Source organism: Myotis myotis, unplaced genomic scaffold (genome assembly GCF_014108235.1).
Source record: "Myotis myotis isolate mMyoMyo1 unplaced genomic scaffold, mMyoMyo1.p scaffold_m19_p_4, whole genome shotgun sequence".
NCBI classification, from domain to species: domain Eukaryota; kingdom Metazoa; phylum Chordata; class Mammalia; order Chiroptera; family Vespertilionidae; genus Myotis; species Myotis myotis.
This window is the reverse complement of record NW_023416346.1, coordinates 54027418-54159426: the sequence shown is the minus strand read 5'-3', so window position 1 is coordinate 54159426 and position 132009 is coordinate 54027418. Positions and strand designations below refer to the sequence as shown.

General features: G+C 39.0%; 1 protein-coding gene, 2 non-coding genes and 1 pseudogene across 3 annotated transcripts; 2 read left to right on the top strand and 2 right to left on the bottom strand.

Annotated features, from left to right (window-relative positions):
- The first annotated feature begins 11638 nt into the window (after positions 1-11638).
- Positions 11639-78590, top strand: DNAAF6 (dynein axonemal assembly factor 6). Its single transcript, XM_036305767.1, has 7 exons — positions 11639-11707; positions 30148-30312; positions 34193-34265; positions 36764-36869; positions 39545-39641; positions 67454-67539; positions 78430-78590. Exons 2-7 carry the CDS (start codon positions 30151-30153, stop codon positions 78557-78559), a joined length of 654 nt encoding a protein of 217 aa, XP_036161660.1. The 5' UTR covers positions 11639-11707; positions 30148-30150; the 3' UTR covers positions 78560-78590.
- A 16315-nt stretch (positions 78591-94905) lies between these two features.
- Positions 94906-94999, bottom strand: LOC118654837 (annotated as a pseudogene).
- A 25374-nt stretch (positions 95000-120373) lies between these two features.
- Positions 120374-120509, bottom strand: LOC118654864. Its single transcript, XR_004967122.1, has one exon. It is a non-coding gene; the product is annotated as a small nucleolar RNA SNORA42/SNORA80 family (small nucleolar RNA).
- Positions 120510-124587: 4078 nt separating this feature from the next.
- Positions 124588-124691, top strand: LOC118654816. The gene has a single exon (XR_004967081.1). It is a non-coding gene; the product is annotated as a U6 spliceosomal RNA (small nuclear RNA).
- The last annotated feature ends 7318 nt before the right edge of the window (positions 124692-132009 follow it).

The window sequence follows — 132009 nt, the reverse complement described above, 5'->3', positions numbered from 1 at the left end:
CACAAAGGGGTGCACCAAGAGTGTCCACCTCAGGTGATTGGGGAGGCTGAGCCACTGGGTCCAATAGGACACCTACCACACAAAGCCACTCTGTCAACACAGGGAAACAGCCAAAATGCGGAGACAAAGAAACATGTCACAAATGAAAGAAATGGAGAAAAGCAAACTACTGGATATAGAGTTCAAAACCACAGTTATAAGGTTACTCAAGAATCTTCTACAATCCTCTGAGAAACTTAGTGAGACCTCTGAGGAACTTAGTGAGAACTTTAAGGATCTTAATGAGAATGCCAAAGAAAATGGAAAAGGACCAGTCAGAAATTAAGCATACACTGTCTGAAATAAGGAATAATATACAGAAATTCAACAGTAGATTAGAGGATCCCAAGAATCAAATCAAAGATTTGAAATATGAGGAAGCAAGAAACACCCATCTGGAAAAGCAAAAAGATAAAAGAATCCAAAAATATGAAGATAGTGTAAGGAGCCTCTGGGACAACTTCAAACGTACCAACATCCAAATTATGGGGGTGCCAGAAGAAGAGAGAGAGCAAGATATTGAAAACCTATTAGAAGAAATAATGACAGAAAACTTCCCCTACCTGGTGAAAGAAATAGACTTACAAGTCCAGGAAGTGAAGAGAAGCCCAAATAAGAGGAATCCAAAGAGGACCACACCAAGACACATCATAATTAAAATGCCAAGGGCAAAAGACAAAGAGAGAATATTAAAAGCAGAAAGAGAAAAACAGATAGTTGCCTAAAAGGGAGTACCCATATGACTGTCAGCTGATTTTTCAACAGAAACTATGCAAGCCAGAAGGGAGTGGCAAGAAATATTGAAAGTGATGAATAGCAAGAACCTACAACCAAGATTACTCTACCCAGCAAAGCTATCATTTAGAATTGAAGGTCAGATAAAGAGCTTCACAGACAAGAAAAAGTTAAAGGAGTTCATCACCACTAAACCAGTATTATATGAAATGCTGAAGGGTATTCTTTAAGAAAGGGAAGAAGAAGAAAAAGGTAAAGATAAAAATTATGAACAACGAAGTGACAACAAATACATATCTATCAACAAGTGAATCTAAAAATTAAGTCAATTAAAAAATCTGATGAACAGAATAAACTGGTGAATATAATAGAAGCAGGGGCATAGAAAGGGAGTGGACTGACAATTCTTGGGGAGAAAGGGGTGTGAGGGGTGCGGGAAGAGATTGGACAAAAATCTTACACCTATGGATGAGGACAATGGTGAGGGTAATGGCATGGGGTGGGAACCAGGTGGAGGGGAGCTATTGGGGAAAAAAAAGAGGAACATCTGTAATAATCTGAACAATAAAGATTTATTTTTAAAAAAAGATCTTATATGCATACTAGAGGCCCAGTGCATGGATTCATGCACCGATGAGGTCCCTTGGCCTGGCCTGCGGGGATCAGGCTGAAACTGGCAGTTCGACATCCCCTGAGGGGCCCCAGATTGCAAAAAGGCACAGACCAGGCCAAGGGACCCCACCAGTGCACAAATCCATGCACCGGGCCTCTAGTATTATAATAATAGTATATTGTTGCATATATTATGTAACATATAGTTATATATTATAAATTTATAAAATATTTATATAACATTATAAATGTTGGCAGAAAAACTTAGTATTTTCAAACCATGGATTGATACTGTAGTAGAAATTGACACTTTGAGATTTAGGCATTGTCATCAATGTCATATTGTAAGCCAAAGGAAAGTCTTCTGGTAGCCATCAAAAGGTGAATTTTTCTCCTGTGCCTTTGCATTTATGAACTTTATATTCTTTTGAAAGAATTTAAGAAATTCCCTGTTAAATATAACATGAACCTTTAATTTTTTTAACCATATAAATTTGAGAAAATCACTTTTGGACTAAAAATGCATTTATACTAAGAATTTAAAATTAAAGATTCTGTCCATTCCATCTCATTTAGATCTTAAATCTTTCATATCCTTATACTTTTTTAAAAAACCTATTTTGCTTAACCATTTCTGACAGAGGTATTTAAAAAGTCTCCTATTTTTACCAGGGATTGTCAATTTCTCCTTATAATCCCATTGCTTTTGGCTTTATATATTTCCAGGCTATGTTGTCAGGGGTATAAATTCATGTTTGATAGTCTCTTGGCAGATTTCCTTCCTTTCATCAGTGTGAAATGTCACTTTTTTACTAAATTTCCTTAAATCACATTTTGTTTGACATTAATATTGCTTCAGCATTTTTCTTTTTGTTGATATGTACCTTGTGTATTGTCTTCCATTTCTTTGTTTTCAACCTTTCTGTATCATTTTACTAGTATATATGGTTTTGGTAAGTAGCAAAGCTGAAATTTTAAAAATCCAATCTAAGACTCTCATAATAAATGAGTTTATTTTATTCACATTTATACCGACTACTTGGTAAAATAGGACTTATTTCTTTCATTTTATTGTTTTTAATTTGCCGTGTTGCATGTGTATCTTTTTCTGAATATTTGGATTGATGGAATTTACTCTATTCTCCTTAGTTTTCCAATGTTTTAAAGCTACATATTCTAATTATATTAATTGATATGGGTTTCTCTTGAACTCTTTCTTTTAACATAGGAACAAATTCATGTTTTTCTAACAAAGCCTGAAATTAATCAGTATTCCCCTTCTTTTTTAACCAACAGGACCTTAGCACCCTCTAACTCTCCAAATGGAAAACCTATAAACAAATAAAATAAATTTATACTCCCTATACGTGGCTATGAATAGGGATAACTGTCTGTTTTTGTTGAGTTCCAGCAGGTAACCTCTATTTCTTTTCAAAGTGATCTTTCCTTATACACGCTGTCTGACTATAGGAGCTTAAAGGTGACAAAACTATAGATTTTTATGTTGGCCCCAGCTTACAGTTCTATCTTGGAAGCCTTAATGCAAGCACACATGTTCAAAGAAAGAAATACTAGATGGTAAAAAGCTTCTGCAGAAAACCCACTACACCCAAAGAAATCATCAGAGCTCAATGAACGGGCTCCTGGGAATGGGAAGATAGTTGTTCCCTGCCTGTTTTTCCAATCGAAATGTGCCTTACTGAATTAGCTAAACAACTGTATAGAAAGAAAATAATATTTTTACGAAAGAAAACAATCGAATGAGTGCCACTGCTATTAATGTTGCTTCACCATTTTTCTTTTGGTGATCAGACTGTGCTAGTCACTTAAATAAATTGGAGTCTCAGTTTCCTCACCTCTAAAATTCTTGCAGTTCAATTAAATAACTAAAATATTTTTAAAATAAGTTTACAGAGGGCCCTCCACATATATTACTTTGTCTAATTTAATTTAATGTAAAACACTGTATGAAAGCTTTCCAAATATAAAGTCGGCATTCTTTTTGCTGTCAATGGAAGATCAACAAATCAGGGATAGATGTTTATGTAGTACTCTCTTAGCTGGCCCAGAGAGTGAACGTAAAATGGATTTCAAATTACAATTTTAAAAAAAATACTACATATCTCATCAACATGCAAATTATCTTATCTGTGTACTACCTATCGTAATTTATTATTCCAAGGAGTATTCTGAGTAGTAGGAAATTTGACCTAAATTCAATAAACGATGGCAGGTCATTTCAGTACATACCACTTTGCCATTTAAATTCTTGAATCTCTTACATAATATAAAGAAAGAAAGAGAAAATGTAACACTTACTAAATCAGAATCCCCTTATTTACCTACAACAAATCAAAACTGTTATTTTGATCATCATTCTATAGTTGAGGAAAGTGATGCTCTGAAACACTAAATAACTTTCCCAAGGTCAAGCAAGTAGTTAAGTGAAGGAACAAGACATAATACTTCCATTTTAATATTTGCTCAAGCAACACATTATGAGGAACATAATCTGCATCTCAAAAAGCAGAAACAAGGTAACTTCAAGACAAGATCCTTGCCAGTGGTCGGCAAACTGCGGCTCGGTAAACTGCGGCTCGCGAGCCACATGCGGCTCTTTGGCCCCTTGAGTGTGGCTCTTCCACAAAATACCAACTTCTGCGCATGGGCCTCGAAGTTTCTATCGCACTGTATGTGCGCGCCCGCACATGGTATTTTGTGGAAGAGCCACACTCAAGGGGCCAAAGAGCCGCATGTGGCCCGCGAGCCACAGTTTGCCGACCACGGTTAAATCTAAACCATTTAAACAAATGTTTAGGGACTTCTGTCTCACACAGTATAAATGATTTGGGGGAAATCACTCTGCTACTATTCCCCTACAGATGCAAGCAGTGACTAGCATAGAAGCACAGCTATATAATTTATTAAATTTTTCCCTACCTTCTTGGAAGCAAGTAGATTTTCCTTAGGGGCAACATTCTCCCTAACCTGCCCAGTTACTTGACAACCATCAAATTCCATGAATTAATTTCAACTCCTCAAGAACATAATTACTAACTGATTTGGCCTAAAAATTCATGCAATGTGATTAGTCGTGTTATAGAACCATTCTGATAAATAACAACTTCTGATAACACATATTATTCTTTGATATATCATTAATTATCCAAACTAAGGAGGGACACAGAGAAGCAAAGGAAAAGTACAAATTCACTGAATAAAACCCCTTGTTCCATCAAAAAACACCAATCAGAAAGGATATATGCACCCCTATGTTCATAGCAGCACAATTTACAATAGCTAAGATTTGGAAATAGCCTAAGTGCCCATCAGCAGATGAGTGGATTAAAAAACTTTGGCACATCTACACAATGGAATACTATGCTGCTGTAAAAAGGAAGGAACTCCTACCATATGCAACAGCATGGATGGAGCTGGAGAGCATTATGCTAAGTGAAATAAGTCAGTCAGGAAAGATAAATATCACATGATCTCACTTACTTGTGGATTATAATGAACAACATAAACCGATGAACAAAAACAGATCTAGAGACAGAGAAGTATCGATCAGATGCTCAAACCTCAGAGGTAAGGTAGGGGGGGTGGGGGTATGGGGGAGAGATCAACCAAAGGACTTGTATGCATGCATATAAGCACAAGAGATGGACACAGACAACAGGGGGTGAGGGTAAGGGCAGGACTGGGGGTGTGTGGAGGACAATGGAGGAATAAGGGCACATTTGTAATACCTTAATCAATAAGGAAAGAGAAAAAAAAGAAAGTCTTCTAGAAATGTTACTCAAGAAGAAAGTATTAACCTCAAAGTACAATAGGATCCTTATTTGCACCGATAGTTACAAATGCCAGCTCTGGAATTGAAACTGAATTACCAATGTTTTATTCTAAATGTATGAGCCCCCAGAGACATATTGACACAGAGAGGTGAAATTAGCATAGCCATTTTTAAGGAAATTGAAAGTGATCAAACTTAACCATTTTATTTTATGCCAAAATAAAATATAAGGCTACTGAAAATGGTGCGTTAGTTTGAGTTCATATTAAATATCTTAAGCAGTATAACTACTGATTACCTTTCACATTAAGTGCCTTTCTCCCCTTTTGTACTATAACATGTCAAAGCCATAAGGTCAGAATCTTATTTTAAGGGCTAGAAAAAAATTTTGTTCCAAAATTAAGACCAACTTTCTAAATATTAGAAGTGTGACATTGCAAAGACTGTAAATTGCCCTGAAACAGGTCTCATTCTCAGAAAATGCCTTTAGCAGTAACAAAATTGGAAAGACTAAGGGTGTGACCAAAGGGGAGGGTGAGTAGAAGTACTAAAGAGAGGATAATTTCATAGATAGAGAGAACAAGTTGTTGGTTGCCAAATGGGAGGGGGTTGGGAACTGGTTGAAAAAGGTGAGATGATTAAGAAGTACAAATTGGCAGTTACAAAATAGTCATGCAGATGTAAAGTACACCATAGGGAATATAATCAATAATATTGTAATAACTATGCATGGTGAAGGTGGTTACTAGATTTATGGGGGGGATTGTTTTGTCAGTTATATAAATGTCTATACCAGTATGCTGTACATCTGCATCTAATATAATATTGAATGTCAACTGTAATTGAAAAATAAAATAATTTTTAAATCTAAATTAAAAAAACAAACAAACAGAAAATAACAAGTGAAAGCAAGGATATGGAGAAATAGGAATCTTCATATATTTCTGGTGAAAATATAAAATGGGAAAAAAGGACGGAGAATCTTGGAGGAGCAGAGAAGTTGTGTGAGAGAAAAGGAGACTTAAGAGAGAATGGGTGTGGAGGGCAGAGAGGCCCAAAGAGAAAGCATGGCTATGTGGAAAGCGGGCAGAGGAACCCAAGAGAGCAGAGAGGTAGAGAACAGGGTTAAGTTGAGGGGGAAGTAGAAAGAAGAGAGGAAAACTCTAGAGAACTAGTCAAACAAACAACAAACAAAAAGAATAACATTCAAATGCAAATGACAGCCTCAAAGACAAACCCACCTTTAGAAGAAACTTTACCAAAATGTTGGAGAAGTAGAACAAACAAACAAAACTCTGGGGAATTATGAAGTATAGTATTCATAAAAGCTTTATACAAGCATACTAGTACATTGTTTGTAAGACATTGGTCTGGGCAACAATTTTTAGGATATCACACCAAAAGCAAATGCAATAAAATAAAAATTAAACAAGTGGGACTATATCAAACCCAAACTCCTTTGCATAACAAAGGAAACCACCAACAAAATAAAAAGGCAACCTACAAAATTGGAGAAAATATTTGCAAATAAAATATCTGATAAGGGGTTAATATCCAAAAATATAAGGAACTCAACAGCAAAAAAGCAAATAATCAAATTAAAAAATGGGCAGAGGACCTGAATAGACATTTTTTCAAAGAGGATATACAAAAGGCCAACAGGTACATAAAAAGATGTTCAGCATCACTATTCACCAGGGAAATGCAAATCAAAACCATAAGGATACATCACCTCAGGCCTGGTAAAATTGCTATTATCCAAAAGAAAGAAATGACAAATGTTGGCGAGGATGTGGAGAAAAGGGAGCCCTTGTGCACTGTTTGGTAAAAATGAAAATCAGTAAAGCCACTATAGAAAATAGTAAGGAGAGTCCTTAAAAAATTAAAAATTTTTTACCATAAGGTAGTGGTACTACCTTATGACCCAGCAGTACCACTTTTGATATTTATCTGAAATGAAACCACTATCCCAAAGAACTATCTGTAACCCATATTCATTGCAGCATTATTCACAATTGTCAGGACATGGAAACAACCTAAGTGTCAAAATGTGGCATATATAGTGAGGATATTATTCAGGCATCAAAATACAGGAAATCTTGTCATTTGCAACAACATGAATGGACTTTGAAGAAATTATGTGAATGTACTGTGAGGGCATTATGGGTGAAAGAAGTCAGAGAAAGAGAACTATGTTCTTGCTTTATTATTTTTGTTAACAAGATCCCTTTATTTTCATTTATTTATTTTTTAATCCTCACCCGAGTATATTTTCCCATTGATTTTGAGAGAGTGGAAGAGAGAAGGAAAGACAGAGAGAAATATCAATGTGAGAGAAACACATCTATTGGTTGCTTCCTGCAGGAACCTGACCAGGGCCCACAACCAAGGTACGTGCCCTTGAACAGAATCGAACCCGGGACCCTTTGGTCTGCAGGCTGACGTTCTATCCACTGAGCCAAACTCTCTAGGGCTATATTCTTACTTTCATGTGGAACCTAAAATACCTAAATCACAGAAACAAAGAGTAGAATGGTGGCTGCCAGGGTCTGGGGGAATGAAAAAATGTTGATCAAAGAGCACAAACATCTCTTTGAGGTGAGAATTAAATGAGATAAATTTGCCATGATATCTGACACATAATAAACCTTTATTAAACAATAAACTATTATTTATAAATAATAGATAATAAATAGCTAATTTTATAATAATATACTTATATAATCTATAATAATAAAAGCATGATATACTAATTAGACCAGACAGCTGAACACACCTTTCAGACGAAGCTGGGGCTGCGAGGGCCGAGGCAAGCCACCGTGGTTGTGAGGGCCAAGCCCCTTGCACGAATTTTGTGCATTGGGCCTCTAGTATTCAAGTAACACAATTCGCTAAATACATTCTGGGGATCTAATGTACAGCAGGTGATTATAGTTAACAATACTGTATTATATACTTGAAAGTTGCTAAGAGAGTAGATCTTAAATGTTATCAGAACACACAAAAAATGTGATGAATGTGTTAGTGTGGTGCTTGAATCTGCTATGCCTCATATTTTTAAAAGAAATCATTTTGAAAATGTTTATACTTATTAGTTAAAAACATACATTCAACCTAAGTCTCATATGTATAATGAATAATGTGGTTGATCACTGTTGCTCCAACATATACAAACCTATATGGGCAAATTCATATATTCAAGGGTGGCAAAAACTCACAGCTCATGTCAACATCCTTGGCCTTCCTGCTAGGATTCCTCCTCAGTTTCATGGAAGGCAAAAGTTATATAAATGATTTTATTTTTTTAAAATATATTTTATTGATTTTTTACAGAGAGGAAGGGAGAGAGATAGAGAGTTAGAAACATCGATGAGAGAGAAACATTGATCAGCCGCCTCCTGCACATCTCCCACTGGGGATGTGCCTGCAACCCAGGTACATGCCCTTGACCGGAATCGAACCTGGGACCCCTCAGTCCGCAGGCTGACGCTCTATCCACCAAGCCAAACCGGTTTTGGCTATAAATGATTTTAAATAGCCAAGACTTCACAGTGTTAATGATAACATGGAGTAACTGGAAATAAATCTTCTATTGTTGGCTTAGTTAGGCTGAGTAAATTATGATCATCCCACTCTATGAAATGTTAGGCTGCTATTAATAATAAAAAATATGAAGACTATCAACATAGAAAAATTCCCAGGATAGTATCAAATCAAAGGAATAAAACTGTATAAACAAAAAGGAAGATTATATAAAAATATGGGTACATATAGATAAAATCAGAGAACAGAAATATCAGTTACTAGAGGTCCAGTGTACAACTTTTGTGCACTGGGGGGGGGGGGGGTTCTTCAGCCTGGCCTGCGCCAGGCCTAAGCTGTCAGTTTGACATCCCATGAGGCCTCCTGGACTGTGAGAGGGTGAAGGCCGGGCTGAGGGAGCCCTCCCCGCCCCCAGTGCATGAATTTCATACACTGGGCCTCTAGTATTTTATAAAATAATTAGCTGAACTATATTCCTTTTTCATACTATACCCCATGGAAACTTTTAGGTGTATTTTACCTTTTAAATCTCTCAAGTTTCATTACTCTAAAGCCAACCTAGCCATCAAAAGCCAGAAAATCTTTAGCCTCTGCTTCTAGGATAGGCAAAACAGAAAAGCTCTCTTCCTGTTTAAACTTCTGCCCCTAGATCTGACCTGCTAGTCAGAATGGACAAGAATATTAGACTCAATCAAGTGAGATCTATCTTACTGAACCTCTCTAATCTTTGTGTTCCTTAAGATGTAATTTCTGTATTTATGAAATTCTCCAAGGAGGTAAAATGCTTGAAGATTTCTCAGATCCAGGACTCATCCCCTACCTTCCTATCTCCTCAACCCTGGAGAATACAATGCTTAACATTGGTCTCTACCTTGCCAGGGGCAGGCCAAACCTTGAAGAGGTGATTATATCCCTAAAGATAAAAAGCCTGTGTTCCTTAAGAAGAAAACTACTATGCATTTAATACTTGTGCACCTGACACTGTACCAAGAACTTTATATATGATATATGAAACACCACAGACCCACTGAACCAGTTCCTGGAGTTAGCCAAGGAAATCTGCATTTGTAACATATATACTAAGTGATTGATAAAACACACACAAGTTTGAAAACCAATGGTCTAAGGTCAGTGTCTTTTCAAACTGTGAATGACAATTTATTAGTGGGAAGCATTAGAGTACATTGCATGTAGTTACGTACTTATTCTGCAAAACAGTTATCAGTTATATATCTGTATTATGTACTGGGTCATAATATAAAATTCATTTCTTAACTGTGAGTCACAGCCAAAAGGTCTGAAAAGCACAAGCTAGGCATTGTGGACTTAGACTAATGCAAATTGGGGTAGAATAGAAACCAAAAAAGAAAAAGAAAACAGCATAACATACATAATTTAAGCTCCATAAGTATCATGCAAAATGAAACTGAAGAAACTTAAATTCTGATCATCTATAGGAATAAGGGACAACAAACAAACAAAGGAGGAAAGCTTGCAGTGTCTCTCAACCTTCCTAATGCCACAACCCTTTAATACAGTTCCTCATGTTGTGGTGACCCCCCCACCATAAAATTATTTTCGTTGCTACTTCATAACTGTAATTTTGCTACTGTTATGAATCGTAATGTAAATATCTGATATGCAGGATGTATTTTCATTGTTCGCGACCCACAGGTTGAGAACCACTGGAAGGGGTATTATGGAAAATCCAATAACTTAACTTTGGCAAATAACAAATATTCTACCTCCGTTTGTTGTTTGCTGCTGCTGTTGTTTACGGTGGTAATAACAAGTAGAATAGGCAAATTACTTAAACTTCACTATCCCCCTCGCCAGATAGAGTGTAAGTTAGAAAAGCAATAGCAGAAAGGAGAGCAGTTTATTTAATTCATTATCTAATTCCAAACCCTGGATAACCAAAAGTAGCCATCTGTTAAAACCTTTCTATCCTTGTTTGCAAAACTCAAATGGATGCACGGTCCCACCAAGGAACACAGCTAATCAGTTCCGAATAATGCAAACATTTACTGAGCCATCTCTTTTTTCTCTTTGTTTAAAACCAAACCACGGAATCTGTGGGAATCTAGGGTCACAACCTGTACCTCTAAGTGAAGTGAAGACTCAAATTGTCAAGCCGGCGAGGCACGTGCGTTATCTCAACTGTAATGCTGGGAAAGCTGGGCACCAGGTCCCGCGATGTCCCCGGGAGTGGGAGCCACTGGGAGCTCCAGCTGGTGCCTAACAGGTCCCATGTGGCGGCCGACGGGGTGCTCCCACTTCGGCTGCAGACCCAGAAAACTTGCCCACAACAGCGGGGGTGGGGGTGGGGGGTGGGGGTGGGGGGGAAGCGCGATCCCTCTCTACACACAAGAACGCTGAGCCTAGACGGAACTCAACTCTGCGGTTGGGCAGAGAGGGGGCGTGGGAAGCGCGTATAGGCGGCAGCAAAACCTCCAACCCCCGCACCATTGAGCCCACACTTCCGCTCCTACTGCTCCGGAGTTGTCGGATCTGTAACTCATGCAAGGGAAAAGCTTAAGGAAGAGCGAGCCTGCGGCAGGATGACCAGGACAAACGAAAACCCCCGCAAAGTTGGTGGCTAGCACGGCTGCCGATCACTATCAGGGCCCCATAGCAACTAGGTAACGGACAGAGAGGCGGGCTGGAACCTACTTGGGCCGGAAAGAGCCGGACTGCAAAGTGGACAACTCCCGCTGCGTGAAGCTGACAGGACAGGGGCTAAAACTCCTGGACGTAGTTAAGTGAAAAGGGCAGCCGTTGACCCTGACAGGCGCGCGCTCGGATTGGTTGATTTTGGTATTGTTTCAAAGACGATTCTTCTATGATTGGTCAGGATAGTCAAGCGGGAACCCGGAGGTGAGGGGTGGAAAGGGGGGTGGGACAAAGTTGTTACCTAGGCAACAGAGGTACACAGAGCTCTGGGCTATTTTCGGAGCCTAGCCAGCGACCCGAAAACTGACCCAGGTGAGGAACCCATACCTTACGTGGGGGAAATAAGGGGTCCTCAGATTCCGTAGCTCTCAGAGAAAGTAGGGAGGACTCTAGATACTTACAACGCTGAGAAATAATAATAAAACCCCCCACAAATCGCAGATAGAACAGACCCTAAATTCCCCTGCGCAAGACACTCTAAGCAAGACGCTTTAACAAAACTCAGTTTATCAGGGTGTGTGTTAGAGTTTTATCATACAGAGGATGGATGCTGATCGAATGTCAGAAAGCCAATATGAACTAGTGTAGGTTGCCTAATGGCTTTCACTCCACTCTCACACTCTATTGATTGTTAACACGAATTTGAGAGTGAAAACTACCTTTCCTTGTGGGTACATTTGGGTGTTCTAAGTGAAAGTAGCCGCTGTGCCTTGTTTTACACGGATAAACATGATTTATCCTGGACCAGCACGCTTTGGTTGGGATATATTTTTTAGGGGGTATAACGCTGTTCAGACCGAAAAAATTGGCCCATGTCGGCACCCTTGTTACTTGGACAATGTCCTGTGCGCCAGAACGTGAACGCCGTGGGCCTGAGGCTTCCAACGGACCTTGGTCAGATAAGATCCTTTGAAGAGTGAGAAACAGTCAGTCCACACTTAGTGGACTGGAGCGTAGCGTACAAAGACAACTTGTACCTGCCAAACCTGCTACTCAACAAGGGGTAATTGGGAAAGTACGTCGCTGTCATCAGGTGAGAAACCTTATAAAAAATGAAATTTGAGTGAGGGGACAGAACTGAATTTGACCAGAGGTAAGGGTCATTTCTCCTACGAGTTTTCTGTTGTGGAAAGGATTCAGGACAGAGACTTTTCCCTAAACAAATGAAGAAAACAGGCCTCTTGAGGGAAAATTTTCGAAGTACCGAAGGTAAATTTTCTGTCTCAATTCTTTTTTAGATTGAGTATGAGAATGAGACAGAAAAACAGGAAAACATTACTGACAACTGTGTTAAGTTTGGCTAAGATAAAGAATAAATAGAGGAAATATTTGTTTACTTTTAGGTTTATGAAAAATTCCAGATAATTTCAAAAATCATCTTTCATTAAATATATTTTAAATTTGTAATGAAACTCTGTTAAATTCCCATAGTTCTTTATGACTTGGTACATCATTGGATGGCAATGAAAGTTAGACACCTAAAAAAAGAAATCGTTCTTGGTTTTGTAAAAATAAAGTCAAAATGAATTATTTTTAATGAGCATGGAATCATTGATGTGTATAGTTGTCAAGATTTTAAAAAGGGGAAAACAATTAGCCCATATATTATAATTTAATTCAGACATAGGCAGAGATTATGTTTACTTTTGCATTTTCAGAAGAATTTTAACACAGGTATTGCTAAATAAGGCATTATGGAAATAAAGTTGCAAAATTTACTTAGGAGAATAAATGGATTTCGACTACTTTGAAATCATTCAGCTATAAGTAATATTTTATGAAGGGGTATGGGTTTACCTATTAAACAAGTTCCCAAAGAATACTATTTGGTGATTCTTTATTATTCTGATTTTATTTACTATATATTGTTAAATTAATAAAATACTATTACTTTCTGAATAGTCTAAAAATCACAGTTTTCACTAATTTTATCTAGACTTCTCTTCAATTACTTCAAGTCAAAAAGCAACCCCTATTGACAATTTGAACGGAGGCAAATAAAATAGAAAGCAAGACCCCAGCCCTCACAAGCAGGTTATTGATATTGCTTTAATTCCATGGGTCTGGAGCTATCCTGGTTCATGTTGTTTAGTCCTAGGTTTTGGTAATGACATGGTTTTCTCTTCAGTTCATTGTGACTAGTACAAAGAGAGGCCCTCCCCCGCCCCAATTCCACCTCTATCTATGAAGGCCATAAGGGGTTAGGTTGATGTGGGAAAATCAAAGATTTTGTCTGGAATATGCTGCCATGGAATTGGCCTAGCAAAGGAGAGTGAGAGAAATAAAAATAAAGGGCCTAGAAAATTTATTTTATCAATAACCAAATCTTAAATAAAAGATTTAGCAATATATTTTGTTTTCAATGAAACTTCTATTTAAGTTTTTCTTAAATTATTTCTTGGACTATTTCAGTGGCAATGCCAGATTCCCAAACATAAGCATTGTGGCTCTAGAATGCATTTTTATCCCTACACTATAGTACCTGAGTATAGGAAAAAGGAAGGATGTATTTCAAGGTACAAGAGCAGAAGATTATAGGGTATATTTAATAAGCAGTTCAGTTTTTAACAGAATACAGATTGCATGTAAGAGAATTATAGGAGGGAAGGGCAGAAAATTAGGTTGGGGTTATATCCTGAAGGACTTTGATTTCCAGGCTCAAGATGAACTTAATGTGTATCAAATTTACAAATAACAGATAGCCCTACAAATAACACTGCATAGTTAATAAAAAGGCATCTTGCCTTAGGTTTTTCCAATGTTATCTGTTTGCGTCAAATGAACTTTAACATCTTTTTAATAAATGTTAGTAAATTATTCATAATTTGTTAGACTTCTACAAAAGCTGGTACAATCTTTATTTTTTAATTATTTATTGTTTAAAGTATTACATATAGTATTACATATGTATCCTTTTTTCCCCATTGGCCACCCCACCCCCCAGCACATACCCTCACTTCTCTAGTGTCTGTGTCCATTGGTTATACTTACATGCATGCATACAAGTCTTTTGGTTGATCCCTTAGTCCCCACCCCCACCATCCTCTGCCTTCCCTCTGAAGTTTGAAGGTCTGTTGGATGCTTCTCTGTCTCTGGATCTGTTTGTGTTGTTCATTATATTCCACAAATTAGTGAGATCATGTGATATTTATCTTTCTCTGACTGACTTATTTCACTTAGCATAATGTTCCCCAGGTCCAATCCATGCTGTTGAAAATGGTAGGAGTTCCTTCCTTTTTACAGCAGCATAGTATTCCATTGTGTAGATATACCACTGTTTTTTAATCCACTCATCTGTTGATGGGCACTTAGGCTGTTTCCAAATCTTAGCTATGGTAAATTGTGCTGCTATGAACATAGGGGTGCATATATCCTTTCTGATTGGTGTTTCTAGTTTCTTGGGATATATTCCTAGAAGTGGGATTACTGGGTCAAATGGGAGTTCCATTTTTAATTTTTTGAGGAAACTTCATACTGTTATCCACAGTAGCTGCACTGGTCTGCATTCCCACCAACAGTGCACGAAGGTTCCTTTTTCTCCAAATCCTCGCTAGCACTTGTCAGTTCGTTGATTTGTTGATGGTAGCCATTCTGACAGGTGTGAGATAGTATCTCATTGTCGTTTTTGATTTGCATCTCAGATGATTAGTGACTTTGAGCATGTTTTCATATGGTCTTCTGTATGTCCACTTTTGAAAAGTGTCTATTTAGGTCCTTTGCCCATTTTTTGATTGGATTGTTTATTTTCCTTTTGTTAAGATGTATGAGTTCCCTATAAATTTTGGAGATTAAACCCTTGTTGGATGTAACATTGGCAAATGTGTTCTCTTTCTTGTTGTTTTGTTGATGGTCTCTTTTGCTGTGCAGAAGCTTTTTATTTTGATGTAGTCCCATTTGTTTATTTTCTCCTTAGTCCCCATTGCCCTAGGAGCTGTATCAGTAAAGATATTACTCCGACATATGTCTGATATTTTGCTGCCTATGGATTCTCCTAAGATTTTTATGGTTTCCTGCTTTACATTTAAGTCCTTTACGCACTTTGAGTTTATTTTTGTGTATGGTGTAAGTTGGTGGTCCAGTTTCTTTTCTTTTCTTTTTTTTTGCATGTATCTGTCCAATTTTCCCTACACCATTTATTGAAGAGACTGTCTTGATTGCATTGTATGCTCTTGCCTCCTTTGTCAAATATTAATTGAGCATAATGGCTTGGGTTGATTTCTGGGATCTCTGTTCTGTTCCATTGCTTTATATGTCTGTTCTTGTACCAGTATCAGGCAGTTTTGAGAACAGTGGCTTTGTAATATAGCTTGATATCTATTATTATGATCCCTCCAACTTTGTTCTTCTTTCTCAAGATTGCTGCAGCTATTTGGGGTCTTTTTTTGTTCCATATGAATTTTTGGAGAGTTTTTTCCTAGGTCTGTGAAGTATGCCATTGGTATTTTAATGGGGATTGCATTAAATCTATAGATTCTTTGGGTAGTATGGATATTTTAATGATGTTGATTCTACCAAATCCATGAACACGGTATATTCTTCCATTTGTTTATCTTCCTCTATCTCTTTTTTCAATGTTCTGTAGTTTCCCGAGTACATGTCTTTTACCTCCTTAGTTTATTCCTAAGTATCTTAAGTTTTTCTGTGCAATGAAAAATGGGAGTGTTTTTGTTGTTTCTCTTCCTGTAAGTTCATTATTGGTGTATGAAAAAGCCATAGATTTCTGGGTGTTAATTTTGTGTCTTGCTACATTGTCGAATTCATTTATTAAATCTTTTGGTTTTTTGATGGAGTGTTTAGGTTTTCAATGTATAATATCATGTCATCTGTGAATAGTGACAGTTTTACTTCTTTTCCAATTTGGATGTCTTTTATTTCTTGTCTGATGGCTATGGCTAGCACTTCTAGTATTATGTTGAACAGGAGCAGTGAGAGTGGGCATACCTGTCTTGTTCCAGTTATTAGGGGAAATGGTTCTAGTTTTTGCCCATTGAGTATGATGTTGGATGTAGGTTTGGCATGTAGTCTTTATTTCCATTTAATTTAGAATATTTTTTCAAAAATTCACATTATTTTCTCTTTTAATGTCTTGAAGTATTTAGTTATTGACAAAATATTGGTGATTCTTTTGTTTCTCAAAATACAATATCAACAAAATTGTCATGATTTTTTATTTTGTGTTTACAGATTATTATTACAGTTGATTTAATACAATTATTTTTGCTAAAGTGCCAATTATACTTTTACTCCAATTTAGCTTAGTATGAATCTATGCTACTTTATGCCAGCATAACTTGGATTTGAAGAAGTCCAATTTATAATATGCTTCAGATATATAGTGTGTTACTATAAATAATTGTGAATGATTTGTTTAACAAATACACTCAAACATACATTCCAAGGAGTGGCATCACCTTCGAAGCAGTCACTTTGGAAGGCTACCCACTTATTCCAATGCTCTTGTTATTGCTCAAATTACTTTGGAAACTACTCTTTTAGAATTGCCTTGGGGCCTGTAGCACATTCTTTTGAATATCCTCATAGTAGAAAATCTTCATATTTTGAAAGTAGATGTGATATTTAGATGTATCTAGAAATTACTTAGAGACAAATCTGATTTGTAATCAGACTGAGTGAAACCATAATGATACCCATTTTCTTGGTGGTACATCTAAAGACAATTCCAAAATATTTTGAGCATTGATAGCATAATTTACATCAATGTATATAACCTTCCATGGTGACTCCTTTTTAATATAACATTTGTATGAATTAAATCATGCTTCATTCAGCATTCATTGACTCTTGACTAAATGCCAGCTCCAGTTATTGAAGACATTTAGCCTACAGGTATAACTTCCCACTGCCTATGCTGCCCTGCCTCTCACAAATGAGAGGCCAGAGCTCCTTTCAGCGTGGGATTTAGAATTAATCTGCTTTCCCTAAATCCAGGATCCAGTGTGTCCACTGAAGCACAGGCTTTTTTAAATAACCTGTACTATGACTGTCCCGGTGACATGAGAAAGCCTCTGATGCAGTGCCTAGTTCGTTTTCTCTTTTCCAGCTGTGACTTTGAGCCCTATCCTATTCTAAACCTTCATCTAGCTGCCAACTCCCCCACAGTCCTCAAGAACTAGACCCTGCCTCCTATACCCCCACCTATGGGCCAGGGTCCTAATATACCCTAAGTGAGTCTCCCTGTCACCTCGACTATTTAGTCATCCTGCTGTGAAACACTGCTCACATCTCATAACTCTCCCTGGCCATGTTCCTGCCTAACAGATGGGGATGCAGGAATAGCAGTTCTGATTGCTATCTCAGACACTACATTTGGGAATTCTGAATACCCTTCTTCCAGGTTAGCCCTACTGGTTTCAGTTTATTCCCCTCTCACGAGCCCACTATTGAGTTCTCACAAGCCTCATCATCAAGTAGCTGTGGGTGCTGGCACCATGTGCCACACAGTAATGATATTTTTACATAACTTTTCATAATTTAGCAAACTCACATATGTTGCATAAAATGGCATCACAACAATTTTATAAGGTAAGTAATACTGAAATAATGAAACAATTTCTGCTATATTTGTTTTTTTAAAGTCTCACTGTACAATCTCAACTCAAAATACTAATTATATTATTGCATCTGATATTGGTTCCATTTTCCCCTTTCATTGTCAAAGTTAGAAAATGTTTCAAACTTTTTGCTTTTAATGTTAAGTAAATATTTAATGAACACATAATCAACTAGGACTTTGAAAATATAAACAGGAGCCTCTTTGTTTAATTTGTGTCAATTATTCATTTCTATAGCACACTACCAGGCCATACGGTGAGAGAAGATAGTTTTATCACCTTTTATTCCACCTTTTCCAAATTAATGAGTTTCCAGTGGAATAAGTTTTATTAATAACTTATTCAACATTGTTATTAGAAGTGATATTCATGCCTAGAAAAATTAAATTTTTAAAGGACCAATAATAGCTAACATATGTTGAGTGCTTAATATGTGCCAGGCACTGTTCCAAGCTCTTTTACATGTATTAAGCTACTTAATCCTTGTAACAACCTAATGAGGTAGTATTATTATTACTCTCATTTTAAAGATAAGGAGAATGAGGTATTGAGAGTTTAAATGATATGCCACAGAGTTAGAAAATAAATGATAGAGATAAAAAGTCTAGGCAGCATGACTGCAGAGCCCTTACTCTTAACCACTCTGATATACTGTCTCTATACTGGATGTACAGGGCAATTTAACATTTGTTTCATATCTTTGACATCTCCTATAATCATTAAAATCAGTTTTCTATTTAAAAAATTAAATTAATGTTAAAAATAATAAGACAGAAGGTTTGAAAACACCATCTGCATGCAAATTGATTTTGACAGGTACACATTTGTGAATCCCTTTTGTATTCCTGTTATAGGCACAATGCAAATATTTTAGTTGGTCATTTAGTAAAAGCACTAAAGTAATGTTTCCTGTGAATTAATTTTAATAAAATAATGTTTAAAAATATCAGAAGTATAAAAAAGATTCCTATTATATTTATGCCTAAATCACTAACAATAGGACTAATTCTACAGTCTTTATTCAGGTTAGTCATTAAAGTCTGAAATTTCCAAGATTTTTAAAGATCCTGACATCCTACTCCAAACATAACTATAGAGATTATTTAAGAGACTGATGTCTGGTTGGTAGGATTATAGGTATTTGTGATTTACTTATTTATACTTTAATGTATTATTTCCTAAAATTTCCACAACAGACAGTATCATTATTATAATCAGAAAAACTATTTTGTGTGAACTTTTACTAAAGTCACTGAACCCAACCCATATGAGTTCTCAAATTGCAATATAATGCTAGGTATCATATACAGTTAGTTAAAAATTAAATCAGAAAGTACAGGACTATCTGAGTTAAAAGTTAGAAATAAGTTCCTTAGGTCATACCCTGTGGAAAACATTATTTTCAGTTCCCTAAGTGGAATATACAGCCTAGACAGCATACATGATACAGATAAAAAGTTAGCTTACACAACTATGTTTCTAAATAATGACGTACATTCTATATGACACTGACTTCATTTTGTCTGGAGGTAGGACTAAAAAATTCTGCTTTTTTAACCAACTCTGCAAGTAATTCTTTTTTTTTTAATAAAATTAATATTTTTATTTTTTTTTCATATTTTTTTTATTGCTTAAAGTATTACAAAGGGTATTACATATGTGTCCATTTTATCCCCCCGCCCTAGACAGTCCCCTAGCCTCCCCTATCCCCCAATGTCTTATGTCCACTGGTTATGCTTATATGCATGCATACAAGTCCTTTAGTTGATCTCTTACCCCCCTACCTCCTGCCCCGCAACCCTCCCCGGCCTTCCTGCTGCAGTTTGACAATCTGTTTGAGGCAGCTCTGCCTCTGTATCTATTATTGTTCAAAAGTTTATAATGGTCTCTATTATCCATGAATGAGTGAGATCATGTGGTATTTTTCCTTCATTGACTGGCTTATTTCACTTAGCATAATGCTCTCCAGTTCCATCCATGACGTTGCAAATGGTAAGAGTTCCTTCCTTTTTAGAGCAGCATAGTATTCCATCGTGTAGATGTACCACAGTTTTCTAATCCATTCATCTACTGATGGGCACTTAGGCTGTTTCCAGATCTTGGCTATGGTGAATTGTGCTGCTATGAACATAGGGGTGCATATATCCTTTCTGATTGGTGTTTCTGGTTTCTTGGGATATATTCCTAGAAGTGGGATCACAGGGTCAAATGGGAGTTCCATTTTCAGTTTTTTAAGGAAACTCCATACTGTCTTCCATAGTGGCTGCACCAGTCTGCATTCCCACCAGCAGTGCACAAGTGTTCCTTTTTCTCCACATCCTCTCCAGCACTTGTCGTTTGTTGATTTGTTGATGATAGCCAGTCTGACAGGTGTGAGATGGTACCTCATTGTTGTTTTGATTTGCATCTCTCGGATGATTAGTGACTTTGAGCATGTTTTCATATGTCTCTTGGCTTTCTGAATGTCCTCTATTGAAAGGTGTCTATTTAGGTCCTTTGCCCATTTTTTTTTTATTTTAGACTAAAACTATAAAATTACAGGATATCCATAAAAATGATTCATTGCTTACTGCTATACTATCCAAGTTTTAGAAGCCATTTTAAAAATCAGCACTGAGTCACATTTTAATAAGGTAGGCAAAATGTTTTTTTCTTATTATAAAAACTCTGAACTGGTGATGTTTCTTTCCTGAACTTTTAGAAAAGTGACAATGACAATACATTGGTTTGGGCTCAAATGAGAGAGGTTTTTAATAAAGAGTTTAGAACTAAAGAGCGTCACACTCAGGATTCACTAATCACTTAACATCGCAATATTTCAAAAGCCTGACTAAAAGATCCATCCCAAAACCAACCCGCTCAGCATTAATACACACCTCTTTCTTCCAGAAATTTTATTTATTATGAAATGAAAAAAAAAATCCCAATAGGTTAAAACAAACCAAATGCCCACTGTATAAATACTTCACAACGGTCAATTGAATCCAGAGCTGAAACTGAATTGTGCAGGTTTTCAGTGAAATCATCAGCCATACAATATAAATAAAAGCCAACTATTTACATATGTGGTAAAACCTCTAAGAAATGTACCCCAAGAAGCATTAACCTTTGTGCTGTTATCATGATGACCTACATACTTTATTTTTCATATAGTGTAACATTTTAATAGAATGTATTAGCTACTACATGGTAGTACTTTGGTATATTCCTACAAGATCCCTTATCTTAAAAGTGTGAGTTTTCCCAAAGAGGAGCTTTGGTTCTGCTTTAGAAGTCTCATATAAATTAAATACCTTATCAAATATTAACACAGAGGGAGGTAACACAGGATGCAACACAGATAATCAAGTTACCTCTATGTATATATATATTTTTTTATTGCTTAAAGTATTACAAAGGGTATTACATATGTGTCCATTTTATCCCCCCGCCCTAGACAATCCCCTAGCCTCCCCTATCCCCCAATGTCTTATGTCCACTGGTTATGCTTCTATGCATGCATACAAGTCCTTTAGTTGATCTCTTACCCCCCTACCTCCTGCCCCGCAACCCTCCCCGGCCTTCCTGCTGCAGTTTGACAATCTGTCGAGGCAGCTCTGCCTCTGTATCTATTATTGTTCAAAAGTTTATAATGGTCTCTATTATCCATGAATGAGTGAGATCATGTGGTATTTTTCCTTCATTGACTGGCTTATTTCACTTAGCATAATGCTCTCCAGTTCCATCCATGACGATGCAAATGGTAAGAGTTCCTTCCTTTTTAGAGCAGCATAGTATTCCATCGTGTAGATGTACCACAGTTTTCTAATCCATTCATCTACTGATGGGCACTTAGGCTGTTTCCAGATCTTAGCTATGGTGAATTGTGCTGCTATGAACATAGGGGTGCATATATCCTTTCTGATTGGTGTTTCTGGTTTCTTGGGATATATTCCTAGAAGTGGGATCACAGGGTCAAATGGGAGTTCCATTTTCAGTTTTTTAAGGAAACTCCATACTGTCTTCCATAGTGGCTGCACCAGTCTGCATTCCCACCAGCAGTGCACAAGTGTTCCTTTTTCTCCACATCCTCTCCAGCACTTGTCGTTTGTTGATTTGTTGATGATAGCCAGTCTGACAGGTGTGAGATGGTACCTCATTGTTGTTTTGATTTGCATCTCTCGGATGATTAGTGACTTTGAGCATGTTTTCATGTCTCTTGGCTTTCTGAATGTCCTCTATTGAAAGGTGTCTATTTAGGTCCTTTGCCCATTTTTTGATTGGATTGTTTATCTTCCTTTTGTTAAGTTGTATGAGTTCCCTTTAAATTTTGGAGATTAGGCCCTTATCAGATATGACATTGGCAAATATGTTTTCCCACACAGTGGGTTTTCTCGTTGTTTTGTTGATGGTTTCTTTTGCTGTGCAGAAGCTTTTTATTTTGATGTAGTCCCATTTGTTCATTTTCTCTTTCGTTTCAAGTGCCAGTAATTCTTTTTTAAAAAATTTTATTGGAGTGACATTAGTATACATGAACATATAGATTACATGTGTGAATTACTAATTTACAAAATCTGTATATAGGACCATGTGCCCACCACCCAAAGACATATCTCCTGTAACCTCATATTAGGACCCCTTTTTTCCCTCACCCCCTTCCCTCTGGCAACCACCACACTGCTGTTTGGGTATATAAGTTTCAGTTTTATATTCCACATATGAGTTAAATCATGTCGTTCTTAGCTTTATCTGTTTGACTTATTTCACTTCGCATAATGTTCACGTTCCATCCATGTTGTTGTAAATGAGGCTATTCCATCCTTTCTAATGGCCGCATAGTACTCCATTGTGTATCTATACCGCATCTTCTTTATCCAGTCCTCTGTTGTAGGGCACTTTGGCTGTTTTCAATTCTTGGCCACTGTGAATAATGCTGCAATGAACATAGGGGTGCATATATCTTTGTGTATAAATGATTTCAAGTTTTTTGGGTATATACCCAGGAGTGGGGTTGTTGGGTCGTATGGTAGCTCTATTTTTAATTTTTTGAGGGATCACCAGACTGCTTTCCATAGTGGTTGTACCAGTCTACATTCCCACCGGCAGTGAATAACGGTTCCCTTTTTCCCACAACCTCTCCAACACTTGTTGTTGCTTGTCTTGTTGATAATGGCCACTCTAACTGTTGTAAGATGGTATCTCATTGCAGTTTTAATTTGCATTTCCCTGATTGCCAGTGAGGTTGAACATCTTTTCATATATCTATTGGCTGTTTGTATGTCTTCTTGGGAGAGGTGTATTTTCAGATCCTCTGCCCATTTTTTCATTGGATTGTTTATTTGTTTGGTGTTGAGTTTTATGTGTTCCTTATATATTTTGGAAATTAAACCTTTGTCATAGCTACTGTTTGTAAATATCATCTCCCATCTGGTTGGCTGCCTGTTTGTTTTGTTGTCCATTTATTTTGCTGTGCAGAAGCTCTTCAGTTTGATATAGTCCCATTCATTTATTTTTGCCTTTACCTCCCTAGCCTTTGGGGTCAAGTTCATAAAATGTTCTCTACCACTCAGGTCTATAAGTTTGGTACCTATATTTTTTTCTTTGTGACTTAGAGTTTCGGGTCTTATGTCTAAGTCTTTTATCCTTTTTGAGTTAATTTTTGTACATGGGGACAAATTGCAATCCAGTTTCATTCATTTGTATGTGGCTTACCAGTTTTCCCAGAACCATTTATTGAAGAGACTACCTTTGCTCCAATGTGCATTTCTGGCTGCTTTGTGGAAAATTATCTGTCCATATATGTGTGGTTTTATAGCTGGGCTCTCTATTCTGTTCCATTGATCTGTGTATCTGTTTCTCTGCCAATACCATGCTGCTTTGATTATTGCAGCTCTGTAGTATATTTTGAAGTCAGGTAGTGTGATACCTCCAGCCTTGTTCTTTCTTTTTTCAGGATTGCTTTGGCTATTCTGGGTCTTTTATGGTTCCATACAAATCTGATGATTTCTCATTCTATTTCTTTAAAAAATGACATTGGGATTTTGATGGGGATTGCATTAAATCTGTATATTGCTTTGGGTAAAATGGCTATTTTTAACTATGTTGAGTCTTCCAATCCATGAATATGGGATGTTTTTCCATTTTGTTGCGTCTTTTTCAATCTCATTTAATAAAGTTTTGTAATTTTCATTATATAGGTCTTTCACATTCTTTGTTAAGTTTAGTCCTAGGTATTTTATTCTTTTGGTTGTGATTGCAAAAGGAATTGTTTTCTCCATTTCTTTTCCTGAAGTTTTGTTGTTGGTATAGAGGAAGGAAATGGATTTTTGTACATTGATTTTGTATCCTGCAACTTGACTATTTGTTTATTGTTTCCAGTAGTTTTTTTTTGTTTGTTTGTTTTTGTTTTTTTTTTTTTTGTAGAGTCTTTAGGGTTTTCTATATACAGCATCATGTCATCCACAAAAAGTGACAGTTTGTCTCCTTTCTTCCCTATTTGGATGCCTTTTATTTTTTTCTCTTGCTTTATTGCTCTGGCTAGTATTTCCACTACTATGTTGAATGGTGAGAGTGGACATCCTTGTCTTGTTCCTGATCTTAGGGAAAAAGCTTTTAGTTTTTCACCATTGAGTATGATATTAGATGAGAGTTCATCATATATGGCCTTTATTAAGCTGAGGTACTTTCCTTCTATTCCTATTTTATTGAGTGTTTTAATCATAAATGGATGTTGTATCTTATCAAATGCTTTTTCTGAATCTATTGATAAGATCATATGATTGGTATCCTTTCTTTTGTTAATGCAGTGTATTACTTGATTGATTTGTGAATGTTGAACCATCCTTGTGCCCCTGGAATGAATCCCACTTGATCGTGATGTATTATTTTTTGGATGTACTGTTGTACTCGATTAGCTAGTATTTTGGTTAGGATTTTTGTGTCTGTATTTATCAGGGATATTGGTTTGTAGTTTTCTTTTTTTGTGTTACCTTTGCCAGGTTTTGGTATTAGGGTTATATTTGCCTCGTAGAATGTTTTAGGGAGTATTGCCTCTTCTTCAATTTTTTTGGAAGAGTTTGCAAAGAATAGGCTTTAATTCTTTCTTGAACGTTTGGTAGAATTCACTGGTGAAGCCATCTGGTCCAGGACTTTTGTTTTTTGGGAGGTTTTTGATGGTTGTTTCAATTTTCTCACTGCTGATCTATTAGATTTTCTAGTTCTTCATGATTTAGTCTAGGAAGGTTATATATTTCTAGGAACTTATCCATTTCTTCTAGATTATTGAATTTGATGACATAAAGGCTTTCATAATATTCTAGTATGATCCTTTGTATATCTGTGATGTCTATGGTGATTTCTCCTCTCTTATTTCTGAATTTGTTTATATGGATCTTTTTGCCTTTTTCCTTAGTGAATCTAGCCAGCAGTTTGTCAATTTTATTAATCTTTTCAAAGAAGCAGTTCTTTGTTTTATTAATTTTTTCTACAGTCTTTTTGTTCTTTATTTTATTTAATTCTGCTCTGATTTTTGTTATTTCCTTTCTTCTGCTGACTTGGGGTTGCTTTTATTCTTTCTTCTCTAGTCTTTTTAGGTGTGATGTTAGGTTGTTTACTTTGAATTTCTCTTGTTTCTTGAGATAGGCCTGTAGTGATATAAACTTCCCTCTTATTACAGTTTTCACTGCATCCTAGAGGTTTTGATATGTTGTGTTATTGTCATTTGTCTCTATATATCTTTTGATCTCATCTTTTATTTCTTCTTTGACCGAGTAATTTTTTAGTAGTATGTTGTTTAATCTCCACGTGTTTGTAGTTTTTTGTTTTCTTTTTTTTGTTGTTTTTTTTTTTCCCCCTCCTTTTTGCAGTTGATTTCTAATTTCATGGCATTGTGGTCAGAAAATTTACTTGGAATAATTTCAGTCTTTTTGAATTTGTTGATGCTTATTCTGTGACCCAACATATGGTCTATCCTTGAGAATGTTCCATGTGCACTGGAGAAGAATGTATACTCTGATGTTCTGGGATGAAATGTTCTGTAAATGTCGATTATATCCATTTGGTTTAGTGTTTCATTTAAGGCTGATATTTCTTTATTGATTTTTTTGTTTGGTTGATCTGTCTAGAGCTGTCAATGGAGTATTAAGGTATCCAACTTAATTGTGTTTTGACCTGTTTCTCCCTTTAGTTCTGTGAGTAGCTGTTTAATATATTTCGGTGCTCCCTGGTTGGGCGCATATATATTAAAAAGTGTCATGTTTTCTTTTTTAAAAAAATATATTTTATTGATTTTTTACAGAGAAGAAGGGAGAGAGAGATAGAGAGTTAGAAACATCGATGAGAGAGAAACATCGATCAGCTGCCTCCTGCACATCTCCCACTGGGGATATGCCCGCAACCAAGGTACATGCCCTTGACCGGAATCGAACCTGGGACCTTTCAGTCCACAGGCTGACGCTCTATCCACTGAGCCAAACCGGTTATGGCAAAAAGTGTTATGTTTTCTTGATGTAATTTTCCCTTTATCATTATAAAGTGTACATCTTTGTCTCTTCTTATCTTTATTATCTTGAGATCTATTTTGTCAGATGTAAGTATGGCTACACTTGCTTTTTTGTGGATGTCATTTGCTTGGAGAATAATTTTCCACCCTTTTATTTGGAATCTACCTTTGTCTCTGCTGTTTAGATGTGTCTCTTGTAGGCAGCATATGGTTGGGTTTTGTTTTTTGATCCACTCTCCTACTCTGTGCCTCTTTACTGGTGAATTTAGACCATTTACATTTAGGGTAATTATTGATGTATGAGGATTTCCTATAGTCATTTTATCTTTCGTTTTCTGGTAACTCTGTGCTTCCATTGGTTCCTTTATGCTTCTATCTGTTGTTCTTGTTTGGTGGTATTCCATACACCTTTCCCTTGTTTCCTCTTTTTTTAAGCTATATGTCTTGTTTGGGGAATTTCTCTGTGTGGTTGTCATTAGTTTTATAAAAAGTGAAGTTACATATATACCATAGTTTTTTCCCTTTTGAGTACATCTGACCTTCATCTTCCTTTGCCTGTCCATACCTGTCCCCCTTCCCCTTTTATGTTTTTATTGTCACAAGTTATTCCTGTTTATGCTGCAACTTTTTGTCAATCCTATTGATAGTGTTTATGACCTTATGTTCTTTGTTTCAGGTAGAATAACTCCCTTTAGTATTTCCTGCAATTGAGGTTTTCTAGTGATACAATCCCTCAATTTCTGTATGTCTGGGAATGTTCTTATTTATCCTTCATATTTCACGGATAATTTCACTGGATATAATATGAGTGGCTGGTAATTTCTCTCTTTCAGTCATTTAAATATTTGGTCCCACTCTCTTCTTGCTTGTAGAGTTTCTGATGAGAAGTCAGGTGAAATTCTGATGGGTTTTCCTTTGTAAGTCACTTTATTTTTTTCCTTGGATGCTTTGAGGATTTTTTCTTTGTCACTAATTTTTGACAGCTTCATTACCAAGTGCCTTGGAGAGGGCCTCTTTGGATTGAGGAAACTAGGTGTTCTGTTTGCTTCTTGTATTTGAGGGTCTAGTTCTTTCCATAGATTTGGGAAGTTCTCATCCACTATTTGTTTTAATAGACTCTCCATTCCATACTCTCTCTCTTTCTCCTCTGCTATACCCATGATTCTGATGTTATTATTATTTTTTTATGGAATCAGAGAGGTCTCATAGGGCTATTTCATATTTCTTTATTCTCAGGTCTTTCTCTTCTTCCCCCTGCATCATTTCTTGATTCCTATCTTCAATATCACTAGTTCTTTTCTCTAACTGGTTGGTTCTGTTTTCTATGCTCATCAGTTCACTCTTATTTTTTTTTTAATTGCCTGCTTTATTTCCAGGATTTCTGCTACATTCTTTTTTTTCTTTTTCTTTTTTTAACAATTCAACTTCTTTGGAGAAATATTCATTTTGTTCATTGATTTGTTTTCTGAGTGAGCTAAATTGCCTTGCATCTCATTGAATATTTTCAGAACTGCAATCTTGAAATCTCTGTCATTCAACTCACATGATTCTGTGTATTCCAGCTTGTTTTCTGGGGATTTTTCATTTTCTTTCTGGTCATCATTGTTGTTGTGGTTGTCCATGGTGTTCGCTGTTCTCCTTTGTTTTCCCATTTATCTCTGAGGAGGTTTTCTACTCTGTTCCAGTAGATGGCACTGAATTGCAAGATTTTTTTTCCTCTGTGGCCTCACAGTTTTGAGCCTCTGCTGGTTGGGGGTGAAGTTTGTTTTTCCCTCACAGTAATGGCAGTCCCTCACCTCCAATGGTCTAGCCCAGAGGGAAACTGTGTTTCTATTGCAACAGCTCTTGGCCTACAGAAAATACACTCCTGGAAACAATCCAAGGGCAATAGGAGGCAAGACCTGGAAGTCTAATTCGTGGCAGGGCTTTGTGATCTACTTTCTTTGCCTGAAAGCCAGCTGCCATGGAGAGCGACTCTGTAGGGAGAGTGTCTTCTGACTCTGTAGCTTAGGCATGCACCTCAAATCCCATTCACAACGTGCCCCCATGGTTCAGACATTCTCTCTAACTGTTTGTATGCTTGACACACAATGCTACCAGTCCAGTGGCTATTCCAACAGCCATCCACTTGTTGGGTTAGCTCTGTTGGTCCAGACCAGCTGAGGAAAATGCCTGTGACTGCTGCCTCCAGTTCCCAGCTGCGCTGGGGACATGCCGGCAGAAGGGGGCAGTTTCAGATGACCAGGTCGGCAAGGGGGTACAGTTAAGGGTGACCAGGCCGGCAGAGGGGGGCAGTGATGAATGACCAGGCTGGCAGGGGGGAAATTGGGGGCGACCAGGCTGGCATGGGGGGCTGTTGGGGGTGACCAGGCTGTTGGGGGTACAGTAAGGGGCAACCATGCTGGCAAGGGGGGTGCAGTTAGGGCCTATCAGGCCGGCGGGCGGGGGAGCAGTTGAGGGTGACCAGGTTGGCAGCGGGGAGGCAGTTGGGGACGACCAGGTCGGCAGACAGAAGTGGTTAGGGGAAATCAGGCAGGCAGGCAGGCGAGCAGTTAGGAGCCAGCAGTCCCGGATTGTGAGAGGGATGTCCTGGCAGTCGGACATCCCTCAAGGGGTCCCAGATTGGAGAGGGTGCAGGCTCTGCTGAGCCCCCCCCCCAGTGCATGAATTTCGTGCACCAGGCCTCTAGTCTATAATAATAAAAGCATAATATGCAAATCAACTGAATGACAAAACAGTAGAACGACCGTCCAGACAACCTTCTGGACGACCATGCTATGACACACACTGACTCCAGGACAGCCAAGGCAGGTGTGATGCAATTAGTTGGGTGGCTTAGCCATCACCCCATGATCGCCCAGCAGAGGGAGGCCCAGGCCACTGGCCAGCAGGGTGATCGATTGGGGTGGGGGACCTCCGCAATCACCCCAAAGAAGGAGGCCAAGCCATCCTCTGTGTGGTGATCGATAGCAGAGCCCCGGCCAGTTGGACAGGGCCTCCTTTTGTTGGGCAATCCATTGCAGAGCCCTGCAGATGGATCACCCCAAAGAGGGAGGCCCAGGCTACCCGGCCACTGCCTCTGTAGTGGGTGGGCGGGGCTTCCCTCTGAAGGGTGATCAATCTGGGGCCCCCCCCCCAATAGATCACCCTATAGAGGGAGGCCCAGAGCACCTGGCCAGTGGCCACAGAGAGAGGCCCAGGCCATCCGACTGGCAGTGCTGTGGTTGGCGGGCAGGGCCTCCCTCTGCTGGGTGATCAATCTGGGAGCCCAGTGATCGATCGACCCACAGAGGGAGGCCCAGGCCACTGGCCAGTGACGCTGTCGCAGATGTGTGGGGCTGGCCAGTAATCGCCCTGCAGAGGGAGGCCCAGGCCAGCCAAGCGATTGTACCCCATGCCTGTCACTCACAGAGGGAGGCGACTGGTGGCCGGGGAGGGAAAGGGCAGTGCCGCAAAGATGGCAAGCAATGGCAGAAGCTGGGGTGGGGCCAGCTGCCAGCAGCTGTGGAAGGAGAGCCCTGATAGGCCCTGATCGCCAGCCAGGCCTAGGGACCCTACCCGAGGGGTCCCAGATAGCGATAGGGTACAAACCGGGCTGAGGATCACCCCCACCCTCTGCATGTATTTTCTGCACTGGGCCTCTAGTGTCTTAAATAAAATAGAAAACTAAAATACTTATTTCTGATTATTTTCTTCCTCAGAATATGGACTTGGACAATATGGAACCTGAATATGTAGAAAATATGGAAACGGAAACTATGGAATCCGAAAACATGGAGACTGAAACTATTTCTTCAGTTTCAGCTCTTCAAGCCCTCTCTAAACTACTTTATCCTGAAGAAGAGGATGATTTTGAGTCTGAACAGGTGGTTGTATACTTATAGTTGAATTAGTTTTGTTCACAATATGCTGTGAAACTGTATTTGAACAACTTGTTCCAACCTTGCTGTGGGAGTAAGGCTATGTCATCTGATACATTTGCAGGAAGTTGCAGGGTTGATTATGTATGAGAGTAAAACCTCTAATACATTTCTAGCAAACATAATTACATTTTTTCTAAGCTACCTGAATGCTAAATAGGAAAATTGTTCAGTAACTATGGTAGCAATAGCTACATTTCAAAATGTTTGTCATTTATATTTATGGCCAAAGAATGCTTGACAACCATTACACAGTGTGATAGTTAGGATTTTTAAGCCTAGACAATATTTCTATAAAATAAATAATTTCAACTACACAGTATTAATTATGCCACCCAATTCAGTCCACTTATCCTTTTTCATTTGTCTATAGATGAAAGGAGAACAGAAAATATTTTGAGCCAAATAAGGGGACGAACTAGCTGCAGCCTACTAAAATTGGCCTCTGGGTACATGCTCATATAAAGTGGTGGAATATAATTAGGTAGTTGAATAGAATTTGGGGTCAGTACAGGGTGACCCCAGGGAAGCTCGCAGCAACAAGATGGACTTTATTTTGGATAGGAAATTTCTATGAGCTGACCTTTGGCCACACCACAGTCAATGCTAATATTCCCACTATAATAAAAATACTTTGTGTATTCCCCCTTTTCCTACTCCTTAGATATCAGCAAACCTTGGCAATCAGACTGCCTAAGTCAAACAAAATTTTGGGCAGAAACCTCATACTATTGCAGAACATATCACTTTGCTTTCACTTATTTTAATAAAGTTTTTCATTATTATAATCAGTTTACCATGAGCAACCCATCTCCCATAAAAATGCATATCAATTTGTTCCTTCTAAAATGCTTTTTTGCCATAGTGTGGAAAAACAAGCACAATCTGAAGAGACAGCAAATTTAGTGGATTTAGCTTCCACTCTTCAGGAAGAGCTTAGGTGGAACACAGCAGAATCATATAAGGCATGCAAAGGAGCCAAGATATTTTAGTAAGGGAAAAGTATTGGTTGAGGCCAAAATTAAAGAAAAATAGGGATGTTAATAACACCTTGAATATATGCAATAAATAAGACATAGGAGAAAAAGTTAGGAGCATGTATCAATTAAGTTGAGAAGGCAAGCTCATTTTTTTCTTCCTTAGCTGAAATAGAATAATACATGCTGGGAAAGGTGGGGTTATATCAGGTACAAAAGTATACTAAATATTTTAGAAACATTGCTCTTGCATAAAAGGAAGTGGAACTTGTATTTGGAACAGATTCAGAGATGAGGAATTACCCTGGTAACGAAGACCCCTTTGACGTTTAAGTATGGAGATGTTTATTTAGAGGTGTTTCTTAGGTAAAGGTGAGTGCTTATGAGAATAGAGAAACTAAGACCATTTTACCAAATTGTACAATTTATAGAAGAAAATTACTATCAAAATGTATGAGTCTATATCTGAGTTATAAGCGATTCTGAGATAATCAGTCATTCAGACACCTCAGTACAGATATCAGAGGATATAGAATTGGATTATCAGAACATTGGGAGCATAATTAATATTTTAATGAACTATTAAATTTTGCAGGAGAGAAATGGTTTTTTATTTGTCACATGTATTAATCTTGGGAACTGTGGAATGATTACAAGAGTGATGTGTTTTTGAAAATACACTCTCTAAAAACAGCATTAAACTCTTGCATACACATTGTTTCATTTATACTGTCCCCCACCATGAATTGTGAAGAATCTGGGAGAATGGAAAGAGATTAGGACTGTTGTTTGTTTTTGATTTACAAGGGGACCTTAAAACCTGTGGGAAATATGTTCACTACTCTTAACAAAAATTGTAACAAAAATGTTCTAACTCTCTTACATATTGCAAAGTGGAATGAATTGCAATGATAAAATTGCTCAGATAATTGGACATGGATTCACAGTGAAGGCTGAAATGATATTCTTATAGAAAAGAGTTGCCAGATGGTTTTTAATGTTTTTATTACTCTGATCTATCTTTTCACTTGAAAATTTTATTTTTAATCATTTATTTTCATTAAGTTAATAAACTGAAACTCCCCCTATGTTCTAGTATACTGACTCAATCATCACTCTCCATGGAAAGCATACCAATTTTTGTCAGAAATGTTCAAGTTTTTATTTCTACAGATTTTAATTTTTTCATGGAAGGAGGCACTCAACAAAACAAGCGGTCCTCATGTTCCAAGAAATGCTTTACCCTGATTGACTATTAGTATTCCAGTGATTAATAATTTAAGAAAAGCACTGCAAGTCTATATGACCTTAGTGCTTAAAAAGAAAAAAAAGTACAGAATATTGTCTTTGGATTTTCATATTAAAATGCCTATAGCACTTTAACCACATACTTAGCACTTTTGAAGCACCTTTGGGAAAGGAATAGTCACTGTCTCAGAAACTGTTGACATGTTATAAATTAATTTCTGATGTATAGCTGTTGGAATAATTTAGCATAAAAAGACCCAGGTGAGCTTTTCCACCAGCTTTCAAGGACAGACTTTATTTATCTTGCCCAAATAGCACATTATAACTTTCACACATGTCTTAAATCTTGGGAGATTAGTATGGGGACCTGAGAAAGAAGAGTTAGAGATGCTTGTTTGCCAAGATCCAAGAAGATAATAATTTTTTGACTGCAGTGAATTGGAATGCAGAATCTGACATCAAGAACAATTAGTGAAAAAAAGTGTGTGTGTGTGTGTGTGTGTGTGTGTGTGTGTGTGTAGGGTAGTTTCTTGAAATATCAGAGAACCCCTGAGAGGGACAAATGAAGTGGTTGCCACTATAATGATGGCATAGTATGTGTTATGCTTATTTGAAAAAGGAAAGCTGTTTTTGTACTGCTGCATCAGAGGCAATCCTATTGGAGTATGTATACTTGTGTAGAATATGGCAAAATAAACTTGAACTTGTATGAAGAGTGTAGTGGTTCAGCATATATTTGACCCTATTAATTTGGGATTGCTGTTTAAATTCATTAGTTCAGCATCATGAAGTGGTGGGAGAAAACAGTGTTTCATACACACAGTGGAGAGAAGTAAAAGCTGAAATCAGGACTTTTGAATGAGTCATTTGATGTTTGTATATTTAGACTCTATTTAGTGGTTTGTTTTTATTTCTATAAAACTTTCCCAGCCCTGGTCAGGTTGTTCAGTTGATATGAACATCATCCCATTCACCAAAAGGTTGCGGCGGGTTCGATTCCTGGTTAGGACGTATACCTAGGTTCCGGGTCCCATCCCTGTTCAGGGCCTGCATAGGAGGCAGCCAATTGATACTTCTCTCTCACATTGATGTTTCTCTCTCTCTCTCCCCTCCCCTCCATTCTCTCTTCTTCCCTCCCTTTCTTTCTAAAATCAATAAACACACCCTGTGGTGAGTATTAAAAAAAAACCAAAAAACATTTTCCCGTACTTCTATCCCCCATCTAACTGTGACCAGACACTCAAAATCCAAAAGTGCCGATGCTCTTATAGTAACACTTGGTTTTAACCTTCAGGGAGATGACTGTGGCTCATTCTGCTGTCCCCAGGAATCCATAATCCACTGGGCTGGAACTAGGGATTTAGTCTAATCAAAGATCAATTCTGCCTTAGAGTCTATTAAACCAAATGCTTTTTGAAAGAAAAGGAAAACACATTCAAAATAATACTCTACATCTGGCTCTCTGCTGTATTAATAACTATGGGTAATTAAAATGGAAAGATATATGAAATTTTAGGTGGGAAGCGTATCAATTTAAAGTATTATTGGTCACATATGTTAGACAAGTAGTACTAAAAGTTGGACTTTTTCTTCTCTCATAGACTAATTGTTTATCTGCGATCAGAGCCATGGGTCCTGGGGATATTGGACCACCAAAAACAGAAGTGCATAAAGGTAAGTTATTTAATAAAGTGTGTAGGCCAAAATAATTAGTACAATCTCTTCTTTGGGGACAAAAGTATAGGGAGAGTAATACTAACACTAGCACTTATTAATGATGACCTCAAATAATTATAGAAATGATGAAGAGTCATTGACATATAAAGATGCTGATTATTCTACTGTTGCAAATAAGTTGCTTTTATAGTTATGGAAATTAATTTGCCTTGAATTATTCACATGTTTTGACATATTTCCTGAGATAGAAAACCTCAAAGTAATGTATGGTTAAATAACTCATAACTTAGGATCTAGTTATCAAGATGCTTAGCTTCTTCACCTTCTATCCTGCTATATTCTGGCAATTTCACATAATTCATTCATTATTTTATTCAATAAATATTTATTGAGTATCTATTATGTACCAGGCAGTATGATCATCTCTGAGACTACCATAGAAATCAAAATAGAAAAGATCTTTGACCCCATTAAGCTGATAGTCTTTTGTAAAACAAAAAACTACACAGTTTTATCTTATATTTAAATGTTTATAAATTAAACCCATGAGGTAACTTATACAGTCACAGGTTCAATAAACTGGAATAAATATTGTTGGATATATTCCCAGCATTTTAGACTATATATTTTCACAGAGCTGAACATTTTATACATCTTAAAAACTATAGAAAGCTCTAATTTAGCTGAAACAAAGAAAGCTCTCACCAATTTAGCTAATTGTAAATGATTTTATCTGAAAAAAATTATTTAAAGTAATGGATAAAAATGAGGTCTCAGGGGATGATTTTAAAATTTCAGTTATTTTTGCTCAATGTACTCAAGAGTCTTTTACCTCATTATATATATGAAATTAGGCTTTCAAAGCCCACGCTAGACAGAAGCAGATAATTCAATAAATTAGCAGAATTAAAAACTTGACAATCAGGTGCATTTGGGGAGATGTTTAAAAGGACTCCAAATAACGTTGTGTTCCAAACGTGGCTCTCTATTTCTGCTTTAATAGTTGGGAAAAAACAAACGTACGCTGGGTTTTGTATGCCTGTTTACATTTAAACATTTACAGATATGTAGAAACTCAGGCACACTCTCAGTTTTACTTAAAAATAACTGATAGCAAGTTTCTTTAAAGTCCATGTCTACATGAGGAAAATACTGGATTAGAAATGAACATTTCAAGTTTTTTTAACTGATGGTATATTTTAAAAATTATGTCAAACTTGAATGAAATATGTATCAAAGGGCTTTTATATAGTAAAACACAATGCAAGATAAGACATTTGTATCTAAATCAAAGTGATTGTTTGATTTTTCTTTTATATAAAACTAGAGGCCCTATGCACAAAATTCGTGCAAGGGGCTCGGCCCTTGCAGCCCAGCTTCGTCTGCAAGGTCGTCCAGATGGTCGTTCTGCTGTTTGGTCTAATTAGCATATTAGCTCTTTATTATATAGGATATTTTACATATGATTCTATTTATGTTTTAGGAAAATATATAGTATTTATTTGCATATAATTATATATGCAATGCCATTTTATATATTATATGTTATTAGATGTGTATATAAATGGGTATATATATATCCTATCTAATAAAAAAGTAGTATGCAAATTAACCATCACTCTGCCACTCCATCACAAAGATGGTGGTGCCCATAGCCACAAGATGGCAGCGCCCAGTCCCTTCAGCCCCGCCGCTGAAGTGTCCAGGCCTGTTGGCCAGGCAGGTGGTGGGGAAGGTGGGGGGGGGGGCGAGGGTTGGAGCCAGCAATCGGAGGGGGCAAGGGCAGAGCTGGCGATCTGAGGGCGCTGGGGGTCCCCTGCCCAGGCCAGAGGCCTCAGGCCTGGGCAGGGGTGGAGCCGGTGATCAGAGGGGGCTGGGGGTTCCCTTCCCAGGCCAGAGGCCTTGCCAGAACCCTTAGGCCTGGGCAGGGGCAGACTCAGCTCCAAGGGGAGCAGGGAGCGGGCCTAAGCCATCAGAAGGATATCCCCTGAGGGCTCCCAGAATGTGAGAGGGGGCAGGCTGGGCTGAGGGACCACCCCCCCCCCCAGTGCATGAATTTCATGCACCGGGCCCCTAATATATATATATATATATATATATATATATATATATATATATATATATATAAATAAGAGAGAAGGAAGGGGAAAGAGGCGGGGGAGGAGGGAGGGAGAGACTAGATAGATATAATGCTATCATTCATTATCTCTTGGTAGTTGGATTATAGATTATTTTCTTTTATTTACTTAAATGTCTTTTCCAATTTTTTACAATTACTATTATAATTCTACAATATATCAGTTGCATGTTGATTAAACTATTTAATCATTGTATTAATTTAGGTTTTTTTTTTTAACCAAAAAACAAGCTAGAGATCACAAATAGAAAATGTTTTACTTCAATGATCCCAAACTGAATGTAAAGAAAAGGAGTGATTTTGAGGGGAAAATGGACAACAGCTTCAGCTTTATCTTCCCTTTTTTTTTTTTTTACAGTCATCTCTCAAACCAGTGATGAAACTAGCGAGGCCATCTGGAATCCAGAAGAAGTTCCAGAAGGAGCAGAGCATGCTGACATGTGGGATGTTAGAGAAGTACCAGAGTAAGTCAAATGAAGCCAGGAATGTGTTTAAGGGTTTAAACTAGATGTGTCATCTGATATCATTCTATTTTTGACAAAATTCATAAAGTAACTTCTACCACATAAAAGATAAAACTACAGTGACACACAGAAGGCTTGTGTAATTGGTTATTTTTCCTTCTAAAGTAGAAAAACAAAACACACAATAAAACATAAGACCTTCTTCTTACTTATTATCTAACAAAAAATGAAAAACCCAGTAATTTCCATTATAAATGTATATTTACTGTCCATTACTTATATAATGTGGAATTAAGAAAATAGCCTATTCAATTACAAGCATTCATAAAAACTAAATTATTATACCCTGTTTATATGTGAAAGACCTGCTTTTAGTTACTAGATGTTCCACATTGACTATGACTATAAAACTGTGTCCATTGCTTCAAAAAATCCTGTGCTTCTATCTTCTAAGTCAGTTCTGAAAATAGAATCAGTAGGAGACTGCAGATAATTAACTGGAAAAAAGTACCCAGCTTTTACATAAACAATGTCAAAAATTTGTAAACCTCATAAAAAAAGCAAACACCTTCAGTCTGCATCTTAAGAATGAAGAGAGTAGCCCTAGCCAGTTTGGCTTAGTGGATAGAGCATCTGCCTGCAGACCAAAGGGTCCTAGGTTCAATTCTGGTCAAGGCATGTACCTAAGTTGCTGGCTGCTCTCAGGCCAGGACCCTAGTCAGAGTGCATGCAGGAGGCAACCAGGAGTGCATGTAGGAGGCAACCAATCGATGTGTTTCTCTCACATCGATATTTCTCTCTGTCTTTCCCTCTCTCTTCCACTCTTTCTGAAAATCAATGGAAAAATACCCTTCGGTGAATATTAAAAAAAAAAAAAAAAAAAAATGAAGAGAGTAAATCTCATATTATGTTTATACAGAACACACACATCCATATGAAAGATAAGAATTTAGTCACTCATTTGTTATATTGTCTAATAAATGTCAATCATCAATATATAGCAAGCTCCAAATTAAAGTAAATTCTCACATTCCCTGATGTTTGATGTTCTGTAGAAAGAACATCCATGAAAGCTTTACAGGAATAAGTAAATCATTCAGGATATGAAGAAAATTGCTTTTAAGATTTTTTTAAAAGTATGCATTTTCAATCTTATGCAATTATATTTCAAATGTCCCAATGGGTAAAGAGGAAAATGAGTAAAGAACGTAGACAGGCAGTTCACAAAAGAAGAATGACTAGTAGTTAAATAAAATGTTATAAGGGCCTGATCTAAGTCACTGGCCTCAGGGAAAAGCATTAGGGTCTTTATTTGAGAGATTTTTTAAAGGCAGATTTGATATTTTGGTTAGATATAATGAATGAGAGGAAACTGTAAAAAATGATGCTAAGGTTACTATCTTGGGTGACTGGGTTATGAATAGTGGGACCATTAACTGTAATTGGGAATGTATGTGGAAGGGAAGCAATGAGTGTTTTTGGATGTGTGAACAGTGAGATGCTTTTGAGACAGCTAGGCAAATACATATAGTAAGAAGTTGGAAAACTGCTTCTGGAGATGAGAAGAGCAGCAGCTAGAGCAAGTCTATTTGGGAATCATGGACATATGGGTCAATACTTTTATACTTAGTTTTATTCTGGCCTAATCTTTGTAAATATCTGATAGATGTTATAGTCTATTAAGAAAATAAAATGACTCATATCAAATGGCTACTTATTGCCACTCCTGTTTCAACTCAGAGAAATCCCTTTTTCATTCCTGGGCATCAAAAATTCAATGTAATCTTTTAGTCTTCCTGTCCAGAGATTTACCATTTCTTCATCAGGATAGAATTAAATATAAAAGATCATTTGTAAATGTTTGCTTACTTCATTCCATCTAAAATGATAAGGTACATTATGGCTGGGTGCTTCTATAAAACATCCTACCTCTAAGGGCCCAAGTTTGGGCCCAAGGAAAAATTTGTGAATTGTCATATGTGAGTTGAAATACAGGAAATTTTTTCATTGAACTAAGAATTCTATATGTCTTGATTCTAAACATCATAGTGTAGATGTGTTGACTATATTACCAGTGTTTCTATTGTAGAATTTTAGAGGTGGAAAAGATAGAAATCATTTAATTCAAATCCATCCCTTCTATAAATTGTAAAAATGTAGAAGCAGAGACTCCATGAGTTTGTGACTTTACCAAGGTCACACAGTTAATGACGGAAATGGTATTAAATCTGGATTGTTGAACTCTACTTTATGGCTTACATTTAGCAGAGGAGAGTTTCTGTCTATCCATCAAACTGGGTTATGGGCCCACTATTTTTCTGAGCCTCTGCTTTCCTGGAAAGAACCTTTTTTCTTCTATATTGAATTTTATTAGACTCTTATTAGAAATTCCCTCAATCCATTTTATATGTATAGATCTAAAACAATTAAGCTTCATTTTAGAAAAGAAATATATGTGATATAAATTCTGCTTTACAGTGTTAGGCATTTTTAACTGAATTTCTAGACTTCTATTCCTTTATGTTCTGCTATATGCCTGAAAAACTGTAAGCATTTTATTTAGTCCTTTTATTTTTTTTTTTGTAATGGCATATTCTCATAAGTTTCTAGTTTTCTGCTCTGTGACAGGAAATTTCTCCTTCATTTGAATCTCTATATCAATGCCTTTTTTTCAGGTATGAAATTATATACAAACAGCAGGTGGGAACTGAGGATGTATTCCTAGGACTTACAGAAAAAGACTCTTCAACAGCGTGTTGTGAGGATCTAGTGGTAAGCTTCTCCCCACTTCCCCATTTTCCTTATGATCTTCATAGCTAAATTGACTGCCTTTTGCATACATAACACTGTAGGCAAGGCTGTAAACTCTTTAAAAATAGTGGTTGCTATACTTCAAGTACTAAGGGAGTAATGGGATAGACAGTTTAAATTCAGTAAACATGTCAAAATAAACCTTACACATGTGGATAAGATTTACAAATAAACATAATATAATCATATGACATGATACACTATTTCTAGTTCTATTAAAACTGCCCAACCTGATTGGACTGAATTTCTTTCATCTTTCTTCTATCTCATGTATGCCATCTGATTGGTTAATAATGTCTCATGAGTTGACAGGCAATGAGAATGAAATATTTCCTTTCCTGAATCTGTCTTCTCTCTTATGTCTGTGTTTCTTTTAATGACTAAGCTGGCATTGGGAAATTTAAAAAGGGATTTTTTTCTTAATATTTGTAACTTCTGAATTAAAACTCTAAAAAGACATCTAAAGTGTAACTTGGCTTCTTAATCTGAATGACACTACACCGTATTGGAGAGCATCTTTTGCCAAGCCGCTGTTCTTATGTAATTACAATAACAATGCCAATAGTATGAATTGAAACCACCTTATTTTTGCTTATTTGAGCCTCATAGTGATCTTGTTGAAAAGTCTGTGTATAACCAAGAGTGCAGAATGCAACTCATTTTAACAATATACACTAGTAATTTTGATGCTGAGAATTTATTTTTTGAGAGCTGGGCCTGTGCATTTATCTTTTTTCTCCTTCTCTTACAATACTATATAGTATAGAGTACTGAGGTGCCCATAGGGGATACTTAATATTTTTTTCCTTAACCAAATGATAAATGGAATTTCTCTTTTGCACAAACTTCAGGTTTTCTCTTATTAGCAAGATCAAGTAACAAAGTGTGAATAGTGATTTTAAGTACCTCAGGAGGTTTTTCAAACTTGAATGAATTAAGGTTTCAAGTGATCTTGAAGTAAATAGTCCCCAGGGTTTTTGTTTGTTTGTTTGTTTGTTTGTTTGTTAATTCTCACATGAGGATATTTTTCCCCCATTGATTTTTTTAGAGAGAGTGGAAGGGAGAGGAAGAGACACAGAGAAAGAAACATCGATGTGAGAGAGAAACATTGCTATGAGAGAGATCACATTAATTGGTTGCCACCACCACACACCCTGACCAGGGCAGGAGATGGAGCCTGCAACCAAGGTACTTGCCCTTGACTGGAATCTGTGACCCTTCAGTCCACTGGTCAAAGCTCTTACCACTGAACCAAATTGGCTAAGGCTAGCTCTCAGGGTTTTAGCAGTAATATTCAAATTCTTCTCCTTAAATTAGTATAAAATTATGTTTTTTATTTCTAGTATTAAGGATTGATTTAAACTCTGGAGAAATTCTAGGCCCTAAATAAATAAAACTGTGGGCCTTTTCATTTCTCTCGCATAAATTGCTACGAGTATTAATGATAAAGGTATACTGAATGATGAATCTTGGAAACTAAATCACACCTCAAAATAGGAATATACAATTTATCTAAAACTCAACAAGTATATACAAAAAATACTTGATCCCTCCCTCTAATAAATTTATAATCCACTGGGGAGACATAAATGTCTCATTATTAACAATTAAACTCAATGTTGACAATTATATGTCTACTGGAAGTTAAAGGGTTTGGATAAGGAATAAACACCACTGAATGGCAGCAGCAAATGAAACATTTGTTGGTGCTATGGCACTTTACCACATTATACTAATCCGTTACCCCTTTCTTTTTAATCATATATTAAATCTTTGAAAATTTAGTGACTACTACTACATACCAGGCACTATCCTATGTACTAGGGGTACAGAGATAAATAAGTCAATTCCCCTCAAGGAATTTCCAGTAAAGGAGATGGACACCTAACAAATCATTGCATCAGTACATATTTAGACGCATATATCAGGCACATGATGACATAAAGCACAAAGAGAACAACTCTCTTTAGGTAGATAGGATTTCTGTGGTGGACAACATTCCAAGAAGGATCTTCCAAGCAGAGGTAAGAGCACATGGAATGGTAACCAGGTATGAAATAGCATGGCCTATTTGAGTAAGCAGTGAATATAGAAAAGAAAAAGCCCTTATTTGTAGCTTGAATTTTGAATTTTATTCTGTAGGCATATCAATTATGACATCCACCATCATTGCTTAACCCCACTGGTAAGACTCAGACTAAAGAGGTTATTGATCCCATCTCAAGTATTTCTTGCTCAAATTTATAAGCTTATTATTTCTCTTGATAATATGGCATTTTCTCAAATCTAAGACATCATCAAATTGTAACTGTGCCATTTATTTAATAATAAAGGAAAATAGATATGCTATATTTAATGTATGCATTGATTATGCGATACATCCTAATATCAGAAACATTAAAATGTAGGGAAATTTGCAATTTAGAATTGACTAAATAGGTTACTTGGATCCTGAACCTTATTTATATGTACAAGGAGTGATTTGGGGGTTAAAAATTCACAAGGACCACCCTGTCCTTTACCCTCCCCAAATTCCAAATAAAAAAGTAAGATTTATGAGTCCTATATCAAAGCAATTGTCTTAAACAAAATTCTGCATTAGTAATATGTATGTCTTCAGCAAAGCTTCCATTCTTGCCTTCTAACTCCAATCCAAATAACTCCATTATACAATTTTGCCTGTTGCTCTACTCCCAAGTTTGTAGCTACCAAACTTCCCTTACCTTAATCTATATTTAGGCATTTTATTTTTAAATAAAAATTATATATATTTAAGTGTACAATATGATGATTTGATATACATAGTGAAATGATTACTATAGTCAAGCTAATTAATGTATCATCTCACATAGTTACAATTTGTGTGTGTGTGTGTGTGTGTGTGTGTGTGTGTAGTGAGAGCACCTGAAATCTACTCTATTAGCAAATTTCCAGTATTCAATATAGTACTATTAACTCAGTCCTCACACTGTACATTAATTTTAGAGCTAGAACTAAGCCAGTTTTTGTTTTGCCTTGTTGTTAGCTGCTAACCTTTTTCTTCAAGTAAAATTCAATGAGAAATTCCAACATATAAAACACATAAAAGTATCCCCACCTTGGTTAAAAGGGTACTATTATCCATGAGGCAGCTCTTAGGAGAAAAAAAACTGGGGCTCCTTGGAACACGAAAGATGAGAATCTAACCTTTCTTCCTTATATTACAGTTCATTTGAGAAAATAAAGACAAGCTTACAAGATATCAAACATTCATATAAATTAATGGAAACACAAGCAAGCTAGAGGGCTTTTTCCTCCTAGGTGACATGTCTATGTTTTTCTTTAAACCTTATAAGTAGAATGCCCTTGACTTGTTTTATTTTATTTTATATTTTATTTTATTTTGTCTTCTATACTCTCTATCCCTTTCTACAAGGTTCTGATTAAATGGGTTTGATATTTATCCTTGACTATATATCCTTGCATACATATTCATCATTGTTTGCTATATTTTTAAAAATTCTACAAATACTTATTGAGCACTTACTATCGGCTAGATTCTCAATAGATAGAGTTGAAAAAAATCATTAAGTTTCTACTTCTCTCCAGGAGCTTACTGTCAATAGATCAAGCAGTACATAAGCAGCAGCACAGACCTTCATAAATCCATCCAATAAGGAAACAATGAGATCAAATGAATATAGATTACTTACACAGACAGCATAAGTAAGATCAGCATGGTGTCAGTTCCCGATATTCCATTGCCCCACAGGACAAAATCAAACTAAAGGTGCCTGTGGGTACTCTGTTGCTGAAGAGTTCACTCTAGACTGCAGCTAAGCTGTTTTATAGCCTGCATCTGTACCCAAGGGGAAGGAGATAGAAAGTCCTATGCCTTACTGGAACCAGGGAATAGGGTGACAATCTGCCTTGTGTTAGCCTTCTGCAAGATAGGAAGCCTCCCACAAGGTAGAAAGACAGATAAGAAAAACAGCCTTGAGGCAACTCCTCACAAGACTGCCTATCTTCCCACAGTCTGAGAGGATCACAGGATGTTCTGCCAAGGCCTGGGGCAGACCACAATTGAGCCTTGCCTACATGGCCTATGTAAATAGTGCAAGGTCACCAGAATATCAGAGTGGAGACATTTTTGTACATTTACAGTCTAAGAGTAAAAGGTTTTTTTCCTGATTGTTTTCACTTAATATAATAACAATAGCAAATAATTTATATAATGCTTACTAAGTGCCAGACATTTCTCTAAGAACTTTGTGCATAGTAACTCACTAATCCCCACACCAAAACTCTATGAAATCATTGCTAGTATCCCCATTTTACTAATGAGGTTACAGAAGCACAAAGAAGTAACTTACTGAAGGTCACACATTTGGAATCTGGCAGAACTACAAGTTGAACCCAGACAATTTGAATTTGATAAAAGTATGTGCAAAGTGATGTGAGCACAAAGGAGAGGAAGAGCAAGCTCACTTCATAATACAGATGGCATTTGACCTGGACATTTGAAGGACATAACAATATGTCAGAGTGGAAAAGTTGTCTAAACAGTGAGCAGCATGAGCAAAGGTATAGTTCTGTGAAAGTATATGATGTTTTTTGAGAACTATTTGTTATGTTTTTGGAGCTTTAGAATGCATGGAGTAATCTACACTAATAAAAGAGAAACATGGTAATTGGCGTACGACTGGTACTGTTCCCATTGGCTAATCAGGGCAATATGCAAATTAACTGTCAGCCAAGATGGCGGCTGGCAGCCAGGCAGCTTGAAACTAACATGAGGCTTGCTTGCTTCAGTGACGGAGGACTCCAATGTTCCCCGCCAGCCGCTGCAGGCCTCTGAGCCTGCAGTTTCAAACATTGTAACAAATATAGACACTAAACAAAACCCCAGAAACCAGCTTTCAGCGAGCTGGGATCTCAGAGCTGGAGTTGATACAGAGTTTCGAGAACTGAAACAAACCAGATACCCGCTTTCAGGAGCGGAGGCCTAAGAGCTGGAGCCTCAGAGCTAAAGCTGGCCCAGAATAAAAAGAAAAAAGAAAAAAAGGAGCGGTTGGGAGCTTCAGTCACCTGCCAGCCTGAAAACAGCCCTCAACACCTCACCCAGACTGGCCAGGCACCCCAGTGGGGACCCCCACCCTGAAGGGTGTGTGACCAGCTGCAAACAGCCATCATCCCCTCACCCAGGCTGGCCAGGCACCCCAGTGAGGACCCCCACCCTGATCCAGGACACCCTTCAGGGCAAACCAGCCGGCCCCCACCCGTGCACCAGGCCTCTATTCTATATAGTAAAAGGGTAATATGCCTCCCAGCACTGGGATCAGCGGAGCTGAGAGGCCTCCCGGCACCAGGATCAGTGTGACAGGGGGCAGCGCCCAAACCCCCTGATTGCCCTGCGGCTCTGTGTGTGACAGGGGGCAGGGCCACAACCTCCCTATTTGCCCTGCTCTGTTCGTGACAGGTGAAGGCGCTCCAACCCCCTGATCGGCCCTGCTCTGTGGGTGATAGAGGGCGGCGCCCCAAACCCCTGATCTGCCCTGCTCTGTGTGTGACAGGGAGCGGTGTGCCAACTCCCCTATCGGCCCTACTCTGTGAGTGACAGGGGGGAGCTCCCCAACCCCCTGATGGGCCCTGCTCTGTGCGTGACAGGGGGTGGCGCCACAACCTCCCCATCGACTCTGCCTTGAGTGTGACAGGGGGCGGTGCCCCAACCCCCCAATCAGCCCTGCTCTGAGCCCGACCAGGGCCTGCACCTAGGGATTGGGCCTGCCCTCTGCCACCCGGGAGCAGGCCTAAGCCAGCAGGTCGTTATCTCCTGAGGGGTCCCAGACTGCGAGAGGGCACAGGCTGGGCTGAGGGACCCCCCTTCCCCCCGAGTGCACAAATTTTTGTGCACCGGGCCTCTAGTAAAGTATAAAACAAAATAGGCCACTTAAAGTTAGCTGTCAAAGCCCTTGAATATCATACCATGTGCTGTGAACTGAACTGTGCCCCTCCCCGACCATTCACTAACCTCTGGTGTGATAGTATTCAGAAATAGAGTCTTTGGGAGGTAATTAGGTTTAGATAAGGTCACAAGAGTGGAGCTTTCATCATTGTATCAGTGCCTTTATAGGAAGAGACACTAGAGAGCTTGCTCTGCTTACTATCTCTCCCTGTCTCATGAGCACACAGTGAGAGGTGGCTGTCTACATGCCAGGGAGAGAGCTCTCACCAGAAACCACCATGCTGGCATATCTGGCATGCTCAGACTTCCAGTCTATAGTATTTTGTTATGGTAACCTGAGCATACTAAGACACCATGAAATTTGGACTTTATCTTGTGGGCATTAGAATTACTAAATGTTTTAAGGGAGACAATTTGAATAATTAGATGCACATTTCCGAATAACTCTAGTGGCAGATTATGATTAAGAATTTGGTGATTATTGTGGGAGATGAGTGTGAGTTTGGAAGACTGATGGTAGGAAAACCAGTTGATAGACAATTGCAATAGTTCAGGTGAGAGAAGTAAGAGAAGTAAGACTGTGGCAATGGGAATAGAAAAGAATGGCTTCAGTGGAAATTTTGGAGCTAGTATTGATATGATTTAGAAAGTGGTGAAATGTGATTTGTAAATGAGAAACAGGAGTTAGATTTCTAGCTTTAGTGACTAGGTGAATGGTGATGACATTAATTAACATATGGGAATGATAAAGTGTTTTATCTTTGGGTGGCAATCTTAAAGATGGTTTTTATTTCTTTTAGCTCATCTGAATTTTCCACATATTTTACAATTACCATCAATTTCTTTTGAAATGAGAGTAAACAAAGGGTGTTTTTGTTCGTGTTCTGGAGATCAGTTATGCAATGCAAAAGAAATAAGACAAAGTTCTAGGAGAAAATATTAAGCTTGAGTTATATTGAGTTTCAACTGCCTGTAGGAAATCTTGTTGGAAGTATGTAGTAGTCTGTTCATATTATAAATCTATGAGGAATCAAGACTGGACATATTGACTTTCAGAGTATGTGTTTGCTCTCTCCATAGGTTGGAATATATCCACAGAGTGATGGCTTTGCTTTGGGCTTGGAATGAAGTATAACTGATTTTAGGTAGCATATGTATGCTTGGAGAGGAGGAGTTGTTGATAGGGATACTAGGGAACTTTCAGAAATGGGACTGACTTGAAACAGAATATGTGGCCTTTGGGAAGGGGTCAACAATCAGAGATAGACTTCAAACAGAGGCATTGTAAATTCTCACTGTTTGAGAATGGCCAGTTCCAGGCCAGGAATTAAAAACCAAGGGAATTGAATAAATGAAGTGAGGTTGGGATTGTGACATGGCTTTAGAGATACAATAGGGGAAGCAAAAAAACTGTCACAGAAACAAGTTAGAGAAACAAAGAATGGGAACCTGCCTACCTCTGAGAAACAGGGTTGCCAGTTGGAGATTGTGGGGAAAGGAACTTTAGATATCAAAGATATTTAAGGAGATAGCCTGGCTTCCCCATAGGACTATTTTTTGACAGGAAAGGGGATGGGTGCAATGGGGAAGTAGGTCAGTGGATTCCCATTTTTATCCATGGGTACTGAACATCAGACTATCTCTAAAATAAAAAAAAATGAATGGGGCTAGGGTTATTGATATTCTGACAAATGACCATTGTTTGTTCTAGGAGAGGGGAAAAGCTGCCTGCAGATAGCTTGATACTCTTTTTAGCTTCAATGGATACATGATATTTTGGTGCTTCTACTTTAATTGATTAGGGGACACTTTGATGTAACCTAAGAAATAAGACATTAAGCGATGTGGTTTTGTTTTTTATTGTTATTGTTGTTGTTTTTGTTTTGTTGGGTGTTTTTTTTTTTTTTTCATCATCACCTCCTCACTGGGATATGATCCTTACTCCATCTCTAAATCTCACTAAGACTAAGGTGAGAGTCAAGATGGGTTAGAAGTCTGTCACCATTTGCCAGACACAATCAAGAGTCACATGTTTATCGCACATATTTATCTCAGAAAGGGCTATCAACCATTCTGAGCAAAGTGTCAGCCTATCCTCTGAGAACTCACTTGCTTCTTGAATGATATTCTCATCAAATTCTGGTTAAAGCAGTCATATTCATTTACTTTTAATGAATAGAGTTGGCATCTTGATAATAGAATGGATTTTCTTTCCTAAAGAATGAACACCTTTTTGGAGGTTTTTTGATACTGAATTTTGGGTTGTGTGTTAAGGAACTATCTATTCTGATTTTATTAAGAGTCATAAGCAAGAATGGATGATGAATTTGATCAAATGCCTTCTTTTTAATTTATTTTATCTTTATGTTGAAAGTATTACAGATGGCCCCTTTTTTGCCCATTGAACCCCTATAGCCCACGCCCCCCCTCCCCCCAGATCAAACGCCTTCTCAACATTTGTGGAGATCATATGATTATTTAGTTTTGATATATTGGTAAGTTATATTACATTTCTTAATATTAAAGAATCCTTGCATTTACCCATTTATTTGTTTACTCAACAAATATTTATTGGGTGCCTACAACATGGCAGGTATTGTTCTAAGCACTGAAGATACTGTAGTAAACAAAAGACAAGGATTACTGCCCTCACAGAGCATAAACTCTAGTGGGAGAGATAAATGAACAAAATAAATGCATAAATTTTATTGTACATTGGAAGGTGATAAATGCTATAAAGAGGAAAAGAGCCAGGGGAATTAAAAAGGAGTACTAGGGTTGGTAGTGGTAGCAGTTTTAAATAGTGTGGTCAGGGACGGTCTCACTGAGAAGACAATATTTGTGCAAAGACTTGAAGAAGATAAAGAAATAAGGCTAAGATGTTGGAAAGGTTATCTAAGTGGATATTTAAATCCTGGAGATTTAAGACAGAAGTTGATGTTAAAAATATCAATGAAGAACAAAATTATTAGAAAAATTAGGGTAAGCGTGTGACCTAGGAATTGTAGATAACTGCACAAGGAAGGTGATTGATGATATGGTGTGAAGATGTGAGATTTATTTTAAAAAGCTGGAGGAAAGGGTCACACCCAGTGATATAAAGGGAATGGGAGGAAAAAAACAGGCACCAATTGAGAAGACTATAAGGGAAACAGTGTCACAAAAGGAGATCTGGATTTCATTTAGACTAAGAAGTTGAAGAGAATATTCAAGGAAGTCTTTTTTTTTTTAAATATATTTTATTGATTTTTTACAGAGAGGAAGGGAGAGAGATAGTTAGAAACATCGATGAGAGAGAAACATCGATCAGCTGCCTCCTGCACACCTCCCACTGGGGATGTGCCCGCAACCCAGGTACATGCCCTTGACCAGAATCGAACCTGGGACCTTTCAGTCCGCAGGCCGACGCTCTATCCACTGAGCCAAACCGGTTCCGGCTCAAGGAAGTCTTATGAGATAAGGGATAATGTACCATATGTTCCAGAGTACCTAGTCCAAGGGGTAGGAAATGGAAACAGAATAGGAGATATGAAGATCCAGATGGTAATTATTAGGTGGTAAGGAGGGATATGGGAATCTGAGGCTTCTTGTGTTTATTGATAAACAGAGGTAAAAATATAACTTTAGTTCTGGTAGTCTCAAGACAGTTAGTGGTGATGAGGTTGTGAGCGCTTGAGAGTGAACTTCCTAGAGTCATTAAATTAAATAAGAATGTCTGCCAAATTGTCAGCCCTAACCCTTCTGTATTCCTTAAGCTTCACTTAAATTTCAGTAAATAGCATAGACTGGCCAAGTTACATATAAGATACTAGTAGCCCGGTGCACAAAATTGGTGCACATTAAAAGGGAATTAATTGCCCTAACCGGTTTGGCTCAGTGGATAGAGCATAGGCCTGCAGACTCACAGGTCCCAGGTTCGATTCCGGTCTAGTGCATGTACCTTGGTTGCGGGCAAATCACCAGTGGGGAGTGTGCAGGAGGCAGCTGATCGATGTTTCTCTCTCATCGATGTTTCTAACTCTCTATCCTTCTCCCTTCCTCTCTGTAAAAATATAATAAAATATATTTCTTAAAAAAGGGAATTAATTAGCAGAGATATTTTAATATTGCTATTTGCCCTTTCTCTATAATAGAAGTGTGAGAGATGAAAGGAAATTAGTAAAATGTATATAAAATATATAAATTTATTAATAAACAGTAACAAAAGAATGTAACAACAGAGGCATAATATAAAAATGACAAAAACATGACATGAAAACAACAAAAACATGATATAAAAACAACAGTGATGCAAACAATGACTGATAAAGTGATTAAACTTATTCTAATATCTCCCTGTACACCACATTAAGAGTGAAAACACTTTCAGAGTGCTTGACTAATTTCCCTGTGATGAAGTACTTAGAACTTTAACTGTAACATCACATGCTCTTCAAACTCTAGAGAAAGCAACATATAACTGACCATGTGCAGAAATGGGTTCAGGTAGGAATATGCCTATTTTGTCTACAGTTTGTCCTTGTGATTTATTAACAGTCATCACAAATGCTGGCATCACGGGAAACCGTCGTCAAATCAATTTAAATGGGAGGCCAGTGTCAGATGGGGAAAAATTAATTCTTGGAATCAGAACAGCCTCTCCCTCTGCAGATCCTGTTAATACTTCAGCTTCGATAATGTTAGGTCGCAATCTTTTAATAATAAACCTGGTACCATTCCAAAGACCCCATTTACTATTGAGATTTCTCAATAGCATGATGATTGCACCCACTTTCAATTTTATTTTATGACACGGCATTACCGAAGGAGTAATACTATTAAGAAATTTGATGGGAAATTTTCCTTTTCAGCATCATCTGTGGAATCAATGGCATCATCACTCAAATATGTGTGAAAATTTCCATCGAGTATATCCAAATTTTCTTCATTTAATTTTTGAACATGCTCATTTTTTGAACAAAGAATTGCACATTTAGATATATTTTTAATATTATCTATAGCAGTGGTTCTCAACCTTGGCTGCACATTAGAATCACCTGGGAATCTTTTTAAAATCCTGATTCCTGGGCCTCATCCTCCGGAAATTGTTTCTTTGTTATGAGGTGGGGCCACAACATTACTAACAAAGAAACAGAATTAAAACTTCATTGTGGGGAGCGGCTACAGTGTTTTGGTCAGGTTTAAGCCTTGGACTGATGAGAGGGCACAGTCCTCTCATTGCCATGTGCAAGTCCCAGCTTGGAGGGCAGGGCCCTCCCAGCACAATTATAGCCAACAGCTGTAGTTGTAAGCTTGAACCTATGGTCTGAACACATGGCCCCACGTGCCTGAGTGATGTAGGCTTGATAGAGTTCAGATGCATGTAGTTGAGTAGGATTGAAACCCAGGAGAATGTTGTAAACATCTTGGTCACTTACTTTGCCTCATAGCATCTGCTATAAAATAAAGGCATGGCTGTGGGCATGGTTGCTGTCTCTCAGAAAAGCAGCGTCCCACCAAGACCCGGCTTTCATTCTCTTGTCTGTCTTTTCTAAGCCTTTCAGCCGCCCCCACTCAGGTTCACCCTTGGCTGTGCTGGTGTGGCACACTTTATAAAGATAATGCCTCCATGCTCCCAGGGCGGGTTCCTGCCTCAAACCCCGCCCTTACAAGAAACAGCTCTGGGAAACAGCTCGGGGGAGGGCGCAGCCATTGCCAAGACAACCCCTGCAGGACTGACTTCCTTCTGCTTGGTCATGGTGGTTCTGGACGTGATGAGCACCACTCAGGGTTTTTATAAAAGTAGATGTTTAATTTATTCTTCTCTCCTGGTAGTCAGGAAGTGACAGTTCAAGAGGAAACCTAGAATTGATGACCTCTTCAGAACACTTGCTATTTGACCTTATCATTTCAATTTTTACATACATTATAATATGATCATAGACACTTATCTGAGGAACTGGGGAACCTGTATTAATCACTTTTAGATTACAGGAATATGATATCTTCAGGAAACATTCTGTCATATAAATCTATCATAAAAAATAAGACAAGAAAGAGAGAATTTGAAATTCAAAATGATAATCCCACATTAATGACCACCCCTCTCGAAGGCTTTGGTATATTAAGCCAGCTCTGTTATAACACATAGAGGAGAATAAATGAAGGCCCATGAAAACAACTTGTAAGCAATTTGACTTACCTTTACCTATCTCTAGGAAAGCCCCAAAGTGAAAGAGATAGAGAGAGAGAGATAGAGAGAGAGAGAGAGAGAGAGAGAGAGAGACTGAGTAGTTTTGACTGAAGATAAACTGAAAATGGGGAAAAGGGACCTCACAAGCCTTAAATTAGTAGACTTTTTTTCCTGTCACTTGTTATTCACAAGGCCAGAAGACAGAGGTTTGAACTAGTTAGTGATGGATACTGTGGTAGCCTGCCTACAAGATGGGCCTCAAAGCTTCTAAACTCCTGCCCTAGCCAGTTTGGCTCAGTGGATGGAGTGTCGGCCTGCGGACTTAAGGGTCGTGGGTTGGAAACTGGTCAATGGGCATGCTGTGTCTCTCTCACATCGATGTTTCTCTCTCTGTGTCTCTCCCATTCCTTCCCACTCTCTCTAAAAATCAATGGAAAATGTCCTCTGGTGAAGATTAACAACAACAAAGAAGATTCTCAACTCCTGATTCTTCCCTTTGTGTAGTCCCTTTCACATCAAATGGGGCTTCCCTTTATAATCAATGTGATGTTACAGAAATAAAAGTATATAATTTATGAGCCTATGTTTAAAAAGGCATTGCTTCTGCTTTGCTTTTTTTGTATCATTCACTCTGGGGAGAAAACAGTTTTTGTGTCATAAGGACATTCAAGCAGCCCTAAGTCTTGTGGAGAAGTCCAGGTGGTGAATAACAGGCCTCCTACCAACAGCCATGTGAGTAAGCTATTTTGGATGCAGAACCTCTAGCCCTAATGAAGCTTCCAAATGTCTATAGCAGTAGCCAATATCTTGACTACAACCTCATGATAGAACATGTCAGAAATACCTAGCTATGACATTCCCAAATTCCTAACCCATGGAGAGTGTGAGACAATAAATGTTTACTGATGTTTTGAGTCATAAATTGGGTATGAGGGTGGAATTTGTGTTGATTATGTAACAATAAATAATGAACAATAAATAACTTATAGGTGACAGAACTAGAATTAAAAACCAAGTTTGACTCCAAATGTTGAGCTCCAAAAAGGTTGAAAGTTTCCCAAAGAAAATTTTACCAGTTTTTTCTTAGCTTACCTACTAAAATAAATTATTCTTTGAAATAAATTCAATTTATATCCTATCTAAAGAGAGAAACATTAATACCTTTACCAATTGCTGGTCAGTGACATACTGTATTTACTAATGTTGAAAAAGTTTAGTCATGGGTATAATCAGAAGTCAATAAATAATCATGTCTATTTTTAAGGTGTTCATTAAAAATATCTCTAAAGTAGTCTGATTCAAGTTTCAAGAGGGGTTTTTCTATTAAGATTTTTCATTCTTATGAGATATTAACATGTACCATTCCACTTAATTTGTTCCTTCTCCTGTCCTGCATCTGAAGCCATTTTAGTGTACATTTTTTATTTCTTTAAGAGGAAAAATTAGTTGTTTCTGACTAACCCTTTACTAGAGTTGAAATGATTTCAAGAACCACTTTGAAGCTCTACCCAAAAGCTGAATGTAAATTTCACAGAAGTCATAATATTTTCCTCCTTCAAATGTCATTTCAACCTGAGCAAATAATATTTTCCCTTGAAAAATCTAAACATTTCATAATAAAGAAACAGATATTTGTATCTCTTGTTCCAGAGGACATGAGTCATCCTGCAACTAAAGAGCATCTCAACTTGACTATCAGATCTGAATGTTATTGCAATAAAAATGTGTCTTTGTCCAATAGAATACTCATTTATTTTGAGGTAGAGCTCCTATATTTACTTCTTTGAGAAATGTTTCATTTCTCTCAATTAAAGCATATCTAATTATAAAGATTTGAATTTTCAAAATATAAAGTAAAGGTGATTCTTTGTTTAATAAAAATATTAACCATAGAGGAGATATATATATATATATATATATATATATATATATATATATATATTCAGATGCTTTTTCTTTTTTAAAAAAATATATATTTTATTCATTTTTTTTACAGAGAGGAAGGGAGAGGGATAGAGAGTTAGAAACATCCATGAGAGAGAAACATCGATCAGCTGCCTCCTGCACACCCCCTACTGGGGATGTGCCCGCAACCAAGGTACATGCACTTGACCGGAATCAAACCTGAGACCCTTGAATCTGCAGGCTGATGCTCTATCCACCGAGCCAAACCGGCTAGGGCTCAAATGCTTTTTCTGCATCTATCGGTATGATTATGTGATTTTATTCTTCATTTTGATTATATGATGTATCACATTTATTGATTTGTGGATATTGTACCACTTTGCATCACCAAAATAAATCCCACTTGATCATGGTATATGATCTTTTCAATGTATCACTGGATTCATTTTGCTAATATTTTGTTGAGGATTTTAGCATCTATTAGAATGTTCATCAGGATATTGGCCTATAATCTTCTTTCTTTGTAGTGTCTTTATCTGATTTGGGAATTAGGATAATGCTAACCTTATAAAAGGAGCTTGAAAGTCTTACCTCCTCTTGAATTTTTTGGAATAGTTTGAGAAGGAAAGGTGTTAGTTCTTTGAATGTTTGGTAAAATTCACCTGTTAAGCCATTCTGTCCAGGACTTTTGTTTGCTGAGAGCTTTTTTATTACTGCTTTGATTTTATTAGTTGTAATAGGTCTATTTAGATTTTCTAATTCTTCCTGATTCAATTTTGGAAGATTGTATGTTTCTAGGAATTTATCCATTTTGTTCATATTGTTTAATTTGTTGGCATATAGTTGTTTGTAATATTTTTTTACATTTCCTTGTATTTCTTTTGAGTCAGTTGTTACTTCTCCTCTTTCATGTCTGCTATTATTATTTTGGTTTTCTCTCTTTTTCTTGATATGTCTGGTTAAAGGTTTGTCAATCATGTTTACCTTTAAAAATAACCATCTCTTGGTTTCATTGATCTTTTGTATTGTTTTTTTAGACTCTGTTTTATTTATTTCTGCTATGATCTTTATTATTTCATTTCTTCTACTATCCTTGGGCTTTGTTTATTGTTCTTTTTCTAGTTCCTTTAAGTGTAAATTTAGATTGTTTGAGATTTTTCTTGTTTCTTTCTTTTTCTTTTTCTGAGCTGGCCTGGCCAACAGCTGAATTTTATTTTCCACAGATTTTCCCTCCACAGGGATTGAGCCTTGAGAGTTGGGTTTAAGTTCTTTTTTAAAAAAATAATTTATTTATTAAGTTATTACATAGGTGTCCTTATCCCCACGTTATCTCCTACCCCCCCAATCATGCCCTCACCCCCCCCCTTTTGCCTGTGTCCATTGGTTAGGCCTATATGCTTGCATATAAGTTCTTTGGTTGATCTCTCCCCTTTACCCCCACCCTCCCCTACCTTCCCTCTGAGGTTTGACGGTCTGGTCGATGCTTCTCTGTCTCTGGATCTGTTTTTGTTAATCAGTTTATGTTGTTCATTATATTCTATAAATGAGTGAGATCATGTGGCATTTATCTTTCTCTGACTGGCTTATTTCACTTAGCATATGCCCTCCAGTTCCATCCTTGCTGTTGCAAATGGTAAGAACTCCTTTTTTACTGCAGCGTAGTATTCCATTGTGTAGATGCACCACAGTTTTTCAATCCACTCATCTACTGATGGGCACTTAGGCTGTTTCCATATCTTAGCTGTTGTAAATTGTGCTGCTATGAACATAAGGGTGCATATATCCTTTCTGATAGGTGTTTCTAGTTTCTTGGGATATATTCTTAGGAGTGGTATCACAGGGTCAAATGGGAGTTCCATTTTTAGTTTTTTGAGGAAACTTCATACTGTTCTCCACAGTGGCTGCACCAGTCTGCATTCCCACCAGCAGTGCACAGGTGTTCCTTTTTCTCCACATCCTCTCCAGCACTTGTCGTTTGTTGATTTGTTGATGATAGCCAATCTGACATGCGTGAAATGGTACCTCATTGTCGCTTTGAGTTGCATCTCTCGGGTGATTAGTGACTTTGAGCATGTTTTCATATGTCTTTTGGCCTTCCTTATGTCTTCTTTCGAAAAGTATCTATTTAGGTCCCTTGCCCATTTTTTGATTGGGTTGTTTATCTTCCTTTTGTTAAATTGTATGAGCTCCCTGTAAATGTTGGAGATTAAACCCTTATCGGTAATAACATTTGCAAATATGTTCTCCCATGCAGTGGGCTTTCTTGTTGTTTTGTTGATGGTTTCCTTTGCTGTGCAAAAGCTTTTTATTTTGATGTAGTCCCATTTGTTTATTTTCTCTTTAGTTTCCATTGCCCTAGAAGCAGTATCAGTGAAGAAATTGCTTCGGCATATGTCTGAGATTTTGCTGCCTGTGGATTCCTCTAGTATTTTTATGGTTTACCATCTTATGTTTAAATCCTTTATTCATTTTGAGTTTATTTTTGTGTATGGTGTAAGTTGGTGGTCTAGTTTCATTTTTTTTGCATGTATCTGTCCAACTTTCCCAACACCATTTATTGAAGAGACTGTCTTGACTCCATTGTATGTTCATGCCTCCTTTGTCGAATATTAATTGAGCATAGTGGTTTGGGTCACTATTTCTGGGCTCTCTATTCTATTCCATTGATCTATATGTCTGTTCTTGTGCCAGTACCAGGCTGTTTTGACAACAGTGGCTTTGTAATACAGCTTGATATCACTGCCAACTGAGGAGCAGCCACTTCTGTGACCACCCAAGGAGAAACCACAGCCCAAGGAGATTTTTCTTGTTTCTTGAGGTTGACCTGTAATGCTATGTATTTCCCTCTCATGACTATTTTCACTGTGCACCATAGATTTTGGGTTGTTGTGTTCTCATTTTATTTGTTTCAAGGTATCATTTGATTTCTTCCTTAACCTCATTATTAACCCATTCAATCTTTTTTATTTTATTTTTTAATCTTTACTGTTGAGAGTATTACAGATGTCCCCCCCCCTTTTTACCCATATAGCTCCCCTCCACCCAGTTCCCACCCTACCCCAGGCCTTCACCACCATATTTTCTCTGTCCATAGCTAATGCACATATAAATGTAAATTCTTTGGTTAATCTCTTCCTACCCGCTCATCCCCTTCCCTCTGAGATTCGTAAGTCTGTTCTATGTTTCCATGCCTATGATTCTATTTTATTCACCAAATTATTTTGTTCATTATATTGTTTATTTTGATTTTTAGATTAAATTATTGATAGATATGTATTTACTGCCATTTTATTGTTCATATTGTTTTACCTTTTCTCCTCCTCCTTCTTCTTCTTCTTCTTCTTCTTCTTCTTCTTCTTCTTCTTCTTCTTCTTCTTCTTCTTCTTCTTCTTCTTCTTCTTCTTCTTCTTCTTCTTCTTCTCCGTCTTCTTAAAGAATACCCTTCAAAATTTCATGTAATACTGTTTTGGTGGTGATGAACTCCTTCAGCTTTTTCTTGTCTGTGAAGCTCTGTATCTGACCTTCAATTCTAAATGCGAACTTTGCTGGGTAGAATAATTTTGGCTGTAGGTCCTTGCTATTCATCACTTTGAACATTTCTTGTGACTCCTTTTTGGCCTGCAAAGTTTCTGTTGATGAAACAGCTGACAGTCATATGGGTGCTCTCTTGTAGGTAACTGACTGCTTTTCTCTTGTTGCTTTTAATATTCTCTTTTTGTCTTTAATTTTTGGCATTCTAATTATGATGTATCTTGGTGTGGACCTCTTTGGGTTCCTCTTTGTTTTTGGGGGGGGGAGGGGTCTTCTTGTTTGGGACTCTCTGCGCTTCCTGGACTTGTAAGTCTATCTCTTTCAACAGGTAGGGGAAGTTTTCTGCCATTATTTGTTCAAATACTAGTAGATTTTCAATATCTTGCTCTCTCTCTCCTCCTTCCCCCATAATGCGAATGTTGGTATGCTTGAAGTTGTCCAAGAGGCTCCTTACATTATCTTCATATTTCTGGATTCGTTTTTTCTCTTTTGCTCTTCTGATTAGGTGTTTTTTGCTTCCTCGTATTCCAAATTTGCTTCTCAGAATCCTCTACTCTACTGTTGAATCCCTGTAAATTATTCATTTCTGTTAGTGTATGCTTAATTTCTGACTGTTCCTTTTTCATGTCTTTGACATTCTCAAGAAGATTCTTGAAAGTCTCACTAAGTCCCTTGAAACTCTCATAAAGATCCTTGAGTAACCTTATAACCATGGTTTTGAACTCAGTATCCCTTAATTTTCTTGCTTACATTTCTTTCAATTGTGACATATTTCTTTGTCTCCATATTTTGGCTGCTTCCCTGTGTTTGTATCTATGTATTAGATAGAGCTCCTATGTCTCCTGGAATTAGTAGAGTGGCCTTGGGTAGTAAGTACCCATAGGGCTCAGTGGCTCAACCTCTCCAGTCACCTGAGGGGGGCATTCTAGGTGTGCACCTGTGTGGGCTGTGTACACAGTCTTGTAATCAAACCTTGATTCCTGTTGGCATCACTGGGAGGAATTGACCTCTAGGCCAATTGGCTGTGAGTACCAGCTGCAACTACAGTTGGAGAGCTGTTGTTCAGGAAATACCCCTATGGAGCAGGACTTGCTTCAGTGGGGCTTTAGTGCTCACTGAATTTGCCTGTTGAGTGTGTCCCTGGTGGATGTGTAGAGTTGTAATCTGGTATGGTCTGAAACTGTCCACTGGATGCACTGGCTCTGGGACCTCCAAGGAGATTCAAAGTCAGCCACTGCCTGTGGCCACCCAGCAGGAGCTACAGAAAGATCTGCTGATGGCTGCTATTTATATTAGGCTTACAAGTGCCCAGGTGAGGCCCAGGTATGAAGCAAGGCAGGCTGGTGCTAGTGCTGGGTCTTGAGTCTTTTATTGATAGGTTTGGGGCATGCTGACACCAGCTGTAGCTTGTTTGAAAGATATTAGGAATGTCTGAAGCCTGAGCTAGGACAGTCCATTCACATGGAAAAACTGATACAAACAGCTTGGGTAGGGCTGAAAAATGGATAGGGTGGGGTCTCAGGGAATCACCAGGCTGGAGCAAACAGTGTGAGCCAGACTGATGGAGACTCAGATATGGTTAATTACAAGGAAGGTCCCAGTACAGGAACAACAACCCCTGCAAGCACCCCATCTGGGAGAACTCTGCCCCTGAGTTTCTGCCCTGAAGCCAGACAATACAGTTCTTCCCCATATGTTTCTGGGTTCCTCAGAGGGATAGAATCTGAGTAAATTTGTGCACTGGCCCTTTAAAAGGAACACCTGGGTCTCCAGCTGCCTCCGTGTCACTTAGCCACAATTCCTGCTGGTTTTTACAGCCTGAAGTTATGGGGACTTTCCTTCCCAGCTCTGGAATCCTGGGCTTTGGGTCTGGTGTGGGGCTGGGACCCCTTGATCTTCATGGGCAGCTTCTGCAGAGCCAATTTCCCTCCTGTTAAAACAAACAAACAAAAACAACAACAACAACAACAAAAAACAGCACACATGAATGTGTGCTGGTCCAGCACAGGTGGACCAGCCCATTCTGTGCCTCCACCCCTCCTAGCAGTCTAAATGTGCTTTCTTCTTTACTTCTGTAGTTGTAGGACTTCCATTCAGCCAGCTTTCAGGTGGTTCTGAATGATAGCAGTTTTGTATTTTAGTTGCAATTTTGATGTGGTTGTGGGAGGTGGCAAGTAAAGGTGTTTAGCTACACTGCCATCTTGGTTGTCCCAGAGGATATTATTCCATTCTTTTTTTGTAATGTTATTTAGTTTTCATGTCTTTGTGTGTATTTCAGTTTTTTCCTTCTGATTGATTTCTAATTTCATAACCATTATAGTCAAAGAAGATGCTTGACAAGATTTCAATCTTCTTACATTTATCAATACTTGTTTTGTATCCTAACATATGGTCTATCCTAGAAAATGTTCCATGTGCACTTGAAAATAATGTATATTCTTCTGCTTTGGGGTGAAATGCTCTGATCTATACTAATAATAGAGGAATATGCAAATTGCCCAGGACGCCATCACAGTAACAACCAATCCGGCAGGGGGGTTAGTGAGGGATGACCAAACAACTGAACAGCAGGCTGCATGGGGCGACCAGGCCTGCAGGGGGGCAGGCAGTAAGGGGCGACCAGGTTGGTAGAGAGGCAGTTAGGGGTGACTAGGCTGGCAGGGGGGCAGTTAGGGGCAATCAGGCAGGCAGGCAAAGGCAGTTAGGGGTTATCAGGCCAGCGGGGGGGGGGGGGGGTAGTTAGGGGCGATCAGGCAGGCAAGCAAGTGAGCAGTTAGGAGACAGCAGCCCCAGATTGTGAGAAGGATCAGGCCTAAACCAGCAGTCAAACTTCCCCTGAGAGGTCCCGGATTGGAGAGGGTGCAGGCTGAGCTGAGGGGACCCCCCCATACACAAATTTTGTGCACTGAGCCTCTAGTGTTATCAGTAAAATCCATCTGACCTAGTGTGTCATTTAAGGTCACTGTTTATTTCTTGATTTTCTTATCTGGAAGATCTATCCATTGATGTCAGTTGGGTGTTAAAATTTCCTACTATGACTGTATTACTGATGATCTTTTCCTTTAGATCTGTCAAGATTTGTTCCTATGTTGGATACATAATTGTTTACAACAGTTATAACCTCTTAATTGGATTCCTTCTTTTATCATTATGTAGTGTCCTTCTTTGTCTCTTACTATAGCTTTTTCTTCATCTTTGCTCAAGCTCTTCAACTCCCTCCACCAGCCCTCAACAACCTCCCCACCCTGACAACTGTCAGACTGCTCTCTATGAGTTTGTCTCTATATCTTTGGAAAATTTTTAAAATTTCCATTGGAATAAAGTATCTTTTTTCATCCCTTACTTTTAGTCTGTTTGTATCTTTCATTCTGAGCTGACTTTCTTGTAGATAGCATATATATGTCAGTCTCGTTTTCTTATCCATTCGTCTACCCTACGTGTCTTTTGATTGGAACATTTAAACCATTTACATGTAAATTGATTATTTATACGTATTTGTTATTACCTTCTTCTTTCTTCCTCTTCCTCTTCAAGAAGACCCTAAACATTTCTGTTAATACTGGTTTGGTGGTAACAAACTCATTTAGCTTTTTCCTATCTAGGAAGCTTTTTATTTCTCCTTCGATTTTAAATGATAGCTTTGCTGGATAAAGTAGTCTTGGTTGTACTTCTTTATTGTCATCATTTTGAATATTTAATGCCAATCCCTTCTGGCCTGAACTGTATCTGTTGAAAAATAAACTGACAATCTTATGAGAGCTCTCTTGTAGGTAACTGTGTTTCTATTGCTGCTTTTAATATTCTCTCTGTCTTTAACCTTTGTCATTTTAATTATGATGTGTCTTGGTGTGGGCTATTTGAGTTCATCTTTTTGGGACTGTGACATTCCTTGACTTGTGTGTTTGTTTTTTCTTTCACCAGGTTAGGGAAATTTTCAGTCATGATTTCTTCAAACAGGTTATCAGTACCTTGCAACTTTGTTCTCCTTCTGGTTTCAATCTGATGTGGATGTTGTTATGCTTTATGTTGTCCCAAAGGTCCCTTAAACTATCCTTATTTTTTAATTTGTTTTTCATTTTTCTTCTCTCATTAGGTGTTTTCTACTACCTTCTTATCCAAATTGGTAATTCATTTCTCTGCTTCATCCAACCTATTGTTTATTCCTTCCAGTGTATTCTTTATTTCAAATACTATTTTCTTCATTTGTGGCTGGTTCTTTTGTGTGGTTCCTATGTCCTTTTTTAAAAATATATTTTATTGATTTTTTACAGAGAGGAAGGGAGATAGATAGAGAGGTAGAAACATCAATGAGAGAGAAACATCGATCAGCTGCCTCCTGCACACCTCCTACTGGGGATGTGCCTGCAACCAAGGTACATGCCCTTGACCGGAATCGAACCTGGGACCTTTCAGTCCACAGGCCAAATGCTCTATCCACTGAGCCAAACCAGTCAGGGCCCTATGTCCTTTTTATCTATCTCTTTGTTGAAGGTCTCACTAAATTACCTGAGTATCCTTATAACCATTTTTTAAACTCTATATCTGGTAAATTGCTTGCCTCCATTTCATTCAGCTCTTTTTCTGCATTTTTCTCCTGTTATTTCATTGGCTCCTATCCTAGAGCCAGACAATTCAGTCTGACCAAGGTTCTTTTCTCTCTATTTTGGCTGCACCTTTGTATTTGTTTCTATGTGTTAGATAGATCTGCTGTGACTCCCAGTCATGGTACAGTGGCCTTATGTAGTAGGTGTCCTGTGGGACCCAGTGGCACAGTTTTCTTGATCACCTGATCTCAGTGCTCCAGGAGTGTCCCTTGTATTTGTTATGTGGGCCCTGCTAATGTAATTGAGTCTTGATTACTATTGGTTCATTCATGTGTGGGGTGGAATCTCAGGCTGGCTGACTATGAGGATGGGCCATGACCACAGTTTATGAGCTGCTGTATGGGTGCTGACTATAGGAAACAGAATTTATTTAACAGGGTCTGATGCCTGCTAATATCTCCCATTGGATATGCCACTTGTAAAGCTAAATGGAACCTGCTCTGACATCTGAAGCTAGCCACTGTTTGTGTTGATTTGGAGCCCCTTGGGAGGGACTCTGGTCCAGGCCAGTGTCAGACTTTGCCTGTGACTGGCCCTTGGCAATTTGTTTGGAGCTACAAAGCAATCCACAGGTTGTGGCTACCTCTGCTGGGCCTGGGTGTGTGCAAGAAGGACCAGTCTGCACACAAAGGCTGAAATTTACCAGCAGCCAGCCCAGGGGCAGGTCAGAAAAAGTCCCCAAGTACTTCAAGATACGCCTCCAGCTTCCTTTGCCTGCCAGCTGCCTGATAGAATCAGTCACTGAAAGTTTCTGGCAGTATACAAGTTGCATGAGGAAGGTTCTCAGTGAGTCACCAGATAGGGTTGAGTGGGATTCACCAGACTCATATTGGTTCAAACTTGGTGTCAGTGCTGGGTCTGAGGTCACTCAGCAAATGTCCCTGTATACACCAAGTCTAGCTTTTGGGAGCCCACAGACCTTTCTGGTGGTGCAGGGTCTCAGGGAGTCATTGGGGTGAGGCCAGCAGAATTTATCTGGAACAAAAAGAGCAAGATTTGGCCATGTGAAGGCGGCGGGGTGGGGGGAGTTCTGCACCATTCCTGTTATGAAAGAAAAATGGCTCCTGTCCTAGAGCCAGACAACTCAGTCTGACCAAGATTCTGCCAGGAGCCCAATCTCAGCAGGCCGGGCCACAGAGAGTCAGGAGGGTAGGGCTAGTGGATCTCCCATGAAGGGCAGGATAGGATATATTTAGAAAGTAAGACCTCTAGAGCTCTATTTACAAATGTTTTTTTTTAATGTATAGGTTTAATAAAGTAAGCTATAACTCACAGGCATTTATTGGTCCACATACTTCTTTTTTATTTAATCCTCACCGGAATATATTTTTCCATTGATTTTTAAAGAAAGAGTAGAAGAGAGAGGGAAAGACAGAGACATAAACTGATGTGAGAGAAACACACATCCACTGGTTGCCTCCTGCACACTCCCTGACCAGGGCCCTGGCTGGGGAGGAGCCTGCAACCAAGATATGTGCCCTTGACTAGAATTGAACCCAGGACCCTTTGGTCTGCAGGCCAGTGCTCTATCTACTGAGCCAAACTGACCAGGACAATTCACATACTTTATATTGCAAAAATACTATAGCCTACTTTAAGATTGTTACAAGGAATTTCATTTTCCCCATTATTTATTTGATATGTATTACCCTCAAAACCTATGGCTTTAAAAAATTTATCTTTATTGTTTAAAGTATTATAGATGTCCTCTTTTTTTCCCATTGACCCCCCCCCCCACTCCCTTCTGCTCTCCAGGCCTTCACCCCATTATTGTCTGTGTCCATGAGTTATGCATATATGCATGCAAGTTCTTCCATTGATCTCTACCCTGCATGCCCTCCTCCCTGTCCCACCTCCTCCTCAGCTTCCATCTGAGGATCCTGTTGCATGCTTCCATGTCTCTGAATCTATTTTGTTTGTCAATTTATTTTGTTCATTAGATTCCACATTTGAGTGATATCGTGTGATACTTGTCTTTCTCTGGCTAACTTATTTCATTTAGCATAATACTCTCCACATCCCTCCATGCTGTATCAAGGGTAAGAGATCCCCTTTTTTTATAGCTACATAGTATTCCACGGTGTAAATGTACCACAGCTTTTTTTATCAAATCATCTATTGATGGGCACTTGGGCTGTTTCCAGATCTTAGCTATTATAAATTGGGCTGCTATGTACACAGGGGTACATATGTTCTTCCTGATTGATGTTCCAGGCTTCTTAGGATAGATTGCTGGAAGTGGGATCACTGCGTCCAATGGCAGTTCTATTTTTAATTTTTTTGAGGAAACTCCACACTGGTTTCCACAGTGGCTGTACCAGTCTGCATTCCCACCAGTAGTGTACTGGGGTCCCTTTTCCTCCATATCCTCGCCAGCACTTGTTGTTTGTTGATTGATTGATAGCAGCCATTCTGACAGGTGTGAGGTGGTACTTCATTGTCATTTTAATTTGCATTTCTCTGATGATTAGTGATGTTGAGCATTTTTCCATATGTCTCTTGGCCACCTGTATGTCGCTTTGGAGAAGTGTCTATTTAGGTCATCTGCCCAATGTTTGATTGGGTTGTTTGTTTTCCTTTTGTAGATTTGTATGAGTACATTATATATTTTGGATATTAACCCCTTATCAGATGTATCAAATTGGCAAATATGTTTTCCCATATAGTGTATTCCCTTTTCATTTTGATGCTGATTTTTGCGCAGAAGCTTTTTATTTTGACGTAGTTCCATTTGGTTATTTGTTTCTTTGTTTCTCTTGTGTTAGGCATTGTATCAGTGAAAAATTTGCTACATGAGATATCTGATACTTTGCTGCTTATGTTTTCTTCAAGGTTTTTTATGTTTTCATGACTTACATTTAAATCTTTTATCCATTTTGAGTTTATTCTTGTGTACAGTATAAGTTGGTGAAATCCAAAACCCATTTTTTATAAAAACTCTCAACAAAGTGGGAATAGAGGGATCATAGTTCAACATAATAAAGGACATATATGGCAAACCTACAGTCAACATCATACTTAATGGGCAAAAACTGAAACCATTTTCCCTAAAAACTGGAACAAGACAGGGTTGTCCACTTTCACCACTTTTATGCGACTTAGTACTGGGCATCCTAGCAACAGCAATCAGATTAGAAGAAAAATTAATAAAAGGCATTCAAATTTGAAAGGAGGTTGTAAAACTATCAGTATTCACAGACGACAAGATATTGTACCTAGAAAATCCTAAAGACTCCAATAAAAATAAATACTAGATTTAATAAAGGATTTTGGCAGTGTAACAGGATACAAAATTAACACCTAGAAATTGATGGCATTTTTATTCACCAATAATGAACTTTCAGAAAGAGAAACTAAAAAATAAGTCCATTTACCATTGCAACAAAAAATTAAGATGCTTAGGAATTAACTTAACCAAGGAGGTAAAAGGCCTATACTCAGAAAGCTATAGAACATTGAAAAAGGTAATCATCAACCCAAAGGTAATCTGTACTCATTTAAGTCACTTCTCTTTTCTCCCTTTGTTTATAGAAGAGGATATAAACAAGTGGAAAAATATGCCATATTCATGAATTGGTAAACCCACATAATTAAAATATCCATACTTCCCAAAGCAATATAAAGATTCTATGCAATCCCTATTAAAATACCAATGGCATACTTCACAGATCTAGAACAAACTGTCCAAAATGTATATGGAACCCAAAAAGACCCCAAATAGCTCAGAAATCCTGGGAAAGAAGAACAAAGTTGGAGGGATCACAAGGCCAGATATCAAGCTATACTACAAGGCCACTATACTCAAAACAGCCTGGTACTGGCATAAGAACAGGCATATAGATCAATAGAACAGAACAGAGAACCCAGAATTCTACCCAAGCCATTATGCTTAATTAATATTTGACAAAGGAGGCAATAGCATGCAATGGAGGCAAGACAACTCTTCAATAAATGGTTCTGGGATAATTGGACAGCTATATGTAAAACCTATGGCTTTTATCCTTTCCATTCCAGCTCTGAAATCACCAGATGTCCAATATTTCAAGTATTTTAGCTCATTTTAGATAAGGCTTCATAATTTACCTAAAACTTAGGTTGTTTTTTCTTTGTCTTTGGAAACCATATCCCATGTCATCTCAAATAGATGATAGATAGATGATAGATAGATAGATAGATAGATAGATAGATAGATAGATAGATAGATAGATGATAGATAATCAACTTCTATCAAAAAGAGAATAAGTTATAAAGATGAGACTTTTATTGTGCTAAAATACACAAAATATAAATTTTGCCATTAGTGACATTTAGTACATTAACAATATTGTGCAACCATCACCAATATATAATGAGAACATTTTCATCAACACAAAGGTAATCCGTACTCATTTAGCAGTCACTTATCTTTTCTCCTTCTCCAGGCTCCCACAAACACTCGTCTAGTTTCAGTCTCTATGGATAGTCTGAATATTTCACATAAAAATTCCCATAATAAGTGGCTTTTTGTGCCTGAATTCTTTCACTTAGCTTAATAGTCTTAATGTTCATCCATGTAATAATAGTACTTCATTCCTTTTTTAAAATATATTTTTATTGATTTCAGAGAGGAAGTGAGAGGGAGAGAGAGAGAGAAACATCAATGATGAGCGAGAGTCATTGGCTGCCTCCTGCACCCCCCCCCCCTATTGGGGGTTGAGCCCGCAACCCAGGCATGTGCCTTTGATTGGAATCAAACCCAGGACCCTTCAGTCCACAAGCCAACACTCTATCCACTGAGCCAAACTGACTACTGACTACGGCAGTACTTCATTCCTTTTTATGACTGAATAATATTCCATTCTATGTATATACCACATTTGGGTTTTCCATTCATCGGTTGACATTTATTTGGTTGGTTTTCGTCTTTTGACTATTGCGAATACTGCTACTATGAACAAAAGTGTTATGTACATGTTTTTGTGTGAGTACCTGCTTTTAGTGCTCTTGGATATATATTCAGGAGTGGAATTGCTGGCTCATGCGATAAATGAGATGAGATATTTTTAAGTGAAATCTTACCAAACTAATAAATATTCTCATTTGATGGGTAGGGGACATATTATTATTTCTTTTTTGTTATGCTAACAACTTCTCTGGACTCCTACACTTCTCTAGGAAATGTGGTATGGAAGTTTATACCAGGAGACTACCAGATGGCATCATTAACCTATACCTAACACAAGAAATAATCATTTTTTAATACAAAGGGTCCACTGATATAAAGGCAGTTAAAGGTCTCTAACTTTAGCAAGTGCACTGCAATGCAACTTCAGACAATGAAGGTTACAGGCAAGTAACCAAAGTGTTTCTATATAGATTTGGAGTCAGATATAACTTAATGAAATTACAAAACCTTGCCCTTGGGCCCCTCACTAAACTTCACTTTATTTCAGTTTCTCCATCTGTAAAATAGGAGTAATAAACACTGTTTTTCAAGATTTTTATGAGGAAATGGCATAACCTGGCATATAGTTGGCACTTAATAAATATTAGTTCTTATTTTTCTATATTTTCTTACACTCTTCAAATTAACTGATCTTCAAGACTACAATATTTTTTTTCTCATTTTTCCTTTCAGGTTAAAATTAAACTGCCAAATACAAACCCTTCTGAAATTAAAATTAATGTCCAGGAAATGATCCTCGACCTTCGTACTCCTGATAAGTAAGTAAAACTTAGAACTATAATAATTTATTATAATATGAATGAATCCTCAGTCAATATTTTTAAATGTACATAGCAATTTTGCATCATTCCTAAAGTCTGAAGAAAAGTTAAAAAGCTAGCTAATCATTCAGATCTTTACTCTACATAATATAGACATAACTATATTTGGAAATACCTATTTTTTTTTCTACCATGCATTTGTACATTTGGGGTAGGTTGGTATCACCAAAACAGTCTTTGATATTCAGATACAATCTGTTAGGAAAAATAGCTAGAGATGAAAATGCCTTAAGTTGTAAATCTTGCATGTGTTATGTGGTAATTTTTGTACAGTTATAGCATAAGAGAAGCAAAATCTTTAAACTTTTTGGATATGATGGGGGCTCTAAAATTAAATTTTATATACTCATTTAAAATCAATAAAAAAAAATTAAAAAAAAATTCTTACCAAAGGATATGTTTAGAGAGAGGAAGAGAGAGAGAGAGAGAGAGAGAGAGAGAGAGAGAGAGAGAGAGAGAGAGACATTGATCAGTAGCCTCCAATGCACACCCTCACCAGGGAATTGAACCCACAACCTTTTGGCGTACCAAATTACACTCCCACCAACTGAGAGCTACCTGGCCAAGGCAACACGACTTCTTGTCATCGAGTAATTAAAACAAAAATTCCAACAACTAATTTATCACTAGATACTCAAACTGTGTGAATACATTTAAAAATAATACAGGTGATAATGGGATGATTCAATTAAATACTTTGATATTTTCTTTTTGTTGTTTTTGTTCTTTTAAATATATTTGTCATTGTTGATCATTTACAGATATCCCCCATTTTCCTCCTCTTGCCCCCCTGATATTTTCAAAGATAGTCTTAGTATTACACATGTTCAAATCATGTTCCCAAAACTTAGTACCAACAGTAAAAATGATATAAAATGTTTATTCTGAGACCTGTATGAATCAGTCCTACTTCTCAAAACTAGCTCTATAAAGAAGGAGTCAATGGAACCTGGTGTGTGCTAGATAAAATGTCTAAATATCTCACTGCTTTGTTCACTTTTCATCTGGATGTGAGCACACTTTGGTTGATTGCAGTGGTTCTTTCACTATGACTCATCAGCATTTCAAATTGTGAATGAGGAGCAGTCAGCTTCTGGCATATTCTCTTCCTTCCATTATCAGTACTTATAATTCTCCTTTGCTGATCTTAGAGCTTCAAAAATATATAAAGTAGATCCCTCATACAAAGGACTTATATGTATAAACAACACAATGTACATACATAACTTAACCTTGATTTCTATGGCAAATGTAGATGCATTTAACACAAAATGATCTAGAGATGAATACATATCAAATATTTTCTCATTACTTATATAGTAATTTCAAACATGTATCCTCATGATCATCTCATGTTATAAAAATTACATTCATTATCCCCACCATTACTTCAGGGAGAATAGTAATTTTTTCATTGCGTATTATGCACACATTTATTCTGGCACCCAACCTTTCCAAGGAAAGTTAGTTAAATAGACAATCTTCCATGATATTTGCATGCTTGTTAAAAGCACACACACATCTGCACACCATTGATTTAATTTCCGTTCCCCTAGCAGTTCTTACTGTCTCCATCAATCTTTAGGCAGCTTCTCTGGCTATGCTGTCATTCCAGATATATATCAGAGACCACTAAATGAAAGACTCATATAGAGATACTTTTTCACATAGAATATGGGCTGCATTAGGTCATTTGGATCATGCTGTATTTATATAATAAACTAGAGGCCCAATGCACGAAGTTTGTGCAAGGGGCTTGGCCCCCATCACCGCTGCAGCTGCCTCAGCCCCTGCCACCACAGCAGCCACCTTTGTCTTGGCCTCCACCTGCCACAACTTCATCTGGAAGGTCATCCAGAAGGACATCTGGAAGGACGTCTAGTCTAATTAGCATATTACGCTTTTATTATTATAGATGATTAGTGCAGAAAGGTACTGTCTCATAAGGAAAAAAATCATTAAGGTAGAAGACAAAAGATAGAATTAAGGTTTTTATTTCTTTTCTTAAACACTAAAGTTTTCTTTGGAGCCATGCTATTATCTAAATTTGTATTAGTGGAAATGTGTCTTGTTTTATAGTTTATTTATATTCACATCTACTTTCTTTAGTTTCTGAGTTTGACACCCTGTAAAACTATGTTTACTTGCTTCAAGAAAGATATGAGAGGACATTCAGAATTGTTCATATATCTACTAGAGGCCCAGTGCATGATTAAATCGTGCATGTGTAGGATCCCCTACCCGTGGTCGGCAAACTGCGGCTCGTGAGCCACATGCGGCTCTTTGGCCCCTTGAGTGTGGCTCTTCCTAAGCCTTAGGAATACCCTAATTAAGTTAATAACAATGTACCTACCTATATAGTTTTAAGTTTAAAAAATTTGGCTCTCAAAAGAAATTTCAATCACCGTACTGTTGATATTTGGCTCTGTTGACTAATAACTTTGCCGACCACTGCGCCTAGCTTGCCATCAGGGCCATGTCCGCTGTCCTGCAATGCCTCACACGCTCTGTGGACACTGCTGGCGCTCTACCCCACGATACTTCACAAGCTCCACAGACGCTGCCAGTGCCCCACCTTGCAACGCCTCACATGCTCCGTGGACGCTGCGAGCACCCTGCCCCACGAAGCCTCGCACGCTCTGTGGATGCTGCCAGTGCCCTGTGATGCTTCACTGACACTGCCCGCATCTGGGGGGTGGGGGTAGGGGGGTAGGGGGAGGGCCCATGAAGTGCCCCAGCACCTCCTGGTGACCAGTTGTTTTGTTGTTCCACCATTACAGCATCACAACCACAGGCCTTTTATGATATACGTAAGGCAGAGAACAAGTGAATTCATTTTCACTGAATTGACTGCAAATATCTGTCAAATGATAATCAATTACATTGTAATTATTAATAATATCCAGATATTTAGCATTATAAAGGGTGTCCCAAAATTGACGCAAGAAGTACTTTTGATAGAAAACACAGGTTTATAATTAAAAACTGTAATTTTTTTATTGATTCATAAAGTGTACAGTATAGGGTTATGTATGGAATAACATATCAGGTAAATGGCCTCCACGGCTTTGCTGGCACATATGCACTCTTTTGTTGAAATTTTCCATGACTGAAATGCGGCTGCTCAGGCAATAACAGTTAATGGTGCTCACTATCGCGACATGATAATCCAGTTTTTTGTGCCTAAATTGCAAGATATGGATGCGGACAACATGTGGTTTCAACAAGACGGTGCCACATGCCATACAGCCCGAGAAACAATTCAATTACTGCATGAGTCATTTCCTGGTCGTGTAATTTCCCGTTTTGGTGATCAGAATTGGCCGCCCAGATCATGTGATTTAATGCCGTTGGACTTTTTTCTTTGTGGTTTTTTGAAGTCTAAGGTTTATGCCAACAAGCCCACAACCACCCACTCCTTGAAGGAGGAAATTGAGTGCCGTATCAACAAAATTCAGCCACATTTATGCAAAACGGTCATGGAAAACTTCAACAAAAGAGTGCATATGTGCCAGCAAAGCCGTGGAGGCCATTTACCTGATATGCTATTCCATACATAACCCTATACTGTATACTTTATGAATCAATAAAAAATTTACAATTTTTAATTATAAACCTGTGTTTTCTATCAAAATTACTTCTTGCGTGAATTTTGCGACACCCTTTACAACCAAAAGAAATAATGCAGTTTACTGAATTGTTCATTAAAAAAAACTGGTTGTTTTGGCATGTACATTCTCAACATGAAATAGATGGAAAGGAGTAAAGATAGGGGAATTGGATAATTTCCCAAAGTCTCCTGATTTTGTCTACATATGGGGTTTATTTATTTATTTATTTGTAATTTAAATTCTTTATTGTTTAAAGTATTACATGAGTCTCCTTTTCACCCGCTGACCTCTCCCCAGCCGCTCCCAACCCCCACCACATGTCCTCACCCCCCTACTGCCTGTGATTATTTGTTATGTTCATATGCATGCATACAAATCCTTTGGTTGATCTCTTACTCTCTCACCCCCCATCTTCCCTCATAGGTTGGACAGTCTGTTCGATTCTTCTATGTCTCTAGATCTATTTTTGTTCAGCCATTTATGTTGTTCATTATATTCCACAAATGAGTGAGATCATGTAATATTTATCTTTCTCTGACTGGCTTATTTCGCTTAGCATAATGCTCTGTAGTTCCATCATGCTGTTGCAAATAGTAAGAATTCTTTTATTTTTACAGCAGCATAGTATTCCATTGTGTAGATGTACCACAGTTTTCTAATCCACTCACTGATGATGGGCACTTAGGCTGTTTCCAAATCTTAGTTATTGTAAATTGTGCTGCTATGAACATAGGGGTACATATATTCTTTCTGATTGGTGTTTCTGTTTTCCTGGGATATATTCCTAGAAGTGGGATCACTGGGTCAAATGGGAGTTCCATTTTTAATTTTTTGAGGAAACTCCTACTATTCTCCACAGTGGCTTCACCAGTCTGCATTCCCACCAGTTTTTCATGAGTGTTCCTTTTTCTCTGCATCTTCACCTGCACTTGTCATTTGTTGATTTGTTGATGATAGCCATTCTGACAGGTGTGAGGTGATACCTCATTGTTGTTTTGATTTGCATCTCTCAAATGCTTCGTGAATTTGAGCATGTTTTCATATATATGTCTCTGGGCCTTCTGTATGTCCTCTTTCAAAAAGTGTCTATTTAGGTCCTTTGCCCATTTTTTAATTGGGTTGTTTATCTTTCTTTTGTTAAGTTGTATGAGTTCCCTGTAGATTTGGGAGATTAAACTGTTATTGGATGTAACATTGGCAAATATGTCCTCCCATGCAGTGGGCTCTCTTGTTTTGTTGATGGTTTCTTTTGCTGTGCTGAAACTTTTTATTTTGATGTAGTCCCATTTTTTTTTTTTATTTCTTCCTTAGTTTCCATTGTCCTAGGAGATGTGCTGGTAAAGATATTAACATGAGATATGTCTGATATTTTGTGGCCTATGGATTCTTCTAAGATTTTTATGGTTTCCCATCTTATGTTTAAATCCTTTATCCATTTTGAGGTTATTTTTGTTTATGGTGTAGTTTCTTTTTTTTCCTTGTATCTGTCCAATTTTCCTAACACCATTTATTGAAGAGACTGTCTTGACTCCATTGTATGCTCTTGCCTCCTTTGTTGAATATTAATTAAGCATAATAGCTTGGGTCAAATTCTGGGTTCTCTGTTCTGTTCCATTGGTCTATATATCTGTTTTTGTGTTTGTTTGTTTGTTTGTTTGTTTGTTTGTTTTTGCCAGTCCCAGGCAGTTTTGAGAAGAGTGGCTTTGTAATATAGCTTGATAACTGGTATTGTGATCCTTCCTACTTTGTTTTTCTTCTCAGGATTGCTGTGGCTATTCAGGGTCCTTTTTTTTTTTAATTATTCCAGATGAATTTTTGGAGAGTTTGTTCTAGGTCTTTGAAATTTGCTATTGTTTTTTAATAGAGAGTGCATTGAATCTGTAGATTGCTTTGGATAGTATGGACCTTTTAATGATGTTGATTCTACCAATCCATGAACACGGTGTATTCTTCCATTTGTTTATGTCTTCCTCTATCTCTTTTTTTCAGCGTCCTGTAATTTTCTGAGTACAGGTCCTTTACCTTCTTGGTTAAGTTTATTCCAAGGTATCTTAACTTTTTTTGTTGCAGTGGTAAATGGGATTTTTAAAGTTTCTCTTTCTGTGAGTTCATTATTGGTTTATAAAAAAAGCCATAGATTTCTGGGTGTTAATTTTGTGTCCTGCTACATTGCCAAATTCATTTATTAAGTCTAGTAGTTTTTTGGTGGAGTCTTTAGGGTTTTCTATGTACAATATCATTTTATCTGCGAGTAGTGACAATTTTACTTTGTCTTTTCCAATTTGGATGCCTTTTATTTCTTCTTCTTGTCTGATCAGTTTGGCTAGCACTTCCAGTGCTTGTTGAACAGGAGTGGTGAAAGTGGGCATCCTTGTCTTATTCCTGTTCTCAGGAGAAATGGTTTTAGTTTTTGCCCGTTGAGTATGATGTTGGCTGTAGGTTTGTCATATAAGGTTTTCGTTATGTTGAGATATGATACCTCTATTCCCACTTTGCTGTGAGTTTTTATCAGAAAAGGATGTTGGATTTTGTCAAATGCCTTTTCTGAATCAATTGATATGATTATGTGATTTTTGTCTCTCAATTTGTTTATGTCATGTATCACTTTTATTGATTTGTGGATATTGTACCAGCCTTGCATCCCGGGAATAAATCTCACTTGATTATGGTGTATGATCTTTCTAATGTAATGCTGGATCCGATTTGCTAGAATTTTTTTTGACAATTTTAGCATCTATGTTCATCAGGGATATTGGCCTGTAATTCTCTTTCTTATCTGGTTTTGGAATTAGGGTAATGCTAGCTTCATAGAAAGAGCTTGGAAGTGTGCCTTCCTCTTGAATTTTTTGAAAATGATAGGTTTTAGTTCTTCTTTGACTGTTTGGTAAAATTCCTCTGTGAGGCTGTCTAGTACAGGGTTTTTGTTTGCTGGAAGTTTTTTGATTACTGTTTCAGTTTCATCAGTAATTATCAGCCTATTCATGTTTTTTTATTCTTCCTGATTGAGTTTTGGCAGCTTGTATTTCTGTAGGAATATGTCCATTTCATAAAGGTTGTTCAGTTTTTTGGAGTAGAGTTGTTCATAGTATTTTTTTCACAATCCTTTGTATGTCTGTGGGGTCAGTTGTTACTTCACCTCTTTCATTTCTGATTTTGTTTATTTGAGTAGTCTCTCTCTTTCTTGGTCAGCCTGGCTAGGGGTTCATCAATATTGTTTATCTTCTCAAAGAACCAGCTCTTGCCCTAACTGGTTTGGCTCAGTGGATAGAGCGTCAGCCTGCGGACTGAAGGGTCCTGGGTTCGGTTCTGGTCAGGGGCATGTACCTTGGTTGCAGGCATATCCCCAGTGGGGAGTGTGCAGGAGGCAGCTGATCGATGTTTCTCTCTCATTGATGTTTCTAACTCTCTATCCCTCTCCCTTCCTCTTTGTAAAAAATCAATAAAATATATTTTTAAAAAAAGAACCAGCTCTTGGTTTTATTGATCTTTTGTATTTTTCTGTCTCTATGTCATTTATTTCCATTCTGATCTTTATTATTTCTTTTCTTCTGCTTACTCTGGGATTTTCTTGCTGCTGTCTTTATAATTCTTTAAGTTGCAGGGTTAGATAATTTGCTGCCATTTTTTCTTTATTTTTGAGGTAGCCTTGTAGAGATATGAACTTCCTTCTCAGGAAGTTCACTGTGTTCAAGTTTGGATTGTTGTATTTTCATTGTCATTTGTTTCCAGGATGCTTTTTATTTCTTCTTAGATCTCTTTGGTAACCCAATCATTGTTTAATAGCATGCTATTTAGCCTCCAAGTGTTTGCTTTTTTTCGTTGTTTTTATTGTAGTTGATTTCTAATTTTATGCCATTGTGATCTGAGAAGGTTCTTGATATGATTTCAGTATTCTTGAATTTGAAGAGACTTTGCCTGTGTCCTAATATGTGGTCTATCTTTAAAAATGTCCTGTGTGCACTTTAGATGAATGTATAGTCTGTATCTTTGGGGTGAAATGTTCTGTAGATGTCAATTAAGTCCATCTGATCTAGTGAGTCATTTAGGATTGCTGTTTCTTTGCTGATTTTTTTTTGTTTGTTTAGAGGATTTATCCACTGTTGTGAATGGGGTATTAAAGTCCCCTACTATGACTGTATTGCTGTTGATCTCTTCCTTGATATCTTCTAGACTTTTTTATGTATTTGGGTGCTCTTGTATTGGGTGCATATATGTTTACCAGAGTTATATCCTCTTGTTGAATTGTTCCCTTTAGTCTTATGAAGTGGCCCTCCTTAACTCTTGTTACGGCCTTCACTTTGAGGTCTATGTTGTCAGATATAAGTATTGCTACCACTCATTATTTTTAAAGTGAATTCTAAGAATATCATAATTAAATTCCTTGAACATAATAAAGGCACATTCTAAAGACAAGTATAAGTTAATTTTAGTTGAGTGCTGCTTTAGATTATTTTCACCTTTGCTATGCTCCTTTAATTCAACTTGATTGTTGACTGATATTCCATGACATCAATACCTAAAGTTTTCTAAATAGAATAGTGAATTGCAGCTCAGAAGGTATTTCTGCACTTTTTTTGAAAATAGTTATATCTTATCTCCAATAGGAAACCTTAAAAAGGCCATGTTTTGCCCTAGCCGGTTTGGCTGAGTGGGTAGAGCATTGGCCACTCAGGGTCCTGGGTTTGATTCTGGTCAAGGGCATGTACCTCAGTTGCAGGCTCCTCCTTGGCCCAGGCTCTGGTCAGGGCGCATGCAGGAGGCAACCAATGGATGTATTTCTCTCGCATCGATATTTCTCTCTGTCTTTCCCTCTCTCTAAAAATCAATGGGAAAATACCCTTGGGTGAGGATTAAAATTTTTTAAAAAAAGGCCATGTCTGTGTTTTACACAGATATGTAAATCAAAGCATTTATTAACTACATAAAATAAAAATTACATTATGTAAGTATGCACAGAGCAAGATTGTCCTTTATGTATATCTCTTGCAAGCAACATCATCTTGAATTCTCCATTATAAATGTGAGCATGCAAGTCTCTGATGTTCACTGTATAGATATTTTTTTATTTTCATATATTATTGTCTGCCTTTACATAATTCCTAATGAAAATTGGGACTGGATAAATATTTGACCAGTGTCTAAACTTTAGCTTCTTAAAATAAAAATACATTATCAATGTAAAGGCAGAGGGATTTGGGTTTAAACGTTTGTTCACATTTTATAGTACTAATTACTAATCTATAGTAGTTATTCAAATATCACTTTGTGGTGACCAGTTTGCTTTTCACTCATTTATTTATTCACTCAACAAATATTTATAAACTCTTCTGCTAGATAGTGGGGGGACACCAAGATAAGATACATTCCTATCCTTCAATGGTTAAGTATTAGGAAAAATTTTGCTTTGTTTAAATATAAATCTCAGATATGAGACAGTAAACAGATTAGATCAAAATACGTTCCTTCTCCTAAGAGTCTAAATAAGTTACACAGGTTGTATTATTCAAAATTGTATTATGTAAAGCCATAACTAAGGACTAGACAGAAATGCAGGGATAGATGGATCATTCCAATGGCCACTAACTGTCTTTTTAAAATGTATTTCTTTCTGGACAGGGAAGTGTATACTGTCATTGGAATTTATTCTTCAGGTGATTTATAGTTGTCTTTCAGTGCAGTGAAGTTACTACCACTGAACTTTGCTTTCTTTTTAAAGTGAATATATTATAATTTGTAGAATAAGGGATAAAGCAAATATAACTGTAGCACAACTTATATTGTTAATATATTTAAAAAGATGGACTCTAAATGTTTCTGCACCTACTTTTTTGAGATATCAAATATTAAAGGCTACATTAAAATACCTCATGATTTCATTAGTTAAGGTGAAAGGAGGTGGTTCTCCTATCTTATATATCTGGGATAAAATAAAAGTCACATAAAATTTCTTCTTCAGCTTCTGTAGATGTGTGGTAAATACTTTTAATGAGCCCAGTGTCCTGAATTTAGGTCTGCAAATCAGTAAAAAAGCAATTGATTTTCAAGGTTTTTGTTTTCAAATACTAGTTCTTTTTTTTTTTTTTTTTTAATCCTCACCTGAAGATATTTTTCCATTGATTTTTAGAGAGAGTGGAAGAGAGGGAAAGATAGAAGTATTGATGTAAGAGAAACACAGAAATTGGTTGTCTCCTGCATGTGCCCCAACCAGGACCCAGGCTGGGGAGGAGCCTGCAACTGAGGTATTTGCACTGGCCTGGAATCGAGCCCAGGACCCTTCGGTCCACAGGCCCATGCTCTATCCACTGAGCAAAACCAGTTAGGGCCAAATACTAGTTATTTATACAAGTATTCAATAAGTACCCCTAAAAATATCAAAATTCCTACTGATTTAGACCTTATAACTTGTAAATGAGCTTTTCTGTCCACTATTTTATGGAGATACTTAAGCCTTCTCTATCGAGAATGTAAGGTACCAAGTGTTTCATGAATTTAATTTTCTTCAGATACCAGCATGTACCAACCCCATGCATAATTTACATTAATATCACTATGGCAGAATTATGGATGTCATATCCCCGTAAAGCATCTAAAGCATGAAGTTATCCAGAAACTGAGCCATCCACTGCAAAATAAACCCAGCAATCCCTCATTGGGACTTTTTGTTAATGCATAGTAGAAAGAACCAGAAACAAGCGGAGAGAAGCACTCTCATTGATCTGGAATTGAAATCATTCCAGGTCTTAAAGACTCAGCTTAAAGTTTTGTTAGCAGAATTCTTGTGGAACCATTTCAATTTTCAGATTTGTGTCAACTATCTACAATCCATGCACACATAAGTATGGCTGTCAACAAATCTATCCAACCAACTTAAAGGTGGCAATGGTTCTATTTTTATGTCTATAAACATAGCCTGAGACTATGTTTATATCATACAAAATGAGGTCAATTTAGAAAAAAAGAGGAGGGAATAAAAACCACTGCTTGGGTTTTTAAGGCCAAAAAACTGTCATAATACAAAAACTATTTGTGTTATTTAGGCGTACTTTTGATCCAGTACTAGTACTGTCTAAATATTGGTGTGTTTTTTTTTTTTGCTTTGTTTCTGGTTTATAATGTTCTAATGGTATAACTTGCTTTCTCCATTGCCTTCTTAAAAGTGATGTCTCCTTTCTATCACTTTAGGAAGCTCATTCTATGTTTGTTTTGTTTTGTTTAGGAAATTGTTGCTGAACTTTCCCCATCCTGTGGATTGCAACAATGCCAAAGCTTCCTATATCATGGAAACTGAAACTCTTGAAGTTACTGTAACTTTGAAAAGAGAATTGGATTTTGTTAATTTCTTCTGAAACTGCATGAGGAAGGGAGAAACATGGCAAAATAGCCCTGATAAAAAAAATAAATGGTTAATGTTTTCTCTTTTCTCTTTATTATTCTAACAAACTTTAGCAAGGGCCTAAATACAATTACACTAATACTAGAAGCCCAGGGCACGAAATTTGTGCACTAGTAGGGTCCTTGGCGGCTGGCACTGGCTAGCCAGGTACTCCCTCCCTTCCCCTGGCTGGCCCCACCCCCTGGTCAAACTCCCGTAAGAACTCCTGGTAGAGGGGACAATTTGCATACTACACTTTTATTATATAGGATTCTGATCATTTACAGTCATTTCTGCCACTCTGATAGAAAATATAGTTTTCTCATACTAATAAGCTATTCCACTTTTATAGTGATAGCTGGATAGATTTTATAGGTTAACCATTAGACTACTACATGATCAATTAAGTAATTGAGATAAGACCATGAAATGGATGGTCTACTTATTTCAGTAGTCTTAAGAACTTAAGCCAATTAATTATACTGTGATACAGTCAGTTACATAGCAATTGGCCTTATTATTACCAGAAAAGTGTATTTTTTGTCTTTTCATTGATCTGATCAAATGATTTAGTGTTCTCTGTTTAGGCTCTCAAAAGTGTTCTGGAATCCTACCTAATAAAAGAGAAACATGGTAATTGGCGTATGACCGCTACCCTTCCCATTGGCTAATCAGGGTGATATGCAAATTAACTGCCAGCCAAGATGGCGGCCGGCAGCCAGGCAGCTTAAACTGAACATGAGGCTTCCTTGCTTCAGTGACAGAGGACTGCAACATTCCCCGCCTGCCGCTGCAGGCCTCTGAGATTGCAGTTTAAGAAACATTGTAACATATAGAAGCCAAATAAAACCCCAGAAACCAGCTTTCAGCGAGCCCGGGATCTCAGAGCTGGAGTTGATACAGAGTTTCGATTATAGAACCTAAACAAACCAGATACCTGCTTTCAGGAGCGGAGGCCTAAGAGCTGGAGCCTCAGAGCTAAAGGTGGCCCAGAATAAAAAAAGAAAAAAGAAAAAAAGGAGCAGTTGGGAGCTTCAGTCCCAGCCTGAAAACAGCCATCATCCCCTCACCCAGGCTGGCCAGGCACCCCAGTGGGGACCCCCACCCTGAAGGGTGTGTGACCAGCTGCAAACAGCCATCATCCCCTCATCCAGGCTGGCCAGGCACCCCAGTGGGGACCCCCACCCTGATCCAGAACACCCTTCAGGCCAAACCAGCCAGCCCCCACCCAGGCACCAGGCCTCTATTCTATATAGTAAAAGGGTAATATGCCTCCCAGCACCGGGATCAGTGTGACAGGGGGCAGCGCTCAAACCCCCGATCACCCTGCTCTGTGCGTGACAGAGGGGAGCTCCCCAAACCCCTGATTGACCCTGTTCTGTGCGTGACAGGGGGCAGCGCCCCAACCCCCTGATTGGCCATGCTCTGTGCGTGACAGGGGGTGGCGCCGCAACCTCCCCATCGACCCTGCCTTGAGTGTGACAGGGGGCGGTGCCCCAACCACCCAATCGGCCCTACCCTGAGCATGACTGAGGGTGGCATCACAACCTCCCAATCCGCCCTGCTCTGTGCATGACAGAGGGCGGCACCCCAACTCCCCAATCGGCCCTGCTCTGAGCCCGACCAGGGGCTGCACCTAGGGATTGGGCCTGCCCTCTGCCACCCGGGAGCAGGCCTAAGCCAGCAGGTCGTTATCTCCTGAGGGATCCCAGACTGTGAGAGGGCACAGACCGTGCTGAGGGACCCCCTCTCCCCCCCGAGTGCACAAATTTTTGTGCACCGGGCCTCTAGTCCTATCTAATGAGAGAGAAACATGGTAATTGGCGTACGACCACTACCCTTCCCATTGGCTAATCAGGGTGATATGCAGATTAACTGCCAACTAAGATGGCAGTTAACCGCTAACAAAGATGGCGGCTAATTTGCATACTGAAGGCAGGGTAGGACAGCACAAGCCACAATCCAGGCCCTTGTGTGCCATGGGGGGAGGGGCTGGGGCTAAGGCAACCGGTGCTGATCCCTACACCAGAGCCCTCCCCCGCCCACCGGAGACACGGGCCCACTCCCGTGTGCGATCTGCAGGCTGGAGGGGGCTGGGGCCAAGGCAAGCGGTGCCGATTGCTTCACCTGCCTACCAGAAACAGGGGCCCCATTCCTGTGTGCAACCTGGGGGTGGGCGGGGGATCGGCAGCGGCATTGCTTGCCTTAGCATGAGCCCCTCTGGAGCACTCTGGAGCCACCCGGCTCTCCCAGCTGTCTGCGCTTCATGAATCCCAATTTTCCTCAGAGGCGATGGCTGCAGGACCCAGAGTGGGAGACAGGGGAGTGGGCCAAGTGTGGCTCTGGCTCTGCGCGCGCTCTCTGAGGAGATCTCCCCAGGGGGCAGCGACTCCCCTTGCTGCCTGGGAGATCTCCTCTGCCCCGTGCCCTCTGTCCAGCCCGAGCCGCACTCAGCCTGCTCCCCTGTCTCCTGTTCTGCATCCTGCAGCCGCTGCCTCTGGAGAAACTTGGATTCATGAAGCGAGGGCGGTGGGGAGGAGGAGGCACCTAAGAAGTCCCCAGCAGCTGGCGCTGGGAGCTGGGAACTTTGTGCCGGGCACTCCGGCAGGGCCATGGCAGAGGGGAGCTGGGACTCTGGCCACCACCGCCGCCACCCCCCAGCTGGCTACTGCTGCTGCTTTGGCTGCTGGAAGCTCCACTGCTGCTTGGGGTCCAGGCGCAGGAGGCTGGCCAGGGGCCTGGGCCAGGTCAGCAGCCCCCGCCGCCACCTCAGCAGCAACAGAATGGGCAGCAATACAATGGTGAGTGGGGCCTGAGTCCCGCCCTCCCGGACACTGGGCCCTCTGAGAGAGAGGAAGAGAGAGAGAGAGAGAGAGAGAGAGAGAGAGAGAGAGAGAGAGAGAGAGAGAGGAATTTAGCACCCCGCATCCCTCCCTGATCAACCACTGTGATTCAGGCCAGCGAGGGCTGCCTTCAGGCCACAGCTCCAGGTCCCTCATCCCCACCCCAGGCCCGAGAGCACAGTGCTGGGCAGAGGCACCCAGTGGTTAGGGAATGCAGTGCAGTGAGAGGCCAGCACGAGGTGGCGGGGGGTTGTGTTTACACCACCAAGTTCCCCACTTCTGCCCTGGCCCACATCCCTCCTCCTTCCCCTCAGAGGCCCAGCTCCTGCCTACATGCTTGCTGGGCAGGCCCAACTGCACCGGAGAGTGAGCTATGGCAATCAGGATGGCCACTTCCTGGGATGGGATGGCCAGACCACGGGGATTCATGAGGGCGATGAGGCCCATGGAGCATGCACAGCCCTCCGGCAGTGGGGGTGGCCGTCTGGCTACAGTGGGGCCAGTGGGAGCCCGAGGCTACCCCAACCCCCACAGGTCCTGGGCAGACGGTGGCTCAGTGGAGAGTGGTATCTCCATGCATGGTGCCCAGGGGCAGCTGTGAGCTGCTGCAACCTCACCCCATGCTTCAGGGATGGGGAGAAGGCTCACAGCCACCAGCACCCTAGGCTGCACCGCCTGGCCTGTGCCTCAGCCTGCCAGCTTGGCAGGGTCCAGAGCAGGTGAGCTGTTCCCCTCTCCCAGTGGTAGAACAGGGAGGAGAGTGCTGGGTGCAGGGAGGGGACCTCAGCTGGTATCCTCCTGGTGTGGGCCCTGGCAGGGGCCGGTGCAGAAGTACTAGGGCACAGTTGCTTCGGTGTCTCGGTGAAGTTTGCAACTGACCCAAGGAGGAAACCCGAGAGGGGAAAGGCTGGGAGGCATGAATTGCCAGCACTGTAGCCACTTGAAAACAGCTCCACTTGGAATGTGAGGTGGTTGTATGTTCAGCTGAGAAGTGAGGGGGCTGAACTCCACCATCGCTGGGCTCCTGTCAGTCCAAGACCCAAGTGTCCACGACGACAAGGGGAGAACAGAGCGAGGGGCCTGGAGGAAGGAAGGACAATTGAAGAAAACCATGTCTAGACTTTCCCCAGCCCTCTCCTTCTTTCTGCTGCCTACAAGAACCCCAGGCCCGGCCACAGTTCTGTGTCCACCTTTTAGTCCCCTATTCTCCAACCGCAGAGGAAAGAAATAAGGAAGGAGTCTGTGCTGCCTTCAGAAAGTATCTATATACCTGATCGGCCAGTTGCCTTCCACAGAGGGAGGCCAGACTGCAGCTTAGGCCCGCTCCTCACAGGGACATCAGTAGGACATCTTGTGAGGGCTCCCAGACTGTTAGAGGGGGCAGGCTGGGCTTAGGAAAGTTATTTTCTGCTCTCCCTCCCCAGACTAGGTTTGGTTTCTCTGATAGATATTCTTAATGTACCTATGTTTTTTCCTTCACAGCAGTAACAATAAACTTGAAAATATATGGTTATGTGTTTACTTGGTTATTGTTTGTCTCCCTTGCTTAACTGGTTTTTGTTGTTGTTCCTCATCTTCACCTGAGGATATTTTTAAATTGATTTTTAGAGAGAGTGGAATGAAGGGGAGACAGAAACATCAACATGAAAGAGACACATTGATTGGTTGCCTCCCGTACTGGTCCTAACCAGGGCAGGGGATCAAGCCTGAAACCGAAGCACATGCCCTTGACCGGAATCAAACCCGGGACCCTTCAGTCTGCAGGTCGACGCTCTATCCACTGAGCCAAACCAGCTGGGGACTTGCTTAACTGTTTGCTCTGTGAGGATAGACCATATCTAGTTTGCTATTGCTATATTGCCAGTTCCTAACATAGTGCTGAGTGGATATTTGTTGAAAGAATGCATAAAGGAGTGAATGAATAAATTATTGAATCTTCACAAGTTTTACTGGAAATTATGGACCCAAAAAGTGAGGTAAAGAAGTTTGTGAAGGAGAAGGCTAATGATATGCCACAATTGTGGTTTTAACTTCCAATTCTGGTAAGAGCTAACATTCATTGAAAAATGCTAACAAGATAAATTTCCTTTTGCCTTCTCTTTTCCTACATTTACTTTAGTGGACTATTCCTCTTGAAAGGAAAAAAATCCCGTGAATTAGCTTAAAGACAAAACAACAGTGACAACACAGTTGTTACTTTTGAGGCCAAGAATTCAAAGACAGTGAGCTAGGATGTTTTGTAGATGGGTATAAATTAGTGCATCATATTCCATTGTCTTAAATCTTTAACACTTTGGCTGAAACATGAAGAATACCTAGGACTTAGCCAGGCAAAGAGAGTATTGGGGGAAGGAGAACAGTAGGACTTCTAGGTGCCAGGGGTAGCAAATAATGAAGAACCAGACTGGCAAAAACTTGGACAGTTCAAGGAAATGAAAGCCAGGGTGATTAGAGTAGAGTGAACCTGGGGAGTGTGAGTGGAGGTAAGTCTGGAAATGTAGTCTGGAGCAATGTCATGTAGAACATTGCAGGCTAATGTTTGGAAATTTGGATTTTATCCTTAGTGCTTTAGGGAAAAGAGTGTCTTGGGAGTCAAGAATGGGAATGGGGGAGACGGAAGATGGCGGCAGTATAGGCAGACGCATCCCAGGTCGTGTCCTGGAGCAAATGGAGTGAGCAGCTGAAACTAGTAACATCCACCCCGAATTGGCGAAACTGCTCAGCTGGTGAGACGGTTTGCAGCCGGGAAGAGCAGAACTCCCCTGGAAAGGTAAAAAAACCAGGGATTTGGGCAGGAAAGTTTGCCAGACCTCTGAGGCCAGAGAGTCAGAGGGAGACCGCGTGGCAGACAGCCGCGTCTCTTGGGACAGGCACAGCCCCTGACGGGGGGGCGGGGGGGAACCGCGGGATTCCTGGCGCCGCCAGGGGAATTGAGAGCTGGGTTCTGTGATCACGGAGGATTGAGCCTAAAGGGGGCAGCCTGAAGAGCTGACCAGACCATGCAGTCCCGGTAAGAGAAGAAGCTTACAGAAACCAAGCCTTCCCCGTTTCCGCGGCCGGCGTTTGTTTGTTTGTTTTCACTGAATCCTGTTCATGGGACATTTCGGATATAGACACTCACCTGTGCTGAAGAGAGGGAGAGGGTGCGGAGGAGTGGAATCTGGGGAGAGACTGAGGAGAGAAGGGGGGGCGGGAGAGGTGGCAGCGAATTGAGTGCTGAGACACCCCTGAGCCCAGGACTGGGGCAGCCATTCTCTCCTGAGAGTGAGACTCCTCCCCCCAGCCCCCAGGCAAGGAGCACAGCCACACCCAGATTCCACCCTGTAGGAGATCAAGGATTAAAATAACCTGATCAGTCCCTGGGAGTTAACAGGGTCTGGCCTATAGAGTTAACAGGGTCTGGCCTATAGAGGGATTTTCAATCCCAGCAACAACACAGCGCCAGTAACTATTACGCAGCCAGCTCTGGGCAGTGAACTTCCACTGGACAGAGAGGCCCTATAGCCTCAGAGGCCAACCCCAGAACACTGCCACCCAGAGGCTGACCCACAAACTGACTCTTTGCTAAACACAAAATAAGGCAGTCTGGGAAACAAATGCGGCTTGCTTTAAAATAAGGACTGTGGTTTACACACAGAGGAACAGTGTATCGCAGGGAAACTCAACACTCTCCTGAGTACCTGGCAGGTCTAAGGCGAGCCACACTGAAGAATAGAAGAACCGAAGCACCTTCACTACTGCAATTTTTTTTTTCTTTTTTCACCTTTTAACTAAGAAACCAATTTTTTTTCTTTTTTTTTTCTTCTTTTTCCATCACCTGATTTTACCCATTTAATTACTACCTTCTTATTTTTAACCAGTATTATTACTGCTACCATTTTACCATTTTTTTTAAGTGCCATTTTATTTTCTCTTTATTTTATTTTGGGATTAGTGTTCTCCATTCTATTTTCATCGTTATATTATTGGTTGTTTCTAGTTTGCATTCATCTCCAGGGAGCTGTTGCTGGAATTTGTTGGGATTAATGGCTGTTCTATAGGAGTATTCTCCTCATATAAAAAAGTCTCTTCCCCTCTTCCACTTCAATCTCTCTTTTCGCTCTTTTTTTTTCTTTTCTTTTCTTTTCTCGCTTTTATTTTCCCCCCTCCTTTTTCCCAATTTCATTTTTTCACTCCTTTTTTTTTTTTTTTGGTCCCTACTTTTCTTTTCTTTTTTCTCTTTTCTCTTTTTCTCTTCCTTCTTCCTTATCCCCTAATTCTCTTAATTCAGGTGGTCACCTTTATTTGGGGTTATTAATATCGTGAATATATTTGTGTATAGTGCCTGGTACTTGGTGCCTTGTTGTGTTGTATTTTGTGCCTTTAAATCAACGCAGCAGATCCAAGCAACAGCAACCTCCTGAGCACCACACCCTCTGCCGAGGAACAGCAGCTGTACGTGAAACCTCGCCCCACCAGCCAGAAGAGCCACCACAGCTGTGAACAGCACCCACCAGAGGAGCTGCTGCCAACTGAAGAGCAGCTGCTACCGCAACCGCCCGAAGAGCAACCACAAACCAAGGAGTCACTGCCACCAAGGGAGCAACCACTGAACGACTCAACGTCTAGATATATCAGTGAGATCAAACATGGGTAGACAAAGAAACCCCCAAAGGAAAGAGAAGGAGGACTCTCCGGAAAAGCAGCTAAGTAATAAAGAGGCATGCAACATGACAGAAAAAGAAATCAGAATAAGGGTCCTAGAGTGCATAAACGGGATGGAGGAAAAAATCAACAACCTCTGCAAGAAGCAAGAAGAAACAGATGAAAAAATCGATAACATATGGAAGAAGCTAGAAGAAACAGATGAAAAAATCAACAACTTAAGTAAGACCCAAGAAGAAATGAAGAGTGATATAGCGGCAATGAAAAACTCTATTGAAAGTATCAACAGTAGACTAGGAGAAGCGGAGGACCGAATTAGTGAATTAGAAGACAAGGAAGCAAAACACACCCAAAATGTACTGCAGTTGGAGAAAAAAATTAAAAGACAGGAGGAGAGCCTAAGGGAGCTTTGGGACAACATGAAACGAAACAACATACGAATAATAGGGGTACCAGAACAACAGAAGGATGAACAAGGATTAGAAAACCTATTAGAAGAAATAATATCAGAAAACTTCCCTGAGGTGGGGAAGAAAAAAGTCACACAAGCCCGGAGAGTCCCAAACAAGGTGAACCCGAAAAGACCCACACCAAGACACATCATAATTACCATGGCAAATGTTCAGGACAAAGAGAGAATCTTACAGGCTGCAAGAGAGAGACGGAAAGTTACAGACAAGGGATCTCACATTAGATTGTCAAATAATTTCTCAACAGAAACATATCAGGCCAGAAAAGAATGGACAGAAATTTACAAAGTGATGCAAAGCAAAGGACTGAATCCAAGAATACTCTATCCAGCAAGGCTATCATTCAAACTTGAAGGGGAAATAAGAAGCTTCACAGACAAAAAAAGGCTAAGGGAGTTTATCACCACCAAGCCAGCAATGCAAGGAATGCTAAAGGGACTGGTATAAAAAGAAGAAATAAAAAGCTCAGAAAGAAAACAGCCACACAAAAACAGAAATGGCTACAAGCAAGTACCTTTCAATAATAACTTTAAACCTAAACAGACTAAATGCTCCAACCAAAAGACATCGAGTGGCTGAATGGATAAAAAAACATGACCCATACATCTGCTGTCTACAAGAAACCCACCTCATTAGAAGGGACTCACACAGACTGAAAGTGAAAGGATGGAAAAATATCTTTCAGGCAAATGGAAAGGAAAAGAAAGCTGGGGTAGCAATACTTATATCGGACAAAATAGACCTCAAAGTGAAGGCCATAACAAGAGATAAGGAAGGCCACTTCATAATACTAAAGGGATCAATACAACAAGAGGATATAACCCTGGTAAACATATATGCACCCAATGCAGGAGCACCCAAATTCATAAAAAAACTCCTGGAAGATATCAAAGGAGAGATCGACAACAATACAATCATAGTAGGGGACTTTAATACACCACTGACAACAATGGATAAGCCCTCTAGACAAACAATCAGCAAAGATACAGCAATCCTAAATGACTCACTAGATCAGATGGACTTAATAGACATCTTCAGTACACTTCACCCCAAAGCCAGGGAATATACATTCTACTCAAATGCTCATAAGACATACTCAAAAATAGACCATATATTGGGTCACAAGCAAAGTATCCCCAAATTCAAGAAGATTGAAATCATAAAAAGCATCTTCGCAGACCACGATGGCATAATATCAGAAATAAACTACAATAAAAACAACCCAAAATACTCAAACACTTGGAAGCTGAATAGCATGCTATTAAATATTGATTGGGTTACCAATGAAATCAAAGAAGAAATTCAAAACATCCTGGAAACTAATGACAATGAAAACACAACAATCCAAAACCTATGGGACGCAATGAAAGCAGTCCTGAGAGGGAAGTTTATAGCTCTACAGGCCTATCTCAAAAAACAAGAAAAAATGGTAGTAAATCATCTAACTCTACAACTCAAAGAATTAGAAAGAGAGCAACAAGAAAACCCCAGAGTGAGCAGAAGGAAGGAGATAATAAAGATTAGAGCAGAAATAAATCACATAGAGACCAAAAAAACAATACAGAAAATCAATGAAACCAAGAGCTGGTTCTTTGAAAGGATAAACAAGATTGACAAGCCTCTAGCCAGACTCACCAAAAAGCAAAGAGAGAGGACCCAAATAAACAAAATCAGAAACGATAGAGGCGAAATAACAACAGACCCCACAGAAATACAAATGATTGTTAAAAAATACTATGGACAGCTCTACACCAACAAACTAGACAACCTGGAGGAAATGGACAAATTCCTAGAAAAATACAACATTCCAAAACTCAATCAGGAAGAATCTAATAATCTCAACAGGCCAATAACTATGGAAGAAATTGAAGCAGTCATCAAAAACCTTCCAGCAAACAAAAGCCCAGGATCAGACGGCTTCACAGGGGAGTTTTACCAAACATTCAAGGAAGAACTAAAACCTATCCTCCTCAGACTACTACAAAAAATTCAAGAGGAAGGAACACTTCCCAGCTCATTCTATGAAGCCAGCATCACCCTAATACCAAAACCAGGTAAAGACAACACAATGAAAGAGAATTACAGGCCAATATCCCTCATGAACATAGATGCCAAAATCCTCAACAAAATCTTAGCAAATCGTATCCAGCAGTACATCAGAAAGATCATACACCATGACCAAGTAGGATTTATCCCAGGGATGCAAGGATGGTACAATATCCGCAAATCAATAAACGTGATACATCACATAAACAAATTGAAAGAAAAAAACCACATGGTCATATCAATTGATGCAGAAAAAGCATTTGACAAAATTCAACACCCATTTTTGATAAAAGCTCTCAGCAAGGTGGGAGTAGAAGGATCATACCTCAACATAATAAAAGCCATATATGACAGGCCCACAGCCAACATCATACTCAATGGACAAAAACTAACACCATTTCCCCTAAGAACAGGAACAAGACAGGGATGCCCCCTCTCACCACTCCTGTTCAACATAGTACTGGAATTGTTAGCCATTGCAATTCGGCAAGAAGATGAAATAAAAGGCATCCAAATTGGAAAAGAGGAAGTAAAACTGTCCTTATTTGCAGACGACATGATATTATACATACAAAACCCTAGAGACTCCATCAAAAAGCTACTGGACTTAATACATGAATTTGGCAATGTAGCAGGATACAAAATTAACCCCAAGAAATCTGAGGCATTTCTATACACCAATAGTGAACTTTCAGAAAGAGAGATTATAAAAACAATCCCGTTTACCATCGCACCAAAAAATTAAGCTACCTAGGAATAAACTTAACTAAAGAGGTAAAAGACCTCTACTCAGAAAACTACAGGACGTTGAAAAAAGATATAGAGGAAGACATAAACAGATGGAAGAACATACCATGTTCATGGATTGGTAGAATCAACATCATTAAAATGTCCATACTACCCAAAGCAATCTATAAATTCAATGCACTTCCCATTAAAATACCAACGGCATACTTCAGAGATCTAGAACGAACTCTCCAAAAATTCATCTGGAATAAAAAAAGACCCCGAATAGCTGCAGCAATCCTGAAAAAGAACAAAGTAGGTGGGATCTCAATACCAGATATCAAGATGTATTACAAAGCCACTGTTCTCAAAACTGCCTGGTACTGGCACAAGAATAGGCATATAGATCAATGGAATAGAATAGAGAGCCCAGAAATCGGCCCGAACCAATATGCTCAATTAATATTTGACAAAGGAGGCAAGAACATACAATGGAGCCAAGATACTCTCTTCAATAAATGGTGTTGGGAAAATTGGACAGATATATGCAAGAAGATGAAACTAGACTACCAACTTACACCATACACAAAAATAAACTCAAAATGGATAAAGGACTTAAATGTATGACAGGAAACCATAAAAATTCTAGAAGAATCCAAAGGCAACAAAATCTCAGACATATGCCGAAGCAATTTCTTCACTGATACAGCTCCTAGGGCACTTGAAACTAAAGAGAAAATGAACAAATGGGACTACATCAAAATAAAAAGCTTCTGCACAGCAAAAGAAACCATCAACAAAACAACGAGAAAACCCACTGTGTGGGAAAACATATTTGCCAATGTCATATCTGATAAGGGCCTAATCTCCAAAATTTATAGGGAACTCATACGACTTAACAAAAGGAAGATAAACAATCCAATCAAAAAATGGGCAAAGGACCTAAATAGACACCTTTCAAAAGAGGACATTCAGAAAGCCAAGAGACATATGAAAACATGCTCAAAGTCACTAATCATCCGAGAGATGCAAATCAAAACAACAATGAGGTACCATCTCACACCTGTCAGACTGGCTATCATCAACAAATCAGCAAACGACAAGTGCTGGAGAGGATGTGGAGAAAAAGGAACACTTGTGCACTGCTGGTGGGAATGCAGACTGGTGCAGCCACTATGGAAGACAGTATGGAGTTTCCTTAAAAAACTGAAAATGGAACTCCCATTTGACCCTGTGATCCCACTTCTAGGAATATATCCCAAGAAACCAGAAACAGCAATCAGAAAGGATATATGCACCCCTATGTTCATAGCAGCACAATTCACCATAGCTAAGATCTGGAAACAGCCTAAGTGCCCATCAGTAGATGAATGGATTAGAAAACTGTGGTACATCTACACGATGGAATACTATGCTGCTCTAAAAAGGAAGGAACTCTTACCATTTGCAACGTCATGGATGGAACTAGAGAGCATTATGCTAAGTGAAATAAGCCAGTCAATGAAGGAAAAATACCACATGATCTCACTCATTCATGGATAATAGAGACCATTATAAACTTTTGAACAATAATAGATACAGAGGCAGAGCTGCCTCAAACAGATTGTCAAACTGCAGCGGGAAGGCCGGGGAGGGTTGGGGGGCAGGATGTAGGGGGGTAAGAGATCAACTAAAGGACTTGTATGCATGCATATAAGCATAACCAATGGGCATAAGACACTGGGGGATAGGGGAGGCTAGGGGACTGTCTAGGGCGGGGGGATAAAATGGACACATATGTAATACCCTTTGTAATACTTTAAGCAATAAATTTAAAAAAAAAAAAGAATGGGAATGGGGAGACCAGTTAGGAGACTATTGCAACAGCCCAGGCAAAGTATTATTTTACAAGTTATCTACACTAATAAAAGACAAAGATGCTAATTGACCATACCTTTGCTACACCCAAGCCATGCCCACCAGCCAATCAGAGAGACTATATGCAAATTAACCCAACCAAAGTGGTGGCCGGCAGCCACAGAGCTGGAGCAAGAAGGTGGCTTGGTTGCCTCGGCGATGGAGGAAGCTAAGCTTCCCATCTGCTCTGACCAACTGTGGCCTCTGCAAAAGGCAACAAAGTTTCAATTATAGAAGCTAAATAAATCCCAGATACCTTCTTCCAGCCAGCCAACACTGGGAGCTTGGGTGGCTGGGGGCTGTGGCCAGTCTGCAAACAGCCATCAGCCCTCACCCAGGATGGCCACACCATCATGGGGTGAGGGTCCCTGCTGGGGGGCTTGGACAGTCTGCAAATAGCCATGAGCCCCTCACCCAGGCTGGCCAGGGAGCCCAGCAGGACCCTCCACCCTGAAGGGGGTGTGGCCAGCCTGAAAACGGCCCACAGCACCTCACCCAGGCTGGCAAGGCACCCCAGTGGGGACCCCTACCCTGAAGGGGCTGTGGCCAGCCTGCAAACAGCCATCAGTCCCTCACCCGGGCTGTCCAGTCACCCCAGGGAAGACCCCCACCCTGAAGGGGCTGTGGCCAACCTGCAAACAGCCATCAGCCCCTCACCCGGGCTGGCCAGGCACCCCAGGGAAGACCCCCACCCTGAAGGGGCTGTGGCCAACCTGCAAACAGCCCTCAGCCCCTCACCCAGGCTTGTCAGGCACCCCAGCAGGACCCCCAACCTGATCTGGGACACCCTTCAGAGCAAACTAGCCGGCCCCCACCCATGCACCAGGCCTCTATCCTATATAATGAAAGGGTAATATCCAAATTGACCCTAACAGCAGAGCGACTGGGAATCACTGGTCACTATGACAGACACTGACCACCAGGGGGCAGATGCTCAATACAGGAGCTGTCCCCTGGTGGTCAGTGCACTCCCACAGGGGAAGCTCTGCTCAGCCACAAGCCAGGCTGACAGCTGGCAGTACAGCGGTGGTGGTGGGAGCCTCTCCCGCCTACTCAGCAGCACTAAGGATGTACGACTGCAGCTAGGCCTGCTCCCCGCTGGCAAGTGGACATCCCAGAGGGCTCCTGGGCTGCCAGAGGGATGTCAGACTTTCAGCTTAGGCCCAATCCCCCGGGGAGCAGGCCTAAGCCAGCAGGTGGTCATTCCCTGAGGGGTCCCAGACTGTGAGAGGGCACAGGCCGGGCTGAGGGACCCTCCCGAGTGCACAGATTTATTGCACTGGGCCTCTAGTCTTAAATAAAATGCATTGTTAATTTTGTTCTAATTAAGAAAAATTCCATGCTGTCATACTCCAAGCAGGAAGTTCTAACAATACAGAAAAGCTCTTTAAAAATAAAGCAAAGCCCTGGCTGGTGTAGCTCAGTTGGTTGGACATCCTCCAGTGCACCAAAAGGTTGCAATTCTATTCTTAGTAAAGGCACATGCCTGGGTTGTGGGTTTGATCCCTGCTTGGGGATATGCAGGAGGCAGCCGATCCATGTTTCGCTCTCACATAGAGGTTTATCTCTCTCCCTCTCCCTTCCTCTCTCTCTAAAAATCAATAAACATTCTTTAAAAAAATAAATAAAAATAAAGCAAAACTAAAATTCACCATCAAGACAAGAAAATCTTACCATTTTTAGTGGCTCTTTCCAACCTTTTTTCCCCAATGCATAACATAGATACTATTTTTCCCCAAATGGGATGATATTACACCTAGTGATTTTATAACCTACTTTCTTTTAATTTCCAGTGTATTATTTTTTATTATCTTTTTGTTTCTGGGAATTCTAATTTTACTGCATTATGATAAAATAATGTGCTAAATGATCTATGTATATTTTTAAAGAATGGGTTTTTGTAGTTATTGGGCACAGAATTCTACACACAGGGTGGGACAAAAGTAGGTTTACAGTTGTTTATATGGAAAACAAAACAATAATTAATAGTTAATAATACAAAAATAAACTCTGTTTTGCATGCTCCCAACTGTAAACCTACTTTTACTCCACTCTGTATATCAATTCAAGTTTTTTTAAAAAATTGTGTCATGCAAACCTACATTCCTGTTAATTTTTGTCTTCACTATCAACATGGATAGATGTATTAAAAATTTATCACTGATGATAGATTTATTAGTATCACCTTATAATTCTCTCAATTTTTGCTTTATATAATTTGAGGCAATATATTTATGTGCAAACAGATTTAGAATTGCTGTATCTTTCTGGTGTACTGTTCCCTTTATCAGTATTCTATGACACAATTTATCCTTAAAATATTTGTTGTTTTAAAGCAGGGGTGGGAAATGTTCTGTCCGCAGGCCATATAAGGCCTGTAAAATCATTTGGTCTGGCCCTGCCAAGGCATTAGGGGTGAGTTAACTAAATGCTTGACCAAATAGAACAGGCTAATTTTTTTTCAGTAAGGACATCTGTAATGTTTGTTCATAATAATAACAAACACTCAGAAAGGAAAACAAGAAAAATCCCATTTCAAATTTCATCAAAAAGGATAAAATAAGTAGAAAAAATAAATTTAACCAAAAAGATGTTTACACTGAAGACTATAGTACAGTGATAAAATAAATCTAGGAATACACAAATAAATGAAAACATATTACATGGTAATGGACTGAAAGAATTAATAGTTAAAATGCCTTCCATCCAACTACTAACCAAGCCAGACTCTGCTTAGCTTTTGAGATCAGACGAGATCAGGCATATTTAGGTGGTATGGCAGAAGCCATATAAATGTACATTTGAAACCTATATGATTTCAGCAGGCTAATTTTTAAGTTGATAATTTTGTATGGCCCGTGAATTATAAATATCCAAATGGCCCTTGGCAGAAAAAAAGGTTCCCTCCCTGTTTTAAAGTATCATTGGCTTAACATTAACATGTCTATATCAACTTTGGCTAGTATTTGCCTACCACATATTTTCCCATCAATTTCCGTGCCCTTAAGTTATAGGTTATGACTTTTATAAACAGAAATTAGTTGAATTTTGGATTTTTAAATACAACCAATATGGTGCCTTTAACTCACAAGTTTTTAGTCCAGTCACCTTTATGGTGCTTAATAATATATTTGGATTTATTTATATCTCGTTATTATAGGATTTTTCTCTTATTCTGTCCTTTACTATGCTTTTTTCCCTTCTTGCTTTTTTTGGATTAGTCAATTTTTAAATTATTTTATTCCTACTAGTTTGGAAGTTATACTACATTATGTTTTTTGTTTGGGTTATTTTTTTCTGAAAATGTCTAAAGTTTTTCATTATTTCTATTGATTTTTCATTATTCCTTTAAAATAATTCAATAACTTAGAAAGTTTTAACCAAACCATGCCCTTCCATTGTTGTTTTTATATCCTTAAATCATTCATCATCCTCATTATTGATTTTTACAACCAATGCTCATTTACATCTACCCAAGTGTTTACTAATATCTTTGCTCACCGTTATTTTTCCCACATGAGTGCTTCTTTGCTGAAATGCATACTTTAGTATTCTTTCAGCAGGGTTTGTGAGTTCTTGATTCTTCCAGTTCATTTCTGGAAATGTTTTTACTGCCTTCAGTGTGTGTGTGTGTGTGTGTGTGTGTGTGTGTGTGTGTTAATCAGCCAAGGGTATGAGGATGACAGGGTACTGCACAAAATATGCAATGCTTCACAAATTTGTATGTCATCTTTGCTAATCTTTTCTGTATCGTTCCAATTTTAGTATATGTGCTGCCATAGCAAGCACTTATTGCCTTCACTCTTGAATAATAATTTACCCGAGTTTAGAAAAATTGGTTAACAGATATTTTCCCTCAGAACTTTGAAGATATCATTTACCTGTTTTCTGGCTTATATTTTTTAATTTAAAAGTTTGCTGTTCATCTCATTGTTGTTCCTTTGGGGGTAATCTGTCTTTTCGCTCTAGTAGTTTTAAAAGGTTTTTCTCTTTGTTTTTGTTGTTCTGCAGTTTGACTACTAGGTCTGGATATAGATTTAATTTTATTTTACTTGCCACATATGCTTTTTAAATATTTCGTCAATATTGGGAAATCCTCAGCCATTATGTCCTTGAATATTGCCTTTTCCCCATTTTTCTTTTGGAGCTCCTCTTAGATAAAGGTTGGGTCTTTCATTCTATCCTCCATATCTTTTTAAAAATATTTTTTTTATTGATTTCAAAGAGGAAGGGAGAGGACAAGAGAGATAGAAACATCAATGATGAGAGAGACTCATAGATCGGCTGCCTCCTGCACACCTCTTACTGGGGATCGAGCCTGCAACTCGGACATATGCCCTGACTAAGAATCAAACTGTGACCTCCTAGTTCATGGGTCAATACTCAACCACTGAGCTACACAGTTGGGCTCCTCTATATATTTTACCCTGTCATATTTTCCATCATTATTTGTTCTTAAATCTATTTTATTTTCTCAAAACTATATCCCAACCCAATGGTTGTCAGTATTCTTTTTTAAAAAAATTACCTTTATAGTTGAAAGTATTACAGATGGGCCCCCTTTTTCCCCATTGACCCTCTCCACCCTGCACTCACTCCTGCACCAGGCCTTCACCACACTATAAGTTCTTTGATTAATCTCTCCCCACTCCCACCTTCCCTCTGAAATCATCAGACTGTTCCATGCTTCTATATTTCTGGATCTATTTTTAATCAGTTTGTTTTGTTCATTAGATTCCACATATAAGTGAGATCATGTGATACTTGCCTTTCTCTGACTGGTTTTTTTCGCTTAGCAAAATATTCTCCAGGTCCCTCCATGCTGTCTCAAGGGGTAAAAGAGCCTTCTTTCTTACAGAAGCATAGTATTCCATGGTGTAACTGTACATCAGCATCTTTATCCATTCATCTATTGATGGGCACTTGGGCTGGTTCCAGATCTTAGCTATTTTAAATTGTGCTGCTATGAACATAAGGATGCATACATTCTTTCTGATTCGTGTTTGGGTCTCTTAGTATATATTCCTAGAAGTGGGAACACTGGGCCAAATAACTTCCATTTTTAATTTTTTGAGGAAACTCCATACTGTTTTCTATAGTGGTTGCACCAGTCTGCATTGCCACCCACAGTATTCTAGGGTTCCCTTTTTTCGACATCCTCGCCAAGACTTGTCTTTTGTTGATTTGCTGAGGGTAGCCATTCTGACAGGTGTGAGGTAATACCTCACTGTCATTTTAATTTGCATCTTCTGGGTGATCAGTGACTTTGAGCATTTTTTCATATGGCTCTTGGTCTTCCTTATGTCTGCTTTGGAGGAGTGTCTATTTAGGTCCTTTGACCATTTTTTAACTGGATTGTTTGTCTTTTTTTTCTTAAGTTGTATGAGTATCTTATATATTTTGGAAATTAATTCCTTATTAGATGTATCATTGGAAAATATGTTCTCACATACAGTAGGCTCCCCTTTCATTTTGTTGATTTTGTTGTTGTTGTTGTTGTGAAGAAGCTTTTTATTTTGATGTAGTCCCATTTGTTTATTTTCTCCTTTGTTTCCCTTGACCTAGGACATGTATAAGCAAATATATGGCTACGAGACATGTCTGAGATTTTTCTGCCTATAGTTCCTTCTGAAATTTTTATGGTTCCACTACTTGCCTTTAAGTTTTTATTCATTTTGAGTTTATTCTTGTATATAGTGTAAGTTGGTGGTCTGATTTCATTTTTTGTATGTGTACCTGTCCAATTTTCCCAGAACCATTTATTGAAGAGCCTGTCTTTACTCCATTGTATGCTTTTGCCTCCTTTGTCAAATATTAATTAAGCATAATGGCCTGGGTCTATTTCTGGGTTCTCTGTTCTGTTCTGTCGATCTATGTGTCTGTGCTTGCGCCAGTACCAGATTAAAGTGGCTTTGTAGTATAACTTGGTGTCCAACTTTGTTCTTCTTTGTCAAGATTGCTGACACTAGTGTTTTTTGTTGTTTTTTGTTTGTTTGTTTTTAGGTTCCATATAAATTTTTGGAGTATTTGTTCTAGATCTGTGAAATATGCCATTGGTATTTTAATAGGGATTGCACTGAATCTATAGATTGCTTTGGGTAGTATGGACATTTTAGTGATATTAATTCTACCAAACATGAACATGGTATATTCTTCCACTTGTTTATATCTTCTTCTATCACTTTTTTCAATATCCTATAGTTTTCTGAATATAGGTCTTTAACCTCCATGGTTAAGTTTATTCCTAAGTGTCTTAATTTTTTGTTGCAGTGGTAAGTGGGATTGTTTGTTTAGTTTCTCTTTATTGTGTATAAAAATGCCATTGATTTCTGGGTGTTAATTATGTATTCTGCTACATTGCCCAATTTGTTTATTAAATCTAGTAGTTTTTGGTGGAGTCTTTAGGGTTTTCTATATACAATGTCATGTCATTTGCAAATAATGACAGTTTCACTTTCTCTTTTCCAATTTTGTTGCATTTTATTTATTTTTATTGTCTGGTCGCTGTGGCTAGGACTTCTAGTTCTGTGTTTAAGAAGAGCGGTGAAAGTGAATATCCCTATCTTGTTCCTGTTCTTAGGGGAAGTGATTTCAGTTTTTGCCCATTGAATATGATGTTGGCTCTAGGTTTGTCACATATGGCCTTTTTTATGTTTAGGTATGATCCCTCTATTCCCACTTTGCTGAGAGTTTTTATCAAAAATGGGTGTTGGATTTTTGTCATATGCATTTTCTGCATCTATTGATATGATCATGTGATTTCGGTCTTTCAATTTATTTATGTGATGTATCACATTTATTTGTTTGCAAATATTGTACCAGTCTTGTATCCCTGGAATAAATCCTACTTGGTCATGGTGTATTATCTTTTTAATATATTGCTGGATATGATTTGCTAATATTTTGTTGAGGGTTTTAGTGTCCATGTTCATCAGGGATTTGGCCTGTAATTCTCTTTCTTTGTAGTGTCTTTTTAAAAAAAATATTTTTATTGATTTCAGAGAGGAAGGGAGAGGGAGAGGAAGAGAGAAACATCAATGATGAGAATCATTGATCGGCTGCCTCTTGCATGCCTCCCTCTGGGGATCAAGCCCACAACCCAGGCATGTGCCCTTGACCAGAATCGAACCTGGGACCCTTCAGTCCACAGACCGACGCTCTATCCACTGAGCCAAACCAGCCAGGCTCTTTGTAGTGTCTTTATCTAGTTTTGGAATTAGAGTAATGCTGGCCTTGGAAAAAGAGGTTGGAAATATTCCTTCCTCTTGGACTTTTTGGAATAGTTTGAGGAGAATAGGTGTTAGTTGAGCTTTGAAAGTTTGCTAAAACTCTCCTGTGAAGCTGTCTGGATGAGGGCTTTTGTTTGATGGGAGCTTTTTTTAAAAAAAATCTTTATTGTTGAGAATATTAAAGATGTCCCCCTTTTTCCTCTCATTGCCTCTCTCCACCTGGTTCCCATCCGCCCCAGGCCTTTACCACCTTATTTTCTGTGTCCATAGGTAATGCATATATGCATATAAGTTCTGTGGTTAATATCTTTCTACCCCTCTCTCTCCCTTCCCTCAGAGATTGGTCAGTCAATTCCATGTTTCCCTATCTCTGGTTCTATATTATTCATCTGTTTATTTTTTAATATATTTTTTATTGAGTTCAGAGAGGAAAGGAGAGGGAGAGAGAGATAAAATCATCAATAATGAGAGAGAATCATTGATCGGCAGCCTCCTGCATGCCCCACACTAGGGATCGAGCCTGCAACCCGGGCATATGCCCTGACTGGAAATTGAACCATGATCTCCTGGTTCATAGCGCAATGCTCAACCACTAAGCTATGCTGGCCAGGCTATTCATAAGTGTGTTTCTTGATGAGTCTGGTTAAAGGTTCATCTAGCTATGTGGACACCTTTCTCAGTTCTGGTGCTCTGGGCTGGGTAGTCCATCTTTGGGTTTAGACCCCATAGTTCTCAGTGGGAACCCCCCACAGCTGAGATATCCCTCTGAAACTTCAGCTGCTGGCTTTGGTAGCCTGGCCAGCCCTCTTGCACCTCTGCACTTCCTACCAGTCTCTATATAGTTTCCACTTTACGTCCTTGGTTATCAAATTTCTTTCCAGCTAGTCTTCAGTTGATTATTCAGGGTGGTTTTTCTATAGTGTAGTTGTAATTCCAATTTGGTCCTGGCAGAGTGTCAGTGTAGCTTCCACTTAATTCCCCATCATCTTGGAATCTGATTCTCAGTATTCTAATCTTGCTGGTGACTGTGTCTACTGACTCACTCGTGGTAGATAATTTATTCTTGTAGGGCTTGTTTTTTTTGTTTGTTTGTTTGTTTTTTTGGGGTTTTTTTTGCAAGATATTTTTAATGGGCCTTTAAAAAAATTCTGTGAAAACGTCTTGTGGTATATGTTGTGGGAGTATCCCTGCAATGCAACTTTTATTTGCTTCTCCCAATGGCTTCAAAGTAAATGTTTCCCAGATATGCAGGTAAATTAAAATGTAAAACTCACATGAGTTACAGATCTGTGATATAATTCTTAGAGGAACTGTTTTCTTCCATCTAGGACTTAGAGAGAGATAAACTTTCTTGAGTGCCACAGATGCAGAGTTTTTTCTTGTCCAACCTTTTATGAAGAGTACAGCCTTCCAGTGGAAGTTTATGATGGAATCCTTAGGCCTAAGACCTTATCTCCTATCCCCGTGGTTCTTAAAATTTGAAACTCCCTTTCCAGGGTAAGCACAACTTCCACTCACAACATTAAAGCTTCTGGGACAACTTCAAGCAAACCAACATCCGAATTATAGGGGTACCAGAAGAAGAGAGAGAGCAAGATATTGAAAACCTATTAGAAGAAATAATGACAGAAAACTTCCCCTACCTGGTGAAGGAAATAGACTTACAAGTCCAGGAAGCGCAGAGAACCTCAAACAAAAGGAATCCAAAGAGGACCACACCAAGACACATCATAATTAAAATGCCAAGAGCAAAAGAAAAAGAGAGAATCTTAAAAGCAGCAAGAGAAAAACAGTTACCTACAAGGGAGTACTCATAAGATTGTCAGCTGATTTCTCAACAGAAACTATGCAGGCCAGAAGGGAGTGGCAAGAAATATTCAAAGTGATGAATAGCAAGAACCTACAACCAAGATTACTTTACCCAGCAAAGCTATCATTCAGAATTGAAGGTCAGATAAAGAGCTTCACAGATAAGAAAAAGCTAAAGGAGTTCATCACCACCAAACCAGTATTAGATGAAATGCTGAAAGGTATCCTTTAAGAAGAGGAAGAAGAAGAAAAAGGTAAAGATAAAAATTATGAACAACAAATACATATCTATCAACAAGTGAATCTAAAAATCAAGTGAATAAAAAATCTGATGAACAGAAAAACTGGTGAATATAATAGAATCAGGGGCATAGAAAGGGACTGACAATTCTCGTGGGGGAAAGGGGTGTGGGGGTGCAGGAAGAGACTGGACAAAAATCGTACACCTATGGATGAGGACAGTGGAGGGGTAAGGGCAGAGGGTGGGGTAGGAACCAGGTGGAGGGGAGCTATTGGGGGAAAAAAGAGGAACAACTGTAATAATCTGAACAATAAAGATTTAATTAAAAAAAAACCTCTGGTTTTCAGTTTCCTTTTTATTTCTGGCATCAGGGAAATTTCTTTTATTTTTTTATGAGTTCGGTTATGCATGGAAAGAATGTTTGTATATTTTCTCTTTCAGTCATAGAAGTTTGCATCAAAAGGGTTTTTAGTTCATTTAGTTCGGCATATTTTTTTAAAAATATATTTTATTGATTTTTTACAGAGAGGAAGGGAGAGAGATAGAGAGCTAGAAACATCGATGAGAGAGAAACATCGATCAGCTGCCTCCTGCACATCTCCTACTGGGGATGTGCCCGCAACCCAGGTACATGCCCTTGACTGGAATCGAACCTGGGACCTTTCAGTCCGCAGGCTGACGCTCTATCCACTGAGCCAAACCGGTTTCGGCTAGTTGGGCATATTACTAGAAATTGGTAGCAGCTTTGTTTTCTTCACTTCACAAAAAAATATTTTTAATACCTTCACAATTCAACATAATTGTTGTAAATTGAATTTCATAGAAATCATATTCCAGGTCAGGAAAAAGTGTACTGTAGAGTGCCCTTGAGATCAACAACTGTGAGAGGAAGGAAAGGAAACAAGAGTGGAGTAAGGGGAAAGCTGAGCTGTAATGTAGTCACAAGACTGGAGTAGGCCATACAGGGAACTCTGACTCTGTAATAACTTCCAAGAATTTTCCCCAGTTGGAGCAAAGGGGCTGAATCTTTCCCCAGCATTGACTGCATATTGAATGCAAGCTGCACCTTATAATGGTATGTAACCCTTGAGATTTGTCATTCTCTTTAGTTGAGGGCAGTTCCCAGAGAAGGCTGACAGCTGAGGGCTATCTGCCAATGGCCCTCCCAACAGCTGGAGGAATAATTTCTTTTGTCTTGATGTGGATGTACATAATCGTGTCAATTACAATAATTTTTAATGGTTTCAGGGAATTTCATTTTATATATAATTTACTAACTCTAAATAATAATAATTCATTGGCTAGTTCTAATTTTTTTCTTTGCCAATGATACTGATAAGGGCATTATTGTTGTTCACATCTCATATTTTTTCCTTAGGTTAAATTTCTAGAAGGGAAATTGCTAAATATACACATTTTAAATATTTTGATAAGTCTAGCCAATTTGCTTATTAAAAACTTGTACTAGTGTATAGTTCCTTTTTTTTTTAATTCTCACCCGAGGATATTTTTCCATTGCTTTTTAGAGAGCGTGAAAGAGAGAGGAAAAGACAGACAGAAATATTGATGTGAGAGAAACATATCGATTGGTTGCCTCCTGCCTGAGGCCTGACCAGGGCCTGGGCTGCGGAGGAGCCTGCAACTGAGGTACATGCCTTTGACCAGAATCGAACCCGGGACCCTTCGGTCCTCACACCAATGCTCTATCCACTGAGCCAAACAGGCTGGGGCTAGTAAAGACACACTAGTGAGGTTGAACAACTGTTCATATATTTATGGGCCACTTGTGTTAATCTTTTGAAGACTTTTTTTTATCATTTTCTTTTAAAAAATTTAATATTTTCATATTGACTTTTAAAAGTTTCTTACTAATTTTGTTAACTGTAATGTATTTTACAAATATTTCCCCTAGGATATACTTTTTCTTTTCATTTTGTTTATAGTATTCATTCAGATATTAGAAAACAACCAAAACTGCTTTACTTCTATTTATCAAGGGATTCTCCCCTGTCTTTTATGTATTTATTTTATTAAATCTTTATTGTTGAAAATATTACATATGCCCTCTTCTCCCCCAATCAACCTCTTCTAAACTGCCTCTATCTTCTGCCCCAGAGCTTAAGCCTATTATCTGTGTCTTTGGGTTATGCATATATGCATGCAAATTCTTTGGTTGATCTCTTCCCACCCACCTATACTCTCCTGCCTTCCCTCTGAGATTCCACAGTCTGTTCCATGCTTCTGTGTCTCTGGATCCATTTTGTCCATCAGTTTATTTTGTTCATTAGAGTACGCATATGAGTAAAATCAAGTGATACTTGTCTTTCTCTGACTGGCTTATTTCACTTAGCATAATACTCTCCAGGTCCCTCCTTGCCACCTAAAATGGTAAGAGATCCTTGTTTTTTACTGCTGTGTAGTATTTCATTGTATAAATTTACCACAACTTTTTTTATCCACTCATCTACTGATGGACACTTGAGCTGTTTCCAAATCTTAGCTATTGTAAATTGTGCTGCTATGAACATAGGGGTGCATATATGCTTTCTGATTGGTGTTTCTGGTGTTTTTTATATTTATTTATTTTTCTTTATTGATTAAGGTATTACATATGTGTCCTTATTCTCCCATTGCCCCTCACTCATACCCTCAGCCCCTGGTGTCTGTGTCCATTGGTTAGGCTTATATGCATGCATACCAGTCCTTTGGTTAATCTCTCCCCCTTACCTCCAACCCTCCCCTACATTCCCTCTGAGGTTTGACAGTATGATCAATGCTTCTCTGTCTCTGGATCTGTTTTTGTTCATCAGTTTATGTTGTTCATTGTATCTCACAAATGAGTGAGATCATGTGTTATTTATCTTTCTCTGACTGGCTTATTTCTCTTAGCATAATGCTCTCCAGTTTCATCCTTGCTGTTGCAAATGCTAAGAACTTCTTTTTTACCTCAGCGTAGTATTCCATTGTGTAGATGTACCACAGTTTTTTTAATCCACTCATTGACTGATGGCCACTTAAGCTGTTTCCAAATCTTAGCTATCGTAAATTGTGCTACTGTGAACATGGGGGTGCATATATCCTTTCTGATTGGTGTTTCTAGTTTCTTGGAATATATTCCTAGAAGTGGGATCACTGGGTCAAATGGGAGTTCCATTTCTAGTTTATTGAAGAAACTCCATACTGTTCTCCACAGTGGCTGCACCAGTCTGCATTCCCACCAGCAGTGCACAAGGGTTCCTTTTTCTCTGCATCATCGCCAGCACTTGTCATTTGTTGATTTGTTGATGATAGCCAATCTGACAGGTGTGCGATGGTACCGCATTGTCATTTTGATTTGCATCTCTTAGATGATTAGTGACTTTGAGCATGTTTTCATACGTCTCTTGGCCTTCCTTATGTCTTCTTTCAAAAAGTATCTATAGGTCCGTTGCCCATTTTTTGATTGGATTGTTTATCTTCCTTTTGTTAAGTTGTATGAGTTCCCTGATAATGCTGGAGATTAAACCCTTGTCGGAGATACTATTGGCTAATATGTTCTCTCATGCAGTGGGCTTTCTTGTTGTTTTGTTGATGGTTTCTTTTGCAGTACAGAAGCTTTTTATTTTGATGTAGTCCCATTTGTTTATTTTCTCCTTAGTCTTCATTGACCTAGGAGCTGTATTGCTGAAGATATTGCTTTGGCATGTGTCTGAGATTTTGCTGCCTTGTGGATTCCTCTAATATTTCTATGGTTTCCCATCTTATGTTTAAGTCCTTTATCCATTTTGAGTTTATTTTTATGTATGGTGTAAGTTGGTGGTCTAGTTTCATTTTTTTTGCATGTATCTGTCCAATTTTTCCAGCACCAATTATTGAAGAGACTGTCTTGACTCCATTGTATGCTCTTGCCTCCTTTGTGAAATATTAATTGAGCATAGTGGCTTGGATTGATTTCTGGGTTCTGTATCCTATTTCATTGATCTATATGTCTGTTCTTGTGCCTGTACCAAGCTGTTTTGAGAACAGTGACTTGATAATACAGATTGATATCTGGTATTGAGATCCCTTACTTTTTCTTTCTCAGGATTGCTGCAGCTATTCGGGGTCTTTTTTATTTTTATTCCAGATGAATATTTGGAGAGTTCTTTCTAAGTCTGTGAAATATGCCGTTGGTATTTTAATGGGGAGTGTATTGAATCTGTAGATTGCTTTGAGTAGTATGGACATTTTAATGATGTTGATTCTACTAATCCATGAACACTGTATGTTCTTCCACATGTTTATGTCTTCCCCTAACTCTTTTTTTTTTTTTTTTTGGTGTCCTGTAGTTTTCTGAGTATAGGTCTTTTACCTCCTTAGTTAAGTTTATTCCTAAGTATCTTAATTTTTTTGGTGCAGTGGTAAATGGGATTTTTTTTTTTTTTTTTAGTCTCTCTTTCTGTAAGTTCAGTATTGGTGTGTAAAAAGGCCATAGATTTCTGGGTGTTAATTTTGTATCCTGATACACTGCTGAATTTATTTATTAATTCTAAAAATTTTTTGATGGAGTCTTTAGGGTTTTCTATGTACAGTATCATGTCATCTGAGAATAATGACAATTTTTTACTTCTTCTTTTCCAATTTGGATACCTTTTATTTCTTCTTCTTTTCTAATTGCTATGGCTAGCACTTCCAGAACTATGTCCAACAGGAATGGTGAAAGTGGGCATCCCTGTCTCATTCCTCTTCTTAGGTGAAATGGTTTTAGTTTTTGCCCATTGAGTATGATGTTGGCTGTAGGTTTGTCATATAAGGCTTTTATTATGTTGAGGTATGACCCCTCTATTCCCATTTTGCTGAGGGTTTTTATCATGAAATGGTGTTGCATTTTTTCAAATGCTTTTTCGGCATCAATTGATATGACTATGTGATTTTTATCTCTCAATTTGTTTATGTGAAGTATCACATTTATTGATTTGTGGATATTGTGCCATCCTTGCATCCCTGGGATAAATCCTACTTCGTCAAGTTGTACGATCTTTCTGATGTACTGCTGGATCCGATTTGCTAGAATTTTTGTTGAGGATTTTGTCATCTATGTTCATGAGGGATATTGGCCTGTAATTCTCTTTCATTGTAGCCTTTATCTGGTTTTGGTATTAAGGCAATGCTGGCTTCATAGAATGAGCTTGGAAGTGTTCTTTCCTCTTGAATTTTTTGGAATGGCTGAGGAGGATAGGTTTTAGTTCTTCCTTGAATGTTTGGTAAAACTCCCCTGTGACACTGTCTGGCCTGGGCTTTTGTTTGATGGAAGCTTTTTTATGACTACTTAAATTTCCTCCATAGTTATTGGCCTATTGAGATTTTTAGATTCTTCCTGATTGATTTTTGGAAGGTTGTATTTTTCTAGGAATATGCCCATTTCCTCTAGGGTTGTTTTATTTGTTGGAATAGAGCTGTTCATAATATTTTTTTGGCAATCCTTTGTATTTCTGTGGAGTCTGTTGTTATTTTGCCTCTTTCATTTCTGATTTTTTTTATTTGGGTTCTTTCTCTTTGTTTCTTGGTGAGCCTGGCTGGAGGTTCATCAATCTTGCTTATCCTTTCAAAGAACCAGTTCTTGGTTTCATTGATGTTTTGTATTGTTGTTGTTTTTTTGTCTCTATGTCATTTATTTCTGCTCTGATCTTTATTATCTCCTTCCTTCTGCTCACTCTGGGCTTTTCTTGTTGCTCTCTTTTTAATTCTTTAAGTTGTAGAGTTAGATAATTTATTACCATTTTTTCCTGTTTTTAGAGGCAGGCCTGTAGAGCTTTGAACTTTCCTCTCAGGACTGCTTTCACTGTGTCCCATAGATTTTGGAGTGTTGTGTTTTCATTGTCATTAGTTTCCAGGATGTTTTTAATTTATTCTTTGATCTCTTTGGTAACCCAATCATTGTTTAATAACATGCTATTCAGCTTCCAAGTGTTTGAATTTTTTGGATTGTTTTTATTGTTGTTTATTTCTAATATTATGCCATTGTGGTCTGAGAAGATGCTTGATATGATTTCAATTTTCTTGAATTTGGAAAGACTTTGCCTGTGACCCAATATGTGGTCTATCTTTGAAAATGACCCATGTGAACTTGAGAAGAACATATATTCTGTGGCTTTGGGGTGAAATATTCTGAAGATGTCAATTAAGTCCATCTGATCTAGTGAGTCATTTAGGATTGATGTTTCTTTGCTGATTTTTTGTCTAGAGTATTTATCCAGTGATGTCAGTGGTATATTAAAATTCCCTACTATGATTGTATTGTTGTCAGTCTCTCCCTTGAAATCTTCCAGGAGTTGTTTATTTTTAATGTATTTGAGTGCTCCTGCATTGGGTGCATATATGTTTACCAGGGATACATCCTCTTGTTGTATTGATCCCTGTATTATTATGAAGTAGCCTTCCTTATCTCTTGTTATGGCTTTCACTTTAAGGCCTATTTTGTCAGATATAAGTATTGCTACCCCAGCTTTTTTTTCATTTCCATTTTCCTGAAAGGCATTTTTCCACCCCTTCACTTTCAGTCCATGTGAGTCCCTTTTATTTATTTTTTAAATATATTTTATTGATTTCTTTTTTCTTACAGAGAGGAAGGGAGAGAGATAGAGAGTTAGAAACATGGATGAGAGAGAAACATCGATCAGCTGCCTCCTGCACACCCCCTACTGGGGATGTGCCCGTAACCAAGGTACATGCCCTTGACCGGAATCGAACCTGGGACCCTTGAGTCCGCAGGCCAACGCTCTATCCACTGAGCCAAACCAGTTAGGGCCATGTGAGTCCCTTTTAAACAGCATATACATGAGTCCTGTTTTTATATCCATTCAGCCACTCGATGTCTTTTGATTAGAGCATTTAGTCCATTTACGTTTAAAGTTATTATTGATCTGTACTTGTTTGTAGCCATTTTTATTTTTTGTGCCTGTGTCCCTTCTTCCCTTTTTACTTATTCTTTTTACACCAGTCCCTTTAGCATTTCTTGCATTTCTGGCTTGGTAGTGATAAACTCCCTTAGCCTTTTTTTGTCTGTGAAGTTCCTTATTTTTCCTTCAATGTTGAATGATAGCCTTGCTGGGTAGAGTAGTCTTGGATTCAGTCTCTTGCTTTGCATCTCTTTGTAAATTTCCTTCCATTCCTTTCTGGCCTGATTTGTTTCTGTTGAGAAATCATTTGATAATCTAATGGGAGATCCCTTGTATGTAACTTTCTGTCTCTTGCAGCCTTTAAGATTCTTTGTCCTGAACGTTTGCCATTGTAATTATGTATCTTGATGTGGGTCTTTTTGGATTCTTCTTGTTTGGAATCTTCTTGTGTGACTTTTTTCTTCCCCACCTCAGGGAAGTTTTCTGACATTATTTTTTTCAAATAGGTTTTCTAACCCTTATTCCTCTTCCTGTCATTCTGGCACCCCTATTATTCATATGTTGCTTTGTGTCATGTTGTCCCAACGCTCCCTTAGGCTCTCCTCCTGTCTTTTAATTTTTTTTCTCCAATTGCAGTTCTGTTTGGATGTGTTTTGCTTCCCTGTTTTCTAATTTGTTAATTCGGTCCTCCGCTTCTCCTAGTCTACTGTTGAAACTTTCCATGGTGTTTTTTATTGCAGCTGTATCACTCTGAATTTCTTCTTGATTCTTACATAAGTTGTTGATATTTTCATCCATCTGGTTTATGAAGTGTATGACCCTTATTCTGAATTCTTTTTCTGACATTATATGCCTCCATTTCACTTAGCGACTTTTGCAATGATTCCTCCTTTCCTTTGGGGGTTTCTTTGTCTCCCCATTTTTTCTCTCATAGAAGGATCTAGGTGTTGAGCTTTGCGGGGGCTGCTCCTCTGGCAGCAGTGGCTCCTCGGGCAGCAGCTGCTCTTCAGGCGGTGGTGGCAGCGGCTCTTCCTCAGTTGGCGGCAGCTCCTCTGGTAGGCACTGCTCGTGGCAGTGGTGGCTCCTTTGGCTGGCAGAGGCAGGCTGCTCGTGCAGCTGCTGCTCCTCAGAGGGGGATGGGCTGCTCATGAGGCTGCTGATCCTCTGACAGGGATGGGCTGTGCGCGGCTTCTGTTCATCGGCTGAGGGCAGGCTGCTCATGTGGCTGCTCCTCCTCATACAGGGGCAGGCGGGTTGTGTGGCTGTTGCTCCTCAGATGGGGTTGGGCTGCTTGCGTGGCTGCTGCTTCTCGGATGGGGGCAGGCCCCATGCGCCTGTTGCTGGATGGGGGCACACTGCTCGTGTGGCTGCTGCTTTTCAGACAGGGGCGGGTTGCTCATTTGGCTTCCACTCCTCAGATGGGGGCAGGCTGCTCACATCGCTGCTGCTCTTTGGACAGGGGCAGGTTGCACGCAGGGCTGCTGCTCCTCATATGGTGGCAGGCTGCTCACGTGGCTGCTGCTCCTCAGATGGGGGCGTGCTGCTTGCAGGGCTGCTGCTCCTCAGATGGAGGAAGCCTGTTCATGGGGTTGCTGTTCCTTGGATGTGGGCAGGCTGGTCTCGGGGCTGCTGCTCCTCAGACGGGGCAGGTTGCTCACATGGCTGCTGCTCGCATGGTTGCACTACCCTGGGCTAAAGCGTTTAGCCAGTCAGAGGGGAGTGTGCTTTGGAACTCACAGGAGCCCATGCCTGGGGTGGCTGGAGTTTTGGTGACCGTGGGACCACAGCTGAGGCAGCAGGTCCCTGGCAGGGGTGGCTGTAGTGTCCCAGGTGTTATCTGAGGGCATCCTAGGTGGAGGTGAGGCTGGGCTCCCAGTCATAGCAGCTCACCCCTTCAAAAAGGCGCAACCTCTGCAGAAGAGCTGGCCGCTCTGGGACTGTTTACAATGGTAGCAGAAGCTGCCTGGTTAGGTGAGCCCAGTCGGCCTGCCCCTGAAAGTCCTGTGGGATCTAACTGTGCCTCACTCACACACCTAAACACCCCACATGTCCACACACTTCTCACACTTTGCTCCCTCACTCATGCTCTCTCTCTCACTGCCACCTTCTTCCTGCCTCTGTAGTTGGGTCTGGAGAATTATTGACCCGTTCGTGGATGGAGTCTTCTCTATGGATGTCTGATTTTGTGGCTTATTCTCTACCACTTTGGCCAAACAGGATAAAATTCACCTTGACATGACACAAAGGTAACAAAAGAAGAAGAATGTACTCACAACACTGATAACCTCAATATAAGTGACCACCAGAGAAAAGAGAATTAGGGGAGAGAAAGAGAGCACATATGATATCGAAGAGAGAAAAAATGGTATGAAAGAAAAGAAAAAGAAGGAAAAAGAAGAAAAAGAAAAAAATATATATATATGCAGAAAACACTAGAGAACAAACAGATAAACCAAAACATACAACCACCAAATACTCAGTAAAGAGGGTGGGAGCAGAATCTTATATACAGAAATTAAGGTTAAGGAATTGGATGAATATGGGGAGGATCTCAGTTCAGTATAGAGGAAGTAGAAAGAGGATGAGTGGATAAGAAGAAAGAGAAAGAGTAGAAAAAAAATAAAAAATATATTAATTTAAAAAATAGGATAAAATAAAAAAGTTAGAATGATGAAAAAATAATGCAAAAAGAAATAGAAAATAAAGAAACAAACATGAAAGGAAAATAAATAAAAAGAGATAATAATAATAAAATAAAATAAAAATGAAAAAGTGAAGTGTCGTTCCTTTCTGCCGATTAGGATCCCATTCTTCTGTACCATCTGCAGCTTCTCAGTTTCCTGTTGCTGGGACTGAAGACCTCTCTTTAGGCCAGTCCCTGAGGGCTCTCAGGGATGGTTCAGATGTTTCTTTGTGTGCTTTGTGCCACTCAGGGTGTAGTCTGGGTGTGGCTGTATTGGTTGCCTGGAGACTGCAGGGAGAGGCTATCTCTTCAGGAGAAAATGGCTACCCGGGTCCCGCTTGTCAGGTATGACTCAGCGCCAATCTCTCGGCCACCTCTCCTGGACTCTCTCCTCTCCCCAGCCTCTTCCCAGACTCCACAAGTCTGCACCTCCACCTGCACCTCAGACATGGGTGAGTGTCTGTATTTGAAAGGTCCTATGAACTAGATTCATCGAGGAAAAGCAAAGACGAAAAAGAGGGGAAAGAGCTGCACCACTGTGAGCCCCTCTCTCCCCAGCATGGCACGGCCTGAGCAGCCATTCAGGCTGCCCCCTCTGGGCTCAGTCTTTCATGGCTGTGGACCCAGATCTAGACTCCCCTGCCACCAGCAGTCCTGTGGATCTCCTTTCCACAGTCAGATGCTGTGCCTGTCCCAAGGGACACAGCCTCAGTGCTGTGCAGTTTCCCTCTGACCCTCTGGGCTCAAAGGTCTCATAGTTCTCTCCAGCCCAGATCCCTGATTTTACCATTTTCCAGGCATCTTCTGCCTTTCCCGGCTGCCAATTGTCTCACCAGCTGTGTCTACTTCGCCAATTCCAGGTGGATGTTATTTGATTTAGTTGCTCATTCCATCTGCTCTGGGACAAGGCTCGGAAGATGTCCATCTATCCCACCGTCATTTTGTCTCCTCTCTCTGGTGGTTTTCAGGTTTTATTTTCTACTGTTAATTATATCCATCCATCTGGAATTTATTTTAGAACAATTAATTTTCAGCCTCCTAATACTAGACTTGAGCATTATAAATATATCTAAAAGAGCCACTGTCACACTGCCTTCTTCCATTTAATTTTACCATGAAATCATCCATAAATTATGCTGTTAGAAGAACAGTTGATTATCTACACTAATAAAAGAGAAACATGGTAATTGGCGTACGACCGCTACCCTTTTCATTGGCTAATCAGCGAGATATGCAAACTAACTGTCAGCCAAGATGGCGGCCGGCAGCCAGGCAGCTTGAAACTAACATGATGCTTGCTTGCCTCAGTGACCGAGGATCGTTGGAGGAAACCAACGTTCCCCACCTGCGGCTGCAGGCCTCTGAGCGGGCAGTTTAAGAAACATTGTAACAAATACCGCCGGACTTCAGCCAGCAGATTCGCAACATTGTAAGCAAAGGCCAGAAACCTACTTTCAGCCCCGCGGAAGCCTAGGAGCTGGAGCCAAGCCTCAAGGTAAAGCTGGCCCAGAATAAAAAAGAAAAAAAGAAAAAAAGGAGCGGTTGGGAACTTCAGTCACTCCCAGCCTGAAAACAGCCCTCAGCCCCTCACCCAGACTGGCCAGGCACCCCAGTGAGGACCCCCACCCTGATCCAGGACACCCTTCAGGGAAAACCAGCCAGCCCCACCCATGCACCAGGCCTCTACCCTATATAGTAAAAGGGTAATATGCCTCCTGGCACCGGGATCAGCATGACAGGGGGCAGCGCCCCAACCCCCTGATCGCCCTGCAGCTCTGTGTGTGACAGGGGGCAGGGCCCAACCCCCTGAGCAGCCCTGCTCTGTGCCTGATAGGGGGGAGCTCCCCAACCCCCCCCCCATGGGCCCTGCTCTGTGTGTGATGGGGTAGAGCCATAACCTCCCCATCGGCCCTGCCCTGAGTGTGAGTGGCGGCGCCCCAACCCCCTGATCGGCCCTGCTCTGTGCGTGACAGGGGGTGGCGCCGAAACCTCCCCATAGACCCTGCCTTGAGTGTGACAGGGGACGGTGCCCCAACCCCCCAATTGGCCCTACCCTGAGCGTGACTGAGGGTGGCATCACAACCTCCCCAATTGGCCCTGCTCTGAGCCCAACCAGGGGCTGCACCTAGGGATTGGGCCTGCCCTCTGCCACCCAGGAGCAGGCCTAAGCCAGCAGGTCGTTATCTCCTGAGGGATCCCAGACTGCGAGAGGGCACAGGCCGGGCTGAGGGACCCCCCCCCCCCCGAGTGCACAAATTTTTGTGCACCGGGCCTCTAGTTTATAATATAAAGTAACAGAATTTGAGAGTAATGTACTTTTAGTCAAGTCTTCTGACAAGATAATTTTTAAATGTTTCTATTTGACTTTAATATACATTTTGCATATATGTGAATATGTCTTACACTGAATTTATACCAGTGCAAATTTAAGAAGCCTCATTATGAACATTCTACTACAAAGAAACTAGACAGCAACCTGTTTTCCTCATTCTGCCAATCTATTTCATTTTTGTTTGTTTCTTAAACTATGCAGAAGACTGTATCACCTTTCAACCTAAGCAGTGTTTTTATTTTAATATACTGTCTGAACATTCCCACATTCAGGAGTGCAGATAGGGGGAGCAGATAGGTAGCAATGGTGAAAGTAATTTTTTTGTTTGCAAACTTAACTTTGTGGACAACTCAGAATATACTGAAAGGCAAGGCCAAGGTTAGCATAGATTCTTAATGCAAATAAGAATAAGGTACTCTCCACAAACAGACTAATTACAAAAATCACACCCTGGAGGCTAATTAGAAGAGGAACTAAAACAGCACCTATACTGAATTTTGGCCTCAACTTGCTCCCACTTGCTCAGATGCCATGGCCCTACACAACCTCAGCTCGTTCCCTGCATCTTTTTTTTTTTTTTTTAAACAATCTTTACTGCACCACAGACTTTAAAAGTCAGTTGAGGAATATGAGTAAAGTCTGTGATATATTTAATAGTATTGTACCTATGGTAATTTTTCAGTTGTGATAATTGGATTATGGTTATGCAAGATATTAATATTAGGGAAAGCTAGTTGAACCATAAGAATTCTCTGAACAATTTTTGCCACTTCTTGTGAGTCTAAAATTATCTCAAAATAAAATGTTTGCTTGTAAAAGTCAGTAGAGGAGAAAGCTATAGGATTATGATTATAGCAATACTGCTCAGTCTTCCTTTACAGCTTGGAACTTTATTTTTAGTATCCTCACCTATGGTGTGTTTCAAATTTGCTGCACCAAGGAGGGAATCTGTTAATGATAACTGGTTTGATTTCCCAAATACAGCCTGTTTAACATAAATATGAAAAGAAACAATGAACTCAATTTCAATAAGGTTGAAAAATGAACTTCTATGCTAGACACTGTATAGGTGGTTAATAGATGTATGCAGCAAAAGAACCTACAGTTTAGTTTGAAAAAAACATGAGTAGCATACAAAACAAAAAGAAAACAGATAAGACGATATGTAAGTGTTAAATTGTGTATGCAGGATGTTAGAGAAAATGGCGGAGCAAAGACCACCACTGAAAAACCTCTTCTCCATAAAAACAATGAGGAAAATAGCAAAAACTCTTATGAATTAACTTTCTGAGAACTCTGGAAATTAGCCTAAAGCTTGCAACAATCCAGAGAGTGTTTATTCAAGAAAAATGGCTGAATCTGAATAAAAAGGTTTGTGGGATTTTAACTTACCCTATTTTCACCTCTCCCCTCTCCCAAACTCTACAGTAACTTTGAAAACCAGTGGGTCACAACCATTGGAGGGAATAAAATGAGGTTTGAGCTTGTGATGGTTAATTTTATGTGTCAAACTGACTGGATCACAGAGTATCCAGATATTTGGCTAAGCATTATTTCTGAGTGTGTCTGTGAGGGCATTTTGGGATGAAATTACCATTTGAGTCTCTGGGCTCAGGATTGCCCTCTCAAATGTGGGCCAGAATTATCTAATCTGTTGAGGGCCTGCATAGGAAAAAAAGTGAAGGAAGAGCAGGCAATCAAAATATGATTGTATTTTTTTGTGCATATACTAAAACTGCTGAATTGTACACTGTAAAAAGGTAAATTTTATAGTATGTAAATTATAACAATTAAACATAATTTAAAAATAAACCAGATAAAAAATTTATGTGCTATAGACGCTAAATTCTATAGGCTTTTTTTAAACCTATAGAGCAGGGGTGGGGAATGTCCCATCACTGGGCCTGATATAGCCGGCAAAGTCATTTGGTCTGGCCCTGCCAAAGCATTAGGATTGAGTTAATTAAATGTTTGACAAAATATAGTAGGCTAAGTTTTAAGTTGGTAATTTTGTATGGCCCGTGAGTGATGTTATAAATAGCCAAATAGCCCTTGGCAGAAAAAAGGTTCCCCACCTCTGCTATAGAGGAATAGGAAATCAAAGAAAGCTTCCTACAGGAAATGTGTCTTGATCTGATTTTGGGGCACTCCAGGTAAGTGAAGGCCCAGAATGAGAAATTAATATGACAAATTTGAATGAATAACAGCATGGAAACTGATCTGACTAAATTGGATGATTGCTTTAGGGATTAACAGAGAATAAATCTAGCTAGGTAGGTGAAGAAAAAATTAAAAAGGAGTTGAAAGTAAGCAGAGGAGTTTAGTTTTGATCCAGTAAATCCAGATTCTTATCAGATAATTGACTTGAGAGGAGAGATGATATATAACCTAGTAATTAAATAGCATTAAGCTCTAGAATTAGATACGCCTACGGCTGAATTGTGGTACAGACTATTTTCATCACAACTATTATGGCTTTACTATTTCACACATTTGAAGTTATTTAATACCTTTGAGTCTTGATATGTCAAGGCACCATTGCCATTTTCATTAACTGTGCTAGCATTCTCCCACCTACTGCTTGTTCTAAATTTTCTTCTTTTTTTAAGCCTAGAGTGAGTTAGCAACAAGACCCTGGCAAAGCTTGGTAACCTGTTTCTCAGTTACATTTAAAGTGCTTAGAAAATTGTATTGTTTTGAAATAGTTTGACTTGAACTGAACTAAAAAAAAAAAAAGAACTAAACTTGAATTTAACTTTCATTGATTTTCTAGGAAATAATGTAAGAAAAATGATGTGTTATTTCAAAGTATTGTGAAATTAACTTTGTGAATACTTTAGCAAGTGTTTTAATGGCAAGAATGCCTGAGGTAATGCATAACAGTTGAAACAAACAATAGATTACTTAAAAAACTTAAAAGGAAAATCTGAAAAATCAGTTGTTCAAAGGGACTTTGAAGAGCTACTGCATATTCCTTGTAATCTAGAAGACCAGGCACATGTGTAGAGCCATGCACACACTCAGAAATGACCTGAGAAAGCCATAAATTTTCACTTGTGACTGACTTTGCGATTCTGTGCAAGCAGGAAGTGTAGTTTAACACAGAGTTGTAAACTGCCTGATAGTCCAAGGTGTACACAGCATGCTTACATAGCTCATTGGCAAGGACTGGGAGATTTTTAGTTCTAGGCATTCAAAGAAATATCAATCTAATTATTAACTGCCCTCTAAGCTAACTGATCAGAGACTTCACTGGCCACATATGACAAATACAGAGCTTACTGAATTAGTTAAAAAATTCACTGAATAAGCAAATGCAACAAAACCCAGCACAAACAGCAAACACTAGTGAAAGGAAAAAAACAATGTCCAGGGTTGTCAAATTATATTATTTAAAATACCTGGTGTTTGATGAAAAATTTTGAGACATAACAAAAAAAATATTATGGCCATAACACAGAAAGAAAAGTTATACAAATGTCCATGAAACACAAACAATGGAATTACTACATATAGACTTTTGTTGAACTTTTAAAAATATTATTTTAATGTAGAATAACATTTTTAATAGCAGTTTTATAAGAGGCATGCAAGTTTCATATCTTTTTTTTGTTTTGAGTTACCTTTTTTGTCATTTAATTACAGTTTGCATTCAATATTATTCTGTGTTAGTTTCAGATGTACAGCAAAGGGGTTAGAAAATAAAGTACTTTACAGAGTGGTCCCCTTGATGCTTCAAGTACCCACCTGACTCCATACATGGTTATCATGATACTATTGACTATGTTCCCTATGCTATAATCTACATCTCTGTGACTATTCTGTAACTACCAATTTGTATTGCTTAATCCCTTCACCCAGATACCCAAACCCCCTCCCCTCTGACAACTGTCAGTCTCTTCTTTGTATCTATGAGTCTGTTTATATTTCGTGTATTTATTTTGTTCTTTAAATTCCATATATAAGTGAAATTATATGGTATTTTCTTTCTCTGACTATACATAGACTTTTATTCAGCTATTTAAAATATGTTCAAAGTCCTAAAGGAAACTATGTCTAAAAAAGTAAAGTATATTATGAGAACAATGTCTCATTAAACAGACAATATGGAAGAGATAGAAAGTATAAAAATAAACTAAATGGAAATACTGGAGTTTAAAATACATTAACTGAAATGAAAATTTCACTAGATGTGCTCAGAACAGAAGAGTCAACGAACATGATAATAAATCAGTTGAAATTATCAAGTCTGAGGAACAGCAAGAAAAAATATCATAACCTTAAGGACCTATGGGATATCATGAAGTATACCAAAATAAATATACTGTGAGCCCCAGATAAAAAAGAATGATAAAAAAGGCAGAAAGAATATTTGAAGAAATATGACTAAAAACTTCCAAATTTGATGAAAATATTACACATAAACGAGTCTTAATAAGATAAAAATAGGACAAACTAAGAGATCCAGAGAGAGAGAGAGAGAGAGAGAGAGAGAGAGAGAGAGAGATCAATTGGCTGCCTCCTGCATGCCCCCCCCCCCCCCCCGCCACTGGGGATTGAGCCAGCAAGAGGGCATATACCCTGACCTGGAATCGAACCGTGACCCCTGGCCCATAGGTCGACGCTCAACCACTGAACCACACCAGTTGAGCATCAACCTATGAAATTTCCAGAACAAGCAAATCCGTACACACAGAAAGCAGAGTAGTGGTTGCCAGGAGCTGAGGAAAAGTGGAATGAGCAGTGACTGCTTCATGGCTATACGGTGTGTGTGTGTGTGTCTGTGTGTGTGTGTGTGTGTGTGTGTGTGTGTGTGTGTGTGTGTGATGAAAATGTTCTGTAATTAGATATTGGTGATGGTTGCACAATATTGTCAATGTTCTAAAAAGCCATTGAATTGTACACTTAAAATGGTTACTTAGTGTTTCTATGAATTTGCTTATTCTAGATATTGCATATAAGTGAAATCATACCATATCTGTCCTTTTGTGTCTGAATTATTTCACTAAGCATGATGTCTTCAAGGTTTGTTCATGTTGTAGCATGTATCTAATCTCCATTCTGGATGAAAGGATTTCATTCTTTTTTTATGGTTGAATAATATTCTACTGTATGTATAAACCACAATTTATTCATCCATTGATGTACATTTGAGTTATTTCTACCTTTTGGATATTGCAGATAGTGTTGCTATGAACATTTGCAGGCAAGTATTTGAGTTTCTGTTTTCAGTTCTTTGGGGCATATACCTAGGAGTAGAATTGCAGAGTTATATGATAATTCTATGTTGAAATGTTTGAGAAACTGCTAAACTATTTTCTACAACAGCTACACCATTTTACATTCCCATAAGCAATGTATGAGGGTTCCAATTTCTCCACATCACTGTCCAAATATACCACAAATAATTAATACTGTCTATATTGAAAATATGCCTTCATGTAGGTAGTTGGCTCTCTTCAGCCCAGGTTATTTATACACACTTCAACTATGAAATGTAAGGTGAAGAAACTGTGATGTATTTCAAGCATCAGTGACAACTGAGCAGAAAATCTTTGCAAGAATTAGGGATGATTTAGGAAAGAGAGATTGGTGTCCTTTGACACCATTTCATTGACTGAATTCAAATTTATTCTGGTGACAGCATGTGCAGTGGTGATAGAAAGGTTAACATTTCATAGCTCTCTTAACAACTTTGCCCATAGCCATTGAAGTGAAGAGGTCAGCACAGTGGAATGAAATGACACTATACCTCTCATATTCTGAGTGGTTCCTTTTAGTTGATTATTTTAGAACTTTCTGGGTGATACAATTCGGCCATTGCTCCCTGTTTTTAAAGTACTCAGGCAATTTAGGCATTTAAATGTTCTTCCATTTGTAAGAGGTTTAATCACTCAGTGCTGAATTTTCAATCTTACTGAATCAGTTGAAGCCTTGCAAAGTGTTCCTTTTAGTTAAGATTGGAAAAAGAATGGCAGCAGCTGAGCCAACCCTGTTATTTGTTATCAAAGTGGAGATCAGAGTTAGTGAGATAAATTCAGCTAAGACTAAGACTTTTACTCATGTTTCTGTGTCTCAGAATGTGGCCTGGGGACCACCTACAACAGAAACACCTGGGGTGTTGTTTTAATATAATTCACTCTGAACTAGGGTGACCACTCATCTGGGTTTTCCCCAGACTGAGGGCTTTCCTCAGACATCGGACTTTCAGTATTAAAACTGGGAAAGTCTTGAACAGACAAGGCTGGGGGTCACGCCTACTCGAGACCTACTGAATCAGAATCACTGCTGTCTTATAAATAAAGTAGAGGCCCAGTGCACAAAATTCTTGCACAGATAGGGTTCCTAGGCCTGGCCGGCAATCAGGGCTGATCTGTGGGGCAACTGGTGGGGCCATCAGGGCTCCCACTTGCACCCGCTTTGGCCTGGCATTGCCTGCTCACCTGCTCCACTATCCCACTGAGGTCCCACTCTTGTCAGGGCCTATCGGGACTTGCAGTGCCTCCACTGCTGCCCACTGCCAGCGCTGTGTAGCCAATGCCCACCATGTTCCGCGTCGACCCCTAGTGGTCAGTGCACATCTAACTCCCAGTTCATCTAACTCCCAGTTGATCGAACTCCTGCCCATGGGGATAATTCGCATATTGGTCTTTTATTATATAGGATACATGCTAAAGTTTGAGATCCAAATTAAGGACTACCCCCCAGCCTGAAGCAGGCTTACTCTGGAACTAGCTTTCCTAATTGGTTTAACTGTTATTTCCTTCCATTATTACATGTAGGTAATCCTCTTTTTCATTTGGAGGGCAGTGCTTTCAGGGAAATATAATTGATACGCAAATATCAGGATCATCACTGTTGCTAGGTGAAACAGAGAAAAAGTTGTAGAAGTTCATTTCTTTATTCACTCTATGAACATTTATCAAACACATTTCTAATATCTCTCTCTCTCTCTCTCTCTCTCTCTCTCTCTCTCTCTCTATATATATATATATATATATATATATATATATATATATATATAGCTATAAGTTGCTCAGAGGAAAAAGAGAATCTAAGATTAAGTGTGAATATAGGTATGCATGTAGGAACATATGTCTGGAATGTTTCAGCATATAGATGAGAAATACCCATTTTCTAAGAACTACAACTATTTAAGAATATTCATTAATTCAGAAAATATATGCGGAGGGCCTTTTATGTGCCAGCACAGTGCTAGAGACTGGAATACAACAGTGAACAGTATAGACAGGTCCTTGCTCTCATAGAGCTTATATTTCAGTGCAGAGAAACAAACACACAAACAAATAATGACAGATGCTTTGATAAGTGCTATGAACAAAATAAAAACAGGGTGATGTGATTGAGATGGAGGGTCTACTTTTGACTGGTTAGTAAGGGAATGACTCTCTGAGGAGATGACATTTGAGCCAAGATCCAAATCATAAAAAGCCAGCCATTTGCAGACCTGGGGGAGAAATGTTCCAAGCAGAGGGAACAGTGAGCGTGGGAACCTGATGACAGGAAGGAGCTTGACATGTTGGAAAAATACAGAGAAAGATGCTGTGACAGGAGTGTCAGGAACAATGGGGAGAGTCATATGAGAGTAGGTTGTAGAAGCAGGCAGGGTTTAGATCATGGAGGCCTTATGGTCCTGGGTCAGGGCCTTAGATTTCATTCTTGTTTTGAATAATTGTTCAGAGAAGATATTGGAAGGTCTAAAGCAGAAAAGTGAGGTGATTAGGTTCACATTTTTAAAGATCTCTCTGACACTTTGGAAAATAGACCAAATGGAGTGAGAATGGAAGCAGAAAAACGAATAGGGGACTACTGCAAGTAAACAACATAAGAGATGGTGGTGGCTAAAAGTAAGGTAGTGGGGAGCAGAGAAAAGGACAATTCTGTATGAATTTTTGGAGTTAGAGACATAGGTTTTGGTGATGGTCTGGATGGTTTGGTGTAAAAGGAAAGAGAAGACTCAGGAATTTCCAGGTTTCTTCTCTTTTTTCCCCCACTGTGCAATCCACTTCAATGCCTGCAGTCAATGGACAGAGAGGCCAGGCAATAGTTCAAGTCCACAGTTTGCTCTGGCATGGGTCACTATGAGAGACCAAGGGGGATGGACCTGCCATAAACCCAAACCTGTACATTATATCCAGGATTTTTGACTTGGGTAAATGCTGGGATCCTTTACTAAACTGTGGAAGACTCAAGAATAAGGGAATTGCCCTAATTGGTTTGGCTCAGTGGATAGAGCGTCAGCCTGCAGACTGAAAGATCCCAGGTTCGATTCAGTCAAGGGCACGTACTTTGGTTGCGGGCACATCCCCAGTAGGAGGCATGCAGGAGGCAGCTGATCGGTGTTTCTCTCTCATCGATGTTTCTAACTCTCTATCCCTTTCCCTTCCTTTCTGTGAAAAATCAATAAATTATATTTTTTTAAAAAAGAATAAGGGAATTGCATATTAGCATAACCAATGGACACAGACACTGGGTGGTGGGGGCTTGCCTGGGGTGGGAATGGATGGCGGGGGTGGGGCGGTCAATTGGGTAAAAAGAAGACATATGTAAAACTTTAGACCAAAAAAAGTTTACACCAATGTTAATATACTGTTCAGTACATACTGAACCATGCTTTTTTATTTTACATACACTCAAATATTTATTTTCTAATATGGAGAATACAAGACTTGCTATACTTAGAAACTGCAAAAGTAATTGCAAATAAGATAGCAGATTTGACTACATTAAAATTATATATGACAGGGGAAATGATGCAGACTTTTTAAAATCAATAAACACTTGTGGCAAATAAAAAAAAAGAATAAGGGATTGATCAGGTATCAAAAGTTCAGTTTTGAATATGTGAAGGTCCAGACGCCTAATAAAATAAAATTCCAAATTGAGGTGTCAATAGTCATATGTACCTGTCTCAAGTTCTGGGTGATGTCAATATAAATTAATTTGGGAGACAACAGCACATAGATAATATTTAAAGCCTTGGGATTGTATGACATTATCTAGAGAGAGAATAGAATAAAAAAGAGGAAGCGGTTCCTGGATTGAGCCCTGGGGCCTCCAACATTTAGAGATCAAGCAAAGGACAAGGAATCAGGAAAAGAGGCTGAGGGGCCAGTGAGGAATAAGTTAAAACAGGAAAATGTAGTGTTGCTAAAGGCAAGAGGGAAAAATGTGGGAGTTTCAAGAAGAGAACTATTATTCCCATTTTACAGATAAGAAAACTGAGGTATGGGAGTATAAATAACTTCCCCAAAGTCACACAACTAGTAATGGAGCTAAAGCCAAGCAATGTGACTTCTGAGTCTGTGCTTCTAACCACTACACCAGTGGCTCTCAGACTTTAGTGTTTATCTGAGTCACATGGAGAGGTTAATAGAAAGATTGCTAGGCCTCACCCCCAGAGATCCTGATTCAGAAGTTCTGCAATGTGACCCAAGATTTTGCACCTCTAATAAATTCCCAGGTGATGCTAATGCTGCTGGTCCAGAGAGCACACTTTGAGAACCACTGCCCTAGTGTATGTTACCTTTCATGTGGAAAGACTGACTTGTGATAATGTTGTTAGTATTGTTTGCTTTCTCCAACTGGCTTTGAAAGATTCTCCCTTAGGATTGGGAAAAATTATACCACCACCTTGTTCAGAATTATCTGAGTAAAGCAACTATATTTCTGATTAATGCAGGAGAGATCAATTGAGCTCTAGGGCCTGAGGGATATGGTTGGACTGGGGAAAAGGATAAGCCTACCAGTTCATTGATGTTTACCGCATACATATGATGGCCTAGATGGGACATTGCTAAGCCCACTCAAGGTCTGAGTAGGCAAGAAAAGACTGAAGGACTGTCTAGGATTATGACTCAAACAAAGGAGAGAATGAACCTTCTGCTATCCCTGATCAGTAGCCACATTCTTCCACTATGATGCCCAGTTATCTGTTTTAGCTTTATAAAGGCATGAGGTAGCGAAAGCATGTAAAATATTGGGAGGCAAAATACTAGAAAAATGTATCCTGGCTTTGGGTACCCCCCAAAAAGCCTGCTGGTGAAAAGCTGGAATGCTGTGAGGTCTACGGGTAGAAAGAGCAAGAATAATGGAAGAATGACAAATGATAATCTACTGTATGCTAGGTATTTGACATACATTATCTCATTTCATCCTTACAAGAGCCTAATGATGTAGATATTATCCTCATTTTACAGAGGAGGATATAGACTCAGTAGCCTCAGGTTACAGCTAGTAAGTAGCAAACCCTCGGTTCAAACTTAGGTCTGCCTAATTCCAAAGCTCTTGTTCTTAACCAGCACACTCTAAAATGACTAAAATATAAGACTTTTCTAGACTATCTTCCTACAGATAAGATGAAGGAAAATGAAATGGCTTAAAGGACTGGCCTCAAGACTAAATGAGGCTGCCAGATCAGATCAAGATAGACTGGCAGTGCAATGCCCTGAGCCAGTGTCTTTGACATTGTTGTTGCTTTCAAAAGTCATCAGATTTGTCTGGCTGGTGTGGCTCAGTGGTTGAGCATCAGCCTATGAGCCAAGAGATCCCAGGTTAGATTCCCAGTCAGGCACATGCCCGGACTGTGGGCTTGATCCCCAGTAAGGGGCGTGCAGGAGGCAGCTGATCAATGATTTTCTCTTTCATGGATGTTTCTATCTCCCTATCCTTCTCCCCTTTTCTCTCTCCAAAATCAATAAAAAGCATATTTAAAAAAATAAAAGTCACCAGATTTATAAAAACACAAATGGTTTACCAGTAAGAATACTATATGTGAGAAGACATGTATGAGATGAGACAGGAGAAGATTACCAAGAAACACTGTGTGTGATGCTCACAACACACAGTAGCAACTTGGGGGCAAGTGAAAAAGTATAGGCATTTAAATGGAGACATTAATGGAGAAAAAGTTCAGTGCTAAAGGTTGTGACATCTGGCAGAAGCAAATAGATTAAAAGCTTTACTCACATTGGAGCACTCTGGGGTTGAGGATCTTTTTAGGTCTCAATTTTTTAAAGCTTTTCTCTGACTTCTTTTTTAAAATATAATTTTCTTGATTTCAGAGCGTAAGGGAGAGGGAGCGAGAGATAGAAACATCAATGATGAGAGAAAACTATTGATAGGCTGCTTCTTGTACGCCCCCACCCCCACTGAGGATCGAGCCCACAACCCGGACATGTGCCCTGACCAGGAATTGAATCATGACCTCCTGGTTCATAGGTTGATGCTCAACCACTGAGCCACACAGGTCAGGTTCTCTGACTTCTTTTTCATTGAAATTTTTATTCAGAATTGTAGATTCAACATGCAGTTGTAAGAAATAATACAGAGAGAGTCCTTGTATACTTTTCTGTTTCATTGAATATGCACTCCAAATAAATTTTAGTATATCACAACCAGGATGTTGACATTGATATAACCTGCAACCTTACTCAGATTTTCCTAATTTTGCTGGTACTCATTGTGTGTGTGTGTGTGTGTGTGTGTGTGTGTGTGTGTGTGTGTGTGCATTACAATTTTATCACTTGAGTAGGTTCATGTGTCCACTACTATAATCAAGATACTGGTCAGTTCCAACACCACAGAGATCCCTCATGTTGCAGGTTATAACCAAGTTCACCTCCACTTCCCACCATATCCTCATCCCTGACCTCTGGCAACCATTAACCTCTCCTCCACTCTTATAAGTTTGTTGTTTCAATAATATTATATGAATGAAATCATGCAGTGTGCAAATTTTTGTGATTGGCTTTTTTTCACTCAGCATAATTTCCCTAGATACTCATTCAAGTTACTGCATGTACCAATAGTTTGTTTCTTTTTATTGTTGAGTAGTATTCCATGCTATGTACATAGCACAGTTTATTTAACCATTCATCTGTTGAAGGACATTTGAGTTTCCAATTCTTGGCCATTGTAAAAAAAAAAAAAAAGCTGATGGACATTCGTGCACAGGTTTGTGTGTGAACATAAATTTTCATTTATATGGGACAAGTGCCCATAAGTACAATTGCTGAGCAATTTAGTAGTGGCATGTTTAATTTTTTTTTTTAAAGAAAATGCCAAAACATTTTCCAGAGTAGTTGGAAATAAATGAGTTTCTTTACATCCTCACCAGAATTTGGTGGTGTCAATACTTTTTAGTTAGTCATTCTGATGGGTATGTAGTGATATCAATCTTTTATTTTTAAAAAGAGGCAAACTAGTGCTCACTTTGGCAGCACATATACTAAAATTGGAACAATACAGAGATTAGTATGGCTCCTGAGCAAGGATGACGTGCAAATTTGTGAAGTGTTCCATATTTTTTTTTTAAAAAAGAGGCAAACTAGAGGGGAAACTTTTAATATTCCTTAGAGATAAGATCTCTTGCTATTTCAATTTAAACTCCTCCTGACTGGTTTTGCCTAGAAATCACAGGGCTCTGGTAGAAGCTAGAAGAAAAGATGTTCTTTCCTGATTATGTTACTTACCTAGGGCATTGTGAGTCTGGGGCTAAAATAGCATCATCAGAATTTTGCCTATCTTGACTATGTTGTCTTCATATGGTGGATGAGATGGTCTAAGGCAGTCCCAAATATATTTTGTAGACTTCTTAATTGAGCCAATAAAGTATCACCCAAAATTTGTGTGTGTGGTGTATATATTTAATTAAGATGTCTGTGTTGAGTTTTCATCATTTGTAACAGAGTCTCATTCCTCTGTGACAACTCCAGCTTATTAGTCTTTTTTTTTTAATTCTCACAACACTTAATTATCTATAGCAACTCTGTTCAATAGAAAGACAATGTGAGCCCTACATATATATAATTTTAATTTTTCTAGTGGTCACATTTAAAAAAGATAAAATAAATTTATAACTATTTTATTTAATCAAATATACTAAAAATATTATAATTTAACATATAGTCAATATAAACATTGTTAATGAGATATTTTACATACTTTTCTTTGTCCTAAGGTTTTGAAATTTCATATATATTTTACATGTATAGCATACCTCAATTCTGACTTGTCATATTTCAGTTGCTTGATAGCCACAAGTGGCTAGTATTGAACAACACAGATTTATACTATACATATTAGCACCTAATCATACATCATGTATTGCTTGAATGTTTCATATGTAAATGTGTAATCTTTCCGCCTAACATCTATACCCCTTGAGAACAGAAAGCTCAGCTTAAAATTTTTTAGCTCTCAAGTTCTAGTATAGTGTAATTCTAATAGTAGGTAATAATATGAATAAGTAATTTCAGTTAATCATTCAATGAGCAGAGAGTTGTAATTCATGCCTTAGTAAAGAAATGGGACTGAGAAACATATTGCAAGTCCACTGGAGATAGTCAGTTATCTGCATATGACTGTAGTAAATGTTTGTCTGATAGCAAACTATCAGGCCTCAGGCAGAAGAGATAAGGACCAAAGGAATAAGAATGTTTTATGATTTTCAAATGAAAGTGCTAAACACAAAGTGTAAAATGGGTGTCCTTTCCCAGTACCATTCCATCTTACGAAAGGGCAAGATAAGTGATGTCTATACCTGGTAACATGAAACCAGCAAATTATTAGCATCTGAGCATAGAGAGAATCCATTTATTTTGCCCTTATATAGCCACTTTTTTTTTTCAAGGCAGATGGACAGAGAGTGGGTGGTGGAAAGGGGAGCAAGTATGTACAACATGTTTTTGTGGAATGCTATGCAGCAGTTGCAAAAATGAAGTGTAGCCAAGCTGGTGTGGCTCAGTGGTTGAGTGTCAACCCAGGAACCAACAGGTCACCAATTTGATTCTGGTCAGGACACATGCCCGGGTTGTGTGCAGGAGTCAGCCAATCGATGATACTCTCACATTGATGTTTCTATATCTCTATCCCTTCCTCTTCCTCTCTCTCTAAAATTTAATAAAAACATCTTTTTTAAAAAGCAAAGAATGAAGTGTATTCATGGAAATATCTCTAGACATACTGCTTAAGGCATTAAGTGTTCTTAAAGTGTGGTCCCTGGACCAGCAGTTTCAGCTTAACTGAGGGCTTTATAGAAATGCAAATATTTAGGATTCACCCCAGAAACTCTGGAGGTGGAAGTCAGAAATCTGTGTTTTAACAAGCCCCTCCCCCAGTGTTACTTTTTAAAAAACTGTATTTTTATTATTGATTTTAGAGACGAAGGGAGATAGAAACATCAATGATGAGAGAGAATAATTGATCAGCTGCCTCCTGCACAGCCCCTACTGGGGACTAAGCCTGCAACTCGGGCATGTGCACTGACTGGGAATCGAATCATGACCTCCTGGTTCTTACATCGATGCTCAACCACTGAGTGACACCAGCCAGGCCCCCAGGTGTTTCTGATGCACACTAACATTTGAGAAACACTGATCTAGAAGGGAAAAATGTTGCAAAGGGAAAAATGTTGCAGAATGACATATACAGCATGATACTATTTATAACTGTAAAAATGACATGTTTTCAATGTGTGTGTGTGTGTATATATATATATATATATATATATATATATATATATATGATTTCATGTGCATATAAGAAGTCTGAAAGGAGATACATCAAGTTTATAACAGGTACTAGAGGCCTGGTACATGAAATTCGTGCAGGGGGTGGGGGGAGAGAGGGTGTGTGTCCCTCAGCCCAGCCTGCACCCTCTCAAATCTGGGACCCCTTGATGGGTGTCCAACTGCCTGTTCAGGCCTGATCCCACCAAAACGGGCAGTCGGACATCCCTCTCACAGGACAGCTGGCTCCCAACTGTTCGCCTGCCTGCCTGCCTGATTGCCCCTAACTATGCCCCTGCCAGCCTGATTGATGCCTAACTGTTCCCCTGCCAGCCCGATTGCCCCTAACTACAATCCCCTGCAGGACTGGTCCCCCCCTAACTGCCCTCCCATGCAGGCCTGGTCTCCCCCAACTGCCCTCCCTGTAGGGCTGGTCGCCCACAACTGCCTTCCCCTTCAGGGCTGGTCCCCCCAACTGCTCTCCCCTGCAGACCTGGTTCCCCTCAAGTGTCCTCCCCTGCAGCCCTTGCCCCCCCCCCAACTGCCTTCCCCTGCAGGCCTGGGTCCCCCCCAACTGCCTTCCCCTGCAGGCCTGTTCTCCCACAACTGCCCTCCCCTGCAGGCCATCTTGTGGTGGCCATCTTGTGTCCACATGGGGGTGGCCATCTTTGACCACATGGGGATGGCCGTCTTGTGTGCTGGAGTGATGGTCAATTTGCATATTACTTCTTCATTATATAGGATTACCTCTGGAGAGGGGATTTGGACTGCTGGGCAAGAAGGTAAGTAAATGGGTATTTTTTTCGGCATCATTTGAATTCTTTAAAATAAGAATGCATTCCTGTATTAATTGAGTAATTAAAAATAAAGTAACATTTTCATTTTTTTTAAAGTGACCTGAAAACACAAAAGAGAGAACCATTAAATCTTCTTAGAATATGTAGCCTTTGAACTAGGCTCCAGGGCTGGCCTAGTCTTTGCTGTCCATCCAGCCTTAACGCTCTCCCATGTTCAGGACATAACTGAAATGTTTACATTTTTGTCCTTTCAGATGAAGGAGGCATCCCTGGAGAAGCTACAATCTGGTTTCTGAAATAGTAGGGTGGACCACCCATTATCCCCCAATACTTCAAGCCTCAGAGAAAGTACTAAGCTAAAATTCCAAGTTAATATTAAACTGGAAAGAAAATGTGGCTGCCTTTCCAATACTATAAAACTGCCCTCCAGCCCATGTTTTAATAGAGATGTTGCTCTCAGCAGCATAGTAGTGTGGATGAAAAACATAAAGCAAAGATCACTATTGATTCACCCTAGGGCAGGCTCATTCAAATTCAAGATGGAAAAGCCCTAGAGAGCCATCAATGTCCTTGTTTTTTCCAGTGTCCAATGACAAACCGTTGGAGGGTGGAGGGAATCCATGCCCTTCAGAAGGCCAAGCCCCGCATTCCATTAACCTACTCTCTTTCAGTGTGCTTTGGGTCTTTTTAGCTGATGAGACTGGTGGGAGGTGACAGAGGAAAAATAACAATGGTAAGATTCACCCAGAGCCCCTAGTATGAACATGGCCTTTTCAAGTTATAAAGATAAATAACTATCTACATAGCATTCTGGGGAGTTTGTTTCCAGTAAAATAAATCTGAGGAGGAAAAAAGTCACATTAACCTTTGACACAGTTTTCCAGGAAAAAGCTTTCATAACTAAGGGTCAATAATATGATGGCAGGAAGAAGCTCTGTAGAATGGGCCAGGTTGCCCTATATAATCAAGAGGGGTAAGGAACCCAAGAGGCTGGAAAGGAGCCCCTATAATTAATGATCACTTTCTGACAGCCTGGATACACGAGGGATGAGCTGATGCACCCCAGAGGTAACTGACTGGATATACTGGGGAGAATAGGCAAGTGCAAAGTTTCTGTTGCTTCTTAAAAAGTCTGAAATGAAGAATGAACACAATGTGCCATACAGTTTACTTTGAAACCAGGGTTATTTGGGCTAAAAGAGTTTGTAGGGTTTTTGATATAGCAGGCAGTACCTCTGGATTAATAGAGAGAAGTAGGACTTGAAGATAGAAGGGTTCTCCTTAAAAGAGTATTTCTTAGGTTATAGTATAGAATTGTACTCCATTTTAAGTATTATATAGGACCCTTGCCCTCTGTTGAAGCATATTAAGCTTGTAGATGAGCTCAAATAACTAGTCCTCACTCAAATGATTTGCCTTGACATGAAGATACTGAAAGAATTTCATCTATTTTTTGAGATAGATTTTTATAATGCTATAAATATTTAAAAAAATGTTATTAGATACTTACTATGTGCCTAACACTGTATTGAGTGATATAACAAATACAAATAAATACATGTTAAAATACAGTTTCAAGGAGATTATAGAAAATAAGGGAGGGGCAGTAGAGGAGGAGCTGAGTTGGCATACATGAAAAGTTAACACTGCAATGTTACAAAAGCAATTTATGATTTAATGCCAAAATAGTGATACAGACAAAAGTTAGTTTAAATATAGAGAAATCTTTGTGAATCAGACTAGTCAAGAAATTTTTAGAGGAAAGGTGGGAAATTAATTGAGGTCTTAATAAGCAAAGGATCTTTTGCTTTTGCTTTTGCTTATTTTGTGTTGTTTTTGTGCGCGCGCGTGTGTGTGTGTGTGTGTGTGTGTGTGTGTGTGTGTGTGTGTGTGTGTTTGAGAAGCTTTTTTTTTTAGGGAGAAATCAACCTTTAATTATGAATTTGACTACTCTGTGGGACTAAGTTGTAAGTGGTGGTCACTGGATTAATCTAGGACAAAATTATAAAGTAAAATATTGTCTTTCTTGCCTTGTCATTCTACCCCTATCCTTAGGCAGTATTCTAATGCTTCTCAAGTTACCTAGGACATAAAGAGTAGCATCCAAGTTGCTGTCCTCTGCTTAATCCAACTTACTTGTTGTGGGAAACTGATATAGGGTTGAGCCTTGGACTGACCTGCTGGCAAAGTCAAAAACAAGTCCCAGCTTAGAGGCCTCAGTCCTCTTAGCATAATTAGGCTTGACCTTATAACACTCCCCAGATCTTACCTGGGAAGCTAATGGGCTGAGGGAAGTGCAGGGAGTGTAAACATGATCAAAACAGGTGAAACTCACAAGAACTGTAACTATGGTAACCACTACATTGTTTACCTCAGACTATAAAAGGTCGGTGCAGACTGAGCATGGGTGGAAGTCCTTCCTCTTGAGTTGGACTTACCCACTTGGTCCCCCAATATTTCCAAATTATCTCTTGTCTTTTCTATTTCATTTGTGTGCGGCTCCTCTTCCTGATATTGAACCCTGAACCACGCGGGACGTGGAAGGAAACATTTACGACAACTTGTCCTATGTCACATTTCTCTCAAGATCCACCTTCTTCTTGGAAACCAATTAAAGCTTACAGAGTAATGATCCATAATGGTTTAGTATGATACTCTTTCAAAATAGTATTTTGAAAAACATATATTGCTAGGTTACTCTACTAGCTTGTACTTTAGCTTTTATAACAACCTAGTAGAGTAAGTTGTATTCCTCCTATTTATTGGATGAGGAAACTGAGGCCAGATAGATGTTTTACATAACAAACAAATAAAAGAACTTGGATTTGAGTCCAGTGTGAGCAGCATAAAGGAAAAATAAATAAAGAAAATGAACAGTCCCTCAGAAACCTGTGGAACACTATCAAGAGTACCATTTTTCTTTTTCCTTTAAAAAAATTTATTGGTTTTTAGAGGGAGGGAAGGGAGAGAGGGAGAAAAACAATGTGAGAGGGAAACACCAGGCTACCTCCTGAACACCACCCCCTGACCGGGGATACAGCCCGCAACCGGGCACATGCCCTGACCAGAAATGAAATGGGCAACCGTTCACTGCACAGGAAAGCACCCAACCAGCTGTGCCACATAGTCGAGGGCTCAAGTGTAACATTATACACACAATGTCCCTGAAGGAGATGGGGGAGAGGAGTGTGAGTGCAGAAAGAATATTTGAAGAAATGATGGCCAAAAAATCCAATCCCCAATACAATGAAATATATGAATGTACATGTCTAGTAAGCTCAAGAGCTCCAAGAAGGATAAATTTGGAGATAGAAATGAAGATATGTTATAATCCAACTGTCAAAAGACAAAGATAATTCAGAAAGAAGCAAAAGAGAAGCAACTCACATACAAGGGTCTAGTATCTAGAATACACAAAACTCTTATAACCAAACTAAAAAAAAAAAAAATACAAATAACTCAATTTAAAGGAACTGGATAGACATCTCTTCAAAGAAAATATACTAATGGCTAATAAACACATGACATCATTAGTTATCAGGGAAATACAAATCAAAAGCAAAACCACAATGAGATACCATTTTACACCCATTAGGGTGGCTATAATTTACAAAACAGATAATAACAAGTTCTGGTGAAGATGTGGAGAAACTGGAAGCCTCATACATTGCTCATGGGAATGCAAAATGGGGCAGCCATTGTGGAAACCACATATCAAAAAGTTAAACAGAATTACCACATGACCCAGCAATTCCACTGTTAAAGTATATGCCCAAGGGAAATGAAAACATATGTCCACACAAAAACTTGTACATAAGTGTTCATATCAGCATTATTTTAATATCCAAAAGTGTAAACACTCAAATATCCATCAATTATAACTAAAAAATGTTCATACAGTGGAATATTATTTAGCCATGTAAAGAAATGAAATACTGATACATGTTACAACATCAATGAACCTTGAAACCATTATGCTAAATGAAAGAAATCAGATACAAAAAAATCATATATTGTATGATTTTATTTATATGCAATTTCTAGGATGGGAAAATTCATAGAGACTGAAAGCAGATTTTTTTTTATTGCTTAAAGTATTACAAAGAGTATTACATATGTCTCCTTTTTTTTTCCCCCCGCCCTTGACAATCCCCTGGTCTCCCCTACCCCCCAGTGTCTTATGTCCATTGGTTATGCTTATATGCATGCATACAAGTCCTTCGGTTGATCTCTTACCCACCCCCCTCCTGCCCTCCCCGGCCTTGCTGCTGTAGTTTGACAGTCTGTTCGAGGCAGCTCTGCCTCTGTATCATTTTTGTT

What these genes read in the sequence shown, in the direction of transcription:
- DNAAF6 (XM_036305767.1), top strand. Translation starts at nt 30,151, where the DNA reads ATGGACTTGGACAATATGGAACCTGAATATGTAGAAAATATGGAAACG. An exon ending in CGTGTTGTGAGGATCTAGTG is followed by an intron (nt 39,642 to 67,453) that starts GTAAGCTTCTCC and finishes TTTTCCTTTCAG; the next exon opens with GTTAAAATTAAACTGCCAAA. An exon ending in GACCTTCGTACTCCTGATAA is followed by an intron (nt 67,540 to 78,429) that starts GTAAGTAAAACT and finishes TGTTTTGTTTAG; the next exon opens with GAAATTGTTGCTGAACTTTC.